Below are 107,232 nucleotides of genomic sequence, written 5' to 3'. Positions count from 1 at the left end.
GGCAGTTGCTCAAGTAATACCAAAGCAAAGGATGGTTCCTGTTTATTTACATATTGGTGCAGTACTCTTCTATTTCTAGGTGCAAAGATTACTGCAGATGCAGACTGTGGCCAGGAAATCAGAAGACGCTTACTTCTTGGGAGGAGAGCAATGTCCAATCTTGATAAAATAGTAAAGAGTAGAGACATCAGACTGGCAACAAAGATCCGCCTAGTCAAAGCCATGGTATTCCCTGTAGTAACCTACGGATGTGAGAGCTGGACCTTAGGGAAGGCTGAGCGAAGGAAGATCGATGCTTTTGAGCTGCGGTGCTGGAGGAAAGTTCTGAGAGTGCCTTGGACTGCGAGAAGATCCAACCAGTCCATCCTCCAGGAAATAAAACCCGACCGCTCATTGGAGGGAAGGATACTAGAGACAAAGTTGAAGTACTTTGGCCACATCATGAGGAGACAGGAAAGCCTAGAGAAGACAATTATGCTGGGGAAAGTGGAAGGCAAAAGGAAGAGGGGCCGACCAAGGGCAAGATGGATGGATGGCATCCTTGAAGTGACTGGACTGACCTTGAGGGAGCTGGGGGTGGTGACGGCCGACAGGGAGCTCTGGCGTGGGATGGTCCATGAGGTCACGAAGAGTCGGAGACGACTGAACGAATGAACAACAACAACTCTTCTTGGCCTTTTCAGTACAATATTTCACATACAGAACAGTGAACCTAGTAGAATAGAAAAATGTAGCATCCTAACATCCATACACAACATTCAGAAAAGATGTATAGGTTTTCTAGACGTTGTGTTTTAAGTTCCCAAAATCAAGGTTTTACTCATTAGCCACCGTTGTGTTTTTTTCTGGAGACTTTCATACAAAGTCATACTTGGAGCTTTCTCTGATCCAAGAACAGTCTAGGTTAATACCATTTTTCTCCAAAAATAAGAAGACGTTTATATTTATTTTTCCTCGAAAAGACACACTGGCTTATTTTCAGGAGATGTCTTGCAGTTTCTCAAGTCACTCCTGACACGACAAAAAAAGGGGGGGGGGTCTTATTTTTATTACGTATGGCACAACAATCTGCATTTATGGGATGATCTCTGGGCTCAGTAGCAGACTGCTTGCTGAAGCTTTTCCCCTATCCCCTGGTGTTTGTGTGGGATGACAGAGACCCATAGACTGTTGCTGGTCAGTGCTGGGGGGCAGCAGCTTTACTGGTGTCTCTGGGGGGTGAGCAACTGTTTCCTAAATACAAACCACATACTTGCAAAGATTACTCCTGCGCTACATTGATAGCCATAGGTTGTTATTTCTTTTACAGCTGTAGTAAAAGGAGAGCTGCTTAGCGATTGGTTGCTTGTGTTCAGCTTTCATTTCCTATATTGCTGTGGTAAAATGAAAGCTGGGTAAGCAACCTCTGCTTCTTCGTTGTGTCCTCTGTGAAATGCGTACATATAGGTGAATAGTAAGCTACTAACCTGGAGGTGGGTCATGCCACACAGGAGAAGAGTACAGCTCTGCCGAAGGTGGCGTCCTTTTTGGCCAAAATATCAAGTTTGTAGTGGGATGCAAACGTTGATGGCGTAGACCACGTTGCTGCTTTGCATATCTGTTCAAGAGGAACTTTACAGAGAAAGGCTTGGGAAGTGGAGAGTGATCTGGTTGAATGAGCCATGAGGTGAGTTGGTGGTTCTTTACCTGCCAACTGGTAGGCTAGACAGATTGCAGATACAATCCAAGAGGCAAGTGTTTGGGAGGTAACAGGGTGTCCCAAAGCATCCTATCTATATTTAAGGAATAGCCTAGGAGACTTTCTATGGGTTGCTGTCCTATGTATGTAAAAGGACAGTACCCTCTTGACATTGAGGGAGTGGAGAGCGATTTCTAGAGGGGACGAAGGATTTGGAAAAAAGGTAGTTAGGGTAATGTCTTGAGACATGTGGAAATGAGAGACTACTTTTGGAAGGAAAGTGACTGGTACGAAGAACGACCTTGTCATTCTAGAAACGAATATACAGGGGATCTGCTCGGAGGGCAGCGAGTTCGCTGGCCCTTCTTGCGGAGTTGACTGCTACGAGGAATGCTGTTTTCCATGAAAGCTGAGAAATGTGACTGGAGGCCATGGGTTTGAAGGGAGGTTTAGAGAGTTGGGACAAAACCAATTCTAGGCTCCAGGAGGGGAAGAGGGGGGGATGGATGTTTTTGCAACCTTTGAGAAACAACTGGATAAGATGCTCTTGAAAAAGGGACGGCAAGCCTGCTTTTCTTCGGAAGGAGGAAAGGGCAGCTAGATAGCAGTTAACAGAAGAAAGGGAAAAACTAATGGGATGGGAGCTATGGTGGGGTCATGTCCGGAGGATGCTGTGAAGGATTTGAACAGGGACCATTTATATGTATAGGACTTTTTTGTAGCTGGCTTGTGAGCTGCAAGAATTATGCGGGAGGCTTCTTTAGATAGAGTTAATGTGGTTTGGTCCTCCATGGCATTAGGTGGGGGGATTGTAGGTCTGGGTGTAGGACAAGGCCATTCTCAATGGTAAGAAGGTCTGGGGTTGTTCTGAGGCGAAGGAAGTCTCCCTGGGACATTCGAAGGAGAGGTGCAAACCAGTGTTGGCAGGGCCACCAGGGGATGATCAACATGCAATCTGTGTTGTCTGAGAGTATTTTTGCTATCACCAAGGAGAGCAGGGGGAGGGGAGGTGAAAGAGAGGAGTCCAGGCATTCCGAGGTCAGGATTGGAGAGGGTCGCATTGTCGAATAGGAAGTCCAAATCAAACGGGTAAACAGAGAGAGCTAAAGGTTCGCTGTTGCTGCTATCGTGAGGAAAAAGGAACTGAACTGAAGCCCCATCTTGTGGCTTATATATGAGTGAGAGGATGGGCGGGGCTTCCATCAACAATTAAAAAAGTCTAGAATGTTCCAGCTTGCTGCGCATGGGAAATACCCATATGTGCGCATTTCACAGAGGACACAATGAAGAAACATGTGTATTTGAATGCAGCATTGTGTCCAAATTTCAATGCTCAGTTTTTATTTCTTATACAGCTGAGGTGAAATGAACACTAGGCTGTGAGTGGTTGCTTTGGGCATCACAGATTCCACTCTTGTCTATTCTTGGATTGATACTTTTACTCTAAATACACCCATGTATTTGAATGCAATGTTGTGTTTCGATTTCATTTTACTATTAATACATGTACTTATTTGACCGCAATGTTATGTCGAAACAATGGGCTGTGGCGCAGCTAGTTAGTAGCCAGCTACATTAAATCACTACTGACCAAGAGGGCATGAGTTTGAAGCCAGCCCGGGTCAGAGTGAGCTCCCAACCATTAATAGTCTAGCTTGCTGTTAACCTATGCATCCCAAAAGACAGTTGCATCTGTCAAGTAAGAAATTTAGGTACTGCTTTATGCGGGGAGGCTAATTTAACTAATTTACGACACCACAAACCCTTCCAGCAGTGTGTGTAAGAATGAGGAAGTACTCCATCAAGGATTCGGTGTCAGAAGTGGATGGTGAAGCAACAGTTCCCCATGGCCTGACTCAAGCATCCCTCATGAAGCCGGAAAGCTGGAATGTTAAATTGACTGTGTCTGTCTATATATATTAAGCTGTACCCACCACGTGTTACTGTGGCAAATATTCCATCCCTCTTTCTCTTCTTTCTTCCTTTCCTTCCCTCCCTCTTTCCTTCCTTCCTTCCCTTTTTTCTTTCTTTCTCTCCTTTCTTCCTTTTCTTCCCTTCCATCCCCCATCTTTTCTTTCCCTTCCTCTTTCTCCCCTTTCTTCCTTCTCTACCTATAATTGGACTGCAACTTCCAGCAGTCCTCCTGATCCATCTATCTATCAATCAACCTATCTATCTAGAGGATTGCTGGAAGTTGCAGTCAAGGAACAGGAAATTGGAAATATGTAGGGATTGGGATGCTCTCAAAGAAATCTAAGGAGAAGAAAGCTTGCAGCTTAGAAGCAGTGCATTTGGATCATCCTCCTCTCCTAAAGGGCCTGGTCTAGGGGATGCTGAGAGCTGTAGTCTGGAAGAGAGTGTGGATATGCTATTGTGTGTTTTGTTTGCCAAAGGAAGTTGTTTTTGCGCATGCGCTGTGGCACCTTTTTGATTTTAAGGCTTTTAAAGTCTCTTCTGCTGTGTTTTCCAGTATTTTTTATGAGCGATGGTCACTCGTTGGCCTGATAGGTGTATTGTGTCCAAATTTTGTGTCAATTCATCCAGTGGTTTTTGAGTTATGTTAATCCCACAAACAAACATTGCATTTTTATTTATATAGATATGTCTGTGGCATTGAATGTTTGCCATGTATATGTGCATTGCAGGGTGAGAAGGGCAGAATATAAATTGTTGTTGTTTGTTGTTCATTCGTTGTCGTTTTCGACTCTTCGTGACCACATGGACCAGCCCATGCCAGAGCTCCCTGTCAGTTGTCACCACCCCCAGCTCCTTCAAGGTCAATCCAGTCACTTCAAGGATCCCATCCATCCATCTTGCCTTTGGTCGGCCCCTCTTCCTTTTTCCTTCCATTTTCCCCAACATCGTCTTCTCTAAGCTTTCCTTTCTTCTCATGATGTGGCCAAAGTACTTCATCTTTCCCTCTACTATCTTTCCCTCCAGTGAGCAAAAGGGGTTTATTTCCTGAAGTATGGACTGGATGGATCTTCTGGCGGTCCAAGGCACTCCCAGAACTTTCCTCCAACACCACAGTTCAAAAGCATCTATCTTCCTTCGCTCAGCCTTCCCTAAGATCCAGCTCTCACATCCGTAGGTGACTGTGGGGAATACCATGGCTTTGACTATGTGGATCTTCATTGCCAATGTGATGTCTCTACTCTTCATTATTTTATCGAGATTGGACATTGCTCTCCTCCCAAGAAGTAAGCATCTCCTGATTTCCTGGCTGCAGTCTGCGTCTGCAGTCATATTTGCACCTAGAAATACAAAGTCTGTCACGGCCTCCACATTTTCTCCTTCTATTTCCCAGTTGTCAATCATTCTTGTTGCCATAATCTTGTTTGTTTGTTTTTATGTTTCCCTCCAACCCAGCTTTTGTGCTTTCTTCTTTCACCTTGATTAGAAGGCTCCTCAGCTCCTCCTCGCTTTTGGCCATCAAAGCGGTGTCATCTGCATATCTAAGGTTGTTAATGTTTCTTCCAGCAATTTTTACCCTTGCATTCATCAAGCTGGAATATACTGTAAATAAATAAATAATAAATATCAAGTCAATCAACTATTTATTTATTTATTTTATTTATTTAAAAGTTTTGTATACCGACCTTCTCACCTCTCTTGAGGGACTCAGACCGGTTTCCAACCATAATATCACATACAATCAATAAAACATCATAATACATATTACAGTAAAACATTAAAACAGCAATTACAATCAATTACAAACAAGACTGCTTTTTGGGTTTTGCGAGCACAAACATACGCAGGCTGAGATTTTACTCAGAAGATATAATGCTGTGGGGTTGGAGGCCATTTATGAGGTTTCATTTTCCACACGTCACAGTGTATGACGCTGCGGTATTGTCCATTAAGAACAAAGGCGTTATAAAATACTGAAAACCTTTTGTAACTTTTGGCTCACTCTATATATATATATGTGCGTGCGTGTGTGCCTAACGAAGGGCAACATTGCCAGAAAGACACTGCGAGCCCAGTCTTGAACAAAACAAGGAAAACAGGCCCGAGGGCGGGGTGGATTCGTCTGGGCCGAATTCTCTCTCTGCGCCTGCGCAAATCCTCCCCTCCCACTCTAGAGCTATGCTCGGAACGCTCCTGATCCGGGGATTTGAAAGCCGGAAGCCGCGCCCCGCTCTCCCGGCAGCCCTCGCGCGCTCCCCGGCCCCTCCTTCCGCTGGCCAGGCCCGGGCAGGTTTCGTTGGCGTCGCTCCTCTCGGGTACTTCCCTGCCTTTCTTTCTCTGCGCCTCAGGCGGCTCGGATGGGGAAGAAGTCGCGGGCGGCGCCGGTGGGACGGCGGCCGATCCTGCAGCTCTCGCCGCCGGGCCCTCGCGGGGGACGGGAAGAGGCGGCGCCGGGGGACGGGGATTCGGCTTCGGAGGCCGGTGAGGGCGCCCGGGGAAGGCCGCGCGGCCTACTGGCGGGCGGGCGGGGCGGGGGCCCGGTTTTGGGGCTCTTCCCTTGTCTCTTGCCGCCTAAAAGCGGGGGGGGGGGGGGGAGGGACGGACTTCCTGGTCTTCGAGCCACCTCCCCGTATTCCCGGCCAGCATAGTCGGTGGTGAGGGATGATGGGATCTCCAATCCAACCACATTTGGATTAATGCATAATATTGACCTCTGATTAAGGCCAAGGCCATAGACAAGAGCAGAGTTTTCCAGACAGTGTGTCGCGACACATTAGTGTGCTGGCTACAGTGCATTGATTTAATAAGAAATGACAAAAAATATCCTGGAAATACATATTATTTCTTGTAAATCATATATTTTTCAAAATATAAATGATTTTTTTCATGAGATGCCTTGTGTCTACACAAGGTATCTCATGATTTCCTTACTATACTTTTTATGTCTTTATATATATATAAACACTTTATTTATATTCCGCCCTTCTCACCCCGAAGGGAACTCAGGGCGGATCACAAGTACACATACACGGCAAACATTCAATGCCGTTTGTAGACAGTACACAGACAGAACAGAAGGAGGTGTTGTGTCGATGCCATGGACAAGTTGGGCTCGAGCCCACAGGGGGTGCTGTCGCTCCATCCTCTGTGATGAAGAGCTGTCAGGACTTCCTCATTCCAGTATTTTCTGATCTTTTTCTTTATGGCATTGTAAAACACCTCCCCCGCTTTCGTGGTACCTAATTTCTCTAATTACAGCTAAAGCTGTTTTCGAACTGCTTAGGTAAACAGTGAGCAGGGCTGACGGTTGGCCGCTTACACTGACCTGGGGGTTTGAACTTGCAACCTTTCGGTTGATAGATCTTATAGTTGCTGATGATTTACCAGCTGTGCTCAACCTCCGGCCCCTATTATTTGACACAATCTAATATACATTCAGAAAATATACATTCAAAAATAATGAAACGTGTCTAGATCTGTATTTTGTAACTTGTACAAAATAAGTATAGCATAATTTACCATTCACTAGCATTCAAAGATGTTTTCAAAGCAAAATTCATGCAAACTATTCTTAATTATAATTATTGGTTACTATGTTTTAGGAAAATCTCTTTTAATTTGGATAATAGCAATAGTACCACCAGCAACTCTTCCCCCCATATCATATGCAACAATCCTAATGTAATTTTTTAAAGACACTCCTTGCAAGGCAGGGAATATATCTTCACAATCAAGAGAATTTCAAAATATGTCTACACACATCATGATTTCACGTTAATAAATAATAACCCCATAAGAATGGGAAAAGGCATTAAAGCATTTTCTTGTGATTTAAGCTATCTGTCTGTTTTACATACATAAATATGGATAACTAAAAAAATGCATAAATTGAAAGATGATTAAAATCATAATCAAATGTTTCATTAACATCATTCCGTCATATTGGAATGTGATACAGTTTATATATGTGTCTTTATCTCATGCAAGGGTTTTGTTTAACTTCCAGTTTGCTAGTAAATTTGAATTATTGTGTTGTGAAATGATGTATGTCTTTTAAAAAAGTGTCCTCAACATGAATTGTTTGGAAAGCTCTGGACTAGACGGTTTTAACTTAACCATTGCAGCTCTTGTCTAAAATACGCACACTTGCACTATGAAGACATGGGCCTTTTACTTGTTTAGGAATAAACATAATGGGAAATATTTGAACTGTCTTCTGAGTAAACCTGAATAGAATTAGATTGCACATCAATATGGCCATATGTGACATTGGCATGAGCTGATACCATCTCTTCACCAAGATGAGGAGTGTTTTGGCTGCTTAGTTCCTCTGGTGTATAGTGTATAGTTGGAAAGTGGTTAAAGGGGGAATATTGAAAAAGGTGCTGAGATGTATCAGTAAATGCTGGCCCAGTTAACTAGTCTGCAGCAGTTCTAGTATAAATGATGTACTGTCCGTTTCATCATATCGTTGGCTGCTTTCATTGTTAATTAATTTACATATCAGTTACAGTTACATTTCTATCCCATCTAGTTCTTATATGGTCTCCTACTGGCACTGATGTGACCTCAAACTGTTTAGTTTCAGAGAAGTCACCATATATATCATATACATTAATAAAATTCCTAAAGCACTTGAAGTGACATATTGAGTTTACAGGCATGCATGGAAACATCTGTGTACATGGGGTCTACAGCTCATGAAAAGAGTGTGCTAAATTATTATTTGGTGGGATGGAACGGTGCAATGCATGGTTGAAATATAGACTATGAGGTTTGAGGGGATTTTTCTTTCACTGGTATCAATTCATCATCAGCAATCCCTCATGTCCGAGTATGATTGCTTTATATGTAGGGTCTTGACGGTGGTTCCATAGGTGCCTATAGAGACCTATTCTTGATCTTGATGTTCTTTTGCAGTGAGGACATCTCTGTGTCTATGCCACAGTTTTTTAAAGTTCGCTTTAAGGCCATTATTCTTAATACTTGGCTGGTGCTACATCAGAGCCACACATACATATGACAGATTGGGTGTTGGCAACTCTTGAATGTGCAAATAGTGCTGGGAAGAATGAACAAGAGCATCATCTACCTAGTATGAGGAAGTGTTCAAGCCTGTTTTACAATCTCTACAGATGTTTGTTTCATGTGCCTTGTCATAATTTGTAAAAAACAGCACAGCCTCAGTCAGGCATGTAGCCGGGGGGGGGGGCTTGAGGGGCTTCAGCCCCCCCCCCCCCCGAAATTCTCATGGTGGTTCGCGAAAAGGCCTTACTGGTGCATTATTTAAACTGTTATGTTTATTCATATCATGATCTGATCACCATACTCAATATACCCCATATGCATGGGGGTATTGGGGTAATGATACAAAAGGTTTGCTAGGCTAGACCCTCTTTCACTCAGACTCAGCCCCCCCCTCCCCCGAAACCCCCCTGAAATTTTTTACTCCCCCCCCCCCCCAATGAAATCCTGGCTACGGGCCTGGCCTCAGTGTTCAAAGCATTCTGAAAAAGTTATGTTTCCAGTACCTTCCTGAAGACGTGCTGCAAGAAAGGAGTTCCATAGTTGTGGTGCTATGACTGAAAGGGTCCTCTTGTGTTTTTGTAGGGCTTTTGCTTTAGCCTAGTCTATTCTGTGTCTTAGAGAAGACAATTATGCTGGGGAAAGTGGAAGGTAAAAGGAAGAGGGGCCGACCAAGGGCAAGATGGAGGGATGGCATCCTTGAAGTGGCTGGACTGACCTTAAAGGAGCTGGGGGTGGTGCCGGCCGACAGGGATGTCCGGCGTGGGCTGGTCCTTGAGGTCACGAAGAGTCTGAGACGACTGAACGAATGAACAACAACATTCTGTGTCTGACACTCAATGTGTTATAGCCTGTTTCCAGCAAAGAGAATGCAAAGGGCGAGGAAGTGAAAATGTCTTGGCTGTACTGAATATTCTAACTTTTGATGGTTGAAGGAAGAGTATAGATGAGAGTTGAAAGAGCATGTTTCTGACTTCATGCAATGGTACTATACTTGAAAAAATGCACAGTCATTAATGACACATAGTGGAATCCAAGCTTAATCCTCTACAAATGAAAGGGGACTTTGTCTGCTTGCAGAGGATATTGGGATACAGGACATGATCAGTACAAAGCCTAAATACTTTAAAGGAACCTCATCTGATCTTGGAAGCTAAGTAGGACCAAGCCTGGTTAGTACTAAGATGGGAGACCCCAACTAATGCAAGGTACTTAAGGCTGGATTTCAGAGAAAAGAACTGGAAAACCATCTCTGAATATTTCTTTTTATTTCATGTGAGATAAACCTACTTTGAATACAGTTCTGCGTGGCTTTAAGGCCTTAACAATAAAGCACAATTTTGGGAGTGGGAGAGCACGACTTCCACATGTGCAGGATCAGTAGCCATGGTTTCATTTACCTGAAAAAATATTTTTCTAGGGCTTCCAGTGTTACTTCATAGTATTCTTGCACCCAAAGTCCTTCATTTCAATAAATTTTGATGTTATCCATGGTTTTGTGTAAACATACAAAGTCTGGGAACTTATCCCCTGTACGTGTGTGGTTTCTACTGTCATAAGATCCGAAAGATACATATTATGGTAATTGTCCCAATTTTTCAAAATACTGGGTAAAGTCTTATAAAGTTACAAACATTTAACTTACAGATGACTCATAGTTAAGTACAGGGGTGAGACAATAGAAAGTGAGAGAAATCTACCCCTCATAAAGAAAATTGACTCCGGAAAAGTTATCATGGGGAAAAGGTGTCTCCCTTGAAGCTTTATCACCAATCTTCTGAATAGGGGCGCAGACAGTAAAACAAACATTACCCTTTCCTGTGCTATCCAAAGCTTGCTGTCTCTCTCCCTTACTCCCTCCCTCTATAAATATATATTCACTTAAAATGTACCTGTTCCGACTTACATACATATTCAACGTAAGAGCAAACCTACATAGCCTATCTTGTTTGTAACATGAAGACTGCCTGTACAGGTCTTTCAATCTTTACAGTGGTCAGTTAATGTTGATGTATAAAAGTAATAAATCAGTTTACCAAAAAGCAGTTTCCGAGAATATGAAACTCCCTGATTTCTTTCCTTATATGTGCAATCGTGAGAACTCTAGTTATTAATATATTGGCCATTGTGATACTGAAGCCGGCTATTTACTTTGCCTGTTGTATGTTATGCAGCTAAAGTAGGCTCACCTAATATAAAACCCTTCTTTCTCATGTCAAGATTTATTGCATTCTATAACTGGAGATATGCTGCTTACAACACAATCCTGAAAATCGGTTTTTCCAGCTCCTTTACCATCCTCTCAATACCAATGCTGTGCAAAAAAAAGGGGGAGGGGGAATGAAAAAGGGACAGACCTGGGCTCTCATAAAAAGACCTTGTTAAAAAGAGCTTCTTTGTTAGCTGAGGTATCCTTGGAGTGTGTTATAGGTTGCCATACCTTTCAGTATCTTTTCGATTATGATGATGCTTATTTATAGCCCCCCTTTTTTCTCCACAAGAAGACTCAAAGCGGCTTACATTAAAAAAAAATCTCGATACAATTTAAAATCTACAAATATGCAAACATTAAAAAAGAATTAAACATCTATTGTATTAAAAATTCAGTTAAAATCCATAAAAACATTCAAAGCTAAAATCCACACATGATTTGTATTAGATGGAAAAGTACAACAGAGAATTATTTTCCCATCTTCATAATCATTTTGCTCACATGCTCCATATATAGTTTTCTTCTTTTTGTTTTGATATTTCCTTTGTAATTCATGCAGTACATACAGTGTTGTTCCTAAAGCAATGTTGTTACTTTCCTACATAGAAGGTCTTCCTCTAGCATGTTTATTTAATAAAAGAGTCTCTTTTGGTATTGAAACATAAGTTGCAGTAAAAGAGTCTTCCTTTTTTTTGTTCTTTTTATATTAGAAGTAGTAAAGTAGTAAATAGCTGCAAATTATGCCCAGTTTTACTTGTGCACAAAATAGTTATGGGCTATCACTTGCATCATCCCAGTTACTTTAGTGTTCTTGTATCCATTAAGCCAGTAAGAATACCAGTATTTTCATTTTATTGGTTGTAGCAGTTTGGATAAAACTTGAGATATTCTCCTGAAATGTTTTTTTTTACATCTGATTTCTTCTCCAGATGAATTTGAAGCATCAGAAGAGACTTCAAGGACAGTTCCAAATCCACCCCCAGCCAACATGCCTGTAGCTGTTAAACCAACAGGTATCACCTTTTCCAGTTTCCTGATTTGCAGTTATTAATTGGTAGGAGAATAATGCTAAATTAAATTAATCCATCAGTAATAGTTTGATCAAAAGTACAGATATGTTGGGGAAAATTGCGGTTACAAAATTCAAGTTACTAATATTCTGTGGATGTTGAACAATATTAGACATAAGAATAGCAAACCACTTTATGTTTGATTGATATCTTAAGTGTTATTTATTAACATATCTACCTTAAATAGTGGAGATTTTTGTTTTTTATTTAAGCTTGTTAGATTTGTACAAGTCTAGTTGTATTAAGGGTTTATATTTATTTATATTTTAACTGGGCAGGTTTTTCAAAATTAAAAACTTCGAAGTTTGTCAAGAAATAATTTCAGTCTTTAATATAAAAACACAATTACACAGTTAGTTTACATATGGCTGACTATGCTGTATTTATGACTGAGTGCCTCCCATCTTCTTTACTTATTATTAGTGTGTACATATTTCTTTGAAAACCAGTTTACATATATTCTGTGTTCTTACTTTTTAAATAAGTAAGAAGTGTCTGCCTAGGATTTTCTTTCCTGCACTAATAATCAATCAGACTTTATTGACATTTATATTGTGCACATTGAAATACAAATTCAATGCACAGCACACTCTTGAGACAAAATTCCTCCTCTGAACTGTTAGCTTGCATTAGCAAGATTAGTTACAATTTCAAAACTTCAGTTTTAAGATACAGTACTTCAAAGAAAAAAATCTAATTCTTTTGTGACATTCATTTATGAGTGGTGTAAATGAATAATAGATAATGTGTTGTCAGGCTTGTTAAGATACAGCTAACAATTTTCCAACACCTGAATGCTTAAGCTATAACAGGACACTCATGTGTATTGTCAGCAGTTGTAATGTTGACTTACGTTTCAGGTGGCTTATGTTTGCTCGGTGCTTATGCAGACAGTGATGAAGAAGATAGTGAAATGTCTGAGAAACCATCACAGTCTGCAGATGCAAATGCCAATAACTCAGCGGACATTGACAGCACCCTTGCCAGCTTCCTAGCGGTTAGTAACAATTGTTTCTTGGTTCATAAAGTGACTTTCTTTTGGGAACTGAAATGGAGCATACAGGCTAACTCATAAAAGATTCAAGAACAGACATGAAAAAACAAACTGCTGATGGATGACTGTTTTAAAAGAGCCAGGAAGCCAAATTCAAATCATTTAGTGGCCAGTTTCTCTTTCTACATGATTGTCAAATGATTAAATTAGGATTAGGGAATTCTTTTTGGTCCATGGACCAAATTCTAATTTAAGAAAGGGGATGCAGCCCAGCATTACCTGAGCAAGGTGAGCATGGCCAGATGTTGACAGTTTAAATTGTAACCCACCAAGCATGTAAAACAAGGCTTGATTTGTCTGGGCAGCTTTCATGCCTGCAAAACACAGTTCAGCTCTGTTCACAGTATTCAAAATGACACACCTTCATCTCAGATCACTAGCTGAGGATAGCAACAGAACAAGCTTGTGGGCCAGTTTGGGAACTCCTGTGATCATGTCAGCTTTGGGCCACAGTTCCTCTTATCTGTGTTAAATGTGCTTACTTGAGTCAATTAATCTTCTTTCTTCTTTTTAAAAGGAAATAGATGCAATTACAGCTCCCTCCCAACCTGTGGAGGCCACTATTCCTGCCACTGCTCCACCTCCAACTCCTCCACGCCCAGAGCCCAAGGACTCTGCCACCAGTCATGTTTTGGCAACTGCAAATGGAACAGACCAAGTTCCGGAGTGGCAGTATGATACTCAGTGCTCACTAGCAGGAGGTGAGCTTCTGCTGTTCCATGGCTTTTTGTTCTAGTACTCCATGCAAGTGTCATAGTAAAGATAGACATTCCATGCATTCCCTTGTCTTGGTTAAATAGTTTAATATGTAACCATCAGGTACATATACAGTGAAACCAAACAGAAAACAAATAAACAAAACCACATCCCATTTCAAGAATGAGAAGGAAACATTTTTAATGTTCTCTGTAGTGCACCTTAGTTTATATTCCTTTTGAATTATTTTATCTCATTGTTTGAAAGTTGTTGGATCTAGATTCTTTCCATCTTCTACCACAGTGGTTCTCAACCTGTGGGTCCCCAGGTGTTTTGGCCTACAACTCCCAGAAATTCCAGCCAGTTTACCAGCTGTTAGGATTTCTGGGAGTTGAAGGCTAAAACATCTGGGGACCCACAGGCTGAGAACCACTGCTGTGCCAGTACCATACTCAAAAAGTGTCCCCTTTTGCCCCTCTTTAAAGTCAGCATACCCTCCTGGAAACGTCTACAATGCTGGCAGGGACAATGAATGAGGAATCTTCTGCTGGATCTCTCCCTCTAAGAATATAACATTGTTGAGAATCTCGCATAGAAAGATTTGCTGTTTCCTGTTGCTCTAGGATTATGTATACATTTGAGCTTGTAAGGCCATGACAGCCTTTAAGGAGTTCAAATTATTCATGGAACAAGGTGAAGGTGCTTGGTGGAGCAGTTTGCAATTATTTGCTGGCAACTGGGAAAAGAGGACTAGCTTACCAAATACTTGTTTTCTTCCTGCAGTGGGAGTGGAGATGGGAGACTGGCAGGAGGTTTGGGATGAAAACACCGGCTGCTACTATTACTGGAACATTCAAACGAATGAAGTTACGTGGGAACTACCCCAGTATCTTGCTACACAGGTTCAAGGTCTCCAACATTACCAGAGGTAAGAGTGCTTCTGAACTGAAGACTGAATTGTTGTTGGATGAGTTTTTTGTAGTTAAACATGCTTTTTCTGTTAGTTCCGTAACAGATGCTGATGAAAACTACCAGATAGTTGCTGATGTAACTTCCCTGGGAAAAGGCGGTGCTGCTGCTCCTGTTTCTGCTGCAAACACTGGACGGAGGACTCTAGTGAAGCGTGAGCCAAAAAAGGTCGGTATCAGCATGACTGACTTAACACAAATACTTCTTTTGTGCTCTCATTCTTTCGAGAGTTCTCCACTCCAATATTTGCTTTGGACAGTATGCTCATCTGATTGTTTTCCATCTCAAAATGGATGTTAAGCACCCATAGCAGGAACAGCCTTGCAGAACATTTCAGCCACATAGCTCTGGAGGATTTCAGGGAGAACAACTTATACCTTGGTAACTCAGATGAGTGCTTCTGAGACAGAAGCGATTCTATAGTTCAGTGCAAGAGCATGTGCTTTGTATGTACAAGCTCCTTGGTTCATTCTCGGTACATTCCTATTCCAAACTAGCAAATACCAGGGGTCTGAAATTGAGACTTTCATGATCCGCAGAGGTTTCACATCCTGATTACTGGAAGCTATGAACATGTGTCTCTGGTTTCTGAATCAAGATCAATTAGTCACATATTTCAAAGTATTGCAGAATAATAGTGACAATTAGAAATATGTTTTCTTCACATAGTTGAAGTTGTCAAGATACCGAACTATGTTTGCTGTGTCAAAATGTAAGACAAAAGTGTTTAGACTGAGGTGACATGATAGCCATATTGATGTATTTAAGATGTAGCAATCTAGTTTTCTGCTGCCTCAGAGTCTAAAACACAGAGCAGTTGATTTTACAGGAAAAGAGATGCTACCTAAACATAGGAAGAACTTTCTGATGGTAAGAGGTGTTCAACAGCAAAATATGAGCCTTGGAGTGTGGTGTTCTTTGGACCTTGCAAACAGAGGCTGAATCGTCAATCTGTCATTTTGTATCTTTTGTGTCTTTTATAGAAATACATTTTAATGTGTGCATTTGTGGTATTTTTACAATGTTTATGTGTTTTAATTCAGTAACCCGCTATGAGGAGAGGTGGGTAAGAAATAAAATTATTAATATTATTGCTTATTCCTGCATATAATAATAACAACAACAACTTTATTATACCCCATCACATCTCCCCGAAGGGTGGCTTACATATGGGGCAGAGTGTCCACAAGACATAATAAGCAAAACAATCAATGAAAACAAAACACAGTAAAATAAAAACATAGTAAAATATAACAAACCAGATAAAAACACAATTAAAAACATAAAATAAAACATCAGCATATTGTTAAGTATCTTCTTTATGAGGTGTCCCTCCACTGAAACATGTGCAGAGCTACATGTCATTACTATGGCTAAAGCATATGGGAAGTTACCAACAGCTATGTCTGAAGTTACCAACAACTCAAGTGCAACCCCCCCCCCCCCAAAAATGTAAAAACTGCTACCATTGTTTTCTATACCTTCATTTCAGGAAGCTAATGTAGTTATTGATGATTTATTAATTTCCAAGGAACTGAATGAAGGTATCCAAGCCCTTTCAAACAATGAAGAAGAAAAGAAGGGAGTAGCTGCATCACTACTGGCTCCATTGCTTCCAGAAGTGGTGAAGGAAGAGGAGGAACGCTGGAGACGGAAGGTTATCTGTAAGGAGGAGGTGGAACCATTAATGGAAGAAGATGTGACAGCAGAGCAGACAGCAATAGTTGCTGATAAGCAGCCAGAAAGCAGTCGAGATATTGGAGAAGACCCTTCCCAGGAGGACATATGTAGTGTGGTGCAGTCAGGAGAGAGTGCCGAGGAAGAAGAGGAGCAGGATACTCTTGAGTTGGAAATGGTATTGGAGAGGAAGAAGGTGCGTGAGAGCTCATTTCTGGTGAGGCTGAGAACAGATGGATGCAACAGAGTCTCTTTTGGCGGTGGGGGGACTAGTATCACTGTATGTCATTGTCACCCATTTGTCTCTGTCCCCTGAAAAGGCAAAACTTTTGATACAGAAAGGTCTGTTGTGGTTGTGACCATACCTGAAGCCTTGAAAGGATTTTTGAAAATACCAAAAAGTGGGTGGGTGGACTTTTGTGGCATGCCTCATTCATCTCAAACTGTATGATAAGTAATATCAACTGTGTGTTCAAAATACTTGTGCAAACAAATCCCCACAGGGAAGTATTGCTCTTTTGCAGGCATAAAGCATCACAGTTTTAAGTGTAGGGGAAAATGCAGCCTCTTTCATGTAGAAGTATAGTATTGAAGGAAGATACTCCTACTTAAGCCCAACAAGTGAGGAAATAGCTATAGAGACTGTTTTAACTTCTATATGTAGTGGGATCTGTTAATTCTGTTTATATGGCTAGGTTGGTGGTTTCTTTATAGTTTTGGTAGGGTTTTCATCTTCCTGAGATAAAGAAAAGCATTGGCCTGTTATCTAAAACATAGTTGTCTTATATACTGGACAACCTTCATCTGAGGCGTTGTTGTCCCTACACTGAAGTGGAGTTGCCACCTGTGATGTTGTAAAGAAAAGGGGTCACAGTTAAGGAGGGTATTGCAATGCTCCTTAGAGCCTCCACTCCCTTTCCTACTGCTTCATTGAGAAGGAGGGAAAGTTAAGGATCAAAGGGTTACGGCAGCTCTTTTTCTTCTTTGCTGACCACTGCTATTGAAAACTCAACATTTTCCAGTCTTGCCTGTAAGAATGAAAGAAAGGGGGATTTACATCCCTGTTGAATCACAGCGTAGAATGCTCTGAATAGGCAGTGACTACAAAAGTGACTGGTCACAAAGAAGCACAACTGACTGTGCAAGAGCAAACAGTATCAGTGATGGTCGCTCTCCTATATTGATAGTTGATTGAAGAAGCTCCTAACTGCCCTGGGCAAAGATATAAGAAATAGTAGTGACTACCAGTGGAGATACAGTGCTATACAAGACTCCCTTGTCCCTTTAAAAAGGGAAGGGAGGTACTCGGAAGAGAAAAAGTGGAATTAGGCGCCAGCAAGATGTCGGAGTAGTATAGATGAGGAATGGCAGTGCTTGGGTGCTGCCTCTTCAGTTTTTCAACAAAACACTGTTAAGAGTAAATTCACAGGAGAGGTAAAAATACTGGCACCTGGCACTGCTAGCTCTGGAAAATAATTAAAGTCTAGATCCTCAACATTTACCTGACATCAAATAATTTTGCTACCTGACTTGAAACAGTCAAAATGTGTTGATCTGTGAAACCTTCTGTGCAATAGGAAATATGCTGAATGTGCTTTTAGAAAGGCTTGTTCAGGAAATGCATATCTCATGATATCTCATTATACCTAAGTATTAAAGCTTTCTGTTCCAGACACAGTAGCCAGATGCACAGATTAATAAAACAGGGAAGGGATAAAACTGGTCATGATATTTTAAAAGAGTAGTGTGTATGGACAATGTAGACAACCATGAAATAGACTAAATAGGCCCGGAGTACTTCAGTAAACGCTATCTTTCTACATTAGGTCTTGAGGGAGGGCTTGAAAGAAATAAAGGAGACGGGTGGATGCACAAAGTAAAGGGAATTTGTCATAAACTTCGCGATTATCATGTCTGAAGACAGATACTTTGAAAATAAGAGTAATGTTTGTTTTGCTAATGCCGATATAATGTTTTATAGGCTGAATTGCGAGCTTTAGAAGAAGGTGATGGGAGTATTTCAGGCTCCAGTCCACTTTCTGATGGAAGTCAGTCAGATCTAGCACGGCGATTGCTACCAAAGCCAGGGAAATGGAAGCTCTTTGGAGTTGCCAGCCCAGAATCCACCAGCAGAGGTTCAAGCAAGACTGGCCAAGAGAGTCCTGAACCTGGAGAAACGAGTAAGCCAGATTTTTTTTCCTGCCATGGGCTCTATTCAGTTCTTCAGGTAAACCTATGAGTACTGAGGAGAGAACCTTGTATTTTATGAATACCAGATGTACGTATTCCTTATTTATACCATCATTTTAATGAGATACTGCCCAGTGTTCTGAAGCTTCTCATTCTGTGCAGTGTTTTAGAGGGCCTCCTTTTGTATGTAAAGTAAATAAAGCCACTACATTGAATCCACTCCCCACTGTTTAAATCTTGTTATCTGTGTATACCTTCCATAGTAAAGGTAAAGGTGTGCTGAGAACTCACTCTTACAGAATACACATTTTTGCCTTGCTTTCTGTTCAGCGGTGAAGGAAGACCCTGAAGTAGGCGGTGAGAACTCGGACCATGAAGCAGATACAGAGGAACCACAAGACAAGACAAAAACACAAGTAACTTCCAAGGTAGAAGAAGAGGAGCAAGACTTAAAGGTAGTGTTAGCTAACCTGAGCATAATGTTCTCTTGGAAATATTTAAGGTAGTATTACTGGATGGCATACTCACATTATATGTCTGTCTTCAAGCTTTTCATTGGACTACTACTTCTTGCTGCACAGTGACCAATTCAGTTTACTGCATTTTGCAGTGTCACTGTGTCAACAAGAGAGTCTGTGGAAAAGTGATTTCGCTATTGTTTTTTCTGGAGGTCAGGCATGTTGAATAACTGGTTTTTATAGTAAGAACAGGATCTGTTCAGTTTGAGAAAGAGATTTGTATTGACTTTCTGATTCTTATTACTGTTTAATCTTGTCTGGAGAAGTTCAGATCTTTGTAGCTTATTAGGCAGAGAACATGTAATTGTTCTTGTTTCTATTAACTTCTTGATGTGGTTCCTAATATGTTTTGAACTCACAACTAGAGTTAGATTATGCCTGTAAAGTAATATTTCTCAATGCCAATTTGGAAGTACAGTAATGAAATGTAGTATACTAGGATCTATGTTAACAAGACAGGGTCAGAAACAGCACTTACACATTTGCATTTCATTGTTCACAAAGCCCGCCCTTTATGTGTATAAGTGTTGCTACTTTTAGAGAATGGAAAGTGGAATAATATCTTTCTTGTGTGCAAATAGATTTAAGTCAGTGGCTCTCAATCTGTGGGTCCCTAGATGTTTTGGCCTTCAACTCCCAGAAATACTAACAGCTGGTAAACTGGCTGGGATTTCTGGAAGTTGTAGGCCAAAACGCCCGGGGATCCACAGGTTGAGAACCACTGGTTTACGTGGTTGTGTTAGACAGCTTAGTTAATGAGTTACTTCGACAGAAGATTTCAGAAGACTTCACATTTCCATCTCTCTCTCTCTTTGATTAAATTACCAGGACATTATAAAAATAGTCATGTAGAATGGCTGCTAAGATCAGGTGGAGTAGTCTTTTTAAACCTGAACTATAGCCACCTTTTTAAACTTCAAAACTGTGAAATATGATTGCCACATAGCACATTGTGTTGTTAAAACAGATGATGTCTGTACACTTCGGGGACAGTACTGCAGTAGTTTTGTGTACTGTAACTGACAATGCGTTCTTGACCTCTTGCTTGCCTTATTTCTGGCAGTTTCAGATTGGAGAGCTGGCCAACATGTTGATAAGCAAGCTGGAGTTCTTGGGCATCAATAGGCAGTCGATCTCTAACTTCCACATGCTGCTGTTGCAGACTGAGGTAACTTAAGTTTACCTTTTCTTGAAAACAAATTATGGAATATAGGAAGCTAAACTACTGACAGCAGTGTAGTGTGATGAGAATCTAGGAAGTTCATGTATTATAGCATTAATAGTACTCTTTCACCTCTTCTTGTCCCTAAAACTGATTCCATTAATGCAGCATTGTATCTAAATCTAGGGTCTGTAATTTTCCTGATCACGTCTTGTATCTTTAGTCCTGGCTGCTGTTCTGAAAGGCTTTTATTGTGTAGAATTTCAGAGTTCAGTTATATAGGGCATAGATAAGGCTAGTTGTCCACAGGCTTCTAATTCTTTATTTTCCTTTGCTTTCCTTTCTCAGACCCGTATTGCAGACTGGCGTGAAGGAGCTCTCCAAGGAAATTACCTAAAACGCAAATTACAAGATGCAGCTGAACAGCTAAAACAGTATGAAATAAACGCCGCCCCTAAAGGCTGGTCCTGCCACTGGGACAGGTACGCACTCTTCTCCCCCTTTCACCTTTCACCTTTGACATCTCAGACATGATTTGTGACCATCACCACCTGCCGACGTGTCGTCATCTATCTGGAGACTGAGAGCAGCTGCAATTAGCGGTGCTGAGCGGGCAGAGAGCCTCTGGCACATACAGAGTTTGAGCCAGCCACAAAAATTGGAGAGATATAAAGTATTTTTTTAAAGTGTGTTGAAATGGATTTGATTCCGCGATTGGACAGAGCTGGTGTTTACTCTTGAGTGTAAATGCGCTAAGGAGGGTGGGCCTGGGGGGTCGCGCATGCGAGAGCTCTGTGCACATTGCAGGATCTCAGGAACTCCGCTCCCAAGTAACACCTGTGCCTTTATGGAAAGCTCACTGACCGAGGATCTCAACGAAGAACAAGATAACTCTCTCCTGCCAGCAGGTCAGACAAAACTATTTCTTCTTATATTTGGCTTTCTTGATTATTTTTGTTTATTTGAAATCTTTGCTCTTTTGTTTTTCAGCTCCCAGATCCTCTCCCTCTCAGTAGCAATTCACTATGTCTGACACCAAGAGTATCATAAATGTGACTGCAGCAGTCCATGGGGGAGCAGCCATCTTTCATAAATTGGGCTGTTTCTCTGTTGCTATTCTGGAAGGAAATGAACCCTGAGACTACCTTTAAAAAATCTATTGCCTAATGCATCCTTGAACCATTAATTGCACACCAGCCATAAGCGAGCTGTTTTCGCTAACCCTCTGCTCTTGCAGCGGAGGCTGAGGGCTGTGATCACAGAGCCAGCACCGCAAACAGTTTGGAGTAAGCCCATTGTGCAGATCCTTCCTCAAAGCTGTTTGTTGCCTTTGTGAACAGCAGTCCTTTTGTAAGAGGTTCTTCCTGTGAGAGCAACTCCGCTATCGCGGGACAGGACCATGTAAGTGTGTCAGTGACGGGAACAGAGTGTAAAACCTTGTTTTCTTTCTTGTGATTTAGGGACCATAGGCGCTATTTCTATGTTAACGAACAATCAGGCGAGTCCCAGTGGGAGTTCCCAGATGGGGAAGAGGAAGAGGAGGGACAAACCCTAGACAATAAAGCGGAAGCTCTTTCTAAACAAGCACTGAAGGAGAAAACAGAATCTGGAGAGTCTACTGATAGTACTACAGGTAATGGACTTGGTGGATTTCCCCAAAGAACAATCACTTCATTTGGAGCAACATTTTCAACAATTGGAATTTCACTGAGAAAGAAGTGATAGTTATGAGGAACAACTTTGAATGCTTCCTTAGAAATACTCTTGTTTATGGATTCTGCTGGTCAAAGAAAAGTTAGACTGGAGTTAGTGTTTTGGCCTTCCTCTGTCTGCATTTACACGAAGGTGACAAGTGTAATTTCTTTTTCTTTTTACTTAAGATTTTAAGAAAATCTTTCTAGAGAAAAGTGTGTGTTCCTCTGGGATGAGAACGACCATAAAAGCATGGAGGCAGGTGTTACATTGTGTGGCTAATTAGTGCAAGAGCAGGGTAACCAGACTTATATGTATCTCTCCTTTAGGTTCTCTTAGCAAAGAGACTCCTTCGAATCAAGCTGCAGCTGCATCTCTTGTGCCTCTCAGTCCATTTTGGACTGTCCTTCAGCCCTCTGTCCCTGTCCTTCAGCCCCCTTTGCCCCTGGAAATGCCTCCTCCCCCTCCTCCGCCACCAGAGTCACCCCCTCCTCCCCCTCCTCCTCCCCCACCGCCCCCTCCCCCTCCACCAGGGGAAGATGGGGAAATACAGGAAGTAGAGATGGAGGATGAGGAAGACGAGGAGCCACCTGCGCCAGGGACAGAGGAAGATGATGTCCTGAAACCTCTTCTCCGGCCAACAGTTGCCAATAGCCAAGTATGTTAGCCTTTAATACATTTGTATTGTGTTCCTTGGGGATAATTGGTTTTTCACAAAAATCAAACACTTCTGTTTGATTGTAGGCTAGTACCGATGCCAGCACATCTGTACCTCCCTCAGCTAAATCTTTAAAGAGGAAAGCTTCAGAAATGAATGCTGGATTGGTACAACGAGCTGCAACTATTGGAAGCTGTCCAGTACTTTATGGCCAGTCAGTAATAGGTACAGGTGAGTGTCATCCCTTTGAGTCTACTTTGATCTTCATGGCAAAATCTTTTGGAGGCATTCCCACTGTCCCATCCTTATGTTTATAGGCCCTCAGACCTCAGGAGTGAGTTTGCAACAGAATTACCTTGGTGTAACCCAGCCAGCACTCGTCAGCTATCCAGAGTGCAGTGCCCCTATGGGACTTCCTGCCAGCGCCACGCAGCCAATTCCTTCACAAGGAGTCCCACCTGCGACCACTAGCCTTGCAGAACATTTGCCGCCGCCACCACCACCGCCTCCCCCTCCAGTGTCACCGCCTCCCCATGCGCCCAAAGCACTGCCAGCAGAGAAGTCAAAGAAGATTAAGAGAGCCAGCAAAGTAAGTACTTAAACATTACGTGTTCTCTCATTTTGACAACCAAAAACAGGTCAGGCAATATAAAGTTAAAAATAGCTATCACTTTGCTAGCCTAGGCATTGAAATTGGTACATTTTGGATGGTGACAAATACAGATGAAATATTTTGCATCTTCAGGGCACGACATTTTAGAAATACGTTGGGAAGGTAGAAATTCTGTTCAGTATTTTTAAGAGGCCTCACTCCCTGGAGTTTTTAAAGAAATAGTCCTGAGGCGTTAATATAGGCCTGGTTTATTTGCTGAAGTTTGCTTTATTAGCCAGTACATTGACCAGCATTAAAATGTTATGACAGTTTCTGCCAAAAAGAAGAATATTTACTTTATAGTTGAGTTTATTTTTTGCCTCAAGTAGCTGAGCATTCTTCTTTCCCCTATATTTATAACATGACTAGTGACAATAGAAAGTTATTCCTTAGCCACTCTCTATTTAGGTCCACCCTCACGCTTTGACATGACCTGCTTCAATGTAAGACTAAGCAAAAGTGTCAAAATACAATTTTCCTTCCTGGTAATAAGAAGGCGATGTTCCACCTAATAATACATTCCTAACCAGTAGACAAAAGCTTTTTTCTCAGACTGAAAACAAGAGTCTCATGATTGCATCGCTCTGATATTAACAGTAGGCTGCTAAATATTTTGCTACAGAGGAAAAAAACGAAGACAAAGATGCCGTCTCTTGTGAAGAAGTGGCAGAGCATCCAGCGCGAATTAGATGAAGAAGAAAACTCCAGCTCTAGTGATGATGATCGGGATATTGTATCACAGAAGCGAATTGAAGAATGGAAACAGCAACAGTTAGTTAGGTATGACTACAAAATATGGCCCCCATTGTTCCTTCTGAAGCATCTTGTATCATTGGATACGCTATGCTGTATTCCTGGGCATTATCAAATATTGATATTTTATAATTACTAGGAATATAGCACAGTTTATACCCACAATTTAATAATTGGCAAAGTCAGATGGTGGCTGTGGGTTGTGTCATATGTGCAAGTCTTATCTCAGAGGTGGGGAAAGTACAGTCTCTGAACTGCATGAGGGCCTCCCAAGCAGATTTTGAAGCCCTTCACATCCTCAGTTCCATCTTTACATGCAGTAATCTACTAGTTTCTTGGGGCGTGAGGTGGGGGCTGGGGATTGTTTCCAATACGTTTTAGGCCCAGGAGTAGTACCCAGGAAGGCCTATTTAAAACAGAAAATAACCTAGAAGTCAGCAATAATGGAATTGACCATATTCTTAGACCCTCGATTTATTTTTCCTGAGATTGCATGAAGAAGTAGAGTGGGTAGGATTTTGAAGTAAAAGGGACCCTGTTTACAAAGAGGCATAGTATGCTCTGGTTTAGGGAATTCTGTTAGTGTACTACCCTGGTGGTTGCATCGTTTTCCCATAGTGACAGTTGTGGTAGAGGAAGGCAAACAAAATCTGTAGGCTTTGAAGGGTTTCTCGAATGCAATACCCACTCCCTGTCAATGTATGTATAAAAACAAACAAACATTGACAGGGAGTCTGCTCCTTTTGACTGTATTTTTTCAGTTATTGGAATATTTCTATCTTAACTGCTGTAGTTTCCCCATTGCTGAATGGTTAGCCTGATGATTTCCCCACGTTTCTTCTTTTTACAGTGGTATGGCAGAGAGAAATGCCAATTTTGAGGCGTTGCCTGAAGATTGGAGGGCCCGACTCAAGAGACGGAAAGTCACAAGCACATGAGGCAGCTTTGGGTTATATCTGTTATTCTTTTTTAAAACCACACATGTACAGTTTTGCTGTTGGATAAACTGTAACTTTTTAAGGGTACACATTTCTGTTGAATTACCTAACAGAGAAATGGTGTGGACTAAATCCTTTTGGAGTTGTATGTGGCAGGTAGGGCTGGGAAGTAAGGATAGGCTCGACAACTTTTGTCTTAAGCACTTCTTAATCCAGTTCAGACGAAGTTGGGATACAGTTCTATCCAGCTCCCTGGCGGAGCTGGTAACAAGGACTACGGATGCACTTTGGCTGGTTCCATTTTGAATTCCACATATGCACCCCTCTCTAAACCCCAAAGTATTCTTCCAGTTTGAAATATTTCTACAAGGCATGTTTGCCATTTGCAAGCTGGAGTCGCAGAACAAGCAAAGAGAGATGTCAGTTCTCCTATTGGACACAGAACTGTAGGGTTTAAACCCATGTTCCATTCCTGTTCTTGGGAACACTTGGTTCTAGGTTGCTGCTTGCTTGACTGGAAGATTAGACTCTTCTTTCTGTCCTAAATTCTGAGTCAGTCCCGCTGTTTTCAGGGTATTTTCACACTTAGTGTTTCTCACAGAATAGCCATCTATATTTTTGGTGCTGTAACATGCCAATAGTATTGGTGTGGTGGTAGCATAGTAGGACAGAAGATAGTGTGCAGCTGCCATCCACTGACCAACCTGGAGGTGAATCTTTCTGGCTTTCCAGGTTGGCATCTGGAAATGCACATGGGATCTGCACTGTGAGGCCCTGAGGCTACTGACTGGACTGTAAACCCTTGCCTACTGTGGATATTGTGGGCAGCTCAGTTCAGTAGCAATGTGCATAATAAGTAGTGCTAAGTCAGCCGTGTGGCAGTATCTCTAGTAAAGATATGGAGGATCCACTCCCCCTTGCTACCTAACACATTATCCCATCTCACTGGCTGCTGCTTGATGGATGTGCATTAGAGGAAGGGAATAATTTAACGTGTCTGTTAATTGGTTTTAAGCCCCTCTTGCAAAGTTCTAGCAAAGGTGGGATCTTCTCCTATATTTAAGACCAGCCTGACTCTTTCTTGCGCCCTCTCCCTTATTTGCCTTTTTAAAAACCCAATCAAGTGATGATAATTTTCTGTAAAGTAAAAGAAAAAGCAAGCTATGGTTGAATGCAGTTTATATTTCTCCTGTTTCTGGCTTTGTAAATTTGTACATATACATTAATAAAATCCTTTTTTATACTTCGGAATTTTCCTTGTCCTTTTTTAATTGATGTCTCATTCATAATAGTACAGTTAAGTGGCATATCAAATTTCCAACAGAGGGTTTTAAGAGTATCCAGTACCAAAGATACCATACTGTGGTTTTCAGCAACACATGCAAGCATCGCACACAGAGATTACTTAGAATTATACATTTTTCCAGTATTCCCAGTTCTCACACAAGCTGGAGTAGAAAGTGAAATGGGTGTGGACTGTGAGGATGAGATAGAGATGAACAGAAACTTTGGGGAGGGAATTTCCACTATGGTTTGATTTATGAGCGCTGAAAAGATCATTACTGAACTGTTATTTCTAGAAGAGCCAATGATGAGAAATGCTGGGAGTTGCAATTCAGCAGAATGTGTGTGCAGCACATCAATGAGTAAAGACTTTCTGTATATATTTCAGATTTCAATATTAATGTCAAATATACATAGTATGAATTTACATAGGATTTGTGCTTCATTAGAACAGTAAAGACTGTTGGGCGAGTGGGCTTATTAACAAAAGACCCTCCTCAAAAATGCACAGCAGAATAACTTAGCAGCAGCAGCGCAACCCAGCACTAGTAACCAAAAGAGATTTTTAAAAACCCACAGACCAATCTCTTCCATAGGAGGCTTTTCTTTATAGCATAATAATATGGCTACACTATTTACAATAACCAGGTTTCTGTAACACAAATAAACAAATACACCGAAGCTTTCTCACACGAGGCTTCTCTCATACTGAGGTTTACCTCACCCTCCTCAGGACAACACTAGCTTTGGCTCACTAACTATAACAGGCTTCGGCCTACTCACCCTTTCAGTGCTTGACTCGTTTTTCGCTTGGAGAAGAGAAGACTGAGAGAAGGGGTCGTGAGAGCCATGTTTAAATATTGGAAAGGATGTCACATTGAGAAGGAGGCAAGCTTGTGTTTTGCTCCTCTGGAGACTAGAGCAATGGATTCAAATGGCAGGGAAAGAGATCCCACCTAAGCATTATGAAGAACTTCCTGACAGTAAGAACTGTTGAGCAGTGGAATATGCTGCCTCTATTGAGCATGGCGGAGTCTCCTCCTCTGGAGGTTTTTAAGCAGAAGCTGGATGGCCATCTGACAGGGGTGCTTTGATTGTGTTTTTTCTGCATGGCAGAATGGGGTTGGCTGGAGGATGGTTGTGCAGGTACAACTGCACCAGGAGCTCCAATTTTGTTTGCTTTGCATTGAATGTTGCAGTCCTAAGTTTCAGGGACTCTGCAGATAGGTGGCTTCTTTTGGCTGCAATCATAGGGCAAGCCACCTGTCAATTATAGTTAGGTTCCCTGGTCCCGCCCCCTTTTTGGGTTTTGGAGGGAATAGGAGCCAGTTTTGGTTCAGTCCACACAGAGAAGCCTTCCATACAGGACATAAAACCAAGAGCTCCTGTAGAAAGCTTCGTCTTCTACAGCTTGGCTGGGGAGATATACAGCCCACAGCTTGGCCAAGGATTATACAGCCTTACAGCTCCTTCGCTGAAGGACTTCAGTCAGCCATCACAGAAACCTGAACTCCTTTTCCCCTGGAAGTCTACAAAGCTCTGCTTGGTAAGGGTCTCTCACAGAAGCCAGAAGCAGTTGGTACCGGGTGTAGGGGCTCCACGCCAACAGAGGCAAAGACAGACTGCCCAGATTAGAAGTTAAGGATTTCCTCATTATTTAAATTACAGTTTATGAAGATAGTGCCTGTTCCCAGTGAACAAGATTGAGAGAGCCAATAGACTATTAAGAAAGTCTTGAAGTACCTGTTTGTTTTCATTAATAAAGAACTTTGTTGAACCTTTAAGTAATCTAAAGACTTTGTTTTAAGGAAATCCAAGGGCCTTTAATCTGAGGCAGCCCCAGCGTCCTATTGGGCACACAGAGTTTATGTCCTGTCTACAGTCTTATGCACAGGCCCAGCGTGCGACAGCACAATGGTCCTTGGGGGTCTCTTATAATAATAATAACAACAACAACAATAATAATAACTATTTATACCCCGCCACCATCTCCCAAAGGGGACTCAGGGCGGCTTACAAGAGGCCATGCCCATCAATTCAATATACACAATATAACACAAAAACACAACAGAATATCAAAAAAATAAAATAACCTAAAATACAAAACCAATGTATATAAGCGACACAACAATATAAAATAAAAACATTACGACATTCAAAATGATCACCATGGGCAGGGCCAAATTCAAGGATTAAAATTTTAAAACACTGGGAGATCGGGCAATGTAAAATATTAGGGAGGGGCTCCGGGTGGTTGAGGTAGGATTTAATTGCACAACAAGAAAATAAAAGTGTTTCTGAGGGCATTTTATGCAGAGTTTGGTCAGAGATTATTCCAACTCTCTTTGACAGAAAAGGCTAAGATCTTGCAAAACTACAGCTCTCGGGATTCCATAGCACTGAGCCATGGCAGCTCACGTGGGGTCAAAAGACATTAGTTATCCTCTGAGGGCTGCGTCCTAGGACTGGAAAGGCAGCTAGGAAAGGACTAGACAAGTTCCTGAGCAGGAAAGACAAATCATGGGACACTATAGTTCGGATGGTCCATGCTATCATATTTCCAGCTTCTAGGTATATCTTGTTGTGATAGCTGAGCAATGAAGAAAGGTGATAGGAAGGAAACTTACTGGAAATGTAATGCTGGAGAAGAGTTGGGCTGCTGAGGATGCTTTTGCAGTACACTCCTTCATGCAGGAGTGTACAACCCCTAAAATATAGGGTGTCGCTTCTTGCGTTGTCAAAGGCTTTCATGGCCCGAATCACTGGGTTGCTGTGAGTTTTCCAAGATGTATGGCCATGCTCCAGAAGTATGATGGCACAACCGGGAAGATTAAGGGAAAACTATATGTGTCCAGCTATTTTCCGAGTGACCATCGGTATGCCCTAAATATACTTTAATACCTCCAAAATAAAACTCTAGAGACGAGACTAAAATTAACCAATGAAGTTTACTAAACAATCAAGATGAATCAAAACAAGGTATACAAAGGTGCAGTTTGATTATGATGGTATAGAATTAGAATAATAAAGAACAGGTATAAGGTATAACTCTGAGGTAACAACAACTATATTCTATGAGGTAAATATAAGCAATAATGATATAAACTCTAAGTTCTATGTGGCATGTACTATCTATGATCTCTGGGGCATGTATTCTAATCTATGAGGCAAATATTTGTACTATGTAATCTATAAGGCAAATATGTGCTAAGGATGGCCTGTTCAGACTGCTAAGCCAGACCAGACACTTGACTACCAACTATAAGCTATTGTCCAAAAAGAATGGAATAAAAACTCGTTCTACCATGCTCTGAGCCAGAATGGGCTGTACTAACAGAGCTCAGCCTATAGGGGGATCCTAAGCTACTACTCTAAAACTTGGCAGAATGGAACAGTCCAACTACAGGGAACAAACAGGGGTAAAAACTAGGCCAAGACTTCACAAGAAGCATTCTCTCCTGACGTTTCACCCACATCTATGGCAGGATTCCTCAGAGGTTGAGGGGTCTGTTGGAAACTAGGCAAGCGGGGTTTATATATCTGTGGAATAATGTCCAGGGTGGGAGAAAGAACTCTTGTCTGCTTGAGGCAAGTGTGAATGCTGCAAATGTCCACCTTGATTAGCATTTAATGACCTTGCAGCTTCAAAGTCTGGCTGGTTGCTGCCAGGGGGAGTCCTTTGTTGGGAGGTGTTAGCTGACCCTAACACCCGGTGGTACAGTGGTTACAGCAATTCTCATCCTGCCCCGGTGGCGCAGTGGGTTAAACCCCTGTGCTGGCAGGACTGAAGACTGACAGGTCGTAGGTTCGAATCCAGGGAGAGGCGGATGAGCTCCCTCTATCAGCTCTAGCTCCTCATGCGGGGACATGAGAAAAGCCTCCCACAAGGATGATAAAACATCAAATCATCCGGGCATCCCCTGGGCAACGTCCTTGCAGACAGCCAATACTCTCACGCCAGAAGTGACTTGCAGTTTCTCAGGTCACTCCTGACACGAAAAAAAAAAAGCTGGCCCTGATTGATTCTTGTCTGGAATCAAGCAGGTACGAGTTCTTTCTCCCACCCTGGACATCCCACAGATATATAAACCCCACTTGCCTAGTTTCCAACAGACCCCCCAACCTCGGAGGATGCCTGCCATAAATGTGGGCGAAACGTCAGGAGAGAATGCTTCTGAAACATGGCCATACACAGGGGCGGCTCAACCCAATACGCAAAGTAAGCATTTGCAGCATAGTTGATTTTGCCCTGGGGCGCTCTTGGGGGGGGGGGGGGGGGAATAGACCTTGACATATGCGAGTTGTAGTTACTGGGATGTATAGTTCACCTAAAATCAAAGAGCATTCTGAACTCCACCAATGATCGAATTGAACCAAACATGGCACACAGAACTCCCACAAAGAACAGGAAATATAGATCAGGGGTTGGTTGGGGGGGGGGGGGGGCAAAATACTGTTTGCTTACTGTTGAAAATTACCTAGGGCCGCCTCTGGCCATACAGGCCGGAAAACTCACAACAACCCGGTGGTGTCGTTTCTTCCTTAAAAGCCAGAGATCCGAATAAAGGGCAACCCAAAAGCCAGCAGTACAAACTGGCTCCCCGCGCTTCTTGCACCTTTCAACTAATGGCTCGAAGAGCTGCCACTCCGCTCTCGGGCAGCCAATGAACGCAGACGTCCCGCCCCCACTAGACCTAGGTCGGCGTGGCGGGTTGCTAGGAGACGGTGCTCCGTTGAAGGAGGTGAAACAGCAGAAGAAGGGAAGCTGTTGTCGCCATAGAAGCCTCTCAGTCTCTGGGCCCAGGCTGTGGTCGTCAGAAAGAGAGGCTGGCGGGCGGGCGGGCTTGAAGGTATCGCCATTGCTGTGACCCTCCTTGGGGCTCTATATCGAGAAAAAGGCGGGATAAAAATAAAGTAGATCTATTATTATTATTATTATTATTATTATTACTTTAATTAATTAAATTTAATTAATTTACCTTAAATAATTAAGCCAGAGTGAAGGGGGGGGGGGGCAGGAGACAATTCCACCTTGTCTCCTGTAATAATATAATGTAATGTAATATATTGTATATACATATAATATTTATATATTTATATTACACGTAATACTACAAATATTACAATATAATGGTATAGTACAATATAGTAATATTCAATACTGATATTGTGTAATATTACTAATATTATAATATAATGGCATAGTACAATATAGCAATGTTTAATGCAGATATTGTACTATGCTAATTATTTATTTATTTATTTATTACAGTTGCTTATACCCCGCCCTTCTCACCCGGGGGGACTCAGGGCGGCTTACACAAACAAGGCACAATTCGATGCCTGTATTACAAAAATATAACATCAATAACAACAATAATTATAACACTGATAACAATTAACGTAAACAATCAATTATATAATATATTGTATGTATATATATCTTGCAAGCCACTCTGAGTTCCCTTCGGGGTGAGAAGGGCGGCATATAAATGCTGTAAATAAATAAATAAATATTATTATTACCTTACAACCTCTGAGGTCACCTGCCATAGATGCAGGCGAAACATCAGGAGAAAATGCTTCTGGAACATGACCATACAGCCCGAAAAACTTACAGCAACCCGGTGATTCCGGCCATGAAAGCTTTCAACATCATCATCATCATCATTATTATTATGGCAAATGGGGTTGTCCAGAAATTTTTAAAGTATCTTTTGAAAAATAACTTACAGTTGGTCCTCTGTATCCAAGAACTGACTCTACAGTCCTTGGTTTAAAAATACCTTGATCTTACAATTTTCAGTAAGGAGTGCAATTTTTTTACACCACGCCTGGGCAAACTTGAGCCCTCCAGGGGTTTTGGACTTCAACTCCCACAATTCCTAACAGCCTCACACTTAAGTGGCTGAAGGGGGAAAGGAAAGGGCCCAAGGCTGTTATGAATTGTGGGAGTTGAAGTCCAAAACACCTGGAGGGCCCAAATTTGCCCAGGCCTGCTCTGCAGACTAGGATACAGAGTAATGGAGTCAAACTCTGGGAAAAGAGATTCCACCCAAACATTGACTCCAGAGTCCCAGGTGTTTTGGATTTCAACTCCCACAATTTCTAAGAGCCGGTAGGCTTTTATGAATTGTGGGAGTTGAAGTCCAAAACACCTGGAGGGCCCAAGTTTGTCCGGGCCTGCTTTACACCTTTGTATATAATGGGACGTGAGCCTCCTCAGAATTTGGCGTCCGCAGGGGGTCCAGAAACCGAACCCTAAGGGTCCAGTGTATTTCTCATCTCCCACTTTGCTTTCCAGTTTTCACTAACATTTTCCCTCCCACAGTTTTGTTGTTGTGAATGGCAAAAGCCATCCCCGCCATAGAAGCCTTTCATCTCAGTTTTTGTGGGTCAAAGTTGCGGCGATCAGAAGGAGGCACTTTTGTTGAGGTATTTTGTTGTTATTTTTATTACAGTCCAAAATCCAATGATTTTGGATTACATGGTTTTAATAATTTGGTTTTAAGGCTTAGATGTTTTAATTTTATAGTTTTTTAAAACTTTATTTTTTATTAATTATTTGACACAGACAATCTCATATATAATCAGAAAATATGCATTCAAAAATAATGAAACGTGTCTAGATCTGTATGTAGGTGGCAACTTGTACAAAATAAGTATAACGTACTTTACCATTCACTCAAGTTTAAGAAATTTTCAACAGAAAACTATTCCTAACTAGAACTGTTTCCATCTAGATAACAGCAATAGTGCCATCAGCTACCCCCCCTCCATATCATATGCAAAAATAAATAAATAAATCCCAATGTATCTTTTTTTAAAGGAAATTCCTTACAAGACAAGAAATAGATCTTCATGATCAAGAGAGTTTCAGAGTATGTCCAAATATATCCTGATATCACATTAGTAAAAAAAAAAAACACATAAGAATGCGAGCAGGCAACAAAGTACTCTTTTATGACTAGAGATTTCTGACTATTTTACCTACACATGCATTGACAACTGCAAAAACCCAATTTGCATAAATTGAAAGATGTCCAAAATCATAATCAAATGTTTCATTAACATTTTATAGTTTTAATGTATATGTTTATTTTATTTGTATGTCTGTTTATGCGGCATTGAATTGCTGCCTACTTGTAAGCCACTCTGAGCCCTTTTCAGGGTGAGAAGGGTGGGGTATAAATATAGTAAATAAATAAAATAAATATATTTATTTCTTTTCTCTCGCTTCTTTCCTAGTTTTAACTAACATTTTCTCTTCCCGCATCTCTCCTCTTATGCCATTGGAGTGGTAACATCACCCACAAATATTTGTGGGTGATCCTAAAACTCCAATGGCACGAGGAGACTGACAGAGGATATGTAGACTTGCTTTTTTGCCCAGCAGAAGATATCATTTCTACAACTCTTCTCTCTTGTTCTCTGTAAGGAGCGTCAAGCAGAGCCATCACAGCCAACAGCATGTGTCCAGCAGATCCAGCCTTGGAAGGTCTGGTGAGTCAGTATAAACTTCAGTTCATATTTACAATGGCCTGTGGGAAGTCTGTCGCTGAACTGAGTTCAGTTCAGTGCCTGAGTGGTAGGAAGTAGTGGTGGTGTCACAGAGGAGGGAGAAAGAGATAGGTTTTTTTTTCTTTTGAAGAGAGAGGGAACAGAAAGAGTTTAATGGGGGTAAATTTGTTCTGTTTTTCAAGTTGAAAAATATGGCATATCTGAAGAGTTTGTTTTTACTATTTATTTTTGTATTTGGAAATTTTATGAAAGGTTTGGCAAATAAGAGTCACATCAGGAGCCCAAGGGCTGACCTGCAGTGGCATAAGGTATAGTCAGATAAAAAATATTGGCTTTCTAATTTCTCAGATTTTTTTTTCACAGCAGTTCAAAGATCCTTATGAAAAGTTCATGTATCAGCACCTCCAGTACTATGGATATTTCAGAGGTAAGAACACTGAATCTGATCTGGTAGATCTGTTTTTATATTTTTTTAAAAAAAAAGACTACACTTACTGAACACCATTATGAAAACACTGGACAAACAACATTATAATTGCAACATAATAGTTCAAGAGATGATTGAAGTGCTATCTCTTTGGACAGGCCTTCTCAGAATTTTAACTTTACATTTTATTAGTATGGATGCCAATCTTTGTTCAGTGTATTTTAATACATGCATTATTATAGTAATGACAATGTTTTTTCTTAGGTGAGAGAAATATTCCTCAAGGTATTCCTTTCCTTTCTGAGAGCAAAGAAGAAAGCTCTCTCCATATGTTGAAACCAGACATCTTTGGCAAGAGAAGTACATCAGAACACAACTCAGACAAGAACCTACTCTGTAAGTGTGCTATAAGTGTCATGTGGCAGAGAAACTGATTTACTGAAAATGCCCTTTGAGCTCCCTTCACATCTGCAAAACAATTTAAAATATGCATTTTTTTCTTTGTGGCAGGTTCAGTTGCATCAGAGACTGCGCGCCTTAAAAGCAAGCAACTTTTGCTCAACCTTCCAGATGGTCCTAGTGTTCTGCGCTTACGAGAACCGCGAAATCTTTCTTCTCTTCCCAATGGCAGAGATTCAGTCTTGACCCCATTCTGGCCAATAGAGTGTGAAGTAATTGAGGATAGCATCCATCACATTGGTAATCTGATTCTTGGATTAAGATTAATATTTTGCTTGAATAATGTTCACTGTAAATGTTACTGGTTTTCATTGTAAATATCATAATTGAAATTAATTTTTTTAACAATAGATCTACAGTGCAAAGGTCATTCCCTTGAATGCAACATTACATACTTCTTGGATAATATTCAATTAGTTTTCAGAATGCTTTTCTTCTCAAAAGAATAATATTCTTCCAGTTTGCATACCTCCATGTGTAAGAGATTCCCAATTTTTGATTTGTAGTGTTGGTTAGGTTACAGAATTCATTGTTTGCTGGTTTTGGCTAAGAAACCTGTTTTTATGTAGGAAAATAATATACAATGAAGTATTCATAAATGCTAGTATCTATGAATTGAGTTACGATACATTTCAATATGTTGCCAAGATATCTGGCCTGCAGCTATCATTCATTTATTATTGAACTGAATGAATTCATGAGATCACCCAGGAATCCTGTGTAGCATATCTGCATTAGCAATGTCTTGTTAATAACTTGACGTAATATGCAGATGTAAACATGATATTCCTCTAACAATTATCTTTAATCTGTTTTTTAAAAATACAGCAGATGGAAGGGACTGATCCTCAGAATCTCTGTCTGATCATTCCTATCCCACTTAGAAGCATGGATGAACAAATAATTCCCTGCTTCCCTTTAACCGGATTCTGTTATTTTATAATGGATATAGTTTTTCCAATTAAATTGTTAATTTTGTATTTTATCTTTCAAATTATCTAGGTACCTTAACATACTGTCCTTGGAGTGCTATTGAAGTGAAATTAAATCTGGAAGTGGAATGTGTTGAGAGTAAGAATTTGAGCACTTATTGTGAACTCCTAGGAGGAAATGCAGCAGAGAAATATAATGGTGGCGGCAGTGATAATGCTAATAATGATGGTGTTGATGTCGTTATCTGTTTTGTTAGAGTGGACTCCCCCTGAACCAGAGCCTTTCTATCAGCCAACAGGAAATGAATATGCACCTGATGTAGTGGGAGAAGAGCATGGAACTGTTGTCTATTCCATAGAGCCAGGTATTTTTATTAAGTAGATCGAAATTACACTGTAAATCAGGCCTGCACAACTTGTGGCCCTCCAGGTATTTTGGACTTCAGCTTGACAATCGGACAAGCTGGTTAGGATTTTTGGGAGGGCCACAGATTATGCAGGTCTGCTGTAAAATGTATGCACACACACACACATAGACACACACAGAGACACACACATATAGTCAATTCTAGTCAAAAGGAACAATGAAGATTTGTAAAATGTAAAAACGTGAATTTGATCTTAAATTAGATTTTTTAAAACATATACATCCTGAAATGAATAGAAATACAGTTTGAATATGTCTTATTAAAAATTCTTGTGACCAGAAGTTTTTTTTATCTCCTTTTTAGCCTACAAGTGAATTTGGTTCTTTTTGTTTAAGAGGTCACTTAAGAATATGGATTTTGTAGAATTGGTATACTTTCCAAACCTAGCTCCGAGAGCAAGATCTGCAGTTTGGTTTTGACAGCTCTGCCTCTTGTTCTGCAGCAGCCAAGGGTACCTATTTCACTGGCTCTCGAGTTGGAGGGTCAAGAGAACCCATCAAGCCAGCGGCACCCTGCCCAAGAGACCCAGAAGACACCATGCTGTTATTTGAGTCTCGCTTTGAAAGTGGGAACCTCCAGAAAGCTGTCAGGGTGTGAGTAAGAATTCTGTCAATAACTGAGTGGGATTAAAGCTTTGTAGACTGAGGTTAGGATGATAGATTGGCTGTTCTTTTGGCTTTTATTATGTTCTTGTTCTGACATCTTATATGTCTTCTTTAAGTACTATTCTGGCCCTTCTACACAGCTAAATAAATCCACATTGAACTCGATTATATGGCAATGTGGACTCAGATAATCCTATTCAAAGATATTGTGAATTGTCTGCTTTGATATTCTGAGTTATGTGGCTGTGTTTTAGGACTCCATGTCTGTGAGACCACCAAAGTCTGCCAGGTGATCTTGCTTATATTTCTGAGGAAGGAACTGGCAAAACCACTTCTGAGTATTCCTTGCCTAACAAAACTCGACAAAATTCATAAAGTGGCCATTAAGTAACAGGCAACTTGATGGCAGATACACAAATACAAAATTTGTGATATATGCTTTAGATTTTTAAGTGCAGTAGTTTGACAAGTTAAACAGATTTTATTATGTTGTTTCTTAAACACTTTATTACAAATTTAAATACTATACTATAATAGTTATTCTAAAGTTGTTCTAAAGACTTCTCACTCTTGCATTTCTATAGACAGAGACAAGTATGGGCAACTTTTTGAATTCTCTAAGTATATACAAGAATAGTACAGCACCTTAAGAATTAAATAACTTTAAAAATAATTTTATTACTTTTTGAAATACATAAAAAATTGGAGAAATTGAAAAAATAAAATCAAAATTATATTAAAAAATGAAAAATACAAATAGACAGACTATAATGCATACAGGTTCAGTCTCTATAGTGCCACAAAATCCTTTTTTATTCAAGCTTGTGACAACAGTTATCTCTGGAATTCCTTGCAGTATATGTTGTCAATTCAGCATATCTGCCATATTAATTCTTGTTCTAAGTTTTGTTAATAAAATTTATGTTATATATGGTAGTCTTTGTTCTAATTGAAGAGACATTACCTGAATACTGGGGTTTTTCTATTTACAGAATTCTGTAAATAGATATAATACTTCAATAACACTTTGTTGTTATGTCATTTCCAACCTGATGACTCTAAGGTGAATATTTCTGATTTGTTCTGAAGATATTTGCCATTGCCTTCCTCTGAAGTTGAGAGTCTGTGACTTGCCCAAAGTCACACAGTAGATTTCATGGCTAAGTAGGGATTCAAACCTTGGCCTCCAGAGTAATAGTCTAATGCTCAAAGCACTAAACTGGACACCCCCCCACCCCCCCCCCTCACCCCCCCGGACAATACCTACCATACTCTGCTGCTTTTCATTATTTTATAGATGTTTTTCTACATTGTAATTCTCAGTACAGGAAGATGAGGTTACTGCTAGCTACTAATGTGTTTTTCTTTTCCTGACTTCTATATTTCAGAGGCAAGTATGAGTATGAACTCACACTGAGGACAGATCTTTATACTAGCAAGCACACACAGTGGTACTACTTCAGAGTACAAAATACTAGGAAGGATGTAACTTACCGCTTTACTATTGTTAATCTGATGAAAGCCAAGAGTCTGTACAGTATAGGGATGAAGCCTCTCCTATATTCTCAGAAGGATGCTCAGTTGCATGGTGTTGGCTGGATAAGAGAGGGCAGTGACATCAAATATTATAAATACAACACAGAGGATGGTCAGACCTTGTATTGCCTCACTTGGACTATGTCTTTTCGGCACAGCCATGACACATGTTATTTTGCTCACTTCTACCCCTACACCTATTCGGATCTACAGCGCTATCTCTTGACTTTGGTGAACAATCCAGTCTGTTCTCAGTATTGCAAACTTCGCCCTCTGTGCAGTAGTCTGGCTGGGAACACAGTATATCTCCTCACTATTACCAACCCATCTAAAAGTGCTGCTGCATCTGCTGCAAAGAAAGCTATTGTGCTGAGTGCCAGGGTCCATCCTGGAGAGACAAACAGTTCCTGGGTGATGAGAGGCTTCCTGGATTTCATCTTAAGTGATGCCCCTGATGCTCAGCTTCTTCGGGATCTCTTCATATTCAAGATTGTGCCCATGCTTAATCCAGATGGAGTGATTGTGGGAAATTACCGCTGCTCACTAGCAGGAAGGGACTTGAACCGGAACTACAGGACACTATTGAAGGAATCATTTCCTTGCATTTGGTACACTCGGGCCATGGTCAAGAGGTGAGCAATTAATTTCCAATAGAATAGGCTCTACCTAAGTTATTGGCTTTAAATTGCATTAGTGAAGCAGGCTGATATGCTCAAATAGTAATAGCCAAATAGAAATGTATTACATGCAAGGGTATCTGGAGTTTATAATATGCAAAAGGAAAGGGTGGTTGACAAATTAATAGCATGTACTCAAATTGTTTTAGTGGGGGTTGGAAAGATAAAACAAAGTGGACTCTGACAAATTGGTGTAATTATATAGTTAATATGTTAAATGTGGAAATAACTAATTGTAAATTGAACAATAAAAATAACATAGAAAATAATTAAGAGTATGTGAGATCCAGTTATGAATTATTTAGCGAATGTATTAAGCTGTGGGAAGGATAAAAATGAGATTAAGACTGATATTTCAAATGTAATTTCTGTAATTTATTGTATAATGAGTATGCCCAAGGGGAAAGGACAATAAAATAAATAAAATAATAATAAATATTTTTAAAAATAGATTTTTCTCAGAGAGTGCATAGAGGAAGAATCATATTTGGGATGTTATAAACAAAGAACAGATTGAATACAGTAAGCAAAATAAAGAAAAAAGTCAAAGAGAAGTCTGATTTCGTACTTGATCAATAGTTGTGTGGATGCTAATATCAATAGATAAAAAAGAGAATAAAGAGATGACGGCTTTGAAGAAAGATATACAATTTGTTTCTGGGCATATCAAGCTTGAATGATGACTAATCATGAAAGCTGAAATTTCAGAGAGGAATGTTGTAGTGAGGAATGGTTTGATTCCAGCATGTTGGTGGTGGTGATGTAACTGAGGAATGATAGATAGATAGATAGATAGATAGATAGATAGATAGATAGATAGAATAACAGGATAGTAGTAGAGAAAAAAGCAGAGGAAGAAGTTCCTCCACAGAAAGGTTGAAAAGCACAGACAGACAGATGTAAAGAGAAGTGACAGTGGGTGCCATATAAGGTGAAGTGATTATTGCATTTTTTTTCTAGAAAGATGTGTTGATTTGTTATTTCCATTCATGGTGAATATAAGGAGTGTCATATATGAAGAGCCAGTGAAACTGTAAGAGTGTCTGTCTGTATTGTTGTGTTGTTTCTACAGCTGTCACACTTTCTTCGTTACTTGCACTGCATGGAACTGAAATGACATTATGCCAGCATTAGTTTAAATAGTAATGGTCACTGGTATAAAAGCTTCAGTCACTAAGGAATTTTCATTTGGCTTGTTCCAAATGCTTGAGTTTCCATATCAGTCAGAAATAGCACTGTACAGTTGCTTATGCACAACTGGCCATCCATGATTCAGATAATTAATTTATTCCTGTATGCTTTGTTCTTTTCTATGCAAGAGTCCTTGAGGAACGTGAAATTCTGCTGTATTGCGACTTGCATGGGCACAGCCGGAAGAATAATGTTTTCATGTATGGCTGTAACAACAAGCGAACAAAAGAACTGTTATTTCATGAACGAATCTTTCCTCTTATGCTGAGCAAGAATATTCCTGATAAGGTGATGCCTGAGCACAGTTAATAGGATTATCTTCATATTCTCACATGCAATTAGCTAAATAATTTGTTCAGATGAAATAATGTACAGGTACAATTGGTATCAACCATGAAATAATTTCACCTGCATAGCTGGCAAAACTGCAGCAGGGTATGAGGGAGATAGTTAAAGATTACACCTTACTAGAAGCCAGAGAACTACTTGTCCCTCTTCCTGCAGAGAGCTTTCAGAGGACTTTACAAGAGGTGCTCTGCAAAACAGAATTATTTTATTTTCTCTTTTTCAAAGTGCTAACTGTCCAAGCACAAGTCATCTGTTCTACTGAAAAACATGATACAGCAGCTGGCTATTCAAAATGTGTTCAATAACTCTAACAATGTCTCTGACAGAAATTTTAACAATATCTGGGCAATAATATAGGAATAAATGTCTTGATTGTGCTTTTCCTGCATGGCAGGAGGTTGAAACAGATGGCTCATGTGGTCTCTTCCAACTCTATTATTCTATGATCCTCACATAGAGCTGAAAACAGCTTCAGAGACTTGTAATGATTTCGTTTGAGACTGGGTCAAGAGGAAGGCTGAGTGGTTCTGTCATGTCTTCACTCTTCTTCCTTTGAAGGAGAAAGAGAGAATGACTGCAATGGTAGTAGCAGTTTTGGCATCCCCTGCTAGCGATCAAAAGAGGAACCAGGAGCATCTGGAAACAAGCTTTTTTTCCATTGCTTTGCTTGTAAGGGTCATGGGAATATAGGCACTTTGGAAGGATTGACTGAGGAAATAGCCTGAACCATAGCACTGGTGGCTTTCTCTTCCCTCCTTCCCACAGTGCCTTTACTTCCAGGATTCTTGAGTCTAAAGCATTCAGTAGACAGCTTCATGCTGCCACATCCTCTTTTGATGCTTATAGAAGAATGCTGGAGCTATTCCTGCTGTCATTGCTGTGTTTCCAGTCCTCCCCTCTTCCTCCTTCAATGATCAGGTGTATGCAGAAGTGCCACTGCCATCCCTCCTCTCTGAAGAGAGAACCAGTTGGTTAGGTCACCTTTGCAGATGCCTCTGCTCTTGTGTTATCTGAAGTTATTAGAGGAACCCCCCCCCCCCTTTTCAATATTGTAGGAAGACACTGTGCATCTTGCCTCAAACTGAGGAAAGATTGTCCAGCTCTCACTTAATGAATGATTTAGAATATGTGTCTAGTTTTGTGTCTAGTTTTACATACTATCATGTGTGCCTTCAGATTGTTTCTGATCAATGGCAACATTAAGATGAGCTTATCACAGAGTTTTCTTGGCAAGATTTGTAAAGAAGTTTGTCATTGTCTTCCTCTGAGGCTGAGGGAGAGTGTCTTGCCCAAGGTAACCTAGTGATTTTCACAGATTTGAACTCTAGTCTCCAGAGTCATCAGTCATCACTCAAACGACTAGACGTTGCTAGCTCCTGGGAAAGATTATTAAGCAACATATATACTAACTAATTTATACACTATTATGCCTAGTTTAAAAGGAACATTATACACGGGACTTAAAAATAATTTGCCTCAAAGAACAAATTCTGAATTAACACATCTGGATATTATTCAGTTTTCTTTCAACAGCTGTAAGTTTCGGGTCCAAAAGTGTAAAGAAGGCACAGGAAGGGTTGTGATGTGGAGAATGGGAATATTGAATAGTTACACTATGGAGTCTACCTTTAGTGGGTCAACACTAGGTAAGTGCCTATGTTTATCCAAAATTAGATCAACCAGTATATTTCAAAGAAAAGGTGGAGATGTTTCTACTTACAGTAATGAGAGACTATATCCTGTGAGATGTGTGTTCTCATGGTTGGACTGAATCATGGTGAATTACAGGTGCATTACAGAAATAAAATAAGATTTTAAAAATAAACCATTCATGAAATAACAAGGTAATAAAGCACAAGCAAATGTTCTCCAAAAATGCAACCACGAAAGAGTCATACAGCTTCTCATTTATTGTTATCATAGACTGTGTCCAAATGACTGTTCTGAAAATTACATTTTACATAATAATTACAATAGCAGTGGATGCCTTTGGAGATAAAATTGCATTTTTTCAGCTGCACTCACAGAGTGTGAGTGGTAATGAAAACAGAGATGTGTGTATATGCACCTTTGGGTTGCCTACTGACATAATGGTGACCTTATTAATTTCATAGGGATTTCTTAGGCAAACAATTCTCAGAAACAGTTTTGCCAGTTCCTTCCTCAGAAATACAGCCTACAGTACCTGGTATTAATTGGTGGTCTCTCATCCAAGTGCTAGCCAGAGCTCACCTTGCTTATAAGAGCAGACAGGATCTAGTGCTTTTAGAGTCTTTAGTCCCAGAAGGTATGTTACTTAATATGAAATCACAGCATTTTTAATGAAGTTAGGTTCTATTTGAGCAAACATCAAATGTAGTAAAAGATGTCATAAGATTATATCTTTCTTTTAAAGAAGAAAAAAAACATTTGGAAGGGAGCCAACTGGTTCTAACTAGTGCTATAGTAACAAAGGAATTGTTACTCCTGCCTGAAAAAAATGCTAGGCATCATTTGCTAAATATGAAAGAAATTGTGCATTTCTCTTTCTCAGGCAGGAAAAGTAATTCTCATTTTACCTCTGAAGATCTCAAAACTTTGGGCTATCATATCTGTGACACTTTGTTGGACTTTTGTGACCCTGACCATTCCAAGGTGAGAATTCCCTGTTATGACTGAGCAGAATGGGAGGATAATAATGGAGTGGTCATTATTCTGAATATTCCCTGATTTTTTGAGATAGGTCTCTATTTTTTTTACTTACCATTTCTTCAAAAAGGCTTCTACTTCAGTACTTTAGAAACAGCCACAAATGTATGAATTCATAATGTAGGAATGGACAGACAAAAGTTAGAACTTAAGAGTATTCATGATGGATCAGACCAAAGGCCCAGTTAGGTCTCTATTCTCTTCCCATGTGGCCCAGTGGAAATATATGTAAAGTGGGCATATGTACAACAGTACTTAGCTTATAATGTTGTTGAAATCCTGGTATTTAGAACCATTCTGTCTCTTGACACTTACAGTAATATATAGCTATAATCATGACATTTTATACATCTCTCCTCTGTCCTGTTACTCACAATTTTTCTAAATAGAGCAGCTCTAAACATTGTAACCTTACTCATAAGAAAGTTGCTGTAACTCCTTCGACATGTTGATTGCCCTTTTATGTACCATTTTCAGCTGTGGTGGTTAGAATCGAATTCCAAGTGTGCTTGCACCAGAGGTTTATTTACTATATTTATATACCACCTTTCTCACCCCAGGGAGCGGGGACTCAGGGTGGTTTACAACATTTCAATGGCAAAAATTCAATGCCAACATACATGTGGACAGAAAGACAATCATAATAACTAAACACTAACATATAACTATAAATTATATCATTAAAACCATTAAACATGAGACATAAACAACAGGTTTGCAGGAATGATTTTGGCTGTTTTATTTTCACTTTTTTCCTTAATGGTTCTCAAAATGTATCCTGGGTTGTCATCTTCCTTAAATAAGTCACCACAACTTCAAAATCTCTTCCCTAGTTGTCGCTGCCAGTTCAGATGTATTGGTGTAAATATAAAGTTAAGATTTAGTGTTTATTGCAGTGCAGTAGTGTGGCATTGTTTTCTCTGTGTACACTGTTAGGTTGCAGAATGGACTATGCATAAGCAAACACACAATGTCTTCCATTTGCCGTTATTCTCTTTTCATCTCCCAGTTTCAGCAATGTCTGTCTGAACTGAAAGAGCTAATGAAGCAAAAAATACAGAGGAAGCTTTCAGAGTTGGGCCATGAACAAAATACAGATGGTACATGGAGTGACATATCTCTGTCTGATGTTGAATCAAGGTAATTCAATTCTTCAAGGCTTCACTTAAAGAGATAATGGGAAACTGTTGATTCATTCAGAGATGCTGTAAGATAGCCAGCCTGAGAGATTTCACCCCACCATAGTCCTTTGTTTTGTTCAGAAAGGTAAACCCAAGAATAGTGGTGACACAGGAAGCACATATTGCTATTCTGTCTGCTTGTGCTGATATAGCTATTTTATAAAGTTTATATCTTACTCTTATGTAATGAAGGATCAGGTAAAATGGAATTAATCCAGAAAAAACTGGGATATCCCAGTTTGCTCCAGGTTAATTAAACACCTGGAAAGATCCGGACCTTAAGCTAAGGTATTTGCAGATGAGAACCCTGTGGGGATTGACTCCTGGGACTACTGCAGTCCCTGAGGTCAATCTTCATAGCAATCCTGGTTTTAAGCGTCTTAAGTAACACCTACCACTGTAAAATATGTATGTCTTCTAGGACTTTTTATGATATGTGTAAGTTAAAATTTGAAAAGCACAGAACATGTTTGGCAAGGCTATATATCCACAACATTGTGTAAACCTGTTATTCTGAATTAGATAGAACTAAGGCTCCATCTACACTGAGCATGTTATGCAGTTCAAAGCTAGCTTCAAATTATGGTGGCTAGACAACAGACACTCACACAAGCACATGAAAGAAAGTCCTTAATGTCCATCAGTGCTCTGTGGTTTGTGTAATCAGTATCAATGCTTGAAACTGGTTCCAGGATTTCCTGGAACCACTTTCAGGCAAAACCATTTCTTCCTCGTGTAGTCTGTGAAATGCGCACTAATGGGTTTCTGTGCGCATGCGCAGTGATTTCGGAACATTCTAGCTAAAATTAATTTAGGCGGGAGTCCCGCCCACCCTCCCAATGGTATATAAGGTAGTAGGCGGAGTTCCGCGTCAGTTCTTCTTTCCGCGCGACAGCAGAAGCATTTCGGACTCTCCTCTCTTGTTTTGCTTACCTGACTCCTTATCGACTCGGACTTCACTCGACTACTCTCCATTCTCCTTCCCTTGACAACGGACCGACCACGGACAGGCTAGCATGTCGTCTCTATCCTTTAAGAAATGTTCGGCTTGTGGAGTTAATCTCCCAGAAGCCGATAGACACACTAAGTGTCTTTTGTGCCTTGGAGAGGCCCACAATCGCTCTGCCTGCGAGATCTGCAGAGCGTTTACATCTCGGGCCCAAAAAAGCAGAGACTCCCGTCTCAAAGCTCTTTTATATGAACAGGCACTGGCCCCTGAGGAGACTCGCCAAGCCGCACTAAGTCTCTCTCAACAGCCCTCACCCTCCCCTCTCTCCGGAGAGCGGCCGGGCCCCTCCTCCATGCAGCTGGAGGAAAACCCTGCGGCCCTGACTCCTCCCCTTGGGGACGAGCCGCCGCCGAAAAGACCCAGGGTCTCCAAACAAACTGCTCATAAGAGCAAGTCTAAGGAGAAACAAAATAAGAAAAAGGGACGGCAACTCTCTGGCGTGCAGCCCCTGAGTCCTCCCCTGCTGGTACCGCTGGCTCAGCTGCTTGAGCTCTCGCCCACGGAGCAAACCGCACCGCAATTCCTAGAGCTTCAGGAGCCCCCGGAACTTCTCCCGATTGAGCTCCTGCACTCCCAACCTGATCCTAACCTCCCCGTTTCTCCCTCCCTCCTTCAGCCTGCCCAACCTCTCAGGGAACAAACTCCCTCCCCGGTACCGGCCCCTCCCACCTCACAGGGAGAACGCGGCCATTCTCGGCCGAGCCGCTCCTCCAGACGCCGGTCCTGATCCTCCTCCTCCTCGCACTCTCGATCTCGGTCCCGCTCTCCTCCTCCCAAACGCCCGCGCGGGCGCGATCTGCGCGACCGCGACTTGCGTCCTCCTTACCCTTACGACTATCCTTTTCCCCTCTATCCTCCCCCCCTCCCTTTTACTACCCTTACTATCGAGGGGAATACTCGAGGGGCCATACTCCTCCTCCTCATCCCTATCCTCATTCCTACCCCCCTCCCTCCGCCTCTGTTTCTAGGCCCCCTCCTGAGCCCCCTATCCCTCAACACCAGGGGGCACCACCCCCTGATCCTGCTACTCCTCAACAGGATCACCAACCTGACCCAGAAACTGTGGATGTCGAATCTTCCAGTGATTCACCTCCCACTTCTGCTCTTCAAGCTGAACCAGATCCAGACCCTCTACAAGCAGAAAAGTTTAAAAACTTTTCTGCTTTATTGATCAGACTTTCCAGGTCACTTAATCTGGCCGTTCCCCAGCCTACTAAGGCAGTGGATGACCCTTGCTTCACCTCATCGGAACAACAGCGGCCCATGTCAACCATATTACCAACTTTACCTTACCTTCTAGAAGTCCTAAAAACAGAAGGTGTTTCTCCAGCCCTGGTTCCAGCTACACCAAAGCGAGCTGAGAATCTTTATCGGCAGCGTCATGGCTTGCTAAACTGCCTAGAGCCAATTCAGTTGTTACAGACGCCCAACCCAAACCAGTTCAGAGAAATCAGGCTTCTCCCTCAGACAAAGAAGGAAAGAAACTAGATGCCATGGCAAAAAAGTTTTATTCCTCTGCCTGCCTGTTTGCCAGAATGGCACATTATGGCGTTTACATGAGTGTATACCAGACACACCTCTGGAACAAAATTTCACCTTATCTTGATCTCTTACCAATGGCTGACCAAGCAATGGCAAAAGCCTTTGCTCAAGAAGCGCTTCTTCTCTCTAAGCTCCAAAAGGATTTAGCAAAGAACACAGCTGACACATCCGGCAAACTCATTGCCGGAGCAGTGGCCTTGAGACGTCACGCCTGGCTCAGGGCGTCCACTCTTTCTCCTTCAGCTCGCACGTTGATTGAAGATCTCCCTATGGATCAAACAGGATTGTTTAATCCAGAAACAGATTCCCAGTTGAAACATTCCCATGAGATGAAACAAACGGTCAATAAATATGACCAACAACCTTACCAGCAGAGACAACGATGGGGCAATTACTATCATTACCCCACCTATCATAGAGGCCGTTACAACCCTCACTCCTACAGAGGGAAACAACGCCCTCACTCATCTCCTGCCACCACTGGGAAGCCACCTGTTCCCTTCAAGGGTCAGTATCGGGGCACTAAACCACCAGATAATAAAAAACGGCGTTTTTAGCCCCCCTCCCTCCCCAACACTGGATCCACCTGCCCCTTTTCCACCCTCCACACACAACACATCCACCTTACCTTTATACCACAACAGACTCCATCCATACTTACCTGCTTGGCAGTCCATCACCAATGACACCTGGGTCCTCCGCATAATTGATGAAGGCTATGCCATTGAATTTCATTCCCTTCCTCCACTGGGAAAAATTTTACCAACTCAATCCTCTCCCATGCTTTGGGACGAGATCCTCTCTCTTTTAGAGAAAGGGGCAATTTCCCCTGTACATCCCAGCCTAGCCCACACTTGCTTTTTCTCCCGCTACTTCCTAGTGGATAAAAGGGACGGAGGTCAACGCCCCATCTTAGACCTCCGGGGCATTAACAAATTCATTTCACCTCGCAAATTCCGCATGGTCACACTAGCCAACATCCTTCCTTTCATCACAAAGGGAGCATGGCTCGCCAAGGTTGACCTCAGAGACGCATATTTTCACATTTCAATTAGACACAGCCATCGCAGATACCTGTGCTTTGCACTAGACAACCACATTTTTTCCTTTTCCGTGTTACCCTTTGGCCTTTCCTCTGCCCCAAGGGTCTTCACTAAATGCATGTCAGTAGTGGCTGCTCACCTACGCCAAAACGGCGTAACAGTTTTTCCATACATAGATGATTGGCTTTTTTCGGCGAAATCTCGTTCCCAGCTCCTTTCTGACATCTCCTTCACCTTGTCTCTCCTACAGGAACTTGGACTTGTCGTAAATTTCGACAAATCCCACCTCATACCTACCCAGCGTATCCATTTCATTGGTGCCCTGATAGACTCCACATCCCTACGGGCTTACCTACCAGAAGATCGGTTCTCCAATCTCTGCCAAGCCATCAACAGCCTTTTTTCTTCAGGCCGCTCCTCTGCATGGGCTATCCAATCCATCCTTGGCCACATGGCGTCCACTACAACTGTGACCCCTTTCGCCCGGCTCCGCCTCCGCCCGCTCCAATCCTGGTTCCTGGAGGTATTCGACCCCATTCACGACTCACAATCCATGATTCTTCAACCTCCCGCTCATGTCCTCAACTCCCTCAGGTGGTGGACAAGGGAATCCAATGTGTGCTCGGGTCTCCCATTCACACCCCCCGGGCCGTCCCTCTCACTGACAACAGACGCCTCCTCCTACGGCTGGGGAGCACACCTCCGAGACCTGACGATCAGCGGCCGCTGGTCTCACTCAGAGCAACAACTTCACTTCAACACACTGGAGCTACTGGCAGTGGGAAAAGCCCTCCGGGCCTTTGCCCACCAAGTCTCCAACCGCACCATCCAGGTAGTCACAGACAACACGTCAGTGAAATTTTACCTCAACAAACAAGGGGGAACTCACTCCCCAATCCTCCTCTCCATAACATCAGAGATTTGGGAATGGTGCATTCAAAGAAACATATTCCTCATTGCAATCCACCTTCCGGGCAAAGACAATACCCTGGCGGACTCTCTCAGCAGGACCCCAACCACAACACACGAGTGGCACTTACACCCCAGAGAGTTCAACCTCTTGATCCGTCACTGGGGCCAACCACAAGTAGACATGTTTGCCTCCCCAGACAACACACAGTGCACACTCTTTTGCGCGAGGCTCCACCCTCGCGTATTCCCAGGCTGCTTAGGAGACGCCTTTCTCTTCCAGTGGTCTCAAGGGTTCCTCTACATCTTTCCCCCCCTTCCTCTACTCTCCAGAGTAGTTGCGAAGGTCATCACAGACAAAGCCAACTGCATTCTCATAGCCCCATGGTGGCCCAGGCAACCATGGTTTGCTCCTCTCCTTCACGCATCACGAAGAACTTTTCTTCGCCTACGATCCACCCCGGATCTCCTCACCATACAAAACGGTCTGATCTGCCATCCAGATCTTCCAACCCTACGCCTCACGGCGTGGAGGATCAGACCATGACCCATCTCTCCGAGGCTGCACGACTCATCATCCAGGCAGCTCAAAAGACTTCCACCAAAAGATCTTATACCTATAAATGGTCAAAATTCAAGTCTTTCACTAACCCTTTGGGCTTTGAGCCTGCCTCAGCCCCGGTACATATCGTCCTAGATTTTCTAGTTCACCTCTCCTCACGAGGTTTCTCCCTATCCTCAATTAAGTGCTATCTCACAGCACTCTCCTGGTTTAGGAGAAAATCGGGACTACCGTCCCTTTTTCAAGACCCGTTGGTACAGTTATTTGTTAAAGGTTATAAAAATGTTCATCCCCCAGTTTCCCCTCCACCCCCGGCTTGGAGCCTTGAACTAGTATTGTCTCAACTCTCCAAACCTCCCTTTGAGCCCATGGCCTCCTGTGACATCTCCCATCTCTCCTGGAAGACGGCGTTCTTAGTGGCCATTACTTCTGCAAGAAGGGCCAGTGAACTAGCTGCTCTCCGCTCGGACCCTCCTTTTATTAGGTTCCATGAGGACAAAGTAGTCCTTCGGACCGACATTACCTTCCTTCCTAAAGTTGTCTCCAAGTTTCACATGTCCCAGGACATCACTCTCCCTGCCTTTTTTCCTAACCCTTCCTCTCCCCTGGAAGTTGCACTCCATGCGCTCGATGTCAAAAGGGCCCTCTCCTTCTACATATCCAGGACAGCCTCCTATAGGAAATCTCCAAGACTTTTTCTGAAATACCGGAAAGACGCCTTGGGTACTCCAGTAACATCTCAAAGGTTATCATCATGGATAGTATCCACAATTCGCCTAGCTTACAGTTTGGCGCACAAGGAACCTCCTGCGACCGTCCATGCTCACTCTACAAGGTCACTCTCAACATCTCAAGCCTTCCTCCATGGTGTTCCAGTCCACGACATCTGCAGAGCAGCAACTTGGACAACACCTTCCACCTTTGCCTCTCACTACAAGCTCGACATCCTCGCCAAGAGAGATGCGGCCTTCGGCAGAGCAGTCCTTTTTTCCTGTGTGGCATGACCCACCTCCAGGTTAGAAGCTTTACAGTCACCCATTAGTGCGCATTTCACAGACTACACGAGGAAGAAATATGGGTTGCTTACCTGTAAACGTATTTCTTCCAGTGATAGTCTGTGAAATCCGCACGTCCCGCCCGTCCTCCCCTCTCATGTCATGCCTCTTTTCCTGGCTGCTGTCTGGCTGCAAGGAACTGATGCGGAACTCCGCCTACTACCTTATATACCATTGGGAGGGTGGGCGGGACTCCCGCCTAAATTAATTTTAGCTAGAATGTTCCGAAATCACTGCGCATGCGCACAGAAACCCATTAGTGCGGATTTCACAGACTATCACTGGAAGAAATACGTTTACAGGTAAGCAACCCATATTTTCTTCAATACTGTTTTGAAACTGATTAAGTGCTCTGGGTAGTTATATCCTAGGAAGCATGAACCACCAAGGTAAACAAGGTTTGTTATAATCCACAGAACATGTTGTCCTTTTTTCTTAATTAGCACAAGTGGCTCTGACAGCTCCCAGTCTGATGGTCCCCCTGCACATTTGATCAGCATGATAGAGAAGGTGAGAGCCATTCATTTTTGTGTGTGAACATGGAAGAAAGCAAACCATGTACGTCTTAGCCATTTGTAGGAACAATAGTTTTCTTCCAGAAGGGCTATTGCTTTTAGTGAGTTGGAAAGACACAGTAACAGGAAGTGTGGCCTTTGTTGCTCAAAAAAGAAATCACACATACTTCAAGGGAGCTAAAACTAAGGAAAATTGGATGATATATATTAGTGGGTTTTTTGGTAGATTTTTCTTTTATACTATTTGTATTAATGTATTATCAGCAGAAACATCTGATGCTGTTATAAGCTATTCAAACATGCAAAATTTTGCATTTCTCTATATGGGGAAGGAACTATCCATCATCAAGACACATAACTGTCCACTTTCACTACTGTTACTTTTTTTGAAGGAGCCTGAGAAAAAAGTTTGTCCTGAGCTAAGGCATAAGAAAGAACTGGGGGATGATCTATTCTAATATTTTTTTAATGACAGGTCATGAAAAGGTGAGCTGCTGGTTAGGAAACCTGCAAATATAGTGCTAGGCAAATGGCCAAGTATTTTATGTCTAGATTTATGGACTGAGCAGTGTTTTTTTAAGCAAATTGTGGGACATTAAGAGCCTGACATTAAGCATACTGACACATATTCAGTAGGACCTGGCTCCAATGTACGTATACATAGGAATACGGTATAAACTGCATTATAGCATAAGTAATTTTAGTAGTGGTGGTGGTTACGTGCCTTCAAGTCATTTCTGACTTATGGCAACCTTGAAGTGACCTATCATTGATTTTTCTTAGTAATATTTGTTTAGAGGGACTTTGCCTTCCTCTGAGGCTGAAAGAATGTGACTTCCTCAAGGTCACCTAGTGGGTTTCTGTGGCTGAGCAAGGACTCAAACTGGAGATCCAAAGTCATAGTTCGTGCTCAAACCACTACACCATGCTGGCTCTATAAATATATATGAAATGTGGAAACATTGATACCTGAACAAAGAATAAATGATCTCATGTTACTGATGTATTTGAATGGTAACAGAGAACATTTGGTAAACTTTTTAAATTCCTCTGGAGGATTATAATGAGAAGAAGAAAAAGAAGAAAAATAAACATCTACGCACAAGAAAGGAAAGGAATAATTTGCATCAGAATCATGCTCAGAGACATTCACCAAAGGACAAAGAAGATGTTCCGGTAAGAGGCAGATTATATGCTTTCATTTTTATTAAACAAAGATGACCAGCTAGTAATATTTCCCAATATAATGCAAAATATCTTTTCTGTTTGAGTCTTGATGACGTTCTCTTTACGGTTGTACTGTAGATATGGCATTTTGCAGTCATTCTTGTAAACAAATTGTTGTTTACAAAATTCAGAGATATTTGTATCCCTTGCACACATTTTTGTGTCCCCTTTTGTTGGATTTATAAAGGTATTACCCTTATACATTTGTAATTATTGTTTTTCATAATTTGTCAACATTCTTATGGTATATGTGCTATCTCCTCTTGCAGCATGCTTGTTTTAAATAATAACACACATGTGCATATGCCTGTGCAATGAAGGACTAATCATGTTGTATGAAAAAAAAATGTCAGAGAAGAACTTTTTGTATCTATGTAAGTCTGGGAAATAGTCTGGGATATCCAAGGGCAACTCCACCACCCCCCAACCCCCCCCCCCCCCCACATTTGTCAGAAGCTTAAAGAGATTTGAGGGTTTGTAGTTAAACACAACTTGTAAAAAGAGGACTACAATTAACAGAACATCTCCGAAAGAAAAGGTTTTTAACAAGTAATTTTGGTGATGTTAAAGAGAGAAGGACAAACATCCTCCGAAGGGAAGATATATTAAACCTATATATTTAAAAGGTAAATTTAATGACAATGCACTACTGAAGGAATAATGTGTTTATCACTTTCTTTTTTTCTTACTTCTTGTGCATAAGTGATACAGTTGGGGATCTTCACCCTCAAAAGAAACGAAGGAGAATAATAAAATCGCCATATAAGCTAGAGGAGTTCTTGTTACTTGTCATTAGTAATATAGTGGAAGCCCTCTCCATTGGTTCTTGCTCTATCACCAGTTAATTTGCCACATTTCTCTTCAATACCTATTTTATAGTTGATCAACATTAGTTTCAATGATTCCTTTTCTCATAAAGACTAACTAGATTATGATGGGAAACAGGTAATTCTCAGATAATTTTTTAATGATGTATTTGTTATGCAGAACTGTTTACTGGCAATTTGGGCAAACAACTGCAACTTTTTATTTCTACCTTCCAATTGTGTTTTTAAAAAGTCCCAAGGGGTACACATGCCTCTCTTGTTGTATATCATGCTGGGTCTTCGCAGACAATGCTATCTTCTTTTTGAAACCCTGCTATATTTTCCTATCACTGCATCTATTGTGATTAAACAAAAGCTACTGAGCAGGGGAAAATGTGTCTTTAACTTGCTAGAGCTATGAGTCACCTGTCTAGGGAAGCATCCTAAAACTTTATGGTATCCTCACAGAAGATAAAGAATTATAATAAAGCTTGCTTGAGAGCCATTAAAACACAACTACTTCAGTTTTCAATTAAAGTATTGGGAAACTATCATCAGCAACATTCTGAGGGAAGGCATTTCTTGGGTTGAAAAGACGGCTATTAATTATGACTATGAAGTTCTCTTAGGAATACATTCAATTGTGTAGTTGATGCTTAGGTGATAATTGTTGCTTGCTCTCTGTTAATTTATAAGTGATTGAAATAACACCTTAAAATAGTTCTCTTGGCAAGGTGATCAACAATTTGAATGTTTGCTTTTGTAGCACTACTCTGCAATCTGCTTTACATGAAAAAAAATATTTGAATGTGTTAGATTTTTATGACTTCCACGAGGGTGGCTTTTTAAAATATTTTATTGTTAATTTAGTCAAATTTATTTTCTTCTTCAGCAGTCATGAAAAGCAGACACATAAATAAGAAATAAACAATTCAGGATTTCTTGATTATTGCTCGAGGACATCAATCATTAGTTGATTCACAGAGTGATATTTAAACTACTTGTTCTCACAGCTTGAATTCATATTGATCATATTTTACTATTCATACTATTTCAGTAACATTTCTATCCTTACCTGCAATCCCTTCTATTTTAATGTGATTTTTGTTGTTGGTTTTGCTAGCAGAGGGTGGTCAAGGAGTGGAACTGCTGGGAGTGATTTCTGTCTTGCCGTTTTCCACTTAACCCATCTTCTCCACGCTTTCCCAAGCACACATCCATTTCCATTGCCTGCCCCTTCTGTTTAGATCAGACAAAGGGAAGCAAAGGATGGGAATGGCAGAAACCAAACAACCAGTTTCAGTCAATTAGTAATAAAAATAGTTCAGAGTTCAAATGGCTCCTTCTTTGCATGTCAGAAGTCTTTATATGGTATGCATCATTAATCTTGCAATGATTGACATGGTGCCTTGGAAACACATAGTGGTGGTATATATGTCACAGAAAAAGTAATAGGAAAATATGCAAAGGCATTTTCCCAGGTATCATGGTTCACATCCATTTTGTAGTTAAATCTAGTTGTGCTCACCAGAAAGACTGGAGATCAGTGTGGGCAAAGTGAAAAAGAAAAAGGGCAAAGATCAAGGGGGAGAATCCAGTGACTGAAGGCGCACCACCTCTAAATCCCATCTGTTCTAAAGAAACAATAAGAAGTAGCAATACATATAGAAAAGGTGTGCAGTATTGTGTATTGTTCTCATTTATCTTAAAACTGAAGAAAGTTTATTGGATAGTACTATATTTTACCCGTGTAAAGAAAGCTGCTTTCAGATGTATGTTTTTTCAGCCGTCTTGCTATGAGTTTCAGGGTCTGAACTCAGAATTTTCCACACATAAAGCATGTATTCCATTGCTGAGTAATACCATATGTACCATTCATTTTCTCCAAAACAATTACTGTATTCTGACTAGAAGAGATAACCAATATATTTCCATTTTTCAGTTACACATCCATGTCTGTCACTATTGATATTTTTGACCAATTGAGAATAAACTTGCATGAGGCATTTAATACTGATCTCAACAGAGCCAATATTTCTACTGATTTGTGAAGAACAATTTTCCACTTCTAATGAGATGGTAATTGATATTTGGCTATGGTTTTGCGTTGTGTAGAATTATAACAATGTGCTGTATTTCCTGCACAGACTACCCACCATTTTGCTGTGTTCCACTTACTTTGTACTAAACTGTAATTATCTCTGTCTGATGGTCTCCTCTGTTGGATTTCTGGACTCACTTCTGCTTTACCTGTTCTGATTGGAATAAGATTGCTCTGTTTTGGGAGATCTTGCTCAGCTTTCCTGCTCAGCCTTTTTTTCTCACTTTGATTTAAGAGTGGGCAAGGACACACTCTCTTTATTAAATTCCTCCAGGCAAGCACAATTTCTCCAAGCTATGGAAAGTGTCATAGCCTTTCCAAAGGATCACAAAGAAACATCAATTCAGAACAGAAGAGAAAGCAGATGAATCGAGTAATCTTTATGTATCAGGTCGGTTGTGGACAATAATTTTCCATTAATGCTCAACATACATGCAGTGATTTTCAGACAAAATATAAAAGAGTCTAAATATAATAGGTATGCTCAGGTAATTTAGAATATTTGTAGTCCCTGAGTAAATAAAGAACTGTGTTACAAAATAATTAGATATGCATTTGAAACACACCTCTTGAAAAAATATTTTAAGTAATACTAGAATTATCATAATATTAAATCATCATGAATTCTTTTGCATTTAAATACTGTAGGTCAGCTGCAAAATGATATGGCACAACTCAGTGTAAATCTTAATCCAAATAATTTGAAATTCATATTTCTGAGATGAGACATTTCAGTTTCTAAATGAAAGTTCTCTTAAGTTCTGTTCAGGAAATAAAACAAATATAGAGTGGTAAAATAGTAAATAAGTAAGCCCTGTAACAATCTTAATGATTAATTGATCTATCTGTCTACCTATATGTAATTTGGCCCTACCATTTTCTATTCCAAGGATGAGAAATTCGTAAGCCTTCATGGGGCAACTTGTACATTCCTCCACCATTAGTGTGTCTGAGTTTGATGTAACCATCATTTGGAAAGCCACATAACCCTTGTTCTGGAACTTAATAAGCTTCTTAATGGGGAAAAACAGCACCAGACCTCAGTTTTAATTATTAAAATTGCTTTCACTGATGATGGCAGCCAAAGGTCACTTTTCAGAAAACTAGAAGTATTTATCAGGTCTGGAGGAAGCAGATAATACAGGAACCCAAACCATGAAGATCCAAATCTGGAGGAAACAGCTGTTATAGAAACACTATAGGGACTGACAGTATACTTTGAAAATGAAAATATTGCTTTGACAGTCACGGCATAGATCACAGCTATCTGTGGTCTTGTTAATGTACACAGCAAATAGATGCATTTCTTACATAATAAGAATTACAAATACTTCATTCTTTCCTTTAAATTCTTGTATATGTTATAAATTAAGAACACCTCAGGTACTTAGTCAAGTATTAAAATCCATACAAAATAAAAGTGAATCATTTTAATGATTTCTAAGATCAGTATTTGTATTAAATAGTGTAAATAGCTAATCAAAATCACAAAGGCAAGCTAATTAGATTTCCTAAGGTAAAAAGCACATTACTTATTAATGAGACAAGATGTAGTTACAGAAATGCTTTGAGTAACCTTTGGAACACATTGGCAACTTGTTTCTTGTTATACAGCCTAATATATTTTTCAGTAAATAATAATGGTGATGATGATAATAATAATAATAATAATAATGATAATAACTTTATTTATATCCTGCCCTATCTCTCCTTGGGGACTTGTGGAAATAGTCTCCTAACCTGTAACATGCCGTACATTTTAATATATATATATATATATCTACTTTATAATTTTTTGACTTTTGTCTGTGCTGTATCATAGAAATACCTACCAGTCGTTTGTAGAGAGATTATTCTGTTTTATAGGGTGTAATCCATATGTTACATCCATTTGTATTATAGGATTTCTTTCTACCCTTCTCTTTTCCACTTCCCCCTTGAAAATATGTTCTGAGATCGCAGAGGTGAATCTATCTTTCTCAGTTTTGCTAACAGAAGCTGTTTCATTAATGGGAGGATTGTCCTGAATTCCACTCGATGTGAATGAAAGAGCTTTTGTATTTTGCTAGGTATGGGAGAGAATTTAGTTTTAATTTGCCTTCATACAGGCAATATGCAAACTGAAAAGCGGTTATATGTCAATAGTTGCACTTCTCTAAATGTATTGGAACCCATTGCTCCATTGTATCCCAGTCTTCGGGGCAGCTGAAAACAAGCCTGCTTCCTCTTTCTTATAACACCCGTTCACATATTTAAACATAGCTATCATGTCTCCTCTCAACCTTTGCTTCTGCTAAACATGCTCAGCTCTTTAAGCCACTGCTCATACAGCATATTCTGCAGATCTTTGATCATTTCAGTTGCCTTTCTCTGGACATGTTCTAGCTTGTCATTATCCCTCATGAATTGTGGTACCCAGAATTGGACACAGTATTTCAGGTGAGGTCTGACCAAAGCGGAATAGAGAGGCACTATTACTTCCCTTGATCTAGACACTATACTCCTTTTGATGCAGCCCAAAATCCCATAGGGTTTTTTAGCTATTGCATCACATTGTAGGTGCATGTTCAACGTGTGGTTGACGAAGACGCCCAAAACTTTTTCACATGTACTGTTGTGGAGCCAGATACCTATCCTGCATATGTGCATTTCATTTTTTCTCCTTGTTAAAATTTATTTTGTTAGTTTTGGCTCAAATCTGTTATTGTCATTTTTAATTTTGATCCTGTGTTCTAGAGTATTAGCTGTCCCTCCCAATTTGGTGCCATCTGCAAATTTGATAAGCATGCCTCTAAACCTTCATCCAAGTCCTTAATAAAGAGGTTGAACAGCACTGGGCCTAGGAGAGAACCTTGTGGTACCCCACTAGTCACTTCTTTCAGGATGAAAAGGAGCCATTAGTTGAACACCCTTTGGGTTCGGTCACTTAACCAATCCCCAGTCCACCTAAAAGTAGCATTGCCTAGTCCACAGTAGTATTGTCTAGTTTTTGTTGTAGGCCTTGAAGTTACTCCTAATTTATTGTGACCCTAAGTCAAACCTATTATGGGATTTTCTTGGCAAGATTCATTTGGGGTGGGGTGGTTGCCATTGCCTTCCTCTGCTACTAAGGAAATACGATGTGTCCAAGGGCATCCAGTAGGTTTCCACAGATGAGTGGGATTTGAACACTGGTTTCACGGAGTCCTAATCCAGCACTCAAACTCCACACTGGCTCTTGAAAATACTTAGCTCTATAGTATGATTAGTGAAGGAAGTCCCTTCACTGATGTGGATTACAACATGCCATGACATTAGACTGGTTTTCAGGAAAAGGCCAGTACAAATAATGTTCTACACACAAACATCTTGTTATGTGCACAACAGTGGAAATCTAATTTTGTCATTTTTACTCATTTGTATTCTTAAGTATACATTTGAATATGGCCTTCCTATTTTATTAAAGGCTTTCTCTGTTGAAAATGAAAAGTGGTATGTCAAACAAGCTGTAGAAACCATACCAAGGCTGGCTTCCAAGATCATAATTCTTTATTATAACTTTTTTTAAAAAGTTGCTAAGACTTTCCCCCCTGAATAGATTATTAGTTTTTATAGAGCTTGGAAATACATACTTGTTGCCTTGTATAGTTAAGTCAATCCTGGTTAATATTATTTGGGTTTACTATGAAAGTAAATCTAGATAACTGGTGATTTTAGCTTTTATTTGTTCATAACTTATTTTTCTTTTTGCTATAACCTGTATTTGGTTACCTAATAACAGGCACACAATTGTTGTGTTAATTGTTGCTAGGCACACTAATATCACTACCACATCATAAAAAGAAATTACAGTGTTAAAACTATTCAGTGACAATGATGCCTAGATTTCTCACAGCACATGCTAATACAGCAGGTGTCTTGCTATGTCTGCTTATATAGAGCTTCCTTAAATAGTAGGCAGACAGTGCCAAAAAATCCATTTAAAGATTCTACTCATCATAATGATATACTGCCAAAAAAAAAGAAAGAAAGAAAGAAAAGAAAAGAAAAGAAAAGAAAAGACAAGTTTATTTACAAGTTACGAACTACACCCAAAGTACAAAAGGCTTATGGAGATGTACAAAATGTATAAACAATATAAGAAAACTATAATTTACTTATTATTTAATTTTTCTTCATATAGGCCCAACATACAGAAAATTCTGTCTGTTCCAGTTTACAAAGAGAAAACCTGAATAACTTTCAAAAGTTCCAAGGTGAGAAATTTTCCCTTGCACATACTGTAGAAAATATATTTGTGTAATTTTGTGTGTATGTCCATAGATTCATGTATATGCAATGCAAAAGGATTGTGCAAGGCTGGATCTACACTGCTCTATATCTCAGGATATGATCCCAGGTTATCTGCTTTGAACTGTATTATATGAGTCTACACTGCCAGATAATCTGGGATAAGCAGATGATCTGGAATTTAGGGCAATGTAGGGGCTCTTGTACATTTAACTAAATCCCAGGAGGAACTGGGTCATTTAAACTGAATTCCTCCCAGGATTTAATCTCCACACCCTCCCTGTGTGGGGTGGCTACATGTCTTCCTGGGTCAACCACAGTCAACAAGGAAGGGCACCCAGCCACCCTCCAACCCCTCATTTCCCTGTTAAAAACTTACCTGCTGCATCAGAGGGAAATCCCAGTATTCTCTGGATTAATTTTGTTTTACCTGAGGCATCATTTGGACGCCTCAGGTAAAACCGAGAAAGGTCTCAGATTAAAGGCCTGTCTGGAAGGGACCTTGAAGGGGCTTCAGAATGTTTTAAACAGGAGTTTTTGGCACAACATCTGTTATTAATACTTTTAAAACAAATGTTCTTTTATTGCTTTTTCAGTGAGAGAGTATATCAAAGCAACTTTTACAATTTTACACAAAGAATGTCACTAGATATACAAAATTCTATATAACTACATTGGCTATACAAACAAACTACAGCTACACTGGCTAACAAACAAGGGAGATTTTGCCACATCTACTCAGCATTCACACACATTCACATTCACACTTCACATGCATACATCCTGAAGAAGAACACCTGCACTTAGGCCAGATTGCTTCCCTGCAAATCAGACAGTTTTCCAGTATTTCCAAAACGTATCCTTTCCCTTTCTCAGAGCAAGAAGCAAGGGACCAGTCTCTGAGTTCCATTGCAGATCTGCCCCTCTCCCAAATACCCACAATACTTTTCCAAAATGAACTCCTTGCCTTGCAACCTGAGAAGGAAGCAGATGACCAGACCTCTGCTTTCCATGCAGATCTGTCACCCTGCAAATACGCCACCCTGTCCTTCCTATGGAGCAGACCATGATGGGTGACCAGATCAGCTGTCTGCCACAATTTATTAGAAGGTATATTATATAGCAATTTTCTGCTAATGCTGTTCCAAAAAGTTGAAGAAGCTGTAAATGAGCGACAAGTTGTTTTCCATCCTGAAACATCTTGACTCTCCATGAGTTCCTGGCAGATATTGACTTTTCTTCTTTAAGTGATAATTGGTTTTCCTTCTCAAGGAGCATTGCTTCCTTCCTTCTTAACTTAAAGAGAGTCATTGTCTTTTAATTACAGTTCAGCAGTGTAGTAGTTCTCCAGGCTTCAATCTTAGGATTGTGTCTTCAACCCAATTACGCCCTATTCATTCTTCTTTTATACAATTTCATTCATACGAAATACATTCAATTTCCACACATATTTATGACACATTCAGCTTTTCCCCAGTTCACTCCTGTATCCCCTGCTCAAATATGGTGATAAACTGGATAAGCTTAGATTACAATCAGCTTCTGGTCTATTCAGTCTCATTTCTAAAGGAAATTCTGCATAGAATTGTAAAATCATAGAGTTGGAAGAGACCACAAGGCTAATCCAATCTAACCACTTGCCATTCAGGACAAGCACAATCAAAGCACCCCTGGCAGATGGCCATCTAGCCCTGACAGATGGCTGCCCAGTATGTTTCTTCCACTGTGCTGTTTTCTACACTTGTGCACATTTATAAATATACACCTGTACTTTCATATACAGTAGATACAAATAATCTTTAAAATTGTTTCTATATACTTTTCAGGAGTATCCACAGAAGCCATACCAAAGGAAAGCATACTGAACACAGCTTTACTAGTTATGCTTTGGGGGACTGATTGCATTTTCCCATCATTATTATCACCACCACTTTATAACACTTACAGCCAACTAGTTTTAAAATTCACAACATATGTAGAGTGCAGCTCTGTGAAAACGTATGAAACTCGTGTGATAAAAAACATGCTTGGATGCAAACAGTGATTATATCAAATACCTCAACATCTGTTATAAAGTGAATAAAGACAGCTTTATAATATATCTTAGGAAAACACTGCAGAGCTAAAATGTAAATTTATAATGTTGTGGCTCCAACTTCGTTTGCACTGGAAAATTGTATATGAAGTCAAATACCTACTTCAACACTGATATTCTCTAGCAAATCAAAGCAAGGATACAAATCTTCTTTCCTGGAGATTCTTAAGAGAAAACTGAATCATGCTGTTCAGGATCTTTTGAGGAATCCTAATTGATGAGCCACTGACTGCTTTATGCAAACCATACTTTACTTGGAATGTACAGAACTTGTAAAATACAGGCTTTCTGACTACAGTGTTTTACAGACATTTTATTCCTATATCTAATGCCCATTTGTGTCTTCCACAAAATTTCTGCTGTTTAGAGCCTCCCTTGGGTAAACAGATAATTCCCATGTTTCAATATGAGATGAATATTACAACGCCCCAGCCCCTCCTTATAACAACAATTTCACCATTGCGACAGTGTCTGCCAAAACCACTTGTCAAACAGCATCCATCTCCCATTCATGGACAGCCCAATGGAGAACTTCATGGGAAGAAAAATCCAGGTACGATACAATTCAGTATGTTTTGCTGAGGCATTAAGGACTTGAATGAATGAAGAAAAAAAGAAAAAAATCCAGATGGAACTAGAAGTATGAAAGGAGACAGAATTCCATATTCCATGTTCTCTTGAATTCAAATGTCTCTCAATCACTAAATGTTTACCATAGGTGTATGGTATGAAATTCTTCCCCTCATAGTTTCTCATCATGTAAGGGGGAAAAAATCTCATTATTAGTTTATGCAAGCAATGTCTTAATTTTTTGGTTTTTAATGTATATATTTCTTTTATTTGTATATCTGTTTTATGCGGCATTGAATTCTTGCCGACTTGCATGCTGCTCTGAGTCCTCTTTGGGGTGAGAAGGGCAGGATATAAATATAGTAAATAAATAAATATGTATAACTGAGCATTTATGGCTGACACTGATGTTTTTCTTTTATTTTTTTTATAGGCCTCTCTATTCCTTCACCTTCTCCTGGACTTAAACGACACAGGTATTATTGGTTCAGAATCCCTTTTCAAAACAATTGCAAGCTTACTGTACTTACATAGAAAGCTATGTAAAGTGTGATGTAGCATCTGTGATTCTATATCACACCTCAATGACCCTGTGTCATAGTGCCTCAGGGTGAAGTCTCTTTCAGAATTTCAGTTAATTATGCTAGAAAACTGTTTTTGTGTGAAGTGTGATATAGTCTACTCTGTGTCACACTTCAGTCATAAACAGTTTTCTGGTATAGATAATACTTTCATGTGAGTCGCTGTATGTGAAGCTCTGTAAGGGCCTTCAGTTTGAGGATTACACCTAGATTCCATTTGTGCGAAGGCTGTGTAGAGGGTGTCTTAATATAAAGTGGGTCTTTTTGCCAATGTGACGTGGTGGCAAAAAAGCCAATGGGATTTTGGCCTGCATCAATAGGAGCATAGTGTCTAGATCTAGGGAAGTAATGCTACCCCTCTATTCCGCTTTGGTTAGACCACACCTGGAATATTGTGTCCAGTTCTGGGCACCACAATTCAAGAGAGATATTGACAAGCTGGAATGTGTCCAGAGGAGGGTGACTAAAATGATCAAGGGTTTGGAGAACAAACCCTATGAGGAGCGGCTTAAGGAGCTGGGCATGTTTAGCCTGAAGAAGAGAAGGCTGAGAGGAGATATGATAGCCATGTATAAATAAGTGAGAGGAAGCCACAGGGAGGAGGGAGCAAGCTTGTTTTCTGCTTCCCTGGAGACGCGGAACAATGGCTTCAAACTACAAGAAAGGAGATTCCATCTGAACATGAGGAAGAACTTCCTGACTGTGAGAGCCGTTCAGCAGTGGAACTCTCTGCCCTGGAGTGTGGTGGAGGCTCCTTCTTTGGAAGCTTTTAAACAGAGGCTGGATGGCCATCTGTCAGGGGTGATTTGAATGCAATACTCCTGCTTCTTGGCAGGGGGTTGGACTGGATGGCCCATGAGGTCTCTTCCAACTCTTTGATTCTATGATTCTATGTTTTTGTTGTACATTCATTCTGCTTCCTTTGTGGAATTTTTGAAGCAGCACAGAAATCATTGCTTTTTCATTTGCATCCCTTCAGTGTTATCCCACCAGTTCTTGAACATTTTAATTTTTCTTATCCCATTGTATCTGATGAGGAGATAAAATGGAGTAACTACACCGTGCCCTTTGACTGGAGATATTTTCATGTGCGCATATGAAGTTCAGTGCATAACGGAGTGATTAAAAAAAATCTTCTGCCGGATGTCCCCCGTCCACCTCCATCTTGTTCTGATACAGAGGAAGCCTGAGAGGGTGGCGGGGGACCCCATCTAGGACAAACAGGTCTGTTGAGGGACCTGTAGTCAGGTTCTGGGATTTTTTTTACAACCCCCCCCCCCCCCCACCACCACCATTTTAAACTCGGATTTTGGCGCTGTTTGGAAGCACCCTTAGATAGCGGAATATGCTGCCTTGGAGCATGATGCAGTGTCCTTCTCTGGAGGTTTATAAGCATGGCTGGGTGGCACTCTGTTGGGAGTCCTTTGAATGTGTTTTCTTGCATAGCAGAATGGGATTGGCCTGGGTGGTCCTTGGGATCTCTTCCAACTCTGATTCTAATGTGTCTTGTAAAGGTTTGTTCCTGGCTGCACTGAATCCAAGTGAAAGTTGGATTCCAACATTTTAATCTCTCAGCACCTTAATTTTCCAGCACTTTAAATTGCTATTTGTACTGCATTGGTCCATTACCCTGCTCAACTTAGCACTTTAACCCAGTGTTCTAGTCTTCTAGCACTTAAATCAGCAGTCCTCCATGACGCACCTTATTGTAGCACTTTAGAACAATCTTGTTAAACCTATCGCACTTTAAGAACTGTGAGGTTGATACAACTACCTGCTGCACTTTAAAAACTTGGTAGCTCTATTGATAGTGTTTAACACTCACCTACTGCACTTTAAGAACTGTGAGGTTGATACAACTACCTGTTGCACTTTAAGAACTTGGTAACACCATTGATAGTGCTTAACATCTATCTAACGCACTTTAAGAACTGTGAGGTTGATACAACTACCTGCTGCACTTTAAGAACTTTGGTAGCTTTGTTGATTATGTTTACCACCCACCCACCATTCATGCTGTTCCCGATTCCCTGGTACTTGCTAACCCTTCTGTTAATTATTTGTGGGGGAGGTAAGGAGGAGAGTGAATCGGAGATTTCTGGAAATAGCAGAGTCCGGGTAAGAAATGAATGGAAGGGAAAACTAGAACGAATTGTATCGGTAACAAATCAGATAACCAGCAGCGAAGCATGGGGTGAAATTATGGATGTGAATTGCGTCATGGAGGAGGGAGGGTGTTCCGTTGGTTGGGGAGCCCCCATAGAAGTCGTGGTGGGGAGGGGGAGATACGGGAAAAGGAGACCCCGAATTTGGCCTAGGGACCGTACAACAACTTTAGTAATTCCAAATCGGTCTCCCGATACGGTAAATTGGTGTAACCAGGATGGCGGTCCCTCCGGATTGAAGGTGGTGCTGTTGAACGCCAGATCTGTCAATGGCAAAACAGCCTTCATCCAGAATTTAATCCTGGATGAATGGGCAGATCTGGCGTGCATCACGGAGACCTGGCTGGACGAAGCTGGAGGTGTGAATCTGACCCAGCTTTGCCCGCCAGGTTTCTCTGTGCAGCACCAGCCAAGATCCGGAGGGCGGGGAGGCGGGGTTGCAGTGGTCTATAGAGATTCCATTCTTCTGACCAGGGCCCCCATCCCGCGGTCAACAAATTTTGAATGCGTCCACCTGAGGGTGGGTGACCGGGACAGATTAGGGATTCTGTTAGTGTACCGTCCACCTCGCTGCACTACAGACTCCCTGACTGAGCTAGCGGGGGTGGTCTCGGACCTGGCATTGGAGTCCCATCGGCTGCTTGTGCTGGGGGACTTCAATGTCCACGCCGAGACCGCCTTATCGGGAGCGGCTCAGGACTTCATGTCTGCCATGGCAACCATGGGGCTGTCCCAACAGGTATCTGGCCCCACCCACAGTGCTGGACACACATTGGACTTGGTTTTCTGCCAGGGATGGGAGGAAGGTGGCGGTGTTGAGGAGTTATCCATCTCTCCGTTGCCATGGACCGACCACCACCTGGTCAGCTTTAGACTAACTGCACCCCCTAACCTCTGCAGAGGTGGAGGACCCATTAAGTTGGTCCGCCCCAGGAGGCTTATGGATCCGGATGGATTCCTGACGGCTCTTGGGGAATTTCCCGCCGCCTCGGTTGGTGATCCTGTCGATGCCCTGGTCGCTCTCTGGAATGGGGAGATGGCTAGAGCAATAGACACGATCGCTCCAGAACGTCCCCTCTCAAGTAGCCGAGCTAAACCAGCTCCTTGATTCACTGAGGAGCTGGCAGCGTTGAAGCGAAAGAAGAGGGAACTAGAGAGCGTGTGGCGTTCGAATCCGAGCGAGCCAAATCGAACACGGTTTGTGTCCTTTTTAAGGGCATATGCCGCGGCAATAAAAGCCGCAAAGAAGACTTTCTTTGCGGCTACTATTGCGTCTGCAAAGAACTGTCCGGCTGAACTGTTCCGAGTTGTCAGAGGCCTTTTAAAACCCACCATCCAGGATGGGTGCCCTGATGACTCGGCAGTTCGCTGTGAAGCCTTTGCTCAGTTCTTTGCAGACAAAGTCGCTTTGATCCGCTCTAGTCTGGACACCATATTAACGGCAGTCTCTGAGGATGTAACACGAGCATCTGCTTGTCCGGTTTTGATGGATTCATTTCAATTGGTTCAATCCGAGGATGTGGACAAGGTGCTTGGAGGAATGAGAGCTACCACATGCATCCTAGACCCCTGCCCATCCTGGCTTCTGAAGGAGGCCAGAGGGGGATTGGCCGAGTGGGTGAAGGTGGTGGTTAATGCCTCCCTCTGGGAAGGCAAAATTCCAGCCAGCTTAAAGCAAGCTGTAATAAAACCGGTGTTGAAAAAACCATCACTGGACCCCACTCAATTCGTCAACTTTCGGCCTGTTTCCAGTCTCCCCTTTTTGGGCAAAGTCTTGGAACGTGTGGTGGCCTCACAACTCCAGGCATTCTTGGTAGACACGGATTATCTGGATCCGGCACAGTCTGGCTTTAGGCCGGGGCATGGTACCGAGACAGCCTTGGTCGCCTTAGTGGATGATCTGCGCCGGGAGCTCGACAGGGGGAGTGTGTCCCTGTTGGTGCTGCTGGACCTCTCAGCGGCCTTCGATACTGTCGACCACGGTATCCTTCTGGGACGCCTCGCGGGAATGGGTCTTGGAGGGACTGTTTTACAGTGGCTCCGCTCATTCCTCGAGGGCCGGTCTCAGAAGGTGTTACTGGGAGACTCCTGTTCAACCCCACAACCTTTGTCTTGTGGGGTTCCTCAGGGTTCAATACTGTCTCCCATGTTGTTTAACATCTACATGAAGCCGCTGGGTGAGATCATCCGGAGTTTCGGAGTGCGATGTCATCTGTACGCGGATGATGTCCAACTCTGTCACTCCTTTCCACCTGCTACTAAGGAGGCTGTCGAGGTCCTGAACCAGCGCTTGGCCGCTGTGACGGTCTGGATGGGGGCGAACAAATTGAAATTGAATCCAGACAAGACAGAGGTACTCCTGGTCAGTCATAAGGCCGAACAGGGTATAGGGTTACAGCCTGTGTTGGATGGGGTCGCACTCCCCCTGAAGACACAGGTTCGCAGTTTGGGTGTGATCCTGGACTCATCATTGAGCCTGGAACCCCAGGTTTCAGTGGTGACCAGGGGAGCATTCACAGTTAAAACTCGTGCGCCAATTGCGCCCGTACCTTGGGAAGTCTGACTTGGCCACGGTAGTCCACGCTCTGGTTACATCCCGTTTAGACTACTGCAACGCTCTCTACGTGGGGTTGCCTTTGAAGACGGCCCGGAAGCTCCAATTAGTCCAACGCTTGGCAGCCATGATACTAACTGGAGCGGAGCGCAGGGAGCATACAACTCCTCTGCTGCACCAGCTCCACTGGCTGCCGATCTGCTACCGGGCTCAATTCAAAGTGCTGGCGCTGGCCTTTAAAGCCCTAAACGGTTCTGGCCCAGCTTACCTATCCGAACGTATCTCAGCCTATCAGCCCACCAGGACCCTAAGATCTTCTGGGGGGGGGGGGGGCCTGCTCTCTATCCTGCCTGCTTCACAGGTGCGGCTGGCGGGGACGAGAGACAGGGCCTTTTCTGTGGTGGCCCCGCGGCTATGGAACACCCTCCCCATGGAGGTAAGATCAGCCCCCTCATTGATGGTTTTCCGGAAAAGACTAAAAACCTGGATGTTCGAGCAGGCGTTCGGTTAACTCAGTGCAATAAGTGTAATGATTGAAGGACTGGCAATTTGGACGACGAAACTGGATCACGATTTTAGTCAAGAGATGAATTGGATTGTTTATTGATATATGTATTGTGGATCATGTTTTTATGCTTTTAAACTGTATACTGTTGTTTGTTATAAGTTGTTGTAAACTGCGTTGAGTCGCCGGCTAGGCTGAGAAACGGCGGTATACAAGTATAGCAAATAAATAAATAAAGTAACATGCACTGCATCATATATATTGATCTCTGCTGCCTTTGAAAAATCAATCTTTTTTTCTGTTTAGGTCCCTATTGTGTTATCCTGAAGTGCCTTCAATGACTTTAATGCTGCGTCGAAGCCTAGCTTTGAAATTCCAGAGTCCTATTGAGAATAGCAGACTCTGGCACATGAGCCAAAGCAGGTCACAGATTATTTCCCATGGAGAATTCAAGTGGAAACCTCTTCAAATTGACAGCATGCTTCTAAGAACAGAGAGTAGATACCATGCCAAAGGCAAGGGGCCATCAAGCAAGATGGAACAAAAACATTCATTACTAAAATGCTGAGAGGAGTCCAAACACATGGTTTATGCATAAAGAACTACTTGTCCCCTCCCATTAAACCTCAACATTTTTAATAATTCACATAAGCAACTGGTCACTCTCCTGTTCCACACTTACTATAGGACTTTGGCACACAGTTGTCTGTATTTTTTGAGGAAAAGCAAAGCTGTAATCTTGACAAAGATTGGGAGTTTTGTTTTATTTTTATTCCTTTATAGCTCAGATGAAAGGAAAGTGGTTTAATTGGCTTCTAAGAATAAGTTAACAAAAAGCATTACAAGGAATACACAACTTTCCACAACTGGGTTTTCCTTAGAGAAATAAGAGGTGGTTGAGATGAGGGGTCTTACAAGGAAGAGAACTGGCAGGGAAGGGATGCTTCGCTTGTATGCTGTTCATTTTTGTTCTGAAATTGCCCCCTCCCCCTCCAGCTGTTTTTAGGCATAACTCACAACTATGATGAACTCCAAAGACAGCTCAAGTGGAAATAGCCAATGGATGTATCATTTGCAGAACAGACTCTGTGAATGCAAAAGGATTAAGTACTCTTTATTCCTGGTGTTTGTCTGATTCTCTATTACCAAGGGTTCCGCCATCACTATACTCATGTTACATCAGCAAATGTGAGTTTGGGAATTTACATCTACTGAGATACTGGCTTATTTCTGGTTTTTTCCCCTTATCCCTGTTAAGTATACATTAACTTTTTTCATGATAAAGATTCAATACCTAATAATTTTGTTTTTACATTTTTTAAATCTTTCTTAGATGGCTATGTACAGGTGGGTACTGTTATAACTTAATACAAGCCTGCCAGTGCAGTGCTTGAACCACACAAGGAACAAATTGTAGGCACATGTGGTATTATTTTTTTAGGTCATAAGGTTATGCTGCTATCATTTCCCCAAATTTGAAGGTTATTCTAATTGGGGTCTCCTTCCACTCTCTCTCCTGCTACTGTATTCTAATTTCCAGTGTATTCATAGTTTATTTTTCCTTGTTCTAGAATGAAGAGTGTGTTATTAGAGCTTAATAAAAAAAATGTTCGTCCTACAGCTTTATTTGTTCCTTCCATTTTCAATAGTGAGAACATAAGCTATCTGTTAAATGGAATTTCGTTGAGCATGACATGCAAACTTTTGTTAATCAATTTACTGAAACCATGATTATAAGTATAATCGCATGTAATGTATTATGCCTCATTCACATTAACCTCCCCCTACCCAGTATAGGTGCTGTAACATCCGATTTAAGGCTTATCCAGACATGAAAAAATCCTTGGAATGATTGAGAGTGGAATCACTCTTGTTTTGATTTTAGCTACATATTCTTGTTTGTATTTTTTAATATTCTGGGTTTTCAGTACTGCCTCTCTTGCATTTTTTTTTGTCCTCTCATTATGCATCACATCTAGACTCAAGACAACTTCTCAATTATGGTATTATTTAGGAGTCAAAGTGTTTTCGCAATATTTAGGATCATTTTATTTTATTGTTAGGTATCCTCTTTCCCTTTGTTGAATCTGCTGTGAAGAGTTACTGTGTGTCTTTATGGCAATCATCTTCACTGGTTCCAAGATAATAAAAATACATTGCCACAGAGAGATAGGTTTCATTCTGAAAAATACCGTATTTCACCAATTCTAAAGCACATTTTTCCTGGAGCTCCAAAAATGGGACAGGGTTAACAATCAATGGCACCTTGCATTCAGTGGTGCCTTACATTCAATGATAAACCAACCTGAAGAATTGGAATAAAATGTCTTTATTTTAAAAAAATAAAGGCCAAAAAATATCAAGAGACCCTCTGTTTTTCTACTGTATCTGCATGTACACTTAGTTTCAATTCATATGATGCTCTCTTCAACTCTCCAATGTGTGCCTCTTTCACACTGGCCTAAATCCGGGAACTAAACATTCTTGTATTAAGCATCTGTGAACTTAAAATGCAAAACTCACTTGTCAGTTATAGACATAAAGGGAAAAGATAACCTGTAACAGCGATGTGAAAAGAATAATAATACATTTATTACCCACTTCTCTCTGTAGCTCAGGTTAAATTGTTAAAGAAAGAGATAAAACACTATTAAAAACATACAACAAGATACACAGAGTGAAAATACAAATTAAAATCCACAAATGAAATGCAGATTAAAATTCACAAGTTAAAATTGACTGGGTGGGCCTGTGGAAGAGATGGGTCTTCAACTGTGTCTACAATTCTGATTTAGCTGTCAAATCTCTTCTGACAGGTCATTCCAGTCTTGAGGAAAGCGATGAAAAGGTCTGGGTGACGGATGTCAGCTGGGTTCTGGGTGGCTGGAGCAAGCATCCATCAGATGACCTCAGTGTCTTAAAGGGCGGGCTGTATAGGAGGAGTCAATCCTGTAGGGAACCTGGACCCAAATCATGTAGGGCTTTCAATACTTTGTAGTTTGCCTGGAAACTAATTGGCAGCCAGCGAATTAGAAGGTCTTCGGGCCATATCTACACACATTCCTACAAGTAGCCAAAGGACATGACTGTCTTCATTTCCCCTGAATAAAACAGATTTTTTTTCTCCAGATACCAAACCAATATGTGTTTTATAAGTGCCTACAAGTGTGCATGGCAGATATCAAGATGAACGAAGCCCAGAAACCAACAAAATTAAATTGCTGGCTCCAGCCTTACTGTTATTAAATGTGGTCATGCCGACTTTCAGCTATAAAGAAGCTTCCCAAAGCTGCATCTACATGGGTAGAATTAATGCAGTTTGACACCACTTTAACTGCCATGGCTCGGTGCTATAGGATCCCGAGTGTTGTAGATTTAAGAGGTCTTTAGCCTAATGGTGCCAAACTGCATTAAATCTACAGTGTAGATGCACCCCAAACCGTGCGCAAAGCATGGCAGCCTTATAAGCAAAGTATGTGTCCGAGGAAGCGAGGCTGCCTTTTAAAACTAGGATAAACTTATTGAATGAGGCTGGAAACAACAGATTTAATGAAAGTGAACAAAGCTTGACCACAGCCTTCCCTCACAACGTTTATGCGAAAGAGTCCTTTCCTCCCTTCCCTGACCTTCACGTTCTCTGTTCAGCTTCCGGCGCCGGTCAGTGATCTCACGTCAGGACTACAAACCTTAAAGGCGGAAGCTTTCCTCTTCCCGCGAGAGCAGTGGTTCGCCATCTTTGGTCTCTTATAATTTTGGACTTCAACTCCCAGAATTCCAAAGCGCTAGTTATAGAGGCCGGGGCTTCTGGGAAATGAAGTTCGAAAAAGCAGGTGACCCAAAGGTTGAAACTACAGCTCTGCATTGGCTGTTAGGGCGCTGTTCAAACAAATGGGGTGGAAGCTGGGAGGATCCCGACTTTAGGATGTAACATGATCTCTCATTGGCTGCCAGGAACGGTTGTAAAAGAACAAGCTCCTGATGAATCAAAGTCCACTAGCTAGAGTCGAAGGCGAGTCTTGGAGGGGAAGAGGTATTATTACATTCAAGGATATACCTCACCATTCCCCACCCCCAAGGACTGGGACCCAACTTGGAAAGCTATTTTCGTAGTTCTTAATTCAATTCCTAAAATAGCCCTCTGGTGCATCTACACCAGAACTGAACAAACTTCAACCTTCTGGGTATTGTCGAAGGCTTTCATGGCCGGAATCACTGGGTTGTTGTAGGTTTTTTCGGGCTATATGGCCATGTTCTAGAGGCATTTCTCCTGACGGTTCGCCTGCATCTATGGCAAGCATCCTCAGAGGTATGCTTGCCATAGATGCAGGCGAAACGTCAGGAGAAATGCCTCTAGAACATGGCCATATAGCCCGAAAAAACCTACAACAACCCTCTGGGTGTTTTGGACTCCAACTACCACCATTCCTAACAGCCTCAGGCTCTTTTCTTTCCCCCCTCAGCCGCTTAAGCGAAAAGGAAGAGGCCTGAGGGTGTGTTGTCGAAGGTTTTCATGGCCGGAATCACTGGGTTGCTGTAAGTTTTTCGGGCTGTAAGGCCATGTCCCAGAAGCATTCCCTCCTGACGTTTCGCCTGCATCTATGGCAGGTATCCTCAGAGGTTGTGAGGTTTGCTGGAAACTAAGCAAGTGGTGTTTATATATCTGGAATAATATCCAGGGTGGGAGAAAGAACTCTTGTCTGCATGAGGCATGTGTGAATGTTTCAATTGGCCACCTTGATTAGCATTGAATGGCTTTGCAGCTTCAAAGCCTGCCTGCTTCCTGCAGCTGAACAACAGTCAGAAGACGGGGGAATTCCAGACAAGAAACAATCAGGACCAGTTAACACCTCCCAGCAAAGGATTCCTCCAGGCAGGAATGAGACAGGCAAGTTGCAAGGCCATTCAATGCTAATCAAGGTTGGAGACAAGTGAGAATCTTTTAGTTGGCCACCTTGATTAGCATTGAATGGCCTAGTAGTTTTAAAGGTGTGACTTCTTACTGCCTGGGGTATCCTTTGTTGAGAGGAGATTAGCTGTCCCTGATTGTTTCTTGTCTGGAGCTCCCCTATCTTTATATACTGTTGTGATTTTAGAGTTGTTTTTTTAAATGCTGGCAGCCAGATTTTGTTCATTTTCATGGTTTCTTCCTTTCTGTTGAAATCGTCCGCATGCTTGTGGACATTCACACTTGCCCCCATTAGAGTTCTTTCTCCCACCCTGGACATTATTCCACAGATATATAAACCCCGCGTGCCTAGTTTCCTACAGACCTGCCATAGATGCAGGCAAAACGTCAGGAGAGAATGCCTCTAGAACAGGGGTCCTCAAACTAAGGCCCAAGAGCTGGATACGGCCCTTGAAGGTCATTTACCTGGCCCTCGCTCAGGGTCAACCTAAGTCTGAAATGACTAAAGCACACAACAACAATTCTATCTCATCAGCCAAAAGCAGGCCCACACTTCCAATTGAAATACTAACAAGTTTATATTTGTTAAAATCGTTCTTCATTTTAATTATTGTATTGTTTTAAAGTGCTTTTTGCACTACAAATAAGATATATGCAGTGTGCATAGGAATTCATTCATATATATTTTTTCAAATTATAATCAGGCCCTACAACAGTTTGAGGAACTGTGACCTGGCCCTCTGTTTAAAAAGTTTGAGGACCCCTGCTCTAGAACATGGCCATACAGCCCGAAAAACTTGCAGCAACCCAGGCCTGAGGATGTTGGGAATTGTGGGAGTCCAAAACACCTGGAGGGTCCAAGTTTGCCTGATCTACACTGTGGAAGGAATGCAGCCTGGCCCCACTTTAACTGCCACGGCTGAATGCTATGATTTGTGAGAGTAATAATAATAATAATAATAATAATAATAATAATAATAATAATAATAATCTTTATTTATACCCTGCCACCATCTCCCCAAAGGGGAGTATTTTGTTGTGTTTAATTTTCTGCTGTTTTTATCTTATTTTGTTGTATTATTTTTGGGCTTGGTCTCATGTTAACCACCCCAACAAAATACTTAATGTAACAAAATAAAACAGACAGTGCAAAATCTATATAAATAAAAATGTAATGTTTGTTTGTGGGATTAACAGAACTCAAAAACCACTGGACGAATTGACACCAAATTTGGACACAAGACACCTAACAACCCAATGTATGTCCTTTACTAAAAAAAAAATGATTTTGTCATTTGGGAGTTGTAGTTGCTGGGATTTATAGTTCACCTATAATCAAAGAGCATTCTGAACCCCACCAACGATGGAATTGAACCAATCTTGGCACACACTTCTCCCATGACCAGCAGAAAATACTGGAAGGCTTTGGTGGGCAGTGTCCTTTGGTTTTGGAGTTGTAGTTCACCTACACCCAGAGAGCTCTGTGAACTCAAACAATGATGGATCTGGACCAAACTCTACACGAATACTCAATATGCCCAAATGTGAACACTGGTGGAGTTTGGGGAAAATAGAATCTTGACATTTGGGAGTTGTAGTTGCCGGGATTTGTAGTTCACTCTGAACTCCACCAACGAAAGAATTGGGCTAAACCTCCCACACAGAACCCGCATGACCACCAGAGTGGGCCACAGCAACGCGTGGCAGGGGACGGCTAGTAACGTAATAACATCAAACACAAAGCGCAGGCCAAATGTACAAGACAAAATGTTAAAACCCTGGGTGAGACAGGAAATAGAAAAGTGTATTTGTAAGGGAGGAGTCCGAGAAGGAGGAGCAGTGGGGTGTGCTGGCGTTCCGCCAAACTACAACTCTCAGGAAGCCACAGCATTGAACCGAGGTAGTGGAGGCACCCTCCTTTCTGCAACCTAAGCCGGGCGGAAGCAGGGCACTCCTTGGGACCGGAAGTGCTTGGAATTCGGGGAGCGGGTTGGCGCTCTTCCTGGGTCACGTGGGGCAGCCGCGCCCCTCCCTTTCCCCTCCCTAACCTTCTCCCCCCTCCCCTGGCCTTCCCCTCCTCCTCCTCCCGCGGAGCCAGCCCGGCGCGGCGGCGGCAGCATGGCGGACACGGCCTCCCACGTTTTGCTGGGCTCCGGCCTCACCGTCCTCTCGCAGCCCCTCATGTACGTGAAGGTGCTGGTCCAGGTGAGGCCTCGTGGCACCCCGGAAGGGTTGGTTGGCGGGAGCCTGAGCGGGAGCAGGGCCGAGGGAGGCCCAAGCAGCCCCTCCCCGGAACAAAGCGCCTGGCCTCCGTTAAGCCTCCCTCACAAGGAGTCTCTAAGGCTGCATCTACACCAGGCCTGGGCGAAGTGGGGCCCTCCAGGGGTTTTGGACTCGAACTCCCACCATTCCTCACAGCCTCAGGCCCCTTCCTTTCCCCCCTCAGCCGCTTAAGACGGGGGACGAAAGGGCCTGAGGCTGTGAGGAATGGTGGGAGTTCGAGTCCAAAACCCCTGGAGGGCCCCACTTCGCCCAGGCCTGATCAACACTGTAAAATGACTACAGTTTGACCCCGCAATGGACTCCTGAGAGTTGTACTTTGGCGAGGCACCAAAACTCTGGCAGAGAAAGTGAAAGGCCTGTGAAACTAGGTTTCATTTCTCATAGGAAGGCCGCCACCCCTTGTCCCTCCCCTTAGGCCCTTCTTCCAGGCTTTCCTCTTCCAGTATTGGCATGCAGAGAGTCACCAGAAAGCGGCATTCGGTGGCTTCAGATGAGTTCAGTCTAGAAACATGGGTGTCAAGTTCGTAGTCGTGGAATCCTATAACTGGATCAGCCAGTTCGACCCCATTTTGACATGAGGAAAAACACAATCAAAGCCCTCCTGACAGATGACCTTCCAGCCTCTGTTTAAAACAGTGGTTCCCAACCTGTGGTCCGTAAGAATGAAAATATGGTCCACGCAGGGACGGCTCAACCCATTACACAAAGTAAGCATTTGCAGTATAGTTGATTTTGCCCAGGGGCGCTCTTGAGGCGCTCTTGGGGGAAACTAGACCTTGACATGCGAGTTGTAGTTACTGGGGATGTATAGATCACCTACAATCAAAGAGCATTCTGAACTCCACCAATGATGGAATTGAACCAAATATGGCACACAGAACTCCCATGACAAACAGAAAATCTATATCAGTGATTGGTTTGGGGGCGGGGGGCGGGCGCGCCAAAATACTGTTTGCTTACCATTGAAAATTACCTAGGGCCGCCTCTGGGTCCACGGCTTCACATTACTAAACGATTGCCTTGAAACCATGCGGCAACTAAAGCAACTGGTCTCGCAAAACCCTCTTATAGTGGCAAAGCAATGAGAGGGGAGAGGCTGACTACCCACAAAAGATTACCACTACTACATCAACTCTAGATTATTAAATATGATTTTCTGTGGGCGAGCAGATGGCGACTATTGGATGGCATACGTTCTGTATCAGAAACGAGCTGATGTGGTCTATCCAATGCAGTTTTCTGAATCAGCATTCCAAATAACTAAATCAAATCTAAAGTTGGCCAAAAACTGATTCGTAACCATTTTGGTACTAATGTTGGAGAGTGGTCCCTGGTCAAAAAAAGGTTGAAAACCACTGGCTTAAAAAGAGAAAATAGATTCCGCTATGCTATGAAGCAGTTAAATAGCTCTTACTTTCAGGAAGTTATAACGTTTAGGTGGAATGTCTTCCCCCTGCAGTTTGAATCCTCCAAGGCAGCAGAAAATGAGCCTATTTCCTGTTCCTTATGACATCCTTTCAAATAAAGATGGCTGTCATCTCCCCTCTCATTCTTCTTTTCTCCAAGATAAACATACCCAGCTTAGAGCTGTGTGTGTCCTTTGCAACCAGGCGCTGTTTTCTCCCCAGGCAGTTCCTATTCAGAGTTCAGCTCTTCCTCAGTTGGATGGAGTGGGAGGGCTTCCCGAATGAGAGGTTTCTGTCCAGTTTTGGTGGATGGCTGGGCAAGGTTCCTTGGGCCCCCTGCAGAGATCCTCCCTGTTGTAAAATTTCCTCTTTGGTTTTGCTCCGGTCAAACACTCAGCCAGCTGCTTGTCGCACTCGCATGCTGCCCGGCCACAGAGGTTGGTTGAGTGACATTCAGTCTCCGAACTCCTGCAGGAGAGCTTGTAGCGCTTCCACTTGACCCTGCTGTGGCATTTCAAAGCAACCCTGGCATGGCGATAACAGCAGTCGTGCCGGAAGCAGCACTGGTCCGCAGTGTCCAGGGGACTCCCAGAGCCACCAGAGCCACAGTAGCAGCCGTACTTGCTGAGCGCCAGCAGTGGGATTTTCAGGCGGGGCCGGTAACACCACAGGGTCAAAACTAGCTCCAAAACACTGCCTTCACCACTTCCACAGTCTTGGGAGAATAGCACTGCCAATGCTAGCCACAGGGCAGCCCTCATTGCAGACATCAGTGTTGAGACTGACTCTCCCCACTCAGATGTTCATGCAAGTCTGAAATCCCAGACAGTTTAAACCAGAAAAGAAATGTGTGTGTCTCCTATTGAGTTCAGCCCTTTGCCCCTTTTTTAATTGGCAGAGTCTGGGACACTCCCAGTGGTTTTGTGCTCAAGCATTTCTTTATTTAGCCTCTCTGGCTAGATGTTATTTTTCAGGACCTGTGGTTTTTTTTTATTTGTATTGTCTTTGACTGAAAGGCATAGTTTCACAAAAGCAAAAATGTGTCCTTGCAAGTATTTAACAGCCCATATATTTTTAGTTCAGTTGACTCTTAGGCCCCATCTACACTACTAGATAAAATCCAAATTATCTTCTTTGAACTGGATTATATGGCAGCGTAGATTTGGACAATCCACTTCAAAGCAAATAATCTGGATTTTATCTGGCAGTGTAGAAGGGGCCTAAGTTAGCTAAAACTCAAGCCGCTGAAACTTTCAAGCAACTTAAAAATATATAGAAGAAATAATACTGCATTCACAAATTTGTATTTATAATACAGTAAAACTGTGTTATATTATGTTCTTTATTTATTACCTTTATTTGCTTTCAATATTACTATCAAATCAATACAGAGTATATAGTATGGCATAGTATTAGGCCAATTTTAATACTAACTCTCAAGCAACCAGAAACTACATTTATCCAGCATCTACCAGTCCCCATGAATGTCAGATAACCGAGAGTTTACTGTATTCATCTTCTAATCACAAATTTAGGCTTGAAAAAGGATATGCAGGCAGTTCCTTAGTTACAAACATCTGACTTACAAACAACTAGTTAAGAATGGGGGTGCGACAGCAATGAGAGAAACGGGAAATTCGCTCCTGGAAAAGTTTTCAAGGGGAAAAGGTGAAGTATTGCATCGATCCACAACAAGTCATTTTTTTTTCAAAATCTTTTCAAAAAAATCTTTTCAAAAAAATCTTTTCAAAAAATTATCACAGGGACAGAAAGTGAGGTGAAATGTTCTGAAGAGGGGCACAGACAGCAAAACAAACACCAGCCACATATATGGTGTTGCATTTTAAAAATGTACCTGTTCTGACTTACGTACAAATTCAGCGTAAGAACAAACCTGCAGAACTGATCTTGTTCATAAAACTTCATAATGTGATGCTCTGAATTTCAGATTGTAAAGATTCCTTTTTTAACCTCATCACTCTTGTATTGCTTTTATAAATTCACCACACTGAAGGTTATATTAGAGGGATAACAGTCTCAAAAATAAATATTTGCCTACCTCTGTCTGTAAAGCTCATTGCCTCTTATGATGAATCAAAGGTGGTACCCGCACAATACCTTCAGTTTATTTTCAGATGTCCTTGTTAATATGCATTACAAACTGGAAAACGTGCTGTTTGGGCTGGATGCTCTCATAAATCAAATAGAGATTTTACATTGTGCAGAACAGTAGTTCCACATTAGAAGACTCAGGCCTAGTTGTTCTAAGGATTATTATCTTAGTAATAACTTCAGAACAACCAAAGGAAAGGTTTCTGCTTTTAAATAAATTATCTGGTTGGAAAAATACTGCTATGGGGATGGGATCAATTTAGAGAAAAAGGAAAATATGCTGGGGTAGATGTTTGGATGCCATATAGCACTACATTATGGCATCTGGTCCTCAGTAAAATCCCTGAACAGCAGAGTGACTATGGGTTGTCAAATACGTCCTTTTGCTAAACAATATCCATTTTGGTGCTTCAAAATTACTATTAGCAGAGAAGCATTGGAATGTAGAACAGAAATGTGTAGTTTCTTTTCTTCACCTTAAGCTTGTTGAACAACTGAATATTTACATCACTAGAGAATCTTAGAATTATACTTTAGGGTACTGTACACTTTGTAGAGGTTGCTGCACACTGTCTTTTAAATTTATAGGTGGGATATGAACCCCTCCCTCCAACCCTGGGAAGAAATATTTTTGGGCGACAGGTCTATCAGCTGCCTGGCCTCTTCGCTTATGGTGAGTGGATAATATATGAGCTTTGCAAATGAACCAGGAAGGGCCTAAAGCAATATTGGATTGCTGTAATTACTAGGCTATGCTTGACAATCTATCCCTTTGAAACAGATCTGGCACGTGTAGAGAACTTGTGCCTTTTGAAGGGTGGCAGTGATATTTATTTACGTGTAAAGAAAGCTGTGAGTATTTGGGTTTGGCATTTAAAAGAAGCCAGAAGTGTAGACATGATGATTGGCTTTTTCAATCTCACTTCCACTAGAAATGAGCAACTAGAAAATACCCTAGAAATGAATAAAAATTGTATAACTTTGTCTCTTCCTATGTCCCATACCTCTTCCAACCACCACAAATGCATGATTTGTCCAATACAAACATGTGCTTGTCCCAACAATGCCAGACACACCTCATCCTTAAGCTTGAGCCTTGATTTATTGTTTATTGTTATTCCTGGTGGCCTTGATTTATTGTTTCTGAATAGTGTTGCACATACTAATATAGCGGTTTTCAGCTTCCAGAAATCCCAACAACTGGTAAACTGGCTGGGATTTCTGGGAATTATAGGCCAAAACACCTGGGGACCCACAGGTTGAAAACCACTGTACTAATAGTCATTCACATTAGCTGTGTGGTTCTTGTTGCGGTCGAATATGGCAAAGGCCAAGGTGCTAGTGATTGCTGACATTATTTCAGTGCAGTTAAGTGTGTTGAGGTTAATGGCATTTAGGGTTTACTACATGCCAATATTACGTTGGATGACCTTTGTACTGAAATGTTTAATAGCACTAACTGTAGGAATTCCTGGTGGGGAGCAAAGTGAGTCTGAAGCATTTTCAAGCATTTATGACATGCATAGGTATTATACTATATCTTAAATATTCTGTCTCAAAACCATCAATTGTAAGGAGAGAGTCTTATTTTTATGTTAACTTTATTTTCAGCTAAACATATTATGAAGATTGATGGAAGGGCTGGACTCTTCAAAGGTTTGGTTCCTAGACTCTGCTCTGGGGCCATTGGCACTATAGTACATAGTAAAGTTTTACAGGTACTTTTATCATTCTGTTGTATAACACTGTTATTATTTAAGACTGTATCTTATACATTAAGCCACTTCTCCTCGAATCCTCTAAGTAAGGTTTTACATCCTAATGGGAAACAGGCAGGCTCTTTTATCTGAAGTCATGTTAAACTTTGGGAAGAAGGCTCCTGCTTTTGATAATGTGTTCACATCTGTTGCCATCAAAACTGCTTGTTTAGTCATAGGCTGCAAATGCCTTCTTGATTATATTTTGCCTTTCCATTGGGCTGCATTTTCTCATTAGAAAGTAGTTAAAATGACAAACTTGAAATTTTGAAAAACCAGTAGATTTTTCTAAAAGTTGGCCTACTTTCCCTGATCTTTTAGTATTTTCAAATAAAGCAACATTTCTAAATACAGCAGTTTTAATATAAGGACATGTCTGTAGACGTAACTCCCATTCCTGTTAGAAGAAACAGACTGGACTGCAACTGTCCATATAAAATCTGCTTATTTTTAATTTAAAAGTAAAGATTCTTACATAACCCTGAATCAAGGAAAAGCTGTGTATGTGAATAGATACAAGTACAAACATGGATCTGAAATTAGTCTAATATGGAACTCAATCAATGTGTAGTTTCCCAGTGTAGATATCAGAGGCTGCACTTACAGTGAAGTAAATGGTTCACTGGGATGCAAATGGTGCTTTATTGGTCTAGGACCAACCAGGCTCAGCCATAGAAAACCACTGGGGGACCTTGGGAAAAGCAGTGGCTGAATAAACCTTTCCAACACAATTAGGCCTTTCCCATTTGCTGTGATAGGGGCACAGGACCTACTCATTGGAAAGTGAAAAACGAGGAACAAAGAAATTCCTGTTTTTATACCTAAAAGAAAACCTCACTAGGAATTCCTAGGTCTTCCAGCACAACTCTATGATCAACATCCATTGGATACAATTGCCTTGGAGGACCAGAAGATTTCTAGAGAGGTCTTTACTCTGGACACCTCTAGGTCCTCCAGCATGACTGGAGGAATTTGACCATAAGAACAAACTGGAAGACCCCATCAAGACTGCCATGTAATCCAGTTTCTGAATGCAAATTATCTGCTTTAAACTGGATTATATGGTAGTGTAAACTCATATCCAGTTTAAAACAGATAATCTGCATTCAGAAACTGGATTATATGGTCATTGTAGTTGGGGCCTTAGAGATTCCTAGAAATGTTCTAATCAAATCTGTGAATAAGCAAGTAAGTCAAAACCACAAATTTGGGGGGATAACTGTAAACAGTATGATAGTTTCACAATATGTTGGAGTCAAATTGAAGAAACACCACAGTAAGTGGTGAATTTGTCCTCTAGTAACTAAACTGTTTCAGAGAGTTGCCTTTAAAGAATGTTTCTGTTGTGGTTGTGTGCAGGATTCATAGCTTTCGTTTTCATTTATGGTGCCATCAGTGTATGTGGTGAGCTTTACAGATGTCATAGTTTAACTTTTCATAGAATCATAAAAAAAATACTGTTTTAGGTAGCTAATATGAAAGACAATAGAGTAAGTGTGGTAAGCCTTGGGAGTGAAGAATGAATGCAGTACAGTTAGGAATAAGGATTCAGATGATGATACATACTCTTGTCTTTTCCTTCTCTCTAGCATTGCCAGGAAGCTGACCAAACAGAGGTATGTTGGCTCTATATTTGACTTCTTTTTCCCTTGCCCTGCAAATCAGTTACTGTTTTCTATGGCTGGTGGGAGATCTGTGGTCTTTAATGCCCTATGTATGAAGTAGTGCAGTGGGTCCTGTGGAAACTAGGAGCATCTGCAGAATATATTTGAACCCAAAGTAAGAATACTGGAATAACCAGGTGCTTTGTGGCACCACCCCATGGCTTCTGAGGTGGGATTTTTTAAAAGTTTTTTCTCACTCTCCAGGAATCAGGAACCAATCCAAAGGAATCGGTGTCTTCTCTGGATCAAGTTATTAAGGAGGTAAAATGATTTGTCATGAAACAATCTGGATGTGAATGAATTAGATTTTCAGGCTCTGAAGACCAGAAAATCACAGATAGCAGTCTGTTCACTGGCCCTCATGAAGCTAAGAGGCTCATTTAGCATAATTAAGCATTCTTTAGGGTAAATATTTGAGACCTGTAACATATCACTATATGTCATCCATATTTGTTTGTGCTATATTAGATTAGTGTTTCTTTCTGCTGATGTTTTTGCAATTGTTTTCAACCTTAGACTACGCAAGAAATGATTGCACGTTCTGCTGCTACGCTAGTCACCCACCCCTTTCATGGTATGTATCTATCTGCAGCCTTTTGGTCACTACAAGTATTAAAATTACCACTTGGGTGAAGGAGAATTGCTTCCAGCTCTACTTCTAGTTACTTGTTGGGGCAATACAAGGGAGCGAAAAGTTGTTGGCTAGCCCTTCCTTGCTCTTTTCTCGTCCCTTCACGCCCGCTGCTCTGTAACAACCAAGAATCCAATTCATGGTTGAAAATTATTTTCTGATATTTATTTTTAAAACCTTGCCAGATAGCTTAGGTGAGGGAGCAGCTCTTAATGTCCCAAAAATTTCCATAAGGATGGAAGGCTGCTTAAAATGTCTTTCTGCTGAACCTTTTTCTGGGGGGAGTAGAGGCACCTTGTTGAAACTAATGGGGAAAAGCCCTCTCACTTCCCACTGGTCATATTCCTGGGGCCAGTGGAGTACATTGGGGCTTCTGATTGTTTTCTCAGTCAGATAGATTCATACAGAAGTCAGCCATTTATTTCATGGTACCTTCATATATGAAGTGCTGTAAAGTGCTGTAAAGGTCATTTCTGGGGGAGAAATTAAATGGCAGCTAATACAACTGTATAGAGCCCTCTGATGGCACAGTGGGTAAAACCGATGAGCTGCTGAACTTGTTGACTGAAAAGTTGGCGGTTTTAATCTGGGGAGCGGGGTGGGCTCCTGCTGTTAGCCCCAGCTTCTGCCAACCTAGCAGTTTGAAAACATACACGTGTGAGTAGATCAATAGGTACTGCTTCGGTGAGATGGTAACGGCACTCCATGCAGTCATGCTTGCCACATGACCTTGGAGGTATCTTCGGACAACACCGGCTCTTTGGCTTGGAAATGGAGATGAGCACCACTCCCCAGAGTCTGACACAACTAGACTTAATGTTAGGGGAAACCTTTACCTTTATTTAATACAACTATTTCATGAAGACAGGGTTGGGAATCATGCAGGCCTCTGGATGTTATTGAACTATGGCTCCCAGCAGTCCTGGTCAACATAGTCATTAATATAGAATATGGGGAGTTACAGTTCTGTAACATCTGAAGGGCTTCCCTGTTCTCATCCTTACAAAGAGAGAGTCCCTGTATGTGAACGTTTCTTCACAAATTATCCATAACATTCTGAAGCAAATTAATTTCTGAGCACTCCTCAAGGACAGCCCTATGTAGACTGTATTACGTAATCACATCATGTGACCAAGGTGTCTATCACAGGCTAGATCTGTGATGTCCAGGAATGGGTTCAAGCCTCAGTTGGCAAATGCAGGCATGGCCATAATCAACGCCTACTCCCAAAATACAAGCCTGATTTCTGGAGGAAAGAGTTACCCTGTATAGTCACAGTTTCTGCATAATCTACATCGGTGTTTTCCCAAATTTGAGTCTCCTGATCTTTTGGACTTCAATTCCTAGAAGCTCTTATCACCATGCCAAGTGACCAGGAATTCTGGGAGCTGAAGTCCCAAACAGCCGGAGGATCAAAATTTGGAAGACACTGGTCTACACCAACTGGTAGCAGCTCTGTCTTGGTTGGATTGTTTTGATTACAAGGGATTTAGGCTTATTGAACAGTATTTTTTGTGCTAGCCTGAATGAGAAGAGGACAGTAGAGAAGATCTCCTTTGTTGATAGTATCTCCCCCTTTCTTTGCTCTTCAGTGATCACACTGAGGTGTATGGTGCAGTTCATTGGCAGAGAGACCAAGTACAGGTATGTGGATCTTTGAGAGATGCTCTCATTTGGGCTTTAATCCACAGATTGACAGTAATCACTGTCAAAATCAAAATAATCTAAGAGGCAGTAGTCTATGTAACCACATTTTCTTGAAGTCTCTGGAATTTGGAAGTGAAAATGAAGCATCTCTCATTCAGCAACCTGATGGATTTTTTTCTTCTCTGTCTTCCAGTGGAGTATTCAGCTCTTTTGTTACCATTTACCGGGAAGAAGGCGTCTTGGGATTCTTTGCGTGAGTACTTGGCTGAGCGGACAGCTGCCATTTGTACATGCCTATGTCAATGGCTAGGCTTCGTTGAGTGCTCATAGAGTGAATAATGTGCCTTTGAATACCAGTTTGTTGATAGGTGGAAGCATTAAGAAAGGGGCTAGTTAGGTCATGCCATGAGTTTTTGGGAGGCATCTAGTTGGCCATATTATGCAACGCTGACCTCTATCTCTTTTCCTTCAAGTATAGCCAGAGTTGTTCTCCTATGTAGTGTGTACTGGGAATGGGGAGAAGATACTTTTTCTCCAAGCACTCCTTGCCTTTTCCCTGACCAAGTATTTTCTTTCAGGGGCCTTATTCCTCGCCTACTTGGGGACATCCTGTCCTTGTGGCTATGTAACATGCTGGCCTACCTCATCAATACCTATGCACTGGAGAATGGGGTAAGTGTACTAATACTATATGAAGTACATAATTTGGGCCATGGAATGCTATGCTCTGATAGGTTGATATAGGCAGTGCACCTTCAAATCCTGGTATGTTCACCTATGTGGAGGACACCATTCTGCTCCTGCTGCAATGACCTTTCAAGTATCTATTAACTAGAATATTGTTGTAATTTTCTCCAGCTTCTATGGCTGTGTAGTTGGGTCTAGTACTTCCTGTTTGGAAATTTCTTAACAAACACAGTTGACTCATTTGTAGTTTGTTCTGAAACTAGGATTAGGAGGGAGTTGGGAATGGCTGCCGTTTATGTGGAGAAACAGGGCTCTCTTGATTGTTTTCTCCCCCCCCCCCCCCCAGGTCTCCACAATGACTGAGATGAAGAGTTATTCTCAGGCTGTCACTGGAGTGAGTATACAGTCATAATTTCCTTGGGTTACAGGGGAGACTGTCCTGGGAAGATAACCATAGCCTTGATGGCTCATTTTCATATTTGTGGTATACTCCTCATAGAAGTAAGGATAGCTGCTAATAACGTCCTTGTCAAGGTGCCTTGCAGTCTTGAGATTTTTGGATCTCTGACAAAAATTGGAAATTATTTATCATTTTGCTGGTGAGATCAGACTATGGCTGGCATTCGAGCTGCCATTCCATCCCATACCTTTGTTCTGAAACCAATGCAAGTCCCCATGCCAGATGAGAAATGACATTAGAATAAATGTATAGTGTCCCTAAAAAGTGATTTTCTCCAATAAGGGACATGTATCCTGCAGTAGCAGAGTGATTACAAGATTGGCTCTAGTTTAAACTGAATATTCTTTCCCATAAAACACCTTGCTCTGTTGTATTTGCAGTTTTTTGCCAGTATGCTGACTTACCCCTTTGTACTTGTCTCAAATCTGATGGCCATTAATAGCTGTGGGTAAGTGCAGAGTTTCTTCTCTCTAATTTGATTTTTGAGTTTGTGGTTTAAAGCATACATTATGTGTAGTTCTATTTGAATTGGTCTTTGTTTTTCAGTTCCTTTTATAAGATTGAGATTTTTAGAATGTGCTGCATCTTGACATTTTTCAGCAGCTGCTCTTGGGAGTGTTGGTACAGCTGCCCGCTAGCTAGAAAATAAAGCTTGCACGGTTTTCTCTAGGTGGTAATTGGAAAGTTTCTTAGAATAACTCTCAAGGTTTTAATTTAAAATTTCAGTGGTTGAAGAGCCATTCCTTTCATGTGCCCTGCCCATATCCAAAATAGTTGTGGGTAGAAAAGCAGCTCAAGAGTTCTCAAAATGCAGATTCATAAGATTCTGTCTGTTGCATTGGAACTTTGTTGAGAACTGCAAATCCAGTAAATCTTTATACACTATTGTGTACTCTAAAGTATATACAGTAAATTCCCCTCTAAAAAACAGAAACCATGCAATTAGTTGGTGGTTTTGGGAGTCCTTGTTATCACAGCCAAAAGGTAACAGCTGTCCAATAGCATGAAGTAGCCAGTTTACCATATATTTGTGATCTTGTTTGCAAGTTTGAGGCTATGAAAAGACATAATAGCTGGGAGTGGACCAAGGGAGTGAATTTTCCTCTGTTGCTAACCTGCTCATACAGTTCTCGTAGCTATGTGGATGAGTGGAATGGTCCGTGCTTGTGCACTTTAATATTCTTTATTGGTTTCTGCACTATATAAACCTTGAGAGTCCATCTTCTGTTAGTCTCACTCTGGAGAGGGTGCACCCCAATCTAGGAGCCCCATTTATCCAGTTACAAAGAATTCACTCATCAGATGGTCATCAAATGGCTATTATTTGTTTGAGAGCCCAGTTTTATCATTGATTATGAAAGACTGCTAGACCCCATCATTGAAAGGGCTGGGATGCTATTCAAATGGGATGTTACTGATAAGCCATTTTAACGCATTCTCTTTCTCTGCTATTTTCCAGGCTTGCTGGTGGTCTCCCCCCTTATGCGCCAGCTTACAGCTCCTGGTTACACTGCTGGAGCCAGTTGCAAAGGGAGGTATGTTGGAATTGGCTTCTCTTTCCTCAGATAAAATTGTCGCTTTTTCTTATATGTGAGTTCTGGAAGAATTGGTGATAAAGAGCCCCCCACTTTTACTCCTAAATGAGCTCCCCAGAAAGATGGATTTGGCAGAGACTTTAGCACAGGTATGGGCAAACTGTGGCCCTCCAGGTGTTTTGGATTTCAGCTCCACAATTCCTAACAGCTGGTAAGTAGTTAGGAATTGTGGGAGTTGATGTCCAAAACACCCAGAGGGCTGAAGTTTGTTCATGCCTGCTCCAACATATATGTCAGGCAGAAGTGTAATTGGGTGGTTTGGGTTCTATATGTATAGTTTGGATTTATTCCAGTTGCCACCCCAAAGTCCAGTATTTTAGAGGGTGGAGTGAGGCAGTCTATTAAAGGCCAATCAATTAGACAGTCTGTGGATGTGTCTTAACCTGTTCAGTCTTTAGTCTTAGAATGGCATCTCCTATTTGAGGAAGAAAAACGAACTGGCAGGTATAGAAATTGTTAGCGGTGGTCACGGGGCTTATGGTAGAAGGCATCTTGCATTGCCTGTACAAATATTAACAATATGGTAACTCTTGTTGAAGATCAAATTCTGTATTTGCTAGTTAGAGCAAGGATTCTGTGATGATCATTGTTCTGCATGGCACACAACATGGTGTGATCCAGTGTTGGACTATGACTCGAGATAAAGGTCAAATCTGTGTCAAATGCATTGGCTGTACAATACATTATTGGTTTGGGTCGTTCTGTGGAAGGCTTAGCTCAGCCTCCTTCTGGATGCATGTACACATTATATGTGGATTGTGACTGGGGCTGATGGTCTTTTTATACAAATCACTCTCCATGAGAATTCTGAGGTGGCAGAGTTTCCCCTGAATGACCCAGTCTTGTCGGTTTCTCCATAGTCAAGCCATCCATGAAGTTAAACGAGCGGGAAATATGCTTGACTTGTGCCTCAGACTGGGAAGGCAGTGGTCTATTGGGGTTGAAAGATTTCAGCACTGCCAAGGCTGTCCCAAATTACTACAGAAGATTTCCCGGAGCTAGAGCTGCTGGTCACTTGGCTCTGTTTCTCTTCCTCCCCAATCCTCCCTCACATTTCCCCCCCTTCTCTTCACTTATTCAGGGCAACATGAGCCGAGGGAACAGTCTGTTTTTCCGGAAGGTGCCTGCAGGGAAGCGGTATGTGTGGGAGGAGAAGAGATTCCACTGAGTCCCGGGCCTCATGCGGCCGCTCCAGATGCACAGCGATGATGGCATTGTGTTGATTTCTATACAGTTCCTTTTTTTAAAAAAAATAATCATTTAATCTTGGGAAATGGACTTGGCTATGAGCATGACTTAATGAAACGAATGCAAAGGGTGGTGTGCTTGTGGGAAAGAATTTTATTTTCATCTTTTAGATCAGTGGAGGGAGGCGGGGCCATGGATTGACAAAAAATGGGTGTGGAGACAGTGACTTACTCTCTTGTGAATTTGGACAGTTTTTTACCTTTCTGAGAGAGGGAAGTGTTCTTTGGTGGAGAGAGGAAGGGCTCTGTTGTCTTCCCAGTGTTCAGGTGGGACTGTTCCTTCCCGGGGCCTTCCCATCCTCAGGCTACTATGAACTGGTGTATTCCTACTGTATCTCCCCTGGAAAGAAAAGATTCCAGGTAGAATGGGATTTCATTGAGTCCTGCGTATTTTATCAAGGCCCTCTGGGTTCATTTATGGAAAGAGGATCAATATTTTTCTCGTCTTCCCAGAGAATTTGTTTTTCTTTTTTTTAAGCCTTCATCCCTTCCGACATAATGCAACTCGGGATTCAAAAGCCTAGAATTTAAATGGCAAATCCTTCTTGGCTGTGCTGCAAATTTAACTTTATTAGGGCCGTTACAGGAAAACCAAGGAGATTGGGAGAGTGTCTCTATGTTTTCCTAGACACACAGCTGAGGGGAATTTGGCTCCCAGTGGCCGGCACAGGAAGACAGTACTTTTCTATAGTGCCAGGTTCATGGAAAAGTGTTTAGCTCTTCAACTAGGAAGTTAGGCAGCCTTTCTCACAAGTTACTGCAGGCATTCAAGAACAAAGGTTTATGGTACTGGGGAGAAAACTCACCCATTTCCTCCTATTGTGAGGAGCTGCACACTAGTGATAGCAGTGAACTTTGACCTTTTCTGGCCATAATGTGCTGATCAGTGTTTAGTAGCTGAAGTACTGGAGCACTTGGGAAACATCTAGTTTTTCTACAGAATTTATGCGTAAGCAATCGTCTTCCAAAAATGATATTCTGCCAGAGTTATTTGAAATGTGTTAAATATGGTCCCTTGGATCTCAGACTCTACAAAAGGTGAATGTTCCTGATAAAATTGCTACTTGAAAGCATGATTATGAAACCACTGGCAGTGCTGAATGTGGCCAGTTGACTCAGTATGCCCTTAGGAAAGACCTATTAGCATTTTTCATGTTAATAAAGAATGTCATTGATCTAGACTTGTGTTATGGTCCAACCAGCCAGTGGATGCAAAAGAACAGAGTCCTCGCGGTGATGTGCTGGCTGCGCTTGCTGACTCTTCACTTTCTATCCAGAGGCATCTTCTTTTCGTTCTCACTTCTTAAGGAAACAACTTCCCTCTGTCTTCCATCATGCTAACATCTCCAAAAAAAGCGCTATTTACTCATTACAAGAAATGATTATCTGTAACAATGGTATAATGGTAGTTTTTCTTCAGAAATGACTCCTAATGTCGTTGCTTCTTTCATGGAACTGGTAATGCTTGTTCATTCCTTGGCGATGTTGGTGAAGGTATGCCTCCCCCCTCAATTTTAGGCCATTTTCTTACTACTTCCATTGACTTAAAACAAATAAAAACCTTCAGCTGTAACAAGCAATGTAATAAAGAGTGGCAGATGGGTATGGAGGAGGAGGAGTAATAATTGGAAAATAAAGAAAAGTGTAACAGGAACAACTTTTTAAAAACTAAGCTCTGCCAGAAAATATTTTTTTGTGTCAAAGAGAATTATTTGTGCTGTTCATTTCTTACTTCGAGGTTCATGGCCTTCAGGTAGGTATTCATATATATTGTTGTTTACCCTTTGTAGAAAGTAGTTACATTTCCAGTAACATATTGATGCTTTTGTAGTCCTTTACCTGCAACTGACAATGAAATATGGTTCTCTTCACCTATCACCACTGATCAGGATGCTGGGGGCTGACTTGAATTGAAATGCAGCAATAGTGGTCGCCTGTAGTTTTCTGATCCCTACTTAGGGCCTGCTTAAATGGCAGTTGATATGTGCCTACAAGTTGATTCCAACTACAGTGACCCTGTCCTGGTATTTTGCAATCCTGGTCTTCCAGAGTCCTAGTCCAGGGAGAGCGGGTTGAGTTCCCTCTGTCAACTCCAGCTCCCCATGCGGGGACATGAGAGAAGCCTTCCACAATGATGGTAAAAACATCTGGGTGTCCCCTGGGCAAAGTCAATTCTCTCACACCAGAAGCGACTTGAGAAACTGCAAGTTGCTTCTGACACAGAAAAAAAAAATCCAACATTATACCATACTTGCACCAGGCCTTTCGTGATTGCTGCATTTTGGAGTCAAAGAAAAGCAGAAATAATTGGTAAAGCAAATCATGCAAGTATATGAACACATGGGTTTAATGAACAAATGTGTAGAGTTAACATGCATGTATGTGTTCATGAGCCCCCGGTGGCACAGCTGAACTGCTGAACTTGCTGACTGAAGGTTGGCGGTTTGAATCTGGGGGGTGAGGTGAGCTCCCACTATTAGCCCCAGCTTCTGCCAACCTAACAGTTCAAAAACATGCAAATGTGAGATCAATAGGTACCGCTTCAACTGGAAGATAACAGCGCTCCATGCAATTTAGTATGCTTTTGGAAGAGCTGTGTTGAACTGTGAGATCTGTATAAGTACATGTATATATCTAGATTATTTTTGTAATGTTCATCTCTACCACCTCCCTTAAACAAATATTAAGCTAATTTGTAACACCTAGAAGCCTCTAGGAATACTAGTTTTGGTCTTTAAATAGGTAGACTGCCCTTTTTAATATTAAAAAGCACTTCTTAAAAAAACAGAATTAGACTTCTGGCCACTTCAGAATCCATTCAAAATGGTCCTTAAAGGATTCAAAGGCAGAAATTTTCCTTCTCCCTGGACCTCAGGGAAGTTGCCCATTCAATGTACTTCTTTTCAAACCATTCAATATCCAGCAATAGGCAAATGTCATATTTAATTTAAGAGGCTTTTCATGAACATTTCAGCAACTTACTGAGCATACCTGTTACCTGATTGGCTATGAGGCTAAAGTTTGGGATTTAGTGCCTGGAGAGGTTAGGTTAGAGTTGACTCTGATATAACTCTTTGAATATTTGGAGAGCCAGCGTCTACAGAGGCCTGAGGGGTATACAGGTCGTAAAACAGAGAGCAACTGGTGAAGTGGGCTCCCATGTTTTTCATGGCCCTCTGCATAGCTGTGTTGTTTTCCAAAACATCTCCATACACTGGAAAATCGATGCTGTGTAACTTCTTTGCCAATGCTGCTATCGCCATCTGAATATAGCCTTTGCCCCGATGCTCAGGCATGGTGTAAGCATGGGTCAAACTCCCAAACTGATCCAGAAGGACCCATGAAATTGGGCATCCTCCGGCATCCAGAAGACAACAGCTAGGGAAGCATTGGATTAGCTGAGATAAGTACTGCAGGCTCTGCTCAGTTCCCCCTACGCTCCACGTCTCATTCAGCAGGGCAGCATCAGTGATTTTGAGGGATGAGAGTTTCAATTCTGAACCAGACCTGAAGAAAGAAGGGACAGTTAAAACAAACTTACCGCTGTGAAACTAAGGACCTTGTCACATTGTGGCCAGGAGATTGTGGGAACCTGGCACTTCACACCTGGCTAGCCTTCCACCTCACCTCATCGCACAGGGAGAAATGTCGCTGCCTGGCTTCCCCCCATTGTTTCCCATGTAGCATGGGAAGCCGCCTGTCTTGCTGAAGTGGCCTCTTACCACACTTGGACTTCAGTTGAGACATAGAGCCCCGCTTGAAATAGATCGAAGTCATATGTTGGCAGCCGTTGGACTCCATGCCTCAACTGAAGTCCAAGTATTGCAGGACAGGCAATTTTGCCTGTCTGATGGGGTCATATGTTACTAAAATGTCAGAAGCCAGCTAGCCAACCAAGTTGGCACCTCAACATCTAAGTTCAATTCTGCCAAGGTTGCCGACTGAAATGGAATGGTGGACCTTGCACCAGTCTTGAGTTTGAAAAGCAACAAAAATGTCATTTTCCTAAAATAGAATCTAGACGTCCTCTAAGAACAGTCTGGTTCTTCATCTTTTCTTACATAGTGAACAACAAGCCTTTGTACCAGACTTCTCACACAGGTGATTTTTCCAAACGAGGTAAGAGAATTTTGAGTTCCTGTTTTGCAATTTTGACTCTTGGGTATACACTTTTCCTGATGGAGTTGCACTCAAAAGAATGGGCCTGCTCTAGCATACCACAGAACTCAATGGAAGAACATCTGTGACTCTTGAGTGAATTGGTCAAGTACCTCTTCTAAGCTGAGGCATTACTTGGAAGGCACAGTATCAGTAAAAATTCGACTCGAGATAATTGCATGGCGCAAATTGTATATACTGTATAGTAGATGCAGTGGGGCTAGTTCACAGCCTGGAGATCAAATGTTTTGGAAGTGCTGACCTCTTCAAAAGGAAAGTCTTTGTTTTACTGTTCTGCTCTGTTGCTCATCCACAGTTGTTTTTCATTGTGCTCTGAGTTATGCAGAGAAGTCATGTACTATGAATGGTGAACTACATTTCATCTTAAGTCTTGCAAAGAAAATTTAGGGTGATTCTACAAATGTTGATTGGCCTTAGTAGTTAGTTGGTTGTTTCAACACCTCTCCTGTATGCTGGCATACAGAGAAAAAAAACGTCTCTGCTACTCTTGGTGCATTCCCAAGGGGAGCATTCCCCTTGAAATGCATTCCTGACAGGGGAGGGGTGCTAATGCTTGCTCCCTGAAAATGGCCATTCTACAAAGCTGCCATACAAGTCTCCTTTGAGTTTGTTCTTTTTCTATTTTATCCCCCTGCTACAGATCCCCAATCACCATGGACTTCAAGAGAGAAGTCTCCATCACTTAGTCCCTTAGCAGCTGTCCTGCACTCTGGCTTGTGTGCCACAGAAGCCCTGGATCATAGATCAGTGTACCTGGCTACAGCAGCCGGCAAATGTGATGGGTTCTGCAGAATAAAAACTTGGGTCTGAGTCAACAACTTTGCAGAAGAACACCTGGCAGCAGCGAGGCTCCGGGACCTTTGATACACACTGACTTGCAAAGCTAGGGAAGAGAGAGTTAAAATGGAGTGTTAGTGGGGAAGGGCTTGAAAGTTAAACCAAAATAGTGAACCTTTTAAAAAGCCGAGGTGCTTCTAACATTGAATTAGCATTATAATTAAGAGAAAGGCAAAATAGATATGTCTTTAAATCACTTTTGACTTAGTAATGGCAGGTTTTCTTGGCAGACTTTGTTCACAATGGGTCTGCCTTTGCCTTCCTCAGAGACTGAGAGCACGTTACTTGTTTATGGTCACCCAGTGGGTTTCCAAGTCCAAGCAGGGATTTGACCCTTATCTCGAGTCACAGTCCAACACTAAGATCTCAACACCATGCTGTGTCTCAGGCAAAAGAATGGCCATCACAGAATCCTTGCTCTAACAAATACAGAATTTAATCTTCAACAATAATTAACAGATACAAGGTGCCAATTCTTGTCTGGTCTTGAAAGTTAAGCAGGGTCAGTCCTGGATAGTTCTAGGATGTGAGGCTGTCAATCTATATATATAAATATGTTAGGTTGGTTCAACCGGACAGCAAAACTCCACAACCCCCCAACGAAACTGTACCAAAATTGCCATGCCCATAACACAACCCACAAGGTACAAACATATCTACTCAAAATGAAAAACAACACAACAACACACTCACAAAACAGCAAAACAACAAAACTAAAAAAAACCAACGAAACTTAACCAAAATTGCCATGCCCATAACACAACCCACAAGGTACAAACATATCTACTCAAAATGAAAAACAACACAACAACACACTCACAAAATGGCAAAACAACAAAACCCAACGAAACTTAACCAAAATTGCCATGCCCATAACACAACCCACAAGGTACAAACATATCTACTCAAAATGAAAAACAACACAACAACACACTCACAAAACGGCAAAACAACAAAACTCAAAAAAACCCAACGAAACTTAACCAAAATTCCCATGCCCATAACACAACCCACAAGGTACAAACATATCTACTCAAAATGAAAAACAACACAACAACACACTCACAAAACGGCAAAACAACAAAACTAAAAAAAAACTAACGAAACTTAACCAAAATTCCCATGCCCATAACACAACCCACAAGGTACAAACATATCTACTCAAAATGAAAAACAACACAACACACTCACAAAACGACAAAACAACAAAACTCACAAACCCCCCAACGAAACTTAACCAAAATTCCCATGCCCATAACACAACCCATAAGGTACAAACATATCTACTCGAAATGAAAAACAACACAACAACACACTCACAAAATGGCAAAACAACTGAGCATGCGCATTGGTGCCCAGCCGCAAGTTCCCTGGCACGCGCACACAGTTCCCTCTGCCCACTCCAAGCCTCGCCGCGCCGCTTCCCGCACACACACCCCCTGCCGCACGCACACACACAACCCCACGCTCCATCACTCCCCCCGCCGCACACACACATGCAACCCCACGCTCCATCACTCCCCCCACCGCCACACACACACGCGCAACCCCACTCCCCCCCGCTTCCGCACACACACACGCAACCCCACGCTCCATCACCCGCCTGCCCCAATCTTATCTCCTTTTACTTCACGCCACCTCCAAACCCCAGCCCGCCCCTTCCCGCCCTGTCAAAATCCAGGAAAGACAGGAAGGAAGGAAAGAAGGAAGAAAGAGAAAGGGAGATAAAGAAAAGGGGGAAGGAAGGAAAGTTAGAGAAAGAAGGAAGAAGAAAAGGAAAGGAAAGGAAAGATGGAAGGAAAGAAAAGAGAGACAGCAGAAGAGAAAGAAAAAGGGGGAAGGAAGGAAAGAGGTAGAGAAGGAAGAAATGAGAGACAGAGGGAGGGAAAGAAAAAGGGGGAAGGAAGGAAGGAGAGAAGGAAAGAAAAAAGGGAATGAAGGAAGGAAAGAGGGAGTGAAGGAAGGGGGAAGATGTAGAGAAAGAGGGAGGGAAGGAAAGAAGGAAAGAGAGAAGGAAGAAAAGAGACCAGAAGAGAAAGAAAAAGGGGGAAGGAAGGAAGGAGAGAAGGAAAGAAAAAAGGGAATAAAGGAAGGAAAGAGGGAGTGAAGGAAGGGGGAAGATGTAGAGAAAGAGGGAGGGAAGGAAAGAAGTAAAGAGAGAAGGAAGAAAAGAGACCAGAAGAGAAAGAAAAAGGGGGAAGGAAGGAAAGAGATAGAGAAGGAAGAGGAGAAGGAAAGATGGGAGGGAAGGAAGGAAGGAGGGAAAGAAGGAGAGAAAGAGGGAAGGTTGGCCACAGCACGGCGTGGCGGGTAAAGGTTGTTATTTCTATGATTATTATGATGCTATTATTCTTCCTATGAGACCCTTTTAGGGGGAATGATGGGAGAGGTGTCAGGTCCCAGAGGCAATGCATTGCATTATTGTTATTGTTATGATGGTGGTGAAATAAAAGGAAATAAAAAGAGAAAGAAGGAAGCAAACAGGGAGGGAAGAAAGGCAAAGGAAGAAAGGGGGAGGGAATGAAGGAAAGAGAGAAGGATGAAACCAAGTAGTGAAAGAAGGAAAGAAAGAAAGAGGTAGAGAAGGAAGAAAGGAGAGAAAGGGGGAGGAAAAGGGGGAAGGAAGAGGTAGGTACCTCTCTTTCATAATAGTCCAGATATCTACCTCAACTTTGATAAGTTTTACTATAGGCCACAGCAACGCGTGGCAGGGCACAGCTAGTGAATAATAAAGGCTGTAAGCTATATTTCAGATGAAGGCTTGGCAAAACTACCTCTGAATAGTCCTTGCATAAGAAAACTTTATAAAATTCCTGGGGTCTCCACAACTTGTCAGATGACTTGAAGACATATGTACATAGTGAAACTGGGATTTCTTCCATTAATACAAGACAGATGATAATTTAATATATGTATTCAGAGCCTGAAATTCTTTGGAAAATGCCCATTTAAAGATTCTAACTGTGCATAGTACACCACAAGAACTTTGAAAATGCCAGATTAGTGTAATTGCCACATACATACAACTTTGGGTGCTGATATCCATGCATCTTACCCTGTAGTAGAAATTCCTGTTTCCAGTCGATAGCATCAGTATCTTTAACCAATTCTTCAAAGGCACTCAGGAGCCTACAGAAAACTGCATAGGACTGGGTGAAGTAGTTGGTTTCCAATGGTATTTTCTAGATGAGAATATACAGGGTAGTTGGGAGGAGATCATGACTTTGCACACACACACAAGGATTTGTGACACAATTTTATTTGGTGACAGTAATAAAATGATCCTCTTCATCCTAAATCATATTGCTGGAATGGAAGAAAATTTGTTAGAACCAGGTGTAGATTTAGAGTGGAAAAATTGTAAACTAGGTTCATTTGGAAGACCCAGAACAAATTAGGTTCTTGTGGGTTTTTTCGGGCTATAGAGCCATGTTCTAGAGGTATTTCTCCTGACGTTTCGCCTGCATCTATGGCAAGCATCCTCAGAGGTAGTGAGGTCTGTTGGAATTAGGACAATGAGTTATATATCTGTGGAATGGCAGGGGTGGGGCAAGGAGCTCTTCCCTGCTGCAGTTAGGTGTGAATGTTTCAGCTGATCACCTTCATTAGCATTTGAAGGCCTGCCTGAGCCTGGGAAAATCTCTTGCTGGGAGGTATTAATCTGTGCCTGGTTGTTTCCTCTCTGTTGTTTTGCTGTTGTAATTTTAGAGTTTTTTAATACTGGTAGCCAGATTTTGTTCATTTTCATGGTCTCTTCCTTTCTGTTGAAATTGTCCACATGCTTGTGGATTTCAATGGCTTCTCTGTGTAGTCTGACATGGTGGTTGTTGGTGTGGTCCAGCATTTCTGTGTTCTCAAATAATATGCTGTGTCCAGGCTGGTTCATCAGGTGCTCTGCTATGGCTGACTTCTCTGGTTGAAGTAGTCTGCAGTGCCTTTCATGTTCCTTGATGCGTGTCTGGGCGCTGCGTTTGGTGGTCCCTATGTAGACTTGTCCACAGCTGCATGGTATACGGTAGACTCCTGCAGAGGTGAGAGGATCCCTCTTGTCCTTTGCTGAACGGAGCATTTGTTGGATTTTCTTGGTGGGTTTGTAGATTGTTTGTATGTTGTGTTTCCTCATCAGCTTCCCTATGGTTCCCTTGATGTATGGCAGGAACACTTTTCCTCTGGGTGGATCTTCATCTTTACTCTCGTGGTTTGTTCTTGGTCTTGCAGCTCTTCTGATGTCTGAGGTGGAGTATCCATTGGCCTGGAGAGCCCAGTTGAGGTGGTTCAGTTCATCTTGGAGGAGGTGGGGTTCGCAGATTCTTTTTGCACGGTCTGCCAAGGCTTTCATGGTGCTTCTTTTTTGACTTGGGTGATGGTTGGAGTTTTTATGTAGATATCTATTTGTGTGTGTGGGTTTTCTGTAGACGGTGTGACCCAATTGCTGATCTGGTTTGCGGATGACTAGGACATCTAGAAAAGGCAGTCTTCCTTCATTTTCTTTTTCCATGGTAAACTGGATGTTTGGGTGGATGCTGTTAAGATGGTCCAGGAACCTGTTGAGTTCTTCTTCTCCATGGCTCCGAATGGTGAAGGTGTCATCCACATATCTGAACCATATTGTGGGCTTTTTGGTTGCTGTCTCCAGGGCTTGTTTTTCAAAATGTTCCATGTAGAAATTAGCTATGACCGGACTGAGAGGGCTCCCCATAGCTACTCCATCTTTCTGTTCGTAGAATTCATTGTCCCACTGAAAGTAACTGGTGGTGAGGCAATGGTGAAACAGAGCCGTGATGTCTTCTGGGAACCTCTGGTTGATGAGTGCCATGGTGTCTGCTACCGGGACCATGGTAAATAGAGATACCACATCGAAGCTGATCAGTTTGTCGTTGGTATTTAGCTTGAGATTGCTGATTTTTTCTATGAAGTGGGCTGAGTCCTTGATGTAGTGTGTAGTGAGCCCAATATGGCTATGTAACTGTGCAGCAAGAAATTTTGCTAGGTCGTATGTGGGGGATCCAATGGCACTCACGATGGGTCTGAGTAGGGTGGAGTCCTTATGGATTTTTGGGAGTCCATAAAGCCTGGGTGGAAGGGCTTCCGATTTACATAGCTGTTGTCGTATGTCAAAGTTTATTGAGGAGTTCTTAATCAGAGTGTTGGTTTTCCTGGTTATTTTGGCAGTTGGGTCTTGCTTGAGTTTTTTGTATATAGTAGGGTCCAGGAGTTTTCTGATCTTCCCCTTGTATTGTTCTGTATGCATGATTACTGTGGCATTCCCCTTGTCTGCTGGCATAATGAGGATATCAGGATCTGAATTCAGTTCTCTGATGGCTTGTCTTTCCTTCCTAGTAATGTTACTGGAGGGAAGTTTTGCCTTTTTCAGGATCCTTGCTGTTTCTGCTTGTACTTCTTCTGCTTCCTCCTCGGGGAGGCGATAAATTTCTGATTCAACATTGGCAATGATGTTTTCTACTGGGATCCTGGTGGCGGTTACAGCAAAGTTTCCTCCTTTCGCTAACCCATTGTCCTAATTCCAACAGACCTCACTACCTCTGAGGATGCTTGCCATAGATGCAGGCGAAACGTCAGGAGAAATGCCTCTAGAACATGGCTCTATAGCCCGAAAAAACCCACAAGAACCTAGTGATTCCAGCCATGAAAGCCTTCGACAATACCCAGAACAAATTCTTCAACCCAGAATTCTTTTATTTTGGAACCCAGTAAATATTAACTTTATTTTATCTTTTGCAACAGCCCCATCTACTAGAATAGCATAAATTGTGCCACTATAGAAATGTGTGTTTTATCTAGCTCAGTGGTTCTCAATCTGTGGGTCCCCAGATGTTTTGGCCTTCAACTCCCAGAAATCCTAACAGCTGGTAAATTGGCTGGGATTTCTGGGAGTTGTAGGCCAAAACACCTGGGGACCCACAGATTGAGAACCTCTGATCTAGGCCATAGCTGTGGGGAAGTTACTTTGTGCACTATAACTCCAAACATCCCAGGCACCATTTGATGGATCTTAAAAAAAGGTTATTTAGGTTTACCATGTATCCACCATTACAGAGAAAGATAGGATTGTGTTGGCTCTGTATTGGGGTTCAGGCTGACATGTAGTGGACTTGATATCAGAACAGTTCCTTTGTGTCAGTCTGGGTGGCGTGTGGTGCATGCTCATTATAACTTATGAATGTACATGTATCTGTACACACAGTGATAACTGAAAATGCCTTAGTCTTTCCTCCATTGGTCTTCTTTCATACTACCTAGAGCTGCATAATATGCCTCTTCAGTCATGCAATTCAAGCATCAAGTCCTACCTGTTCAAATGACAAAAAATCAAGCCATACACGTTCTTAGATACACAGATTCCACCAATACCTCTCTTTGGGGCCGTGCAATAACCACTTGAAAGTTGGGCCAGGAATCTACCAGAACCTCCTGATGAAAAGCATTTCCCTGGCAGATGTTCAGCACAGCTCCATAGACCTAACAGGACAGGAGAAATGTGTGTTTATCCTGAACAGAGATCCAGATTTTTTTCTCTTTTAAGCTATAACTCCCAGAGTTTCCCAGATAGTACAAGAGAGAACTGTGGTCAAAAAAAGTAACTTTTCCCAGGTCCTAATCCCAACAACAGAAACACTAAAGACTGATGCTGTTTTGTATTGTTTTTTCCCAACTGGCTTATAAGTGATTTTTGTGTCATTTTAACCCATCATTGTCAATCCAAGATCATGGTGAGCTAGGGCTAATATTCTGCAAAGTACCACTGCCAGGAATAAGTGCCTTGACTGTCTAACATTTTAAAGTTCATGTTTTGATTTTTGAATAAGAGCCAAGTATACTAGTGGTTATCTGGAGGAGTTGGTTACACTGAGCTGAACCCAGAATCCATTTTATGGTGCTCTGTGACTGTCATCTAGGACATAATATGAGAAGGTGTTGCAGACTGGCCTTCTTATGATGTTCGCAGAAACATTTGGATGGGATACCTTGCTCAGGTGGCAGAGGTATTGTGACTGCTATGGCCACAGGTTTACCTACTGGGGTGCTAAACTGTTCCAGAAAAGAGCAAGGAAAAGCCCGATCTCACCTTCAGAGACTCTGGGAAGCAACATCTCAGCTCTTTCTTCAGCACTTGCAGCTCATCCTGGCTGCTTAACACCAGCATCCTATGGGTTGACTGGGCCTCTACAGGCTCTGAAGGTGAAGACAAAAGGGTGATGGCACTGGGAAATGCATTGCAATGCACATCTTCCTTGAGGCAAACATCCCAAATGATAGAGAAGAGAATTTAGACTTATAACTTTCCCAGGTTCAGGTCAGATAACTTCAGTTGCCTAGTAATAGATCTGTGTGTACTCAAAGAGCTCACAATCAGCACAACAGGATAAAGCAAGCATGGGCAAACTTGGGCCCTTCAGATGTTTGGGATTTCAACTTCCATAATTCCTAACAGCCAGTAGGCTGTTAGGAATTGTGGGAGTTGAAGTCCAAAACACCTGGAGGGCCCAAGTTTATCCATACCTGGGATAAAGGATATATAACACACTCAGAGCCTGCCCTACAATTGAATATGGTGAAACGGCTATTTCAGGCAGTAGATGCAGGTGGGAAGGATGTTGGCAGATCATAGAGAGTACAGAGCTCTATGCACTCTACACCCCATGGGCTAGCCTGCTGCCCGTGTAAAAGTCATTAACTCTATGCTGTTTGCTTATTTCTTTCCTCACAAGAGATTCCATAGTTTCTTCCTAGCCCCACATTTGCAATGTTGTATTTAGATCCATGCTAAATGAAAGGGAAGAAGTGGATCCCCCCCCCCCCCCCCGCTTAGAGTGCTTCCTATCTCCAATTAACATATTTTTGTTATTTTAGAAAGTACTTGGGAGAGGTGAAAGGGAAGAAACCAAAAGAGCTCCTTCAGTTTAATTGCTGTTCTCAAAGCAAGAGAGCTAACCACACAAAGCTAAGTTCAACATATTCAGGTGGTTGCCATGGATCTTTCTTCCCTCCTCTCCATGTGTCCTGATGTGATCCCTCTTGATCTTGGTGTTTTGCCAAGCAAAGTGTATATTATTAATAGACTCAGCATTTTTCTGGGAAATGTGACCACAAACCAAACACTTGAGGCCACAATGGCCACCTAGGACTAGGAGCCTCTTTCATGCGCACATTCAAGGGAGGAAGCAAGGAAAATATTTCTCAAAACCCAGAGCTCAGAAAAGTTTCTTTTTGAACTCTGACTCCATAGAATCCCTCATTGCTGATAATCACCAAAGTAAAATTTCCAAGCTTTCTGTGCAGTTAACACCCATCCAACAAAGCATTGGACAAACTAGGTACAGATATGTGAATGGGGCTACTTTCCAGCTGATCTGGCAATGCCAGAAAGCTTCTTTGAATAGGGAAACTGAGAGAGAAATTGAAGACATAATAAATTTAACTGGTCAGGTCTAAAGTTCAGGATTTAATCATTACCAATACTGGAGCTGGGCATCTGTCCCTTAATCCTAGATGGGCAACAGCAATTACACAATGCATTTTTTTCATTTTTTTTTCTTTGAGAAAGGCATTCTCTGCAGAGTCATATGCTTAAGGTCCTGGGCTTTCAGTGTTTCTCCCAAGAGGGAAATTTGAGGAGATGCAACATTTCAACTGTGAAGGACAAGCTGTATCTGTTTGAATGCTTTCTTTTGCAGAAATCATTTCTATTAAAGATACAAATAAACGCATGTATTTGGACACATATAGCGCCCTGACTCAATCTGAGTTTAGTCATTTATAAGACTCAGTCATTTTTGGCAAGTCAAAAAGAACTGTAAATGTTAATCTGCAAACATAACAGAAGCAGCAGCAGATGTTAGTAGTGGCTGGAAGATAAGAAAATTGAGTTAGAATCTCTATCATAGTTACAAATGGTTAAATTGGAACTACACCCTTGTAACTGTTGCATTTTCATGATCCCTGTGCAGTTTAGAGGCTAAGTAGGGACCATTAAATTCTCCCAATTCCCACTTACTGGGAAGCAGCTGGTGCAATTGATGGGTATCTGTTTCCCTGTCAACTGGGAAGCTGTTGCCTGATAGTCCTGTCTTTCCTTTGCAAAAGTGACAGTTATTCCTCTTTCTGCCCCTCACAGAATCACTTATGGGAGGAAGTAGAAACAGTTCTTAGCTGCTTCCCGATCAACAAGGGAACAGATCCCCATTGACTGCAGAGGCTGCTTCCCAGTAAGCAGGGATTGCATTCACTGTGTAGCACTGCCCATTCATGGTGTTTAGGGTTCTGCAGTGCCCCTTGTCCTATATAATCTTGATTCCCAGTCCAAAAAATAATATCAATCTATCTCCTGACCTACATTTGGAGGATCTCCAAATGTTTAGGTAATTTCTCTCTTGATACATGAGCAGATAATTCTGATATTATAAAGAGTTTCTAAAGAGGCTTTTGCAAGTGTGTGGTGGAAAATTTAAAAGTGTCAGCCTTTCGTTCCTGCATTTGTAGAAGAATCTGTAGTCATGTCCTCATTTCAGCGTAAATGGAAAATACATTATGGCTCGTTCTATTAAAATAATGATTTAGCAGAAATGGAAAATCTATTTTGGTTAAAGAAGAATCACAATGTTTTTGAATGATTGGAAACCCAATTGATTTCTTTAAAGTAAGTGTGATTCAATTAGTGTTGGCTTTATTAATTAATATGAGTTAAGTATATAGACGAAATGTAACCGATGTATAAAACACAGAGAAGTAGATTTTAAGAATAAAATATAAGATAGTTTGAGGTAATTTTTCACTAATGTGTTAATAAAAGGTGTGCTATTATTTAAACTGCTAGTATAAATTAGTAAATCAATCGAATAAAAGGAAACAACAAGTTGTTATTCTTCATGTTTTGACTTCTTCTATATTAATTCAGCACAAACAATATCCAAACTCAAAAGTTTCATTACCATCCTAGGCTGGATCTACACTGCCCTATATCTCAGAATCTGATCCCAAATTGTCTGCTTAACTCATATAATTCAATTCAAAGCAATTAATCTGGATCGGATCCTGGGATATAGGGCAGTGTAGATAATGCCTCAATCACTTATCAGAACAAGGAGAGCATACAAATGAGGGTAATTCATTTTAAAATGCTCCATAGATGTTCTCCTTAATGTGCCCCTCCTATCACTCCACTGCTCTTACCTGCCCAACAAGACAAAATGGAAAGACTTCTCCAGAAGTAGTGTGTTGAGTTGTAAGCGGTATTTATGATACAAGTAAGTAGAAGGTAAAGACCCAGGAGCCCCTACTGGAGCTGTCCTCTTGCAAAAGATACAAGTGGTATGCACACCTACACATGCACACACTCTTTCTTTACCCCAAGATTGAAACCCAAAGAGAAAATGTCTCATCCCAGCTTGGAAATAATCATCCTGTCTCCTCTTGCACATAAATAATTGGGTTAATTATTAAAAACAGAATCCACTATCCGAGTGTAATAGGGAAGAAATGATTAAACTAGAAAGAACTGGGGGAAACAATCAGGGGTAATGATTCTTCAGTCTCAATCCTACTGCAAGTCCCAACTACAGTAGATGTAGTGAATGATGGGATTTTTATTAGTATTAGCTAGCCGTTTCATAAATGGTTCACTAGGTCTGCTCTAACAATGGGGTCTAACAATAGGATTAGGCCAGGAACAGGAATTGTATAACCCTCTATAAATTATTAGACAAAAACTTCATAATTATTCATTATTGTCTGTGCTGACTTAGGCTGGATCTACATTGCCCTATATCGCAAGATCTGATCCCCAATTATCTTCTTATCCCAGATTATCTGGCAGTGTAGGGTCATATAATCCAATTCAAAGTAGATAATCTGGGATCAGACCCTGGGATACAGGGCAGTGTAGATCCAGCCGTAGACTGGATTATCTGCATTGATAATCAGGATTATATGGCAGTGTAGATCTAGCCTTAGATTGATGGAGTTTGCAGCTCAGCAACATCAGAAGGCCTGCATTCTTTTCAGTTCTGCCTTAATGAAGCAGTTATACTATCTTTTAGTTTCTCTACAGGACCAGCAGTTCCCTTCTTTAATGGGTCCTTTTCTTTTGGTCATAAAGGGTTTATCCCTTCTCTAAGCAAATGAAAACTGTCTGGAGATGTGTTTTCTATGAATATCAGGAAACCAATGCCAACCCAGAATGAGATGAAGCTTGTGAAATGGTGGACTTGAAGAACAAGAAGAGGCAGAGGGCAAATTGCCCTGGGCAGCAATTAGCAGTAGGGATGGGAGAAATTTTACTTTCTGGCTTGAGTTTCAGTAGATTTGCCCCAGGCAGCACAGTTGCCTGGCTACTAGCAATTGACTACTTGTTTACTTCTGCAATCCATAGCACTTTCTTTCCATCTACAGATCCAGCCACTAGTTGTTCTGAGCCCCTGAAAGTCACCTGCTGCCAAGCCTGTAGCGAGGGGGTGGTTTTAGGGGTTCAACCCCCCCCCCCGAAATGTTTCAGATTTTTTTAAAAACTTGGTTTACTCATGAATTTTAACTGGTTAACCAAATCCCCATGCTAAGTCTATGAGATGCAAAAAGTTAAGAGTCCCTCCAGAACTGCAAGCACTATCTCAAGCAAATATTGACAATTTATTCACACTGTCATTACTTGCAGCAATAGCCGATGTAGTGAAGCAACCAAGTTGGGGGGGGGGGGGGATGAATGCTCTCATTAAGGAGGTCAGACTTGAAGGAGGTCATTAAGGAGGTCAGTGTTGAATGCTCTCATTAAGGAGGTCAGACTTGGTGGAGGTGGTTGACATGGGTGGAGCTGCAGGCTATTGAAGGCTGCTCTGCCCCCTGCAGCTGTGCTCTTGGCTTCAGCGTGAGCTAGGAAGCAGGTTTCAACACACACACCCCACGTGAAATTTTCAACCCCCCCCCCCGAAAATTTCAACCCCCTTTCTCTACCTCTTTCTTTCCTTCGTTTGCTCTTTGCTTCCATCCTTCCTTCACTCTTTTCTTCTTTGCTTCTCCTCCTCTTTCTCTCCTTTCCTTCTCTCCTTCCTTCCCTCCCTCTTTCTTTCCTTCCCTGGCGGCGGATGAGGCTCCCCCCTCACCGGACCCACCATTGTGCTGTCCGTTCCTAGCTCCTTTTCTGACTGGAAGAGGGAGGATGGTCGGTGGTGCCTCTTGCGCTTGCTGTGTCCTTGTGCAGGTGGGGGCAGGGCCATAGAATGTTTGCGCACATGCTCTGTGTCATCTTCTACCTTTTTTGGATTTGAAGTTCTTTTCACTATGTTTTTGGTGATTTTTTGAGTGATAGCCACTCCTTGGGTTAGTAGGTATCTTGTGACCAAATCTGGTGTCATTTCCTTCAGTGGTTTTTGAGTTATGTGCATCCCACAAACGAACATTACATTTTTATGTATATAAGAAGAGTGCTGCCTTGTCCTTTGCCTCAGACAGCAACATGTCTTGGGCTGTGGTTAGATTAAACTCTCAGAGGAGCAGACAATTAAAATGAAAGAAGTCTAGAAGCAGAAAAACACAAGTGTATTTATTCAATGAAATCAATAGCAGAAAGAGAATATTGTCAAGGCATTGGCTGGCAATTGGAATGCTTGATTTGTTTATTAATATGGAGTTAACTGTGAGAAAAAAAAAAAACCAAAGGACAGATTTGGAAATTGTAGTCAATGCAATTAAGATGTCACTGATGATATACAAGCCATCCTCTTGTGTGCATGTTTGGCAATGAAGTACCTTTCATTAGCAAAGGATAATAACAGTCCAAATGGGATAACAGAACTGCTCACATAACCAGATAACTGACAATGACTAAATCAGACTTAATGAAATTGCAGTCTTGTTCATGGACAAAACCTGTTTGAGAAAGAAGGTATTATAGAAGCCTTAAGTGAAAGAGCAAAGCAGGCAAATACAAGAAGCCTGTATTATACCACAAGAGACCGTCCCTGAAGAGTTTGATATATTCTAGATATATTAATGTTCATTTGCTGAGCATTGAGCTACTGACAGCAAACTCATCCTGCAGAAAATACTTGGCAAAGATGTCACTTGCTGTCATGTCATTGCATGTTGCTGAAGAAAGGCTGGGAAACAGTGTCTGTCGTGGTGATGCTAATTGTGATAAATCTCCCATGGACTGACTTTCCAAAGAAAATGCTAAAAAAGAAAACGGAGTTACTCAACAAGAGCCACGACAGACAGTTGATAATCTTTCTTTCTTTAACCATTTTCACCCTCACTCAGCACACCTACCATTTAAAGTAACATTATTCAAATGTAAGTGTTTACAAGGTACATTAGTTTCATGGTGTTCTTTTGGCCAAAAGAGCCCAAATGACTATTTCATGGTTTCTTCCCCTTTATCCCTACATCTAAACATCAATACTTAACTGCCTATATGCTGCTGCCCTCTGTCTGCTGAACCATTTCTCCTGGAATTGGTACTCATAAACATGCAACTTCAATCTAATCAGGCGAGAATTTCTGCTTAGTTTAATGAACTAATTCTGTCTATAGTATGGCCCCAATCCTACCTTATCTTCCTTTTTGTCCTTCTCCCTTTTTCTTTAACAACAACAAAAAGGACATAAAACAGTAGACATAAATCAGAAAACCAAGCTGAACTGTAACAATATTCTGTATTCAGTTAATCATCACTTTAAGACGGAGTAACTTTTACACAAAGATCATCACATCATCATCATAGGACATCACAAGGCAGTGGGTCCGTAAGTGACTCTAGAGACTTATTTTGGATCGGAAGCAAAGACCATCAGCACTGAAGCTATGATCCTTCACCATCAGCTTCGCTGGACTGGCCATGTTGTCCAAATGCCCGATCACTGTCTCTCAAAGAAGTTACTATACTTTCAACTCAAGAACAGAAAATGGAATGCCGGGGGACAGGAATAGAGATTTAAAGATGGGCTTAAAGCCAACCTTAAAAACAGTGGCATAGACACTGAGAACTGGGAAGCCCTGGACCTCAAGCACTTTAGCTGGAGGCCAGCTGTGACCAACAGTGTTGTGGAATTCAAAGAAGTACTAATGGAGGGCAAAAGGGAGAAACATGTCAAGAGGCAGGTACGTCAAGCCTACCCCTGTGGAGACTGTCTTCCATGTCCTCACTCCGAAAGATCATATCTCAGTTAA

General features: G+C 41.7%; 5 protein-coding genes across 9 annotated transcripts; 3 read left to right on the top strand and 2 right to left on the bottom strand.

Moving 5' to 3' along the window:
* Nucleotides 1–5,799: 5,799 nt before the first annotated feature.
* FNBP4 (formin binding protein 4) lies at nucleotides 5,800–26,109 on the top strand. 3 transcript variants are annotated; one of them, XM_067461073.1, is made up of 17 exons: nucleotides 5,800–5,907; nucleotides 11,759–11,842; nucleotides 12,760–12,896; nucleotides 13,471–13,654; nucleotides 14,433–14,577; nucleotides 14,654–14,786; nucleotides 16,150–16,491; nucleotides 18,277–18,475; nucleotides 18,816–18,940; nucleotides 20,067–20,171; nucleotides 20,514–20,647; nucleotides 21,626–21,798; nucleotides 22,187–22,515; nucleotides 22,602–22,746; nucleotides 22,833–23,104; nucleotides 23,790–23,947; nucleotides 24,771–26,109. In XM_067461073.1, the coding sequence occupies exons 2-17, from the start codon at nucleotides 11,818–11,820 to the stop codon at nucleotides 24,856–24,858; spliced, it is 2,694 nt and encodes an 897-aa protein (XP_067317174.1). In that variant the 5' UTR covers nucleotides 5,800–5,907; nucleotides 11,759–11,817; the 3' UTR covers nucleotides 24,859–26,109. The 3 variants fall into 3 exon arrangements, with proteins under 3 accessions (XP_067317174.1, XP_060628647.2, XP_060628636.2); XM_060772653.2 differs by having other exon boundaries at nucleotides 5,829–6,073; XM_060772664.2 differs by lacking the exon at nucleotides 20,067–20,171 and having other exon boundaries at nucleotides 5,828–6,073.
* Nucleotides 26,110–30,832: 4,723 nt separating this feature from the next.
* On the top strand, nucleotides 30,833–69,267 carry AGBL2 (AGBL carboxypeptidase 2). 2 transcript variants are annotated; one of them, XM_060772671.2, is made up of 19 exons: nucleotides 30,833–30,992; nucleotides 32,474–32,577; nucleotides 33,581–33,645; nucleotides 34,027–34,090; nucleotides 34,355–34,486; nucleotides 34,601–34,789; nucleotides 35,739–35,846; nucleotides 36,352–36,502; nucleotides 37,903–38,682; nucleotides 40,047–40,206; nucleotides 41,786–41,912; nucleotides 42,800–42,900; nucleotides 43,964–44,094; nucleotides 50,699–50,765; nucleotides 51,827–51,946; nucleotides 59,067–59,139; nucleotides 61,636–61,821; nucleotides 62,272–62,314; nucleotides 67,950–69,267. In XM_060772671.2, the coding sequence occupies exons 3-19, from the start codon at nucleotides 33,613–33,615 to the stop codon at nucleotides 68,209–68,211; spliced, it is 2,727 nt and encodes a 908-aa protein (XP_060628654.2). In that variant the 5' UTR covers nucleotides 30,833–30,992; nucleotides 32,474–32,577; nucleotides 33,581–33,612; the 3' UTR covers nucleotides 68,212–69,267. The 2 variants fall into 2 exon arrangements, with proteins under 2 accessions (XP_060628654.2, XP_067317152.1); XM_067461051.1 differs by having other exon boundaries at nucleotides 34,012–34,090.
* Nucleotides 69,268–74,580: 5,313 nt separating this feature from the next.
* Nucleotides 74,581–89,710, top strand: MTCH2 (mitochondrial carrier 2). Of its 2 annotated transcripts, none has more exons than XM_060772681.2 (13): nucleotides 74,581–74,754; nucleotides 78,939–79,023; nucleotides 79,962–80,068; nucleotides 81,697–81,723; nucleotides 81,976–82,032; nucleotides 82,288–82,345; nucleotides 83,995–84,046; nucleotides 84,243–84,302; nucleotides 84,628–84,721; nucleotides 85,083–85,130; nucleotides 85,577–85,644; nucleotides 86,656–86,731; nucleotides 87,873–89,710. In XM_060772681.2, exons 1-13 carry the CDS (start codon nucleotides 74,668–74,670, stop codon nucleotides 87,957–87,959), a joined length of 906 nt encoding a protein of 301 aa, XP_060628664.2. In that variant the 5' UTR covers nucleotides 74,581–74,667; the 3' UTR covers nucleotides 87,960–89,710. The 2 variants fall into 2 exon arrangements, with proteins under 2 accessions (XP_060628664.2, XP_060628671.2); XM_060772688.2 differs by having other exon boundaries at nucleotides 74,587–74,732.
* On the bottom strand, nucleotides 75,198–77,110 carry LOC132773445 (phospholipase A2 crotoxin basic subunit CBd-like). Its single transcript, XM_060772696.2, has one exon. The coding sequence runs from the start codon at nucleotides 77,006–77,008 to the stop codon at nucleotides 76,490–76,492; it is 519 nt and encodes a 172-aa protein (XP_060628679.2). The 5' UTR covers nucleotides 77,009–77,110; the 3' UTR covers nucleotides 75,198–76,489.
* Nucleotides 89,711–90,346: 636 nt separating the features above from the next.
* Nucleotides 90,347–103,453, bottom strand: LOC132773455 (glycine N-acyltransferase-like protein 3). The gene is made up of 6 exons (XM_060772708.2): nucleotides 103,246–103,453; nucleotides 100,142–100,248; nucleotides 99,427–99,534; nucleotides 96,110–96,236; nucleotides 92,971–93,100; nucleotides 90,347–91,545 (listed from the first exon to the last, which is right to left on the bottom strand). The coding sequence occupies exons 2-6, from the start codon at nucleotides 100,217–100,219 to the stop codon at nucleotides 91,083–91,085; spliced, it is 906 nt and encodes a 301-aa protein (XP_060628691.2). The 5' UTR covers nucleotides 100,220–100,248; nucleotides 103,246–103,453; the 3' UTR covers nucleotides 90,347–91,082.
* Nucleotides 103,454–107,232: the final 3,779 nt, after the last annotated feature.

Source organism: Anolis sagrei, chromosome 1 (assembly GCF_037176765.1).
Source record: "Anolis sagrei isolate rAnoSag1 chromosome 1, rAnoSag1.mat, whole genome shotgun sequence".
Taxonomy (NCBI): domain Eukaryota; kingdom Metazoa; phylum Chordata; class Lepidosauria; order Squamata; family Dactyloidae; genus Anolis; species Anolis sagrei.
The sequence above is the reverse complement of the archived record's forward strand: the minus strand, read 5'-3'. Positions and strand labels throughout refer to the sequence as shown.

Bases quoted from the DNA above. Each gene is read 5' to 3' on its own strand.
- AGBL2 (XM_067461051.1), top strand. From the start codon at position 33,613: ATGTGTCCAGCAGATCCAGCCTTGGAAGGTCTG. The intron at 36,503-37,902 runs GTGAGTAAGAAT...TCTATATTTCAG, and splicing joins CTCCAGAAAGCTGTCAGGGT to AGGCAAGTATGAGTATGAAC. The intron at 40,207-41,785 runs GTGATGCCTGAG...GATATTATTCAG, and splicing joins GCAAGAATATTCCTGATAAG to TTTTCTTTCAACAGCTGTAA.
- LOC132773455 (XM_060772708.2), bottom strand. From the start codon at position 100,219: ATGCTGGTGTTAAGCAGCCAGGATGAGCTGCAAGTGCTGAAGAAAGAG. The intron at 96,237-99,426 runs GTATTGGTGGAA...ATTCTCATCTAG, and splicing joins TTGCACGGCCCCAAAGAGAG to AAAATACCATTGGAAACCAA. The intron at 91,546-92,970 runs GTACACTGATCT...TTCTTTCTTCAG, and splicing joins TTGCCGGCTGCTGTAGCCAG to GTCTGGTTCAGAATTGAAAC.
- MTCH2 (XM_060772681.2), top strand. From the start codon at position 74,668: ATGGCGGACACGGCCTCCCACGTTTTGCTGGGCTCCGGCCTCACCGTC. The intron at 82,033-82,287 runs GTAAAATGATTT...TTTCAACCTTAG, and splicing joins TGGATCAAGTTATTAAGGAG to ACTACGCAAGAAATGATTGC. The intron at 85,131-85,576 runs GTGAGTATACAG...TTGTATTTGCAG, and splicing joins ATTCTCAGGCTGTCACTGGA to TTTTTTGCCAGTATGCTGAC.
- LOC132773445 (XM_060772696.2), bottom strand. From the start codon at position 77,008: ATGTCTGCAATGAGGGCTGCCCTGTGGCTAGCATTGGCAGTGCTATTC.
- FNBP4 (XM_060772653.2), top strand. From the start codon at position 5,950: ATGGGGAAGAAGTCGCGGGCGGCGCCGGTGGGACGGCGGCCGATCCTG. The intron at 12,897-13,470 runs GTTAGTAACAAT...TCTTTTTAAAAG, and splicing joins CCCTTGCCAGCTTCCTAGCG to GAAATAGATGCAATTACAGC. The intron at 20,172-20,513 runs GTAACTTAAGTT...TTCCTTTCTCAG, and splicing joins TGCTGCTGTTGCAGACTGAG to ACCCGTATTGCAGACTGGCG.